The sequence below is a fragment of the Antechinus flavipes genome, chromosome 2 (genome assembly GCF_016432865.1).
Source record: "Antechinus flavipes isolate AdamAnt ecotype Samford, QLD, Australia chromosome 2, AdamAnt_v2, whole genome shotgun sequence".
NCBI lineage: Eukaryota > Metazoa > Chordata > Mammalia > Dasyuromorphia > Dasyuridae > Antechinus > Antechinus flavipes.
In genome coordinates, this window is record NC_067399.1 from 24,559,937 (window position 1) to 24,704,115 (window position 144,179).

Below are 144,179 nucleotides of genomic sequence, written 5' to 3' on the forward strand. Positions count from 1 at the left end.
TCCTTCAGGCTCAAGGAGGACCAATGGCATCACTGGCAGGGTCACTGTACAGCGAGTCTGACTGTGCTGATTGGACCAATAGGAGCTCAGAAGGCTGTACCACCCGTTGGAACTGAGATGTCCCTAAGTTTGTGCCTCTCATGTTTGTTCTGAGTTACTGCCATTGCATACAGTAGGTGATCCTGTGCTTGCATCTTCCAAGACTCACAATCCATCCCATAGTTCTGCAGAAAGACCTGTGTTTGTAGATCACTTCTTAGGTCCTCCGTGTGGCTGGAAGCAATCTCCATTCAGTCTCCTGGGTTCAGGTGACTCTGAAATGTTTCCTGATCCCTCTCCTGAACTTTAGACACATTTCCAATTACCTTGGAAATACTTCTATGAAGAGGAATCCAATTTATCCACAAATACGGAACTAGGGGCATGGGGTAGAAACTGCAGCAAGCAGATATTGGTTCAGTGTTGACAGCTGATCAAGAGAGTAGCCTATCAATTTATCATCAGAGATTTAGATGCTAGAGGCCAGCTGGTCCAACCCCCAAATTTTACAGAGAAGTAAACTGAGGCCCAAGGACATGAAGTGCTTTCCCCCTAATTGAGAGTAATGATGGGATTAGAACTCAGGTTTTCTAACTACAAATCCAGACTCTTTCTGCTGTGATGGATTGTCTGCCAGGATGAGTACTCAGGGTGTTGAGGCTTTGTTTGGGATTTTTTTTTTGTTACCTTCTGATGGGGACTGTGGGCACACCCCTTGATGCCTCCTGAAGGTTGAATTGGTTTGCTTGGAACATTGTGGGTGGGCTGATGGAAGGAATGATGTTTTGTGCTGGCTACAAGGGAATCCAACCTTGACTCAGGTCCTGCTGCTCCTCAACCTTTGTTTCTTCTTCCCTTTGTTCCTCTATAAAAGTGTGAAATAAAACAACTTCTCTGCTCTTGGCCCAAGTTGGTCCCTCAGCTGGGAAATCTTTTCCTCTCTGCTTAAGCCTACTATTTGTAAGCTGTTTCAATGAACCATCATTTAAAAAGGACCTTAAAGGGACAGTGGGCTTTCCCATTTCATTCCTCCTTCTAATTGGGGAAATAAGTGTCTAGAACCTTGATCTGGAGTCAGAAGACTAGAAAATGGCTAAGTTGAGTTAATTTTTGGAAGGGTCAGAGATGAGGTTAACTTCTATGTTGTGGTAAACTTGACCCAAAGGGGTCAAGGTGAGAGAGATGCAGGTGTGGGGAGCTCAGAGACATGGAGGATTTAGTGTTAGGAACTTCAGGGAAGCAAAAAGTGCAGAATCATAGAACAGAAAGTATAAGAAGACTGGAAAATAATTTAATTATATATATATATATATATATATATATATATATATATATATATATTAAGAAGGGGTTGAGTTATGAATGAAGGGCTTTAAAAGCCAAACAGGATTTTCTGTTGGATCCTGGAAGCAATAGAGAGCTACAGTGTGGGAGTGATAAGGTCCTTAGAACAATCAGTTGAGTGCAGGATAGCTTGGAGTGGGGAGCCAAGACTTCTAGCTGTGTAGATTCAGGTTGGTGGCTTGCAATGCTAACTAGTGGATAATGTGAACTGAAGGGCTTGGATAATCCGTTCTATCCCAGCCTTTAGGTACTGATGGTCTCACTTTTCTGCGGTGATACTTTCTTATGCACTTATTATATTCTCCCCGAATGACGAAAGAAGCGGGGACAGGACAAAATTGCTCTCTATTCTCTCCGGGTTTTGCTGCTCACTTTTTCTCCCATGACTCCATATGGAATAATACATCCTCTCCATCCTTCCCTTCTTTTGTGTATTATCTATTCCCATTAGTATGTAAGCTTTTTGAGGGCAGCCACTGCAGATAAGAAGCTTCTGTTTGTATTCCAAGCACCTGACATACAACACTTAACAAATAATTGTTGACTGACTCACTACGTCCTCGGCTTTTCTCTACACTATAGGAACTTTGGAAGGGCCGGGATCCCGTCTTTTTCCTCTCTGAGACTTCCCCCAGTCCCTATCACTGGGGTTTAGCAGCAAGTAGCTGTTGAGTGAATCTGGTTGAATGGCATTGGGCGAAATTCAAACATTGCTCATTTCATACTATTTTTAAAACAAAGCCAATTGGAACAAAGGCCAAGCAGCGGTATCGGATTCATCTCCATTTGAATATCGGAACAAATATACAATGTCCCAGTCCTCTCCTCCTCCTCCCCATTCTCCCCACAACTTTTTCTTTCCAAATAGGAAAAGAAAAAAATTATTTACCTGCCCCCCATCCCAATCAGAGAGGATTTTTTTGCATGTGGAACTTTCTATGAAGGTTCCCATTGGGGCTGACACCAAACGTGGACATTTTCCACCAGGAAAAAGCCCAGAAATAACAACAACAATGAAAAAGAAACTGTTTTGAGAAAAGAAACTGTGACAGACTAAGGAAAAGAGAGAGTTTGGAAGAAAATGTCTGCAGAAGGAAAAAAAAAAACTCTCACCCCAAACTCTGGCTCTGATCATACTGAGATGAATTATTACCGATGATGGTGGGCGTGGGGAGAACTACCTGGGTCGGACATCCTGAAAGGCTTTGATGGACTGTTCAGGTCAGAAGGTTTGCAAACGCTGGCCACCAACCAGCTCTCAATTAGCTATGTGACTTAATGGCTAACCCCAAAGACATTTCTCTATGGTATTTTAAAGCAATGGGAGATTTTTTTTTTGGCAGTGCATATAGCATTCTAATTCTGTTTGGTTCACACTGAGGTAAAAATGGGTCTGGCTTTCATGAATGCACCATCTTTCTCTCATTATGCAATTATTTTATTAGTATCCTTTGCATTTCCCAATGGGCTAAGGAGTGTGCTCAAGTCATACTCATAGGACAGAGTTGCCTATGATCTTAGATATCATATAATCCAATTTCTTTATACATATACATGTATATACACATATATACATACATACATATACACACATATATACACATACACACACATACATACATACATACATATATATATATATATATATATATATATATATATATATATATATATATATATATATATAAATTGAAGCCTTAAGAAGTGTATAAGGTCGCAGAATTAGAGGTCTAAGTTAAGCTATTTTAGAGTAGCTTCATCCAACCTTCTTATTTTACTAGTAAGGACATCGAAGTTTAAAGAGGTTAAATTGCTCACTGCAAATCACAAAAGTAGTGAGTGGAATAGCTTGGAATCAAATTATGCTTTCTGTGCTATCTAGATTGAGTGCTGGGTATGGAGTCAGAAGCCCGGGGTTCAGATAGTCCACTTTTTAATTGGGTTACCTGGATCAAAATGCTTAGAGACTTTAGGGATTCATTTCTTCAACTATGAAATGAGAGAATTGGACTGGATTATTTCAAAGATCTATGTCTATAATATTATGATCTTTGCTATAATTTAAAAATAGTTTTTAAAAATATCTTTCCTGAACTTAAAAAAACCCCAACACCCTTCCTCCCTTCACATCTCGTACTTGCTTAACTCTGCTGCTCTCTTGAGCTTCTTATTTTAATCCAGTCAATCAACAAGCACTTATTATGCACTTATTTATGTGTCAGGCACTGTGCCAAGTGCTGAGGTTGCAAAGAAAGGCAAGACAAACTCCTGTCCTTAGGGAGCTTACATTTTAAGATGAGTTAACATGCAAATAAATGTAAGCAGGATGAATTTGAGGTGGGAGAGCACTTACTATTAAGAAGAATCTTGAAACTTCTTGCGAAAGGTGGGAATTTAGCTGAAATTAAAAGGAAGTCAGGGAAATTGAGAGAGAGAGAGAGAGAGAGAGAGAGAGAGAGAGAGAGAGAGAGAGAGAGAGAGAGAGAAAGAGAGATAGAGAAGAGAGAGAGAAAGAGAGAGAAAGAGAGAGAGAGAGACAGACAGACAGAGATACAGAGAGAAAGAGAGAGAGAGAGAAGAAAGAGAGAGGGGAGAGGAGAGAATTTCAGGCTTGGGAGGTAGCCATGAAAAATGGCTAGAGTATTTTGTGGGAAGAACATGAAGGAGGTGAGAGTCACTGTTATTACAGAACATGTTGAGGGGAATAGAGGGTCAGACCACTAGGAAAGTGTGAGGGTGCCAGATTATAAAGAAATTTGAAAGCCAAATAAAGTTCTACTTGGAACTGTTTGTTGAACATGGGGGGAAGAGGTGACATCATCAAACCTGTGCTTTAGGATGAGCCCTTTGGGTCAACAGTGGATTGGAGTGAAGATGTGATTCAGTGATGGGTGATTGCAGCCTATACCAGATACCTATCTCTATCTCTGTCAGAGAGAAGGGGATATATTAAGGAGATGTTATGAAGACAGAGTTCACAGATCTTGGCAACAGATTGGATGTGGGGGAATGAGAACTAAGAGATATATTTGTGAGCCTGGATCACTGGGAGCTTGGGGGTTCCCCTAATAGGGAAGTTAGGAAGAGGAGAAGATTTTAGGAGGAAACATAATGGACCGTTGTGGACATGGGGAAGTTAAGTGGAACTCCTAGTTCAAGGTATCCAAAAGATAGTTGGAGAGATAGAGGACAATAGTGAGTGGGAATATATGGATCAAGTGAGAACTTTTTCAGGCTGAGGGGCACATCTATAAGGAAGCAAACAGTAAATAGGGAGAAAGTCAGTGATTCAGTGAGAATAATCTAGGGGACAATCAGATGGAGAAGACAGGATGGAATGGGATCACTTGTGTATATATATATAAAAGTATACTTTGGTAACTAGAAAGGTCATCTCTTCAAGTGAGACAAGGTGAAGAAAGGGGAATAGAGGAAGGAAGTCATGGTACCTGAGCTGCGAAGGATGGAGGAAGAAGCAGCTCTTGGCAAATGACCCCTATTTTTTCTGTGTGAAATAGGAGGTGATGTTCTGAGCTGAGAGGGGTAGGGGAAGAGATGCTGTGAGTGGGTTGAGGAGGATGGAAAAGACACTTTGACGAATGGGACGGTAAATTGATTAGGAAACATGAAAGGGCTGCCTTGCCTCCATGAAGGCCCAGTTGAGATTATGTAACAGATTTGATTGAGTTAGGGTTAGGGAGGAATTTAATTAGGAAGCGGGGTCTCATGATTTTGTTGGGAGGCAAAGGCAGTAACTGGTGCTGGGCCTCCAAAGCGGGGACTGGCAGAATAAGGTTGGTGATGGCATAAAGGGGAAATGATCTGAAAGTAGAGCGTAGTGTAGTGTTCAACCAGTCCACAAAGGAGTTAAGGTGAAGAAGGGAGGAGAAAATAGCGATAGCCTGAGAAAGAAATGAGGGGTGGAGAGACTGAAAGTCACACTGAGAGAAAATAACAGTCGGCAGATGTAAAGCAGAGGGAAAGATAGAATGACAAAATATTATGATCAAAGGAGGGAACTGAACAGTCCACGAGCATAGAAATGAACTCGTGGGGGATGACAGACTCGGGAGTAAGGCTCTCTCTGGGTAGCTGAGCTGGAGTGGAGGAGGAGGTTAGGAGACAGGAAACCAAGGCAGGTAGAGTATCAATATGTATGTTATAACCTCAAGCCTGAGGGCAGGAGCTGGGAGGGGAAGAACTGTGCTCACTGAAGGCCTTGAAGAAGGAAGGAGGGTCCCTGAGGTCAGGAGATGACAGCCACTAGCATCTTTATAGGTGATAAATATGAATTGGGTGAACCTCAGAGGGGGAGAGGTGACTGAGTGGTAGTGGTAGAGAATCTGGAAGCTGAGATGAAGAGCTAGAATTATTCTGCCTCTGTCGGTGCTCCGTGCTCCGTGGGGATGGGATATGAATGGAAGTGCAACGAGGGCTGGAAAGGGGGACCAGTAATGCTGGGTTTTTAGGAGGGAGCCATGTTTCACTGGGAGACTAAAGATGGAAAAGATTGAAAGGAAAAGATTTAAAGCCAAAGCAAATGTGTTACCTTTAGAGCAGACGTTCCAAGTTCCGATTCCCAAAAATGGATTGAGCTGGGGAGTTTTTTGGAGGGGGTTTGGGAGTAAAAGGAATGGTCATTGGGGGGGAGTAGAGGAAAAGTGTCAACAATGGAGGTGGGAGCCTGGGAGAATATCTAGAGTAGAGATGACACGATAGGGCAGAAGTAGGCTAATCTTTGAAGGAGTTCAGGCAAATTATTTTATTTTATTTATTGATTTTTTTCTGAGGCAATTGGGGTTAAGTGACTTGCCCAGAGTCACACAATCAGGAAGTATTAAGTATCTGAGGTCAGATTTGAACTCAGGTCCTCCTGACTTCAGGGTGCTGCTCTATCCACTGCACCACCTGGCTACCTCAGACAAATTATTGATAACAGGGCCAGGCAGCTGGGGTGGAGCCAGTAGTGGAAATGAAGGGATGACAGGGCCTTCCTTTGAGATCGAGGTCCATGGCGTCAGCCTTGGGGGGGATTCATTCTAGGACACCAGACAGACAAGTTCAAGTGGGAAGGAAATATGAAGTAGACAGGGGAGCTACTTCCTGGAAATTAGCTGGAGTCGAGTGTCCAGAGGGAAGTGAACAATATTGTTGAAACTCCTGTTGATATGACATGGTGGATCTGGGAAAGGCAAGAACGCTTCACTGGGGGAATGGCAACTAATGTGGAGATGGGTACCAGGAAGGGAGACGATATATGTTTCTACTTACAATAGAATGTAAGTTCTTTACGGGCAGGACCTGTCTAATTTTTGTCTGAAAAATATCTGCTTCATGATAGGAATTGAATACATGCACTTACACTCTATTGAATCTAATTTAATCTTCTGTACTGGCTTCATTTGAACTAGGGGCCTGCAAGTGACTTGAGCCAAGGTCCATTATTGGCCTTTTTTCATTTAATAGTAGTGACAAGCTCTGTGTGCAGAGCTCGGAGCTAAGCTGGAGTCGACTCCCATCCTTCCCTCTTGGATGCTGCATTTTTATTGTGGTATAAGATACAAACGAGATAACTATTAGAAATGAGGCCATTGTAGAAGAGTGATACGTATGAAAGGAAAAAGTTGTTTTGGTCTATTTATTATTAATTCAAAGGGGGACCCGATGCAGATCTCTGCATTGGACTCTATCCTTGAAGCCCAGTTTTGGGATCCTCCAGATCTTTATGGGATGGGATAAACCAGTGAGAATCCAGCCCTGAGGAGCATGTTTGCTTGAGCTGCTGCAAACTCCCCGAGGATTTTGGAAAATTCCCAGGCGTACTACGTCTCCTCCCCTTGGACTAGGTAAAGAAAAGGTCTTGTTTTATTGGGAGCGGGAACTGAGCACGTAGGGGACGGAGTCCAAGTCTTCTCATCCTTGGCGCTGATTGTGGAAAGCCGCCAGGTTGGGAGGGAGATGATGGCGGTGGCTCCTTGCTGCTGCTGTCTGTGTTCCTCCCATGGGCCCTGATTGGAAGTCAAGAAGACCAGAGTTAAAATCTTTCCAGACTCTTGCTGTGTGACTTTGGGCAAGTCATGTAACCGCGGCCTTCCTTGGTTTTCTCATCTATAAAATGAAGAAGCAGCAATCGGTAATCTAAGCCCCCTCCCACCTCTAAATCTATTGTCCTTTGATTGCAATCATACAGTCTTTGCTTATAGCGAGGGAGGGAAGAAGCCATTATCTTCCAGGTCAAGACATCCTGCCTCCAGGTAGTTTTTCTTGGGAATTTCTTCCTTACATCCTTTCTCTGCACCTCCTACCCATATCTCCTGCTTCCATCCCCTTGGGCTAAATGGAGAAAATAGACTCGTTCTTCCTGAGAAGAGCTATACTTGAGGATAGCCTCCATGTGTCCATCGAATCTCCTCTAAGGAACCATCCTCAGTTCCTTTGCCTGCCACGGCACAGATGGCTCTTCCCCATCTTGGCCATCCTCCTCTAGAAGGAGCTTGTGGGTCTCCTTCCCAAAATGTGGCATCTAGAAATGAACTCAGCTCTGGGGACGTGGTCTGATCCTAACGGGCAACGAAGAGGATGGCAATGTACACGGTGACATTTGTCTTCGTCGTGCAAGTTCCACAAGGGCAGGGGCTATTATTTCCCTGGTTTTGCCTTCTCGGAACATAGCACAATCCCTGACACATAATAGGTACTTAATTAATATTGATTTGAGTTGATTTGAAAAGGTTGATTATGATGATTCTGTGATTGTGAGGGTGACATCGAATGATGATTTTGTCAACTGTTTATATATGTAGAGTTTAAAATGTTTGAGAGACTAATTTCTGGGTAATTTAATCATTTTATTAATAAGGTCAGCATGTTTATTAATAAAAGGATGGTCATTTGGCCATTTCTCTCTTTGATCAAAGATCCCTCACAGTTTAGAAAGCCTTGGAAGAGCAGGTGTCCTTGAGAGTAGCTATCAACTCTGATATGTTAACAATTAATGAGAAAATGAATATTATGAGAGGGTGGGCTATATTACAATAAAGGTCTTGGATCATCCAAGTATCAGTCGAAGGGACTTATCAATTTCCATATATAACTTGTCTGACAAAAGGGAGCTTCCATAATTTCCCAGAGCTAAGCAAACACACTGAGCAGGCATGAAACCATTAGACTAAACTTAAAATTTCTATTGTCTTAGATTAAATCTTGCCCTGGGAACATCTTTGAGAGAGATTTCTGACACTGGTTGATTTCTGAATGATGAAGTAGAAAAGGAGAAAAATCTTGGTTTTATATAATAATTAGTGATTAAAATGCGAGAGAAAAATAATCATTTTTCACATGTACCCCTTGAAGGTTTGCAAAGCACTTTATATATATTGTCTCATTTAATCTTCATAACAACCTTTGAGGTAGTTATTATTATCCCCATTTTACAGATGAGAGCTTAAATGACGATTCTCATTACTTGGCAGATAAATCCTTAATAAATGCTTGATTTGCCTGGGGTCAAACAACCAGTATCTGGGTGAGAAAAGAGCTGATCTCAGTTCTTCCTGCTACATCACTTGGTGTTTTTTTTTTTTTTTTTTCTTTTTATGAATCATGTTTGCAGAGAATAATTAGAACAAAAGGGAAAAACCATGGTGACTTTGAAGGTAATGGTGATAGAGATAATGACTAGTAATTAAAACACCAGCTCTTCTAAGCCATGCTCTTGAGGGACTTGACAAAACCTCACTTCTCGGTTCTCTCTCGGGTTTTGTGATTCGAGGCACAGTCCGACCACTTCGAATGAAGAAGCTATTCAGATCCCAGATGTTTGCTCAGCTTGCAAGCAGAGAACACACAGCCCCGGAGTTCATCTGCGGGGGCCATTTGTTCGGTGGAAGCCGCTTGTTCTGGGAACACAAACAGAAAATCTCACAATGCACTTAAAATGTTTTTATTGATTTTTTAATATCACTGTCATTCTCTTGTAACTCTCTCTTGTCACAAAGAAGGACCTTGATTTTCATTGAAATAAAAAGTCACTAATAATCAAGGGAATGAAATCTTGACATCAATCACAAATTGTTTAGCTGGTACAGGTGTTGGATATTTCACAAAGAACAGTCTGTTCCTGTCCCAACCACTTTGTGCATGGTTTCCTAGAATCTGGCCCATGCAGAATAATGGACACGTTGGTCTCAATGAAGGGAGATTATCGGGACCAGAGAAAACAACAAGGAACAACAAGGGGAGCAAAATTCTTTACCTCTCAGACCATGAAACTATAGAGATCTTTTTTTCCTTTTATGAATCATGTTTGCAGAGAATAATTAGAACAAAAGGGAAAAACCACAAGAGGAAAAAAAAAGGGAGAATAGCATGTGTTGATTTACATTCATTCTCCATAGTTCTCTCTCTTTTAGTGGGAATTTCTTTCTTACATCCATTTCCCTGCACCTCTTACCCATATCTCCTGCTTCCATCCTTTTGGGCTAAGTGGAAAAAATAGAATCGTTCTTCCGTAGAAGATGGCATTTTCTATCTAAAGTTTGTGGGGACTGCCTTGGATCACTGAAGTTCTGAGAAGAACCAAGTCCGTCATAGTTGGTCATCGCCCATTCTTGCTGTCACTGGATACGATATATTCCTGGTTCTGCCTGTTTTGCTCAGTATTAGTTAATATAAATCTTTCCGGGACTTTCTAAAATCAGCTTGTTCATCATTTTATATAGAACAATAATATTCCCTTCCTTTCATATGCCAGAACTTATTCAGGCATTTCCCAATTGATGGGTATTGATGGGTAATTCTTTGCCACCAAAAAAAGAGCAGCTACAGGCATTTCTGCACATGTGGGTCCTTTATGATTTCCTTGGGATACAGACCCAGTAGTAGCATTGCTGGATTAAAGGATATACATAGTTTTATAGTCCTTTGGGCATAGTTCCAAATTGCTCTTTAGAATGGTTGGATCATTTCACAACTCCACCAACCATATGTCAGTGTCCCAGTTTTCCCATATCCCTTTTTACATTTATCATTATCTTTTCCTGTCATCTTAGCCAATCTGAGGGGTATGAGGTGGTATCTCAGAAATGTTTTTATTTATATTTCTCTAATCAATAGTGATTTAGAGCATTTTTATGACTATATATAGTTTTAATTTCGTTGTCTGAAAATCGTTCATGTCCTTTGACAATTTATCAATTGGAGAATGACTTGTTTTCTTATAAAGTTGACATAGTTCTTTATATATTTTAGAAATAAGGTCATTATCAGAAACACTGGCTGTAAATTCCCTCCCCTGCCTAGCTTTGTACTTCCCTTTTAATATTCTCTGTGCTGGTTTTGTTTGTATAAAACCTTCTTAATTTAATGTAATCAAACTCATCCAATTTGCATTTTATAATGTTCTCCAGTTTTTTTTTTTGTAGTAATTTCCTCTCTTCTCCAAAGATCTGATAATGTAAACTATTCCTTGCTCTCCTAATTTGCTTATGATATCACCCTTTATATCCAAATCACAAACTCTGGAGATCTTAATTATCAACATGGTAGGATATAAAATCTCTCTGAAAGTCTTCTTGCTCCAAAAACTTGACCCCATTGGTCTGTTTCAGTGCCTAAAGTTCCAAGTAAAGGGATTCTTATTCATGTAGGAGTTGGACTAGATGGCCCTTGTGGTCCATTCCAGCTGAGATTGCCTAGTGGTGTAATCAATGACACTCAAAATTGGAAGTTTCTTTAGCTGCTTCTTTTTCCAAACCTGAAGACCCCGAGAAAGGGAATACACAAAGACATTCTAGTTCAATAACGTGCTGCCTCCATGAGTCACAGAATCTCAGAGTTGCAGAGGGAGGATCTTCCCAACCAAGATTTTATCAAGACAGATCATAGAAATCATCAGCCCACTTTAGTTGGAGATATCAGTGGGGAAGAGCACAGGTCAGTCCACTGCACTCACAGAAAGCTCTAATTGTCAAGAAAGTTCTCCCTACATCTAGTCTTCATCAGCCTATCTGCAGTATTTATCCCTGGTGCTCCTGGTTTTGCCTTCTGGGGCCCATCAGAACAAATCTAATTCTCCTTTTCATTCAAATACTTATAGGATCTGGAGATAAGAGAGTTTATGAAAGAGGCATTAGAGAGAATCTCTCTCTCTTTTTTTCTCTCTTCCTTTCTCTATCTCTTTCTTTTTCTCTTTCCCTCTCTTTTTTCCCCTTCCTTCCTTCCTTCCTTCCTTCCTTCCTTCCTTTCTTCCTTCCTTCCTTCCTTCCTTCCTTCTTTCCTTCCTTCCTTCTTTTTTCCCCCCATCTCTCTATATATAAATGTTGTTGATTGATCAGTCCATTTTGCTTCTGCTCTTTTTTTCATTTTCAAATTTCACTTCCTGTTAAAAAAAAGTCTTCTGTTGCTTTGGATAAAGTGCGCACGTGCGTGCACACACACACACACACACACACACACACACACAGCCTATCTAGGCCATGTGAGAGACACAAGAGAAACCGGACAGATGGCACAGAGGACCATCACAGTCATTCCAGATGCAGAGAACTATAACAGAACCAGATGTTTTGTCATCACATATAACTTGCATTCAAGCTGAGATTATATTCTCACAGAAGCAATTTGTGCTTTCTAGATTGGGATCATATTTAGATAAATAATTCAGAAAAAAATAACATTGGAAACTTCTTGATTAAATTTTTATGCTTTGTATATGCGATACAGCATAATACGATCAGGGAAAAAGTCCTGTATTTGCAACCTCATGAGAGAGATTCTGGTTTTGGATCTAACACTGGAAATCGGCCCTTTAATTCTGGGCAAGCCCTAACATCTCTCTTAGCCTCAGTTCCCTTGTCTGTAAAATGAAGGGGCTCAGGAATCTGTAGGTAGCAGTTTATGTTCTAAGAACCTTTCTTGCTTTGATATTCAATCCTCTTCTAGCTTTGATGTTCAGTGCTCTAAGGCCTTTACCACCCTTGACAATGTTCTTTGGTCTCTTTCAGCTTTGACATTCTATGTTGTAAGGTCTCATTCTCTGATATTTTATACACCATGTTCACAGGACCAAAGAACCATGGAGTCACAGATTTTGAGATTTGGAAGCTATTTAGTAAAATACCTACATGATAGGAATCCCCACTATAACATGACCAAGCAATCATCCAACCTTTTCTTAAAAATCTCCAAAATGAGGGAATCCTCCATTTTTTGAAGCGTCTCATTCCATTAAAATATTTTAATTATTATCATTAATAATAATGTATTTGTTTTTAATATTTTTTTCTTTTTAAATTTTGAATTTCAGATTCTCACTCTTCCCACACCCATTGAAACGGCAAACAATATATCAATTATACATGTGAAATTTTATTCTTAACTTGAGACGTGTTTGAATGACAATTTTCCTATTTAGCTCTGGTCTTTTTATCATGAATGCTTAAAAGTCCTCTATTTAATTAAATATCCATTTCCTCCCCTAAAAGATTATGCTCAGTTTTACTGGATAGGTGATTCTTAGTTGTAATCATAGCTTCTTTGTCTTCTGGAATATCATAGTTCAGGTCTTCTTCTTTAACATAAAAGATGTTAAATCTTGTGTGGTCCTGATTGTGCCTCCATGATATTTAAAGTGTGTCTTTCTGGGTGTTTGCAATGTGTTTTCCTTGCTTGAAATTCTGGAATTTGACTGTAATATTTTGGGGAGTTTTCATTTTGGAATCGGGAGATGATTGGTGGATTTTTTCAGTTTTTATTTTATCTTCTGGATTCAAGAGGATGTTTATTGATAATTTCTTAAAATATGCAGGCTCTTTTTCGGTTTATGGCTTTCAGATTGTCCAGTGAGTCTTAAATTCACTCTCCTTAATATATTTTCAAGGTTAGTTATTTTTCTGTTGAAATATTTCACATTTTCTTTGATTTTCATTCTTTTGACTTTATTTTATTGTTTCTTGCTATCTCATGAAATCATTAGTTTCCAGCTAGCCCAATTTTGATTTTTAAGGAATTGTTTTCTTCAGTAATTTTTGTACTTTTTTCCATTTGGTCAATTTTTTTCTTCAAAGTTTTTTTTAACATCTTTTCCATTTGACCTATTCTGATTATAAAGGGATTTTTTTCCCTTTGATGAATTTTTGTGTCTCTTTTGCCAATAGGCCACTTCTGATTTTTAAGGCTATTTTTTCAGTATTTTGTGTCTTTTTTATCAAGTTGTTAATACTCTTTTATAATTTTCTTGTATCACTATTATTTCTTTTCAATATTTATTTTTTTAAAAATAAGATTTTGAGTTTTTCTTTCCTTTATCTCTCTCTTCCCCAAGATGGCAAGCAATCTAATATAGGTTATATATGATTAATCATGTTAAACATATTTCCATTTAATTTCTTTTTCCAATTTTTTTCTGCCATTCATCTATCTCTTTAATTATTCCAGGAATTCCTGGTGGCCTTGGGTTAAATTAGCATTTTTCTTTCAGACTTTGTTTCTAATTGTTTTTTATATTGTTGTCTTCTTTTAAGTTTATATCTTGTTCTTCCCTGCCACTATAGTGACTTTTTATGGTTAATTTTTTTTGGTTGTTTTTTGTTTGTCAATTCCCCTCCCGCCAGGCTATTTCTTTACTTTGAATTTTATGTTAAAGTTGGACTCTGTAGGGAGAATGAGAGGAGAAAGGGGGAGAGAAGGGGGAGTGGGGAAAGGGCATTGTGTCAAGTTTCAGGCTTTTTCATGCAGATATTTTCAGAATTAATTCTGGGGATCTAAAAATTTGGGATGCTTCTAAGATGGTATAATTGTAGGGGAAGTGATCATTGCTCTCCTGATCTGCATTCTGAAAAGCCCCTTATTCTCCTTCAGCTGCAAGAATCAACTTCCTTTTTGGTTCTGGAACTTTGTCCCAGAACCACTTGTGAGCAATAGAATCACCAATCAAGGCCAGTTATATCCTAGTGCCAACAAAGGGTCCTCAGTAATGTCTTTCTGACTAATTTTCTGTCCATCTTACCGTTTTGGGCTGAGATCTCCTGAACCTGCTGCTGCTGTTTTCCCAGCTATTTCCAAAACCCTCCTTAACAGCTCCCGTCACGTTCCAGGCCTGCTCCCACCCCAGTATTACAGACCTTAGACCTCCTAAATTGTTTTAGATTGGAAAAATGTCTTCCTTTATTGGGATTTCCAGTCTAAAACTTGACTTGAAGAATTATTTTAAAGTTGTGTGGAGGGGAATGTTGGGAAAGCTGAATCTTGGTCTGTGCTCTGCCATCTTGGCTCTGTCTCCTCATTCCACCTTTAAACAGCTGTAATAGAATTATTTTTCCTGACATGGAATCTCTTTGCAAATTCTCCTCAGTGCTCTTGAATCTGCTTTCTAGGGATAATTGGAACAAATTCCATCCCTCTTCCATGCGACACCTTTTAAAACGTCCAAAGACCATACCATATTCCTCCTGAGTCTTTGCATCCTTTTGTAATGAACTCAAGTATTTTCACTGTCCTAATGGCCTCTACTGGATACTCTCCAGTTTTACAATGTCCTTTTTAACCCACAGTGCTCCAAACTTAGCACAGTATTCTTCAAATGTGGACTGAACCATTTCTTTGTTCCTGGAAGCTAAGCTGCTCCCGATACAGCCTGATGATGTTCTGTTTTGTGGCTGCCATATCCTCCCTCTGACTCATTGGGACTTTGCAATTTATTAACTCTGGATCCCTTTCTAGACATTGGCTATGAGCCTATGCCTCCTCCATCTTATATTTGTGGAACTGATTTTTTGGTACCCAAGTTTAAGACTTTACATGGATCCCTACTTAATATCAGGTTCTTGAATTCAGCCTGGCGTTCTAGAGTCAAGATCCTTTTGGCTCCTACCTCTGTCATCCAGACTGTTAATGACTCCACCTAGCTTCATTTTCTTTCCAAATCAGGTACACATATCATCTTAACTTTATTCAAGCCATTGAAAATGAAAGGTGAACAGCAAACAGAAATGTTAAACAGGATAGGCCCAAGTATGGATTTCTGGGGTAATTCACTGGAGACTCCTGACACATCCACACGCAACCATTAACAACTGTTCTTTGAAGTTCCCAGCTCTGACATTATAATGAATATTATAAGGTCCTTTCTAGGGATGACAGTCTGTATTCTAAGGCTGCTTTCAACTCTGACATTTCATGTTTTAAGTTCCTTCCCAGATCAGATATTTTCATCTAGGTAGGGTTATTTCCTGATTCTATGTACAGTAAAAAGAGTTCAGCATAGCCTCCACTAATTTCTTATTTCCCTGAACTCGCATAACACTTCCAACCTGAAATTAATAATATAGTTATTTAGTCATTCATTTATTTTGCATTTGCTTCCAATTCATCCATCCATTTGTTTGTATACCCATTCATCCATTTATAGAGTCAATAAAATGCCGCTCATGGGTTAGTCACTTTTCAGGTCCTGGTTCTCTGTTACTTTTACAGTTTTATGAACCCAAATAAAATCACCCAACTAAAGTTTAGGTTCCTTGAAGACACAGATATTTTCTCATAAATTTTTATCTCTCCCACAGCATTGAACAGAAGGCTGATCACATTTAGAGAGTACACTCAGAAATGATCAGATGCACTCCTCTGTAATTCACCGCTCCTCCCATGAAACTGCCAAACTAATATTCCTAAAGCCTTGATCTGACCATCTTACTTTTCTGCTCTAAAATCTTCAGGATAAAATACAAATTTCTCTGGTGAGCATTTAAAGTCTTAGCAGCTCAGGTTTAGTCCATCTTTCCAAGTCAATAGCACTTTGCTTCTCTTCATCTATCTCTGTTCCTTCATCACGTGCAAAATTCCCACTTTCTGCCCCCATGCCTGGAATTCTCTTTCTCATTATTAAAGCCCATTAAAAAATTGAGTGATCATTTTAAAAATTGTTGAGTATTTTATTTTTCCCGGCCACATGCAAAAACAATTTTAGCATTTGTGTTCAAAACTTTGAATTCCAAATTTTCTTCCTTCCCACTCATACTCCCCATTGAAAAAGGCCAGCAATTCTCTATAAGCCATACATGTGTAGTTATACAAAACCATTTCCACATTAGTCATGTTGTGAAAGAAAACCCAGACAAAACAAAACAAAACAAAAAAAAAAAAACAAAAACAAAACCCAAACTCCTCAAAAAAAAAATAAAGCAAAAAAAGAGTATATTTCAATCTGTATTCAGACACTCTCAGTTCTTTCTCTGGGTTTGGATAGCATTTTTCATTATAGCTCCTTCAGAATAGTCTTGGATCATTGGATTTGCCCCATTTTTCAAAAGGATTTTCCTAATTCCTGCAGTTTTTAGTGTCACATCCTCACTCCCAAACCTACCAAAGTAGTGCGGGGTTGCTCCTGATAGAATTCAGGCTAAGCGGGTAGAAAACAATGTCTTAGCTTTTCTTTTGTTCTGGCTCAAAATGAATTTGTGTGCTGAGACTGAAAATTCTAACCCTAAGTAAGGAGGCTGTCTGTATTCTAGGACTGTCCTTTTCTGCTCAGGGAAAGGAATTGAAAAGAAAAGACTTCATCTTAGCCCGGTGTTCATTGTCTTCCTTGTTAACGGTCCTGGCACTAAGGAGCTGTCCGCCTGCCTGTATTAGGGAGATGCTCTGCTCCCTAGAGTGTTAGTCTCGTTTTTGGATGACCTGCAGGTAGTCCTGAAGAGAGGAAGCCCAGAATCTGACAAATAATCCCTTTCAGGGACTACATCCACAGTATCATCCGGCAGCACCGTGAGACTGGACCTCAATGCCCAGAAGAGACTGAGACCCGGAGAACAACATTCATGAAATCAGTGGATTAAACCCAGCTGAATTTGGGGACCAGAATTGTGACACTGAGACCCAGAAGTGACATTTGTTAACAGGCTATATTTCCATATTTGTGACAACTTCAGCTTCCCCCATTGCCTCTCACTTAGTAGTCATTTAATTAATGCTAGTTGATTTATTTATCGATAAGACCTAGAAATTCTGGGAAATGCAGGGTTTTATTGAATCATAAAATCTCAGGCAGTTCTTTAGAGCTAATTTAATCTAATCTAATTTCTCACTGCTGTAGAAATCTTCTCTTTCCCTAATAGATCATGATCGGACTTCTGCTCGAGTGCTCTCAGCGAGCTCAGTAGCCAGCTCAACCTTTTGTGGACAGTTTAAATGCTTAGAAAGCTCTTTCTTTCGCTAGAATGAAATTGATCTCTGCTCCCCTCTTTCATATTCCAGCCTCCACCTATTGCTCGTACATCTTTCACCTGCGGCTACATCATGTGAGGGTCCTCCTTTTTTCCAGGTATTTGAAGGCACCTGTCATGTCTCCCTTAAATTCTCTCTTCTCTAGGTGTTTAACCTAGAGTAATAAATGTTCCCCTCTGATCCTGAACCCTTTCCTTTAGATAATTTCAGGCTTGTCAAAGCAAGCAGGAAAATTTATGAACCCCCTCCTCCCCCCCCAACCCCGTTTCCTACTTAGCAAGGCTGCCTTGGAAAGTAATGATTTCCTTATCACTGGAAGTTTTGTTTGTTTGTTTGTTTGTTTTTTTTAGCAAAGGTTGATGACACTTGGGAGGTGGGATGCAGAAGGGATGCTTCTTTGGGTCTAGTTGGACTGGAGGCTGTTGAGGTCCCTGACATCCTGTGACTGAGTCTGTGATGTTAAAAAGCGACAGCTGACCAGATATTCTTGAGTGAGATCCTGACTCCTTCCCCAACCCCCAGGATTTTGGTTTCTGAAGCGAGTTGCCCTGGTGTGATGGTAACCCAGACAACTAGGAAGGCTGATGGAGCAGAGCTGGGTGTGCCAGCTGGGAGAACACTGCTGACCCTGGGCCTCTGCCCTTTCTCTTTCTTTCTGTGTCCTATAAACTGTTACAATCAAGGTTCTAAGTACCGATCTCTCCTGTGACTAAGATCATTCCAATTTCTGGCCACTGAAAACCCTTTGGTTTTCGACCTTTACACACCTTCTCTCACTGCCCCTATCTCCGGAGCTCCTTCCTTTTATGCTATGTCCCATGCCAAGAATCTTCCTTTATATGAGTTAAAAACATTCCGTGATAAAAGACAGCATATAATATAATATAATAAAAGATTAAATTTAATTCTAGAAACATTCGTTAAGTGCCTCGTACCACAGCAACCACAAGATTATGTGATGATCAACTATGTTGGACTTGGCTTTTTTCAGCAATGAGATGATTCAAGGAAATTCTAATAGACTTGTGATGGAGAGAGCCATCCACACCCAGAGAGAGAACTATGAAGACTGAACATGGCTCGAAGCATAGTATTTTTTTTTTTTTGGATGGTATTGCTTGTCATTTGTTTGCTGGTTTTATTTTCCTTTTTCCATTTTTCTTTTCCTTTGATCTGATTTATTTTGTGCAGTATTATGAATATGGAAATATGTCTAGAAGAATTGCACATGTTAAACCTATAGTTGATTGTTTGCTGTCTAGGGGATGGGGGAGGGAGAAAAATTTAGAACACAAGGTTTTGCAAAACTGAATGTTTGAAAACATTCGCACGTTTTTGGAAAAATAAAAAGCTATATTACAAAAAAGAGAAATAAATCAGGCAAAACAAAATACCTAGTTCGCAGTCCAGTCACTTAAAAAGTTCTAGATGGTTTTCAGGGCAGGTAGTTTTTCCAGCAGATGGGGAGGTGAGAGGACAAGGACGGGGCCCTGGATGAGGGACCGATCGTGAACAGGCAGCAGAGTGAAAAGTCTGGGTCCATGTTCGGAGGGGACAGGAGGGAAGCTCATTCATAATCAGAACCAGAGGAGGATGGCCCTCTCTGATTTGGTGGCCAGACCAAGCTCTACACAATGAGGTATCTATGGGATGAAAGGGAATGGTTCTTATTCCTCCTGCAGACAATCCCCACTCGAGATGTGGGGCACTCTGGGACAGCGGGCTTAGGTGATCGGGCACCTTTTGGGTTTTCCTCAGCTCTTGCCCAGATCTCAGGCCAGCAGCCCCTGACACTGCTCTCCTTTCTTTTTTCTGGAAGCTTCTCAGCCTTGAAAAGCCCTCCTTCCCTAACCTATTTTAATTCCTTCTACACAGGAGTTTGGTTATGAGCTATTGTCAAGCTGATCAAAGTTAAAGCCAATTAGTGGCTGGGGTTCGAGGTAGGTCTATGTCCAAGTTAGGGGTGGGTCATTGTCTGAATTCAGGAGGCCATCTGCATCCAAGGTTAGGGGTCGGTTTGTAGCTGGGGTGAAGGGTCATCGTGTGTCCAAAGTTAAGGGTCAGTCAGTGTCGGGAATTAGGGGGTCGCTCTGTGTCTGAGGTTTGAGAACGGCATACGGCACGTCTGGGGCCAGGGTCAGGCGTCCAGCATCCTATTCATCAGTGTCCTATTGAGAAGACCTCCAATTCTTTCCTTTTTAAAAATCACTCCCTGCCAGGGGAAGTCAAAAACACTCATCTGACCGGGAGCAATGAATAGTCTGTGGATTGGCGCTGATTGATGTGGCCCTTGAAAGACAAGCATTCTGAAGCAAATGACGAAATCAAAATCTGCTTTTTTCTTCAGCTAAGACCCAGCACAGAGAAAGCTGATGGAACCATCGATAGTTTATTTCAATCAAGAATTGTCTTCAGCAGATGAGAACACACTGGAAACCGTTCCCTGATCACAGAATGATCTCTGGACCCGGCTACAGACTTTAACTAATCCCGGCTGACCTTTACCATTGTCCAGAGACTCCCCTTTGGAACTGTCCGCAGACTGATAATTAATCACAGCCTTTCATCCTGGGGACAGAATGACCCCTAGCCCTGGTTATATTTTGGAAACAGACTGACCTCACCCCTTGCCAAAGGCTTTCCCTACACTGGCCACCTATGACCTCCAACCCCGTTCATGGGATGGTCCCTCTCTCTGGACACCAACCCAGCCCCCTCACAGATTACCGCCGTTGGATGGAGTGAAAGAGAGTGGGGCAGCTCCGACCGGTGGTCCCGCTCCGAGAGCCCGGGCTCTCCCCCCTGAGGACCTCGTTAGCCTCCCCAGGCCGCTCCCGGTCACTTCCATCACCAGACCACTCCATCCGCCTGACCTTGGTGCCGGGTCACCGCTCGCTTCCACAGTGTCCCATCTGCTGCCCCGAAACTGGGACGCCGCTGCCCGCTAAAGCAATTAATCGGGAATTGGAAAGAGCCCAGTGAGACTGGCCCGAGACTCAGAGAACATTTGGCTCCAGGAAATCCCACGAGAAGACGAGCCCATGAACAGAAGCGAGCTTGAAGTGGATTAAAGCTCTCAGTGGGAGAGACTGAGGGGAGCGTTGGGGAGGAAGGTTGCCCTGGAGCCAGGTGGGGGATCCCCCTTACTCGTGGCCTTTGAAAATTGGACAGGTTTTCTTTAGTGTCTGATCATAGGATTTAGCCACAGGAGGTACTTTAGAGCTCATTTGGTCCAATCTTCCCTTTTTCTTTATACTCAGACCTAGAGAAGATGGTGTAGTGATCCTGGGCAAGTCACTGCATTGTGCTTGCCTCCGTTTTCTCATCTGTAAAATGAGCTGGAGAAGGAAATGGCCGACCACTCAGCGGCTTCTGTGGCTCTACTTGCTGTTCCTGGAACTTGGCTGTGATTTTCCCATTGTGTCCCCATGGCCAGAGTGCTCTCCCTCCTTCCTAACTTCCCTGGGCTCCTTCAAGATCTCACCTTCTCCAGGAAGCCTTTCTGGCTGACCTCCCCTGGCCAGGCCCCCATCAGACTGTGAGCTCTGGAGGGCAGCGATTTTCTTTGTATCCTTCACGGCTTAGCAGAGTGCCTGCATCTAGTAGGTGCTTAATAAATGCTCACTGACTGAATGACCCATACAGAGCTTACATTCTAATGCAATGCCTTCACACGGGAAATGGAGAAAATAAGAATAAGGTGATATCATTAGTGTGTATTCATGTGTATGAATGAATGAAAAAGTAAATTTATAAAAAATATATTAAAATAAATTTAATTTAATAAAAATTTATCTAATAAAAAATCATTTATTAAGTGCTCACTATGTGCAACGCACTGGGGATAAGTAGCAAAGCCAGACAGTTGTTGCTTCCAAAGAGCTCCAGTTCTGATGGGGGAGACCGTTCCTATGGAAGGTTTCAGCCACAAGTCAGGTGGGAGGGACCCGTGGCAGCAAAGCAAATGATCGGGTCTCTTACTCTGTGTCATTTCTACCAGAAGATCATCCGAGCTCCCGACGTGGAACCGCTGGGCGGCGCCGAGGACTCTGGGAGCAAGAACCGTCTCCAGAAGCTGGGGCCGTAGAACCTGGGAGCACCAGACTGCCCCGGCTCCCTATACCCTAGGCTGGCTAGTTGCCTGCTGATTGGGTCTGCCTTCTAGAAGAAGTCACAGCCCACAGTCAATTTGCTGAATCTACGAGGGGATTAAACTGGCTTTTGAGGCTCTGGAATCCTGGGATAGAGCGGTGATCTCAAGCTTCCAGAATTCCACTCAGATTCAGGAGAACTGGATTCAAATCCTAGACGTGATACTGACCAGCTGGGGGGGTATCGGGCAAGTCATGTGGCCTTTGGTCCTAAGCTTTCTCATCTGCCAAACCAAGAAAATGACCCTAGTGTTTTGTAGAGGAAGGAGATCCTGATCCTTAAAGTCAGGAGGACTTGGATGCAGGCCCCCCGCCTTTGCTACACACTGGCACATGACTGGACAAGTTACGGTTCCTCTCGATGCTCTAAACAGTTCTCCACAACTGAAAAGTTCAGGGAAAAGGCCGACCTGCATTGGTGGAGGGACTTTCGCTCCTTGGGAAGTCCTTCTAACAAAGAAATCACAAGTCCTTTCCCTCCCCTAAACACTTTACCAAGTGCTTTACAAATAGTATCCCCACGACAACTCTAGGAGGTGGGTGCTGTTATTATCCCTATTTTATAAATGAGGAGATTGAGGCAGATTGAGGTTAACTGACTTGGCAGGTCCCACAACTTCTGTCTGAGACTGGATTTGAACTCAGGTCTTCTTACCCCCAGCCAGATCAGTTTACTCACAGCGCTACTTAGCTGCATGTGGGAACAATAAGCAAGTGTTGCAAACTTTTTGGCTTTAGCGCTCACCTTGATCTTACTTCCCAAGTCTGTAGTCACCGGGGGGCTCCCAGCAGTCCTTTCCTCGGCTACAACTGCCTCTCCCGTTAGAATTGAAGCTCTGTGAGGGCGAGGATTTTCTCTGAAAATGCCAGTATTTGGCACAGTAATGGGCACCTAGAATGCCCATTGACCTGCCGTATAAAAAGCCTTTCAAAGGGCTTTGTGGGGTACAAGCTTTATAATCGCCAAATGTTATACGGAAGGATCTAGCAAAATATGGAGAGAGGGAAATTGCTAGTTCTAAGGCTGGCTTCCTTTGCATGTCATCAGTCTTTGCTGACTACCTGCCAGGTGTCAGTCATGGCGGGGGTGGGTGGGTGGGGTTTCCATTCTGCTGGGAGGGAGGGACGGAGCACGTAAACAGGTGAGTCACCAGGAGAGAATTTGACAAAGGATGGAAGGACACCATTGAAGGTCCCCATGGGAGACGGCACCTGAGACGATTCTCCAGGGAAGCAAAAGGTTTTAAGAAATGGAGATGGAGAGGAATGAAGTCCGGGTTTTGGGGACGGTTCATATAAAAGCATAAAAATGGAATACCCAGTGTGAGGAACAGCCGCAGGTCAGTTTGGGTGGAACGTAGGGGGCATAAAGGGGTGTGATTTCAGATGTCTGAAAAGGTAGGTTGGAGTCAAATTGTGAAGACGTTTGTATTTTATCTTGATTAATCATTAATTAATAAAACATTTACTATATACCAGACACTGTTAAACATGTTATGATTATTATCTCATTTGATCCTCACAACAATCTTAGAAAGTAGATGCTTGGGAGGTTGGAGTCAGATTGTGAAGAATTTTGTATTTTATCCTGAAGGTAATAATAATAATAATTAATCATTAATTAATAAAACATTTACTATATGCCAGACACTGTTAAACACATTATGAGTATTATCTCATTTGATTCTCACAGCAATCTTGGGAGGTAGATGCTATTTTTATCCCCATTTTACAGATGAGGAAACTGAGGCAAATTGTTATGTTACTTGTCCGGAGTCACACAGCTAGTAAGTGAGGAAATAGAGAACCACTAAGTCTTTTTTTTTATGCCAGACACTATTAAACACATTATGAATATTATCTCATTTGATCCTCACAACAATCTTGGGAGGTAGATGCTATTTTTATCCCCATTTTACAGATGAGGAAACTGAGGCAAGTTGAAGTTACTTGACTTGTCACTTGCGAGTCCCCTGACTTGTCCAGAGTCACACAGCTAGTAAGTGAGGCAATAGAGAACTACTAAGTCTTTTTTACTGAATAAGCAATGTAGCCAGACCTGCACTTTAGAAATCAGTATGGAGAATGTTTTGGAGAAAGAAGAGACTCAAAGGCAGACTAATTAGGAGGGTAAATGACTGCTTATAGCAAGACTGTGAATTGTCAAAGAAGGAAAAAAAGGGCTGCTATTTGCAAACGTATGAAAAAAAAAGTTTTTTATATTTAGGATTTTCCTTGCTTCTAAGTTGTGGGATTTAGGCGCGTGTACCTTTGGTTGAGAGTAGGGAGACTGGGTCACTGCAGCTGGCAGGGGAGACATTTCAATTCAATAATCTCTAAAGTTTATCCCAACTCTGTGATTCTCTGATTCTGAATATCACCCTTTCTTTACTTTCCTATATGTGTGTGTGTGTGTGTGTGTGTGTGTGTGTGTGTGTGTATCTATATATATCTATCTATATATATTTAGCATTTGTTCCCAATTAGTTTTGATGTTTGTTTTTCTTTTTAATTTGAGTTTGGGCTCCTTGAAGTTTCACTGCATGTATATAAACGATAAAGGATCATACCATTTTACAATTTAATCAGAACAATCTTGGCCAGAGGCAGTAGGTTTAGTGGAAAAATTCTGAAGCGCGGGGAATGGGGAGAACTGATTTCCAGACCTGATTTTGCTGCGAATGTGTGAGCTTCAGCAGGTTACATGACTTTGAGTCTCAGTTTCCTCTCTGGTCCCCTGGAACTAATTGCCCTTCCCTCTTCCCAGGGCTTTTCTGAGGACCAAATACCAAGTGTTATCGTGCTTTTCAAAACCTCAGTGTTAATGTTTTTGTGATTATGTAACGATTATTCAAAAGTTCTCCTTTCCAAAAATAATAGGACTGCTCCCTGCTCCATCTGTCCCCAGTAGCCGGGACCAGCCCTTGACCTTCAGAGATCACTGCAGACACAGAAGGAGGTGAAGGAAATTGGATTCGGGAACAGGCCCGAGGTGGGGACAGAGGCTCGGCCCCCAGCTCTGGGTCAGAGCGGCCATCACCTCCGCAGCAGACTCAAAGGACACAGTCCTAGAGCTAAAAGCAACCTTAGAGGTCTCCCCTCGTTACTTAACTAACAACCAGACATGTCCCTGAAGTCAGATTTGCTGCTTCGTTGAGGTTTTCTTAAATTCTGGTCCTTCTAAGAACAGACGAGGAAAGCAAAAGTCCAAGCTCCCACGTGCAGCCAGAGGCCAGCCTGTGCTTTCAGGTGCGGCCCAAACGCCGCCACCTCCACAATGGCCTCCTTGCTTAACGCCCGGCCAGACCAAATCTCTTTTTCTCTCCATCCTCCCGTTGTTCCTTTCCCTCCTTAGATTGCATAATAACATTGTAGGTTATATTATGGTTATTTATAGACCTTAAATCTTTATAATCATAATAGCTAGAATTTGAAAACATTTTAAAGTTTACAAATATTATCTCATAGGTGCAATTATTACCCCTATTTTATAAATGAGGAAACTGAGGCGGACAGAGGTTAAATGACTTGCTAGGGTCCCATAGCATCTGAGGCTGGATTTGAACCTAAGTCTTCCTATCTCCAGGCTGATCAATCTACTCACGGCATGACTTAGCTGTATTAGGAATAGTTTTACCCCCACTAAAGCTACGGTTTCCAACTTTTTGTCTTTAGCCCTTAGCTTGATCTTTCCTCCCGAGTCTATAGTCACGATGGGGCTCCCAGCCTTTCCTTGGCTACAACTCTCTCTCCCTTTAGAACAGTAACTCTGTGAGGGCAAGGATTTTCTCTCCTTTGTATCCGAAGCCCCAGTATTTGGTACAGTTATGGGCACCCAGCAAACACTTAATAAATGCTCATTGATCTGATGTATAAAAAGTCTTTCCTGATTTCCTCAGTTGTGCTGCTGCCTCCCCCACGTCCTTGCGTTTGTTTGGAACTTATTCATCCTGTATGTTCTTGTACGTGATCCTTGGCTCCTCAATAGAAACATGAGCTCCTTGAGGGGAAGGGATATTTTATTCTTCTCTTTGTGTCCCCGGTACCCAGCGCAGCCTGAGCAGGGAAGGACGCTGCGTGAAGGCTCCTCAACGGATAACCCAGCCTCCCACTTCCCAAGTGAGGCACTCAAGTCATTTTTTGGTGACTTTCCTCAGGTTGCCTTCAAACTTCTATCATCCTTCATTTCCTTTTTAATTACCTTTTCTATTTACCCTTTTATTTACCTTTATTTACATTTATTTTATTTAAATAAATAAATTTATTTATTTAGTTTACTAAAAACAAACTCTCTCTCACTCTTGCTCTCGTTTCCCATGTGTCTCTCTGTACTTGTCTCTCTCTGTGTTTGTCTCTCCCTCCCTCTCCCTCCCTCTCTTCCTTTGTCTCTCTTCCTCCCTCTCTCTTTCTCTCCCCTCCTTCTCTCTCTCTCTCTCTCTCTCTCTCTCTCTCTCTCTCTCCCCCTCTCTCTTTCTGTCTCTGTCTCTGTCTCTGTCTGTCTTTCTCTTCCTCCCTCCCTCCCATCCTCCCTGCATCTCTCTCACCTTCCTTCCCTTCCTCTCTCTTTCTCTTTCTCTCTCTCCCTCCCCCTCCTTCCCTTTCTCTCTCCCTCTCTATCTCTTTGTCTCTCCCTCCCTCTCTCTTTTTCTCCTCCTCCCTCCCTCTTTCTTTTCTCTCTGTCTCTGTCTCATCTAAACCTATGATTCATCTGGATGTAAAGCTCCTATTTGAAGGATTCCTTTTGCAAATCCAAGTCAGTGTCTTTCCAGCAATTATAGTCAAGAGAATGTTTCCAAAGGCATTGAGAGACTTTGACTTGCCCTGGGGTCAAGGCATCATCCTGTGCATCATGGGTCCTCTTTGGAAATGTAAAGTCACGACCCAGATCCATCTTTCTGATACGTGGGCCGGCTTCTCATCCCCTCTCCTTTGGCATTAGCTAATAGATGTGTGCAGCACTTTGCAAATATTAGTGTTGTGGAATGCTATGATGATTATCATGCTATTTTAATTATTTTTATTATTCTTCAGTTCTCACTAAAATCAATCCTGCCATTCATGCTCTGGAGAACAGGAATAGAAAGATAAAGAAGAAACAGTCCCTGTCCTCCGAAGGCTTCCATTCTATATCTCCTTTCCTCTCGCCACCCCAGTCTCTTGCTCTAGCTGTCAGCAGGTCCTCCCATCTGCTTCTTTGTTTTTTTTTGCTCTCCCAGTTAACAAGCTTTCAGACTGAACCCAGAGATGTTCCGCAATTCCAGTTTTTAAAGTTGCCGATTCTGGGGCGACACACGCCTGTTTGATTCCTCTCCTCCCTTTGACCCCAGGAGTGAGCCACAGGACATGAGACCATCCAGATATCAGGAGCTACTCAACTCAACAAGTTCTAAATTCTGATTTCCTTTCAACTAACCCCCCTGGCAAATGTGTCTGTGATTGCAAATGGGAAGAGTATGTTTTGATAGAATTTGATGCTTGACGAAACATAGAAAAGCTGCTGACCAGCCTCTGCAAAGGAGTTCCCTCAACGGGGAATCCTATTTACAGAAAAAAATATTGTTTGCCCTTCATTTTATTTTATTTTTTATTGAATTTTTTTATTTTTAAAACATGTGCAAGGATAATTTTTCACCACTGATCCTTGCAAAACTTTGTGTCCCAATTCCCCCCCTCTTCCTGTCCCCCCTCACAGATTTGCCTTCTTTTAAAAAGGACCATTGACATCCCATGTGATGACTTGACTTGCACCTGAATTAGATTTAAATTAGGCAGAGTTCTGTAAAACCATCAGTTTCCCTCTCCTCAAGGATCATTGCCAAGACAATTCGGGATAGGGGATAGCCCGGGATGCGGTGGATGACCTTAGTGTCTTTGCTTACTGGTGAAGTTCTAAGCAGCCCACAGTCCCCTGCTTCAGCTTCCTTCCATGGCCATTGGAACCAACGGTTCTCATCCACCCACTGGGCAAAGTTTCCATCCTCCTCCCAGCAGAACCTCGAGGTCTCATCCCTTGGACCATACTTGAGCTTTCCCCTAATTTTGCCCCGAACCACTCATGTCCTTCCTCCACCGTCCTCCCCTTTATGTGTTCCCCCATCAGAATGGAAGCTCGTCACGCGTTTTTAGGGTGGCTGGTTAGGGTGGGAGGGGCTGACATTTGGCTCTCAGTTGCTCCATGGTATTCTTTTGGCAACCATTTTTCCTCCTGATGACTGACTCGGGGAAGATTCAGGCCGTTTACATTCCTCAGACTGACCCTGACCCCGGAGAGAAGGGTGTGTCTGTGGGGACGGGAAAGTGGTGTCTGGGGACAAAGGGTCCGCTCTGAAGCCGGAACAGATGGTCCTTGTGTGGCCGTTCCGGCGGGTCGCCCTCCCCTCATCCAGGTTATCCAGGGGCCTGGACCCCCCTGCGGCCTTTCTGTTCCTGGATCTTTAGCAGTGATGACCAGTGTCATCCCCCTCTCAGGGGGGATGTTGCAGTGGCAGCAACATGTGGGTCGGAGACGAGCCCGGCGTGAGAAATCTCTACTTGTTTTCTGCCCTCTGTCAGCCCCTGCTTGCCCCTCGCCCACCAGGGCTCCTTGACCTTTGAGTGACAAACAGGAAGTTTATAATCTTTCTGGGGTGGGGTCAGGGGACATCTCTGGTTCCCATCGCCCGGCACAGTTAGAATCCTCATTGGATAATTTAAAAAATCAACAGCAGAACAACTCCCACTTCTGCAGGGCTTTGTAGCTTTGAGAAATGCTTTTATCACACCAGACCTGTTATTTGTTGCATGTTCAATATGGGAGGAAGCGGCTTAAAAGACACGGATTGGCTTGTCCGGCTTTTGACTGTTGGACCCCGTACTCAGACCCAGGGCCATCTGGATCAAAATGGACTTGAGGGATCATTGAATACAACTCTTTGACAGATGAGGAGGAACCGGAGACTCAGAGAAACTCAATGATTTAACCCAGATCACACAGAAGACCTAGAACTCCCACCCAAGTGCTCCGACTCTTTCCATGACTATGTTGCAGCCAAAGCATTATGGGACAGTGGAAGGGCCTGGATTTAGATCCTGCCACTTCACAGAAGCTCAGATTTAAAAGGAATATTCTTTAACAAGAACCCCTTCTTCTTCATCCTTACCAAGGCTTATCCCCTTCTGCTTGAAAACTCCAGTGGGTGTGAATCCAACCACCTTCAGGCGGTCCATTCTACTTTGGATAATGAATTGGAGCAAGTTTTCCCTTACTCCAAGTTGGAATTTGCCCCTCTGCACTAGTGATTAGGGAAATCATCAGAGATCTCTTGCAGGGGATGAGTTTCCAAGAGATAGAGGTAGGAGGAGCTGGGACCAGAATGTGTGATCGTCCTGTTCCTGCATTAACTCTGAATGTTTGCATCAGAGTTGGTGATCCTTTGACCTTCAACTAGGGTCACATAGACAGAGCTAATATCAAGCTATTACAATCTATGATTTTGGACCTCTGAAGTCCCTTGAAGCTCCTTCATTCCAAGATTCTATGCTTTTGCATTGAATTTCAAATGAACGAGATGGAGTTGACAAGATGGCCTTGTATTTTCGCCTGCTGTAGGCTGATAAGACCGTTGGATGGGGTCACAGGGACTGGGGCTGATTGGTTGGGTGGCCATCCTTCTGGGCTCCAGAGCACCAGAGGACCGATAAGGAGACATAAAAATAAACTCAGTGGGCTGGCTGCCTAATGTCAAGTTGCCCGGGCCTTGTCCCCTGAGCTCCAGGCCCGAGTCCCCAAGGGACGGGACAGGCGACTCCACCAGGAGTCAACATTCCCCAGGCCTGGTCATTCCCTACTCTCAACCACTCACTGCTCATCCCGGTCCTCTCTGGCCAAGGGCTCTCATCACATCCTTTGAAGAAAATGAAACACCCAGAAAAGGACTCAAGATTGATCGACCCGGGTCATCAGCACTTATCCTGTAAATAAAAGTTATTTCTGAAAAAACAAACACTAAAACAAAAACAATCTCTTTCAAGTAAAGTATTTCCTTGCCTTATAACTTCTTGGTGGGGGGGACTGGAGGCCAGAGTGGAGATATTAAGAATTTTTTTCCCTTTTTGTAAATGATTCCCACACAGCAGAGCTGAAGATCAAACTTCCCAAGCCCTTGGTCTTCTCTGGGGTACAGTCTGGAGTGCAAGATACTTCTACCTTGGAAGACAGACCAGGGATCCATGAGGGAGACACCTTTCTCCTTTGCATCACATCTGGAGGGGGTAAATGAATTTGGGTGGAGGTGGGGTGAAGGGAGAAAGACATTTCTCTCCCATTTCTCTCCCAAAGGAGGCATCCCCCATTTCTGGGTTCCCCATGGAGCATCACTGCCCTAAGATGACAGGACTTCCAGGGGCCTTCCCAACTGGGGGACTTTGGAGGAATTTCCCAGAAGGCTCAGCTTCAGTTAAAACTCCATTTTGGCATTCTCCTCCCCCTGCCCCAGGCCGGGCTCAAAGTCTGTGATATAAGATAAAGAGAAAGAAAGAAAGAAAAAAAGAAAGAGAGAGAGAGAGAGAAAGAAAGAAAAAGAAAGAGAAAGAAAGAAAAAGAAACTATTGTTTAAGACAAAGGTCCAGTTTTACTCTACCTGGCCACAGGAGATTTTAGAAGTCCCAGGAAGTTCCTCTAGACCTCTCCCAAATCTCTCCCATGGTCCTATTATGGTTTCTGATTTTTTTTTTTATTTCAATGTAATCCTTTGGCTAAAGATGTTGTCTTCAGAGAGCTCCATTAGAAAATTACTTGATAGTGAAAACTATATAATTGGGCCGTATTTCAAGCTTCTGTGACATTTTTTATTTAATGTTTCTCACAGAACATGTATGTGAGAATGAGGGCAAGGAGACATTACCTTTATTTGACCGATGGAGAGCTAAGATTTCTCCCTTCTTCACCCCTGACTCTACCTCTGTCTGTCTTAATCTCTTACACATGCTCTCTCTGTCTCTTGTTTATTTCTCTCTCTCTAGAGAGTGGGAAGTTTCCTCTATTCTATGTCTATCTCTCCTTTCTTTTTTCTTCTTCCCCATCCCTTTCTCTCTTAATTTTGGTTGAAATCCTTGAGATCATGACCCATGAAGAGAAACAGGAGGATCTGGGGACATTTAACTTGAAGAAGAGACCCGTAGACACAGAGCTGGTAGGACTCTTTCTTCCTCAAGGATCTGAAGAGATGTCCCACAAAAGACAGGGCCTGATGCCCTATATATGTGTGTGTGTGTGTGTGTGTGTATACATACTATATACATTATATCATACATATACCATATGTATATGTATACATATATATATATATATGTAGTAGCATAATGGATAAAAATGGCAAAGAAGAAAACAAGTTTTATGGAAAGAAAAAGAAAGTGGGAACAATGAGCTCCAGTTCAAGCAGATTCGGTTGCCTTGGGACATAATGAGCTTGTTCTTGCCTCCCGAGAGGTCTTTGAGCCAAGACCGGATGACTATTTGTCTGTGGGCTGAAAAGGAGATTGGGAAATTTGGGTATGGACTTGACTAGGTCATAGGATCACAGGGTCAGGGCTACAAGGGAGGGAGGAGGTCCCCGTGTTTTACAGAGAAGCTAAGGAACTTGCCCAAGATTACCCAGGGACTCGGTGGGAAAGCTGAGACTTGAACACAGGTGCTCAGACCCCAAGCTTCCCCGTGGTGCATCACTGCCCTAAGACGACAGGACTTGTAGGGGCCCTCCCAACTCGGGGACTTTGCAGGAATTTCCCAGCAGGCTCAGCTTCAGTTAAAACTCCCTTTTGGCATCCTGCTGCCCCTGCCCCAGGCCGGGCCCAAAGTCCTTGATAGAAGGACATGGTTTTCTTTCACAATCAAGCCGGGGGCAGGCCCGGATTGATGGATGGGCTGTTTGTCTTCCCCAGCTGTGGCCGGGAGCCCTGGCCCAGGGCTGACGCTCACTCCTGGGCTTTCTTTGTGTGACAGATGGAGCTGTTGGAAAGTTCACTGAGTAAATCAGACTTTTGCAAAGGAGCCGTATTTTACATATACAAGGAAAACTCATGAGTTAGGAGGCTCTCAGGGCAAATCCTTTGTGATGTTTGCCAAAGGCTGCTCCGGGCGCACTCCATCTTCTGCGGAAAGCCTTCTCCCGCTCTCCCCCTCCTTCTCTTCCCTGCCCTGCGATGGACGGTTTCTGCCATATGTTGTGGGCACTCAGACGTAAAACCGGAAAGGGCCACGTTGAGTTTTATATCTGAATCTCTGTGACCCTATTTGGGACTTTCTTGGCAAAGATACCGGAGGGTTTGCCATTTCCTTCTCCGATGAATTTTCCAGATGAGGAAACTGAGGCAAAAAGAGTTCAGTGGCTTGTCCAGGTTCACACAGCCACTAACTGTCTGAGGCTGAATTTGCACTCGGGTCTTGACTCCTGGTCTGGCGCTCTATCCCCTGGCTGCCCCTCCGCTCATTTTACAGTCAAGGATTCTGAGACCCAGAGCGGGGAGCCAGAAAGGAGAAAGCTCGTCTGCCTGAACTGAACCCCGGGCCCCAACCCAGGCCGCGCCATCTTGGGTTTGTTAGCCCTTCACTGCCCTCCACAAAGCCTCCGACACTTACTAGCTGCGTGACCCGGGGCAAGTCGCTTTGGTTCATTTGCCTCAGTTTCCTCACCTGTAAAAACGGGGACAGCGCTAGCACCTCCTCCCGGAGTTGTGGAATGAGGTAATATTTGTGAAGGGCTCAGCACGGGGCCTGGCCCAGGACGGGGATCCTTGTTCTCCGAATGCCGCGCTGGGGGGCTGGGCTCCGGCCTGCGGCCACGTCGGCTCTCTCATCCCCCCCGAATGCTCGGCACGGCCAAGGGCACGCGGGAGGCAACGGCAAGTCACCGATAAAGTAAATTTGTTTATTATTCGGCCAGACTGGGTTTTCATCCGCCGGGTCTGTTGGCAGCGGAGCCCAGCGGAGCGCAGACTTTTCCCTGTATTCATTATTATCCGCCTGACTCTGATGGGCCCAAGGCTGCAGGAGCCCAAGCCCTGCCCGCTGACGCGGCGCGTTGTTCTCGCGCTCGCCTCCATTTCACGGCTCTGATGGCTCCTTTTCCCAGCGAGGGCATGAGGTAATCTCATTTCCACTCAGAGCAGCCACGCCAGCGGCAGACAAGTCACCTGAGGGGTCTGGGCCAGCTCCCCACTGTCGGGTGGCTGCTGTTGCATTATGGGGGGAAGGGGGAGGGGCAAGATGGGGCCTGGGCTAGTTCTCCACTGAGGGGTGGCTGCTGTTGCATTGTGGGGGCAAGGGGGAGGGGCAAGATGGGGCCTGGGCTAGCTCCCCACTGTCGGGTGGCTGCTGTTGCATTGTGGGGGCAAAGGGGAGGGGCAAGATGGGGCCTGGGCTAGTTCTCCACTGAGGGGTGGCTGCTGTTGCATTATGGGGGCAAGGGGGAGGGGCAAGATGGGGCCTGGGCTAGTTCTCCACTGAGGGGTGGCTGCTGTTGCATTGTGGGGGCAAGGGGGAGGGGCAAGATGGATCCTTGAGGATTTCAGATCCAGAGCTGAGGGGCAAGGGGGGCGGGCTCAAATGCATCAAAGCCGACTGGCTCATCTGACAGATGAGGAAACTGAGGCCCAGGAAACTAGGCAGCTGGTTGGGAGCCATACAGACAGTCTGTCAATGGGCATTTAAAATGCTGATTAAGTACTTCCTGCGCCAGGTTAAGTGCCCGGGGTCCAAAGAATGGGCGAGTGCGAGGTTCCGGACCTCCGAGAACTCACTTTCCCGTGGGAGTTAATGTGCAGACCGCGTTACAGATGCAGTTTTGAGCCACTCTCAGTCAATCAACAAGCGCTTACCAAGTGCCCACTATGTGCCGGGCTACAGCCACGCTTAGGCCATGTACCATAGGTGAACACACGGTATCACATGGCTGTACTTCGTACATGTTCAGAATGTCCCGAAATCTTGATAGAATTTTAGTCTTAAAAACATCCCTCCCTCCGCTGGGTGTTTCCCACACAAACCTGTCCCAAGGCGGTAAAGGGCTGGAACTCTGAATATGTGCCCGGGAACCAGACTGCCAGCACTTACGGTAATTACCGGTGGGACAGTCATGCACGTGCTGGGAAAATGGCCCCTCCCACTCTCCTGTGCTGGCTCTGTCTGTTGGTGTAGAGACATTGTGGGAGGGACGAGGGGGTGGGGTCAGAGGAGCCAGGGTGCAGCAGACCAGGAGAAGGGAGGTCGGGGAGAGCTTGTGTCCATCCCCTTCACCTCTACCCCTAAAGACCAAGAGTAAAGACCAAGGACTTCTGCTTATCCCGACTGGGGCTGACCCTGAGGCCTCCCGGGAGCTAGCCCGGAGCTTACACACGTATTGGTATATGGGACATATTAACACACACCCGGCTCGCAGGGGAGGCAATGACTAAAGCAGGAGTTGAAACCCGGCCTTCTGACCCTGCCCATTGGACCATCCCGTCCAAGTCCATGCTGCGCAATACAAGGAAGACAGGGGGGCGGGAGAGGAATGGCTTCTGCCCAGAGCCACAACTGAGGTGACATGACCAGGGCTTTGCCCCAGGGGCCAACTTTAAGGCGGCATTAAGGCTTCCTTTCTGCGGTTACCATTTGGCCCAACATCCCCCTTCCCTGATGTCTCCCGGTGTCTCCGTTCCTTGCAGGATCATAAAGGTCCCAACCCTCTCTCTCTGCATCTCCCTCCCCTTCTTCCTGGACTTGTCCACTGTCACGGCTCTGCACGGCTGCATGGCCTCCTTTCCTCCCGTGGGCTTCCCGCTGCAACTGCATCTGCTCCGGGCAGATTGTCCTTCCCCATCCCTTCTCTCTATCCTCTCTGAGCCCCTCCCTCTGCCCTCTCCATACTCTCTGAGCCCTCCCCTTCCCCCTCTCCATCCTCTCCGAGCCTCTCTCTCCATCCTCTCTGAGCCCCTTCCTCCGCCCTCTCCACGCCCCTCTCTCCATCCTCTCTGAGCCTCTCTCTCCATCCTCTCTGAGCCTCTCTCTCCATCTTCTCTGAGCCCCTCCCTCCATCCTCTCTGAGCCCCTCCCTCCGCCCTCTCCACGCCCCTCTCTCCATCCTCTCTGAGCCTCTCTCTCCATCCTCTCTGAGCCCCTCCTCCATCCTCTCTGAGCCCCTCCCTCCATCCTCTCTGAGCCCCTCCCTCCATCCTCTCTGAGCCTCTCTCTCCATCCTCTCTGAGCCCCTTCCTCCGCCCTCTCCACGCCCCTCTCTCCATCCTCTCTGAGCCCCTCCCTCCATCCTCTCCGAGCCTCTCTCTCCATCCTCTCTGAGCCCCTTCCTCCGCCCTCTCCACGCCCCTCTCTCCATCCTCTCTGAGCCTCTCTCTCCATCTTCTCTGAGCCCCTCTCTCCATCCTCTCTGAGCCCCTCCCTCCGCCCTCTCCACGCCCCTCTCTCCATCCTCTCTGAGCCTCTCCATCCTCTCTGAGCCCCTCCCTCCATCCTCTCTGAGCCTCTCTCTCCATCCTCTCTGAGCCCCTCCCTCCATCCTCTCTGAGCCTCTCTCTCCATCCTCTCTGAGCCCCCGCCCTCCATCCTCTCTGAGCCTCTCTCTCCATCCTCTCTGAGCCCCTCCCTCCATCCTTTCTGAGCCCCTCCCTCCATACTCTCCGAAAACAAAGGTCCATCCCAACTGGATTTACTCGGGTGCCAGAACTCCTCGTTATTCTTGCCCTTCTGCCCTTCTCTTCAGGGAGATTGTTGTATGATTTGTAATCCTTGGTTCCGATCCAAGGGCTAATTAGCTTCACTTCAGGAACAGAATGGGAAGTCAGGGAAATAAAGCAGATTAGGCCGTGGGCTCAGAGGCAACTTTTACCCTTTTTCGTCAGTTTGGACGAAGGGAAAGACGGGAGGTGCCGTTACCCAGTCTTGAAGCTGCTGCCGACCAACTCTTCTGCTTGGTGGGGAAGTGTCCACAGGCTGATGGGAACAGCAGGAGCGGAAGGGAGATGCTGGGGCTGTGTAAGTCCAGCTCTGCTATGACTGTATTACCTCGGATGAGTTACATCTCTTTATGTCTCTGTTTTATTTTATGTAAAAGAAAAATGGTCAATCTGCCCTTTCATCCCCATGGGAATATTGTGAAAATGAAATAGAACAATATTTTTGATTCAATGAGCATTTATTAAGCACCTACTGTGTGCCAGATACTCCGAGAGGCTCTGAGGATATGAAGACAAAATATCCCTGCCTTCAAGGAGCTTACATTCTAATGGGGGAGGGGATGAACAACTTACACACCTGATTGAATATAAGATGTATATAAAGTTATCACAAGAGCACCCTTTGGTTCTTAGGAAAGCCGGCACTGAACAAAGCCCAAGCCTGCTTCTTATTGTCCCTAGCCAGTGGAACTGCCATCCAACCTCCGGGGCCATTGGCTCCTGCTGTAGTTCACAAGACCAGAGGCGGGTTTTCCTGCCATTGCCCCTGTGTGGAATAGAGAGAGAAGGTGAAGAACTTACAGGAATGTATGAATTCTTTTTCTGTATTTTATTTTCATTATTTCTGTGTTTTCCCTATGACCTGTATTATAGGTGCAGGCCCATATTTACTTGAGCCTTGGCCAGCTAGAAACATATTTGCTTAACCTGAACTGATGACTTTTATCAGTATTTGACATTTATCGATATTTAGTCTATTAGCTTGACCACTGTCTGCTTGATTAAGCCTGAAGGCCCGATTTTCTGTTTCCTAGAAATCAGGTGATCTCGGGGAAACAGAAACCTTCCATTCCAATCTCTCCAAATAGCAACAACCAATTAGATGCCTCCCCCTCCCCTTCTCAATGCTCTCTTCCTTGTGATGTAATCTCTTATACAAAAGCTTTGTATCTTTATTACTTCTTTAGCCTCCTACTGTGAGCTTTCTCTTTCTTATCTGGTGATGGGACGGCTCATTCTACAGAGGTTTAATAAACAACCTTTCTGCTTTCTACTGAGTGATCTCTGAGTAGTCATTTTGGGTAAGGGTCTTCTACATCCCACACATCCAGATCCCAGTGGAGACCATGGGCCGTGGGCATCTCTCTACACCCCCTGCCCACCCTTCATTCTCTTGGTGATATCCTTCCAGCCATTTTTACAGCCTACTTCTTGTTTGGTAAAATCCACTCACTGACATTACTCATGTTACCATATTCCTCTCTGGGGCATTTTAAATGACCCCAAATTTTAATTCTATGGAAACTATGGAAGTCAAGTGTTGAAGTGGATAGAGCACTGAGCCCACAGGCAGGAAAATTTGAATTCAAATTTGGTCTCATACACAACTTAGCTGTGTGACCCTGAATAAGTCACTTAATTTCTGTCTGCTTCAGGTTTTCCATTTGGAAAATGAAAATAACACCTATTTTCCAGGGAGGTTGTGAGGATCAAATGAAATATTTATAAAATTCTTAGCACATCCCTCTCTCCCTCATTTTCCTCATCTCCCTCATCTACCTCCCCTTCTTCCCTTCCTCCTTCCTTCTCTTCCTCCTTTCCTCCTTCCCTCCCTCCTTCCCTTCCTTCCTTCCTTCTTTCCTTCCTTTCTTCCTTCCTCCCTCCCTTTTCTTCCTTCCTCCCTCCCTTTTCTTCCTTCCTTCCTTCCTTCCTTCCTTCCTTCCTTCCTTCCTTTCTTCCTTCCTTCCTTCCTTCCTTCTTTCCTTCCTTCCTTCCTTCCTTTCTCCCTTCTTCCCTCCCTCCCTCCTTTCCCTTCTTTCCTTCCTTCCTTCCTTCCTTTCTTCCTCCCTCCCTTCCTTCCTTCCCTCCCACATCATGGTGATAAGCTAATTTTTTGACTATCTGCCACAGACCATTTTCAGGACTAATAATTTCTTCTCCTCCCTCCTCATCCCCATCCTAGTAGCTGATATTTCCACCTTCTCAGTGGCTTCTCAGACAGCTTGGTCAGGGCTCCTGTTTTACTCCATCTCACTTCCCTTCTCTTCCCTTCATTGTATTTTTCCACTCAATTCCACATGAATTTCACAAAGCCCCTCTGGGCCTGTGCTGGATCATGAAGGAAAATGGAAAACAATTCCTGTCCCCAAGGAGCTTACATTCTAGTAGGGCTCCAACAAATACTTAGAGAAGCAAGCTTGAGATAATTTATGAAATGAGCACACTCACAGCTAGGCATTTCCATTGGGATATGACAGCTAAACTTTGGAGAAGTCATTGAAGGAAGATATGGCTTCAGGAAGGAAGGGAAAGTGCTTCGGCACAGGGAACAATCTGTGCAAAGATCTGGAAGAAGGAGACCAATGACTGAGTGTATGTAGGGAAGAATAAATGGACCAGTTTATCTGGAACTGAAAATCACGTGGGTCTCATTTTTCTTCATTTTCCTTCCCTTCATTTCAAGTCAGTTTTACTTCAAGGATAGGTTGGATTCTTTCTGAGATACCTTCCCACTCTGAGAAGGAAGATAGAATGAGTATCCTTCTCTTCCCCTGCTGGTGGAATAGATTTGGAGAGAGATTTGGATTTGAATTCTGACCCTCCCACCCATGTGACCTGGGTTTTTGTTGTAATTTAATCGACTCAATCGAGAAACTTTAAACAATAATTCGATTTTAAATTTATTGAGGATTCAGATCGAAAAGTTTACATTTAGAAAGGGAGTTAGTCTCTCTATTTTCTCCATTTGATGATGGGATGCTGATGACCCAGATGAGGGAGCTGAGACCCCAGGGATGAGAAGTAACTGTTTCTCACACACAGAGTGAGAAGTCAAACCAGATACCGAACCCAAATAATAGGATTATGGGTCTGAAATGGAAACCATGGAATACCTACAATTGTGTTCATTTAGCAGATGAGGAAAAATGATTAACTTGTTTAAGCTTTGAGCTAATGCCTCAAACTAAATTCTGGGTTCTTTTTGCTCCACCATATTGTCTCATTGAAACGTCCCCAAATGTCCATGAGTCGGCTCCACTCATGGGGCAGCTCATACCACTACCATCTTTATTCACTTTTCTTATGGCCCATTTTCCTTCAGAACTCTGAAACTGGAAGAGCTGGGTTCAAATCTCACCTGTCATTTACTAGCTATGAGTCATTGGACAAATTACTTAATAATTTTCCACCTCATTTTCCTTATCTGTGAAATGGGGAGGTAAGATTATCTTGTTTCCAAGCCCCTTTCCAGCTCTAAATCTCTCTGGGTGCTTCAAAGTTCATTTAGAACCTGTAGAACTGAGGGCTGGTCCCCCAAGTGATTGGGGTATGTGAATATGGGGTAGTAAAGAGATCCGCTGGCTGGGGGTTCAAGTCCCAGATCAGCTGTGACTCACCACGTGACTTGGGGTCCCTTCCTGGATTTCGTTTTCCTCGGCTGTAAAAGAGACTAAAGGATCTCTGTTGTCCCTTCGGGCTCTAACATCAGAGCATCCTCTGATTGGGGCTTGAGCCAGAGAGGTGAGTCACCACCTCTGTCCAGAGGAGAGGGACAAGCCTGGCTGTCTCGGCCATGGGAGAAAACGCAGCCTGGGGGAGAGGGAAGGGAGGAGGGCTCGTTTCTCAGCAAACCTGAATCTTCATTGGGCAGACGGCCTCTCCTCTTCCCAGCTCAGCTGGTTCTCACTTTGATTGAATTTACTGTCCACGGTCCTCACTCCTTGGGAAAGGCTCAAGAAAAACATCCGGTATCAGTCCCCAGTGCGAGAGGCCACAGAGAACAGGAACTTTCTGGATCACTGGACAGTGCATGTTTTCTCTCGGGGGCAGGAAGGGAAGGAGGAGAGTGTCATCTCCCCTGGGTCCTCCCGGGGATGGAGGGGGTTGGAGCCAAGATCCGACCTTTTAGGTACCTCCATCTTCCCTGTCCTCCATCCCGGGGGCTTGCCAGAGGCAGAAACTCCTTGACCAGGAAGCATCACAGAACACTGCTCTGCTTTTAAAAAGCAAAACAAATGAACAAAGAAAAAATATTCAAAGCTTTTCCCTCTCCCCTCTTACAGGATCTTTGAATTCAAAGATCCTATGATATAGATCCTATATGAGATCAAAGATCTTGAATTCAAGAGCCAGAAGGCGAGTTAGCCCATCAGTCCAATCAGTACAGGAGGGAGAAGCCCCTCCAGAAGATACTCAACAAGTAGCCAGAGATTTAAGTGTAAGGGGCTCTCACTGGATCACTACCATCTCAGACCATCATCAGACAAAATACACACAACAGGGAGGTTTCTTAGACTAAGGAGATGGTAATCCAGCTCAGCCCTGTTCCTATCTGGGAGCCAGTCTTAGGACCGTGAAGGATGAGAGAGCATTTTGAGAAGGGGGGCTTGCTGTGATGCTCTTGCCACAGAAGTGGCGAGGACTATTGCTTCCGGAGTATGTCCACTATGAGACCCCATCAGTGTATTTACATTTGCTTGTTAGCAAGTGAACGTCGTTAGTTTTGGGGATTGTAGAAAGGGACCTTAGAGACCATCACTTTCAATCCCATTTTTTTTTTTAAACAGATGAGGGAACTGAAGCTGAGAGAGGTTGAATGATTTCCCAGGTGGCAAGTGCTGCAAGGCAGGATTTGAATCCGGGTAGTCCCGATTCCCAGTTCACTAGTCTATAAAGTTCCACACGCTGCCTGAAAAAGCAAAGCTCAAAACAAAAGTGTTTGATGATATAGCCTAGTAAGAGAATCACCAGTAGAATATTTGTCTTCAAAACTTGGGGTGTTCTACCCTGATCAGTGGGAGGAGCGGATATAAAGATGTACATTTTTTTTTTTTTGGAAAATGTCTTACAGGATATGTGTGGAAAGGTGTGCACACACATCTAGAGGGCACACAGATGGCCAGGGCACACATCCAGAGGGGCACACTGTAGGGAATGTATGTGGTCTGGTAATTCATGTGTCTGGCACTGTGGCCCCCCTGCCATTAAGGGAAGTTCATTGTGTCTCTTTCCTTGGCCCATCTCTTCATAACTTCCACGGGGGGTGCATCCAGACTTTGATTTCTTTTTGTCCCAGGGTCATTGCCAGGCGTGACTCCATTGGGAATAATATTGTAGAGCTTTTCTCTTCTGTTAGTGTTTGGGTCTCAGGTGGAATCCTTTGTTGAAGTACTTGCCATCTTTTCCTTGTACTGAAAAAAGGAGAGACTCTGCTCTTCAAAAAAAATTATCTCATTCATTCATTCATTTATCCATCCATCTATCCATTTATTCATCCATCTATTTATCCATTGACTCATCCATCCATTTATCCATCCATCCGTCCATCCATCTATCCATCCATCCATGCACCCACCCATCCATCCATTTATCCATCCGTCCATCCATCCATCCATCCATCCATCCATCCATCCATCCATCCATCCATTTGTTTATACTCGTGTAGAGTTCAGAGGCTTGACATATGTTTTTCTAGAAAGGGAGGAGGGCCCTCACACATAGTACTAGACTAGAAGAATACCTCTAGCTGCTTTCCTCCTCGCAGGAGAGTGTGTCACTTTATCTGAACTTCAACCTGGCCTCCAAGGCTATTCCTCTCCAAAAAGAGGGCTTTGTCTCTAGTGTTTCTGGTCCTTTGATGACCAGAGAGGATTGTCAAATAAGGAGTTCCTTCAGGCGAGGTTTATTTTTAATTCTTTTCTTCCTGTTCCAGGTGGGCTGAGTCTTTGCCCCAAGTGCCTCTCTGATTTAGAGTTAGAAAGTACTTCTCACTTTTGTTTAATAGTCATTGTAAAATTTCACTCCCTAAAAACCATTTCTGTGGCTTTCCCTTTCAATTAATCACCACCAGCTGCTTGGCCTAAGGGCCCCTTGCTTTTCTCAATCTGGAGGTTTATTTTGGACTCCCACACAAGTCAATTAGAGTGAGAACAAGCAAGGAACAAAAACCACAGGTGTGCTGGAGCTAGCTCTAACCCTGATTATTAAGTTTTCAGTGTGAGCATTTACACCTGGAAATCCACAAATAATACACAGCCTCACTACTCGGTCTTTTCAGTCGTCAGACTCTTGGTGACTCCATTTGGGGTTTTCTTGGCAGAGATACTGGAGCAGTTCACCATTTTCTTTTCCAACTCATTTTTTTTTTAACAGACGAGGAGACTGAGGCAAACAGGGCCCAAGGTTCCAGAGCTACATTTGAGATTCCATCTGAAATCAAATCTTCCTGATTGACCTGGTTCTCTATCCATTGTGTCACCTAATGCCCATCCATCTCAAGGCTTGCTTTATTGTTTTGGTGATTGTCTAGATGTAAGGGGGCCATGCTAATATAAAAATTAGATTAAATTTAAGAGGGTCTCTCCCCAAGAAACATGTCCTAGCACAATCCCGAAAAAAAATCTCCAAGGGAAGTCGCAAATGAGAATACCTTCCAGAAGACATCATTTTCTGCCTCGATTCATTCCACTTCTTTCCAAATTGCTTCCTTTATTATGGCTATGGGGTGAGTACCAAGCTTCTGATCATTTGTGGATCCCTCGAAAGGACCCCAAGACTGGCAGGGAAATTTAGTCAGGAGAGGACAATGGAGAAGGGCGTGTGTATGTGGAAATGATGGCTGTCTATTTGAAGAACCGTCAGCAAGAAAATGGACCAGATGTGCCTTGTTGTAGCCCTGGAGGGTTGAACTAGTACCCTGGGTAGAATTTACAAAGAGCAAATTGGGGCTCTGAGTCACGAATGATTCCTTAGCAATTAGAACTTTCCCAAAGTGGTGGGGGTTGCTTTGGGAAGCAGCAGCTTCCCCTTAATTGGAAGTCTTCAGGCAGAGGCTGGTGACAACTTGTTGGCCATGTTGTAGACAGTGTTCTTGTTCGGGTTTCTTCTCTGAAATAGGAGAATTCTGTAATTCTGTGCAATTTCCCCCAAAACATGAGCCCTTTCTTCACAGTGACAATCACTACAATCATTTTTCAGGTTCTTCCTCTGCGCCAGGCAATGTTTCAAGAGCTTGAGAGGCAAAAACAAAAAATGAAACAAAACCTGTCTTTCTTGGTGAAATGTATCCATCAATCCATGCTGAGAGTGATGGGTTAGAGTTAAGGCTCCCTTCGGTCTAGGCTACCCATTTTTTTCTAAGAGGGAAAGATACAGACTTTCAGAGCAGGACAGTTCAACATCCCATCCTGTCCTGCCCTGTCCTATCCTCCCCTCCCTTCTCCTTCCTTCCCCTCTGCTCTCCTTGTCAGCATTTGAACCGGGTTTCCGACGTTCACGTCCAGGGCACTTTCCTGTATTTTTTTGGGGGGCAGTTTTTTCATGTTAGGTCACATAGGTGGCCATCTGCACTGCCTCCATAGGGCTCACCCTGTTCAGCTAGTTTCAGAAAAGAAAGTCTATGTTGCTTCCCTGGGACTAATATGACTTTGTTCTCATCTGTCAAAGGCTCCTGTCTCCTCTCCCCACCCGCCTTGGGATCTCTCCCCACAGTCCCTAGGACAGATGGAGTTTTCTCCAGACAATGACTGCTGATTTGGAGGGGGATCTATCATTGTTTTCCCCTCCCTAATCACTGATAAATTAAGTTTAGGAGCAAACTACTGCTATTTGTCTCCACAGTGTCTCCTCTCCTCCTCCTTTGCTCCACTCTGCTGAGTGGGGGGAGTCTCTTGTGTCCTCAGTTACAGAGGGCGTTTTCCTTCTCTTTCTCTGATGAAAGAAATATGTTCTCTCTCCCTCACAGCCGGGAAGGAGGAGGAGAAGGAGGATGAAGGACTCCAAAGTTCTCCAAGATTTTTATCTGTTGGGGGAAAATTGAATATTTCCAGACTGGGAATGAAGATGAATTAGTGAGACATACATACACATGCAAGTGAATAGAATAGAATGCACGCACGCACACACACACACACACACACACACACACACACACATACTCACTCACTCCCCCTCCCCCCCCCCCCCCCCCCCCCCCCCCGCATCCACATCTACAATCATAAGACTGGCAATGGAAAGAACATAGCTTTGGAGTATTGTATTATCTTAAGTGAGTCACTGACTCTCTGGGCTCCAGTCTTTTCACCTGTAAAATCAATATCTAGAGCTGAAAAAGATCACAGAGGTCGTTTAGTCCAACCCCTTCATTTTACAGGGATTTACCCAAATCCAGTAAAGGAAAATGATGTGTCCAGGGTCACACAGAAAATAACTTAGCAGAGCTGGGTTTTGAACCTTTTTGATTTCCCTTTTGATAAATTTCATAGACTTCATGCTGGAAGGGCTTTGGAAAGGCAAATGGAAGAGGTAGGATTAGACCTAAGGGTCATTGACTTAATCCCTCACTCTACCCGGGTCATCTGTTGGATTCCTTCATTCTACAGCTGATAAAAGAGAAGTCTTAGAAGACTTCTTTTGTGACTCAGGATACAAAGCTGGCCAGCTAGGGTCAGAGCTCCTGATTGAGGGATCCTGGACGAGTCATTTAGTTCTGATTGCCTCAGTTTCCTCATCTGTACAATGAGCTGGAGAAGGAAATGACAATTCACCCCAATACAACCAATAAAAACCCAGAAATAAAAAATAAAAAGCCAATAAAATCCCAAATGGGATCATGACTGAAATGATTGAACTTCACCTGCGTACTGACCTCTTAATTCTGGTCATGACTGGCCTCTAGATTCAACTTCTAACTCCTCCCATGCTCAGTCAATTGTCATGAAGGAATATATGGTTGGTTAGAGAGAGAGGAGAAGAGGGGTGTGGAAGAGTGGGGGAGAGTGTAGATGGCTCACTGAAGTCAGGAGTTGGACTGTTTTTGTTCCTGTTTTTGTTATTGTTGAGTTTCAGTCATATCTGTTCCTCCGTGACCCCATTTTGGGGTTTTCTTGGAGTGGTTTGCTGTTTCGTTCTTTAGCTCATTTCACAGAAGAGGAAACTGAGGCAAATAGGGTTAGATGACTTGCCCAGGGTCATGTAACTGGTAAGTGTCTGAGGTCAGAATTGAACTTGTGAAGACAAGCCTTCCTGATACCAAGTACAGGGCTCTAGCCACTGTGCCAACTTGTCACCCCATCTTCTTACAGAAACATATTAACAGCCACCATTTACAGAGCTATAAAGTTTGAAAATAATTTTATAAACATCTGCTTTGAGTTCCACTGATTAAAGTTTATTCCCATTTTGCAGATGTGGAAACTGAGGGTCAGAAAAAGGAAGTGATTTGCTCACCAGCTCTGAAGCTGGTAAATGTCAGAGCAGGGATTGGAACCCGTTTTTTTGGGTCCAACACCGCATCCTTATTGTTCTCTTAAGAAGGTTCAGCAGCTGTTAGATGTTAGGTTTTAAGCTGTTTTTCCCCTCGGACCCTCAGAATCATCTTCAGGCATAGAGGGCTGGTGAGGATGCCCCCCAGCCACCCATCAAGAACAGTCCCAGGGCCCAGAATTATCCCTGTGCCTCTGGCTCAGACATGCGTCTGTGATTGGACCCGATAGCTGTTCAGAAGACTAGTGCTGATGTGTGGGATGGGAGAGCAGAAGGAGAGTCCTAAGGGACCTAGTTTCAAACAAAAGAACTTCATCGTTGGTGGAGGGCGTGTGGCAGGGATGGGGGCGGAGAGGGGATTTGAGAAGAGAGGAAGGCAGAAGACCTGGATCCGAACTCCGTGTCATCTTCCCCCAGACTGAACAACCTCCTCCCGACTTCCCTGTGTCTGTTCCAAAGCTATTCTGCCTCTCGGAAACCTCCGTTATCTCCTCTCCACATCTAATGATCGTTAAGTTGAGAGGATTCTTTCTTCAAATTATCTTTTACACTAAGACACATAGGAGACCTGCAGAGACGGAATTCATGGTACAAATAGCACATAGAGGGAATTGGAAGGAACCAGATACATGGGGGGGAGGGGGGGAGAAAATACCACGAGATGGCTAGGAAGGTATTGGATTAATGACTCGGACAATGTGCCACTGAATGAGGTTAGGAACTCAGGAGAGGGAAGAGATTCCAAGGGAAAGAGAATGACTTTGGTTTTGGAAAGGGTGACCCATGAAAGCTGGGGTGATATCCAGGGAAATATCTACCTGGGGGCAGGTGTACCGGAGCTTAGGCAGCCCAGGACAGTGCAAATTAAGGATCTAGAGATAAAGGATCTGGGTTTGAAATTTCCTCTGTCACTGTGTGACTTGGATAAGTTCTTGAACATCAGGTTATTCATGGGTTGCATTTGATCTCCTCTATATCCCTATGTGATTTGAATCACCGATTCTACGATTGAATGACATGGGTTAGAATCATGGCTCTAACCACTTCCTACCTATGTGATCATGGAAAAATCACTTGACTTCTCTGGGCTGAAGTTTCCACATTGGTCAGATGAATAGGTTGGTCCCTTCTAGCCTGGAATCTATTATCTCATGGTATAGCTTTTGAAATTATTCTCAGAGAGGAGATGGATGAAACCTGGAACTGAGGAAGATCACCAAGTTTATCAAGAGTGAAAGGAGACAGTGTATTTGAGCCCTGGCCTAAGATTTAAAAAGATCTGTATTTAAATCTTGTCTCCGACGTTTGCTATTTTATGATCTTGGAATCTCAAAGTCCAAAATATTGCTCTGTGAATGCTTTAAGTTTCATTGTTTTTTCTTTAATTATCAAAATATTTTTATTTTTTCAAACACACACAAAGATAGTTTTCAACATTCACTGTTGCAAAACCTTGGGTTCCAAAATTTTCTCCCATCCTCTCTTGCTTCCTCCTTCCCTAGTCAGCAAGTAATCAACTCTTGCTTAAATATATGCGATTCTTCTAAATGATGTTTCCATATTTGTCATGTTGCACAAGAAAAATAAGACAAAAGGGAAAAACATGAGAAAGAAAAAAAAAACCAAGCAAACAAATCCCACGATCACCATCAAAAAAGCGAAAATACTATCTTTTGATCCACATTCAGTCTCTATAGTTCTTTCTCTGGATGCAGATGGTTCTTTCCACCATGTCTACTGGCATTTAAGCTTCGTTGTTAAGACTGTATGTTTCTGATGTCTGTCAACTGAATAACGGCTGAATAAGTTGCGGTATATGAAAATAATGGAATATTATTGTGCTATCAGAAATGAGGAACAGGCTGATTTCAGAAAAGCCTGGAAAGACTTACATGAACTGATCCTGAGTGAAGGTGAAGCAGGAAAATATTGCACACAGAGACAGCAAGGTTGTATGATGATCAGCTAACTTTGTGATCCAAGACAATTCCAATAGACTTGAGATGGAAAATGCCATCCGCGTCCAGAGAGAGAACCATGGAGACTAAATGTGGATCAAAACATAGTATTTTCACATTATTTTCCTTTTTTTCTCTCAGGGTTTTTTCTTTTGCTCTGACTTTTTTTCTGCCAATATGACTCATATGGAAATATGGAAAGAATGAGTGTATATGTATAACCTAAAAAAATACAAAGAAGACTATATATGTCAGACTTGTACTCATGGGAGGAATTCTCTTCCGGGAGTTCCAGATGCCAGTGAAGTCCCATAGCCTGTCCTAGTGCAGGATTGTATTCCAAAGCTCTCTTTGCTTTTTACAATTTATCTCGTGATGACTTTAGCATTTCCCATGGATTCAGCTCCCATCTGGCATTGGGGACCAGGATCTAGGGGCTGGAAGGGGCCTTCATAGAGACCTTCAGTTCCATCACCCTCAGTTTATAGATGCTCCAGAAAAGTGAAGGGACTCCCAAGGTCACAAAGGAAGGAAAGAGCAGAGCTGGGATTCCAGATCAAGTCTTGGGATTCCAAATCCTCAAGAACCTTCTTTTCTTCTGTTAAAATCATTTCAGTACCACGAGCTTTTTATTGCCTATCTGTGACGGGCCAGGTACATGCTGGAAACACACAGACAAAATGGAAAATGTGATCTTTATTCTCAAAGGATTTATAATTTTATAGGATTCCTGGCCTGGCCAGAGCAAATGCTTGAGAGAAGTTTTCTGAGCTGAATGGAGGAGAGAGGGTGGCTATGGAGAACAGACAGATAAATAAACAGGAATGCTAATCTGAGAAGGGAGAAAGAACAAGTAGAGGAATCTAGTAGAACTTCCCAGAGGACCCAGCCCTTGAGCTGAGCCTTGAAAGAAGCCAATCACCCTGAAGGGAATTTGAGGAAGAAACTCATTCTATCCCTGGGGGATGGCTCGGGCAAGGGCATGATGGGAGATTTGGCAAGCCAAGTTTAGGGAACAGCAGACAGGGTAGTTTGGCTGGTACACAGAGTGCTGGGAATCATGTGGGCTAGACTTGAAAAGGTAGTTTAGAAACCAAGTGGGAAGAGCTTTAGAGATCAAGTTAAAGCATTCTTTCCTCCCTCCTTCTCTCCTTCCCTCCCCGCTCCCGCTCTCCCTCCGTATTTCCTTCCTTCTTCCCTTCCTCCCTCCCTCCCTCCTTTTCTTCTTTCCTTCCTTCATCCTCTCCTCTCCTCTCCTTTCCTCTCCTCTCCTCTCCTTTCCTCTCCTCTCCTCTCCTCTCCTCTCCTCTTCTTTCTTCTTCTCTCCTCTCTTTTTCCTTCTTTCTCCCCTTCCCTCTTATCTTTTCCCCTCCTTTCTCCTTCTCTCCTCTCCTCCTCCTAAGATATCTCAGATACTTACCTGTTGTATGACTCTGAGCAGGTCACTTAACTCTGCCTCAGTTTCCTCGTCTGAAAAATGAGGTAGAGAAAGAAATGACAAACCACGTCAGTATCTTTGCCAAGAAAACCCCAAATGGAGTCACAAAGAATTGGAAATGACTGAACAACAATGGGGGCTGAGAATTTTTGTAGAATAAACAGCCTCTGATTACTGTGGGGATCAAATGAGCACATGTCAAGTGCTTCACAAAACTTCAATTACCATAGAAAAGTCAGTGATGAAGATGAGGATGATGAGGTATATGTCCAAAGCACAGGAGAAAGACTAATGACTCATTCAGAGGACCCAAGTTCGAGTCCTTTTTCAGATGCTCTGTTATCCCTGATGTCACTCTGATTTTCCCATTCCTCTGTTGGTTGGGGTTTCCTTCTAGCTGATCATGTGATCTCCCTCTTCAAGCTTTAGATTTTTCTTTCCTGGGCCTAGGGAAGGGGACAGGGTTGGGGGGGGGTACCATTGTTGATGGGGAAAGAAGGAGGCAGAAAACTTGACAGAGACATTTCCTCCCGGGATGGCACTACATACGGGGCCCCCCATATGACACCCCAGGCCGAGGCCTTGGACATGGCTGCCGCTGATTAATTCCTCTCTCTCCTGGGGCTGTGGGGATCTTACCCGTCTCAGCACAGCGGGGGAGTGGAGCTCCCTTTGTGGATGTTCTGGGCAGCAGCTTGGTCCCTTCTGCCTCAGTAGTTCCCATTTGTTCTTTCTGCCTAGGCCCAGGTGCCCAGCCCGAGCCGGCTGACAGTGCTGGAAAGGTCGGGAATGGAAGCTCCTGCCTTCCCTAGACCTCCATGTAAATAGAAGAGAGAAGAGAGAAAAAACCCAGGCAGAAGGAGGAGGGTTTCTCTTGGCTGGCGGCCCGCTCCCCCAGTCAGGGAGTGCAAGCTGTTCCTGAGGCCAGGGGCCCAGGCAAATTAGGCTGGGAGGAGGTAGCTTTGTGCAGAGAACACCTGTGTTCCCTGACCGAGGCTGGACAGAGGCTAGCTTTGGCAGCCCCAGACTGACCCCAAGCCTTAGCTCGGGGTTCCCTTTCACATCAACATCCCCCTGACTCCACGAGACCTTAGAGGACGTTCATGTTTCTGATAGAATTGACTCAGTGACCATGGAAACTTCCCGCTTGAATATTTGAGGATTCTGTGAGCCAGACATCCTAGTCTGAGACTGGGTGACAGTGTGGCTCAGCCAGGATATTTGCCCCCACTGTCAGAGGCAAACGAGAAGACAGCACGAGAAATCTAGGCCCATCGAGCTAGAAGGGAGCTCAGAAGCCAGCCGGTTCTAAAGCTTTATTTTCTTTTTTTTGCATCATGGATTCTGTGGGCAGGCTAGTGAAGTCCATGTACTCTTCAGCATAATGTTTTTAGACACATAAGATAAATACATGGGATTGCAAGGACACCAATTATATTTAAATGCAGTTTTTCAAAATAGATCTTTTTAGACTTCATTTATTTTCAAATTTATTCTTCTTTCAAAATATTTCTTTAAAAAAGCTCCCAGACTTTAGATTAAGAACTACCAATGTTCTTTTACAGATGAGGAAACTGAGGCCCGATGATTTGTCTAATGTCACTCAGGTAGAATTTGAACCGAGGACCTCTGGCTCCAGAGTTAGTAGTATATTCTGGATTACGTACCCCTCTCCCCTTTTCCCTCAGTGCACTATTTTCTATGAAACTCAACAACATTTAATTGATTCTTAATTACATGCTGGACAAAATCTTTGCCTTCGAGGAGATTCTGGTCTGGTAGAGAGAGTACAACAAAAACAGGACCTTAATATCCTATTTAAAGCGAAGGGACTTAACTCTGACATTGATATGATAAAGCTAGTGAAATCTATAGATCCTGACTGAAAATTCTGATTTTAAATGCATAAAAAAACCCGACAGCAAGTTTACAACATGCTCTACAGTGGTGTCTTGTTTTACCCTTACAAAGAGGAGGCTCTTATCCCTGTTTTAGAGATGAGGAAACTGAGGCAGACAGATTAAATGACTGCCTGGGGTCACATAATCAAAGAAACTGATTATATTGAAGTAAATCCTTTGAAAGCCATGTCTTTGGATCCCCAGAAATCTGTCTGTGAAGCTCTTTGAGGTCTCTGGGCTTTAGCATAAGAACCTTTGGCTTAAAGGCTTACAACTAGGTTCTCAGCTACAGTCCCTCCGATTTGGGCTGCTGTTAAGAGAAGCAGAGCTTAATGGGAGCGAAAATGAGGCCTCGTAGATGATGAGGACCCTGTCCACCTGCAGGAAGGTAAAGGGTCATCGAGCTCGGCCGGCCCTGCCTGGTTGAACCTTTTCCCCAGGGACTTGGATAAAAGCAGGCATCTCTGTTTATTGGGTTTGTGGATGACATGAGTTGGGAGCCTGGGAGGCGTGCCAGGTAACAGAACTGGCTCCTGGAAAAGATCCTGACAGGTTGGGATGCTGGCTGTGAGCTAGACGATAACATTTGATAGGGATAAATGTAAAATCCTGGGCTTGAGTTAAAAAAAAAGCTCCCCAAGAAGAGAAAGGTGGGTATGTGACTAGAAAGCAATTTTTTTGTACAAAGGGCCTGGGGATTTGGTGACTGCAGTGATAACACATGAGTCAGCAGCAAGATGTGGCAAGTGGGAGAACAAATCTGGTCTCCAAGGTTATTAAGAGAAGCAGAGCTTCTGAAATGAGGGAGGTGAGAGGCCAGCTGTCCTCTGCCTGGAGCTGTGGGGGGGATTCTGATAAGAGCAAGCAGCTCTAGACAGCTCTGAAGTTTACAACATGCTCTACAGTGGTATCTTGTTTTACCCTTACAAAGAGAAGGCTCTCCTCCCTGTTTTAGAGATGAGAAAACTGAGGCAGACAGATTAAATGACTGCCTGGGATCACATAATCAGAAAGTAATTGAGGCTAGTTTTGATTTTGTCTTTTTGACTTCAGGTCCAAGAGTTTATCTACTAAATCTCCTACCTGTCTCTAAGAGTGTACAGAGTGACTCTTCAGGAAAATATCCAGAGGATTATGTCATATAAGGATAGGTTTATTCATTCTTTTGATCCTTCCTCCTCCTATCCCTTCTTCCCTCCCTCTTCCCTTCCCCTTCCTTCTTTTCCCTTCCCCTCTCTTCCTTCCCCCTCCCTCCCTCCTTTCCCTTCCTCCTTTCCTTCCTTCCCTCCCTCCCTCCCTCCCTCCCTCCCTCCCTCTTCCCTTCCTCCTTTCCTTCCTCTTTCCTTCCCTCCCATCCTTCCTTCCTTCCTTCCTTCCTTCCTTCCTTCCTTCCTTCCTTCCTTCATTCCTTCCTTCCTTCCTTCTTTCCTTCCTTCCTTCCTTCCTTCCTTCCTTCCTTCCTTCCTTCCTTCCTTCCTTCCTTCCTTCCTTCCTTCCTTCCTTCCTTCCTTCCTTCCCTCCCTCCCTCCTTCCTTTTCCCATTTATTAAATGTCTTCCATTTTCCAGGCACTATGCTATAGTCTGAGGATACAAAAACAAAAATGAAGGACTATGTAGCCTGTGGAGAAGTGGATGCTTAGAAGGGATATCAGAGCGGTCATCAAATATTTTCTGCACAGGTTTCAAGCTGAAAGGAAGCTTCTTCTTTAACCATCTCCTTTTATAGGCGAGGAACAGGAGACCCAGATACGTTTCGGGTCACACATCTACCAGACATCAAGGATGATAGTCTTAGACTGGGCAAATACCTTGGCTGTGGACCCCTTCATTTTACAGATTAAGAAACTGAGGTTCAGAGGGTGACTTGTCCCTGGTCACTTGGCAAGTGTGTATCATGTCAGGTAGATTTTGAAAACAAGGGCCATCATATGGAAAAGTATCTTTTTCTATTGGGCCTTAGATGGCTGACCCAAGGGGACTAATGGGCAGAAGCTGATGGGGTAGGAATTGTTATACAGATCACTATCCCAAAATCCATGGGATTTCCATGGAAGATGATGACTTCCTTGTGACCAGAGATCTCCAGGCAGAGGCTGGATGATCCCTTGTGTATTCTGAGAGGCTCGTTCAGGCAATGAATGTATGATGGTTTCTGTGGCTTGGAGGTACCCTGGTGTCTGTCACCCATGATGCCTTGTGGCTGGTGGGCTAAGATCTCCTTGTGGCTTTTGCCTTGGCAGCTAGAGATGCCAGCTACAGCTCCGTAGAAGAACAGAGAGGCAGGGAGAGTGCTAGTCCACAAGAGACACAGGTCAAAGAGCAAACCTGACGATGGGCTGCCACCAGGCCACGCTTAGCTTTTTCCTTATCTCTTCCTTTCTTTGAGTTTCTTAATTATGCTTCTTGAATTTCCCCTTGTAATGGGAAGGGACCTTGGGTTGGGCATTCCAGCTCTTGTCCCTGCATAGATCCCTAGAGAGAAACCCAAACTTTGAGCCCCCTGAGATGAGGGAATGGCTCAATGTCAGAAAGCTGGATTAGGAGTCAGAGGATCTGGGTTCAAATTCTGAGGGACTAGTTAACACCTCTGGTGTGAAGACTGCTCATCTCCCTTTGGTGCCCACCTGTCACCCAACTCTCCCTTTTCCCCAACCATCTCAGTAGACAGAATAAAAACTAGTTCGAGGGTGACCAATGGGCCTCAAACCAATTAATTAGTGAGTTATGAGGATGTCTATCCTAGGAGGACTTCCTCCAGCGACCAGACGAGAACAATTTATTCCAATGGCACGAAGGTGGTGGAAGCAGGCACTGCGGAGCACTTAGAACTTGGTCGGGTACCAAAGACACCGAGGTCATCCATTGAATCCCGGCTGTCACCAGTGGTTCTGGCTTCTACCTGTCATTGGATTTCAGTGACTCTGAAGGAGAGAATGAGACCAATGGCTTTGCACAATTCTGCCTCACTTAAATCTAATTCATGTACAAGTCAAGACATTACCCATGATGTCACTGGTCATCTTTGGAAACAAAAGATGAACAACAATCATCCTTTATCTTTGTTCTGAAGCTTTCCTGGTTATCTAAGTCAAACCTATTTGCTTAGAGTTTACAAACTGTTTTTTCTTATCTCTCTCTCTTTTAAAAAATTGGAACATTTGCCCTTCTCCCACACTGTTGGCCCTCTCCCATTGTCCACGATCTCACCAATACCGTCACTGTTCATTGGCCAGCTCTTCAAAACCTGAGGATGCAATTCACCTGGGCCATGTGATTTGAATTCATCCAGGGCAACCGGATAACCTTTTGTGATATTCTTACTTATTTAGGGAGTCACCTATTGATTGGTCTTGCTCTTTTATTTACAGAGTAAAAGATAATTTTCCTTGGCAGAGAACAGAGGAGCAAAAGAAAACCTGAGAAACTTGGTTGTCTCTCTTGCCTTTCATCTGTGCCACCCAGTGCCCCTCAGTCTGGAATTCTATGTAACACCCTAGCATCCTCCAAGTCCTCCAAACATCTCTGGGAGCATTTTACACAGCGGGGAATTTGGTTGCCATTTAGGAACTATTAGAAGAGGGCGGCTACATGGATAGAGCACCAGCCCTGAAGTCAGGAGGTCCCGAGTTCAAATCTACTCTCAGACACTTAATACTTCCTGGCTGTGTGACCCTGGGCAAGTCACTTAACCCCAATTATCTCAGGGAGGAAAAAGAAACAATTAGAAGGGTAATCTACATGAACTGAATGCTTATTTACTGCTTTCAGAGTATTAAGGAAAGGGCCATTAAATGAAAGTATCAGGATCAGCTCAAGACACAAGCAGAACCAGTAACTGCTTATACCATGTGATGAAAAGATTCAAAAGCCCATCCTATTCCCACTTAGCTCCCTATTTAGTCAGTGTCTGGACCCTCCACAAAATGGCTGATATTTTGTAGTGTTTCATTGTTACCAACTATTGCCTCATAAATCTTTTCTTTCCCTTCCATTTGTTTCAATAAGCATTAATTAAGCAGCTACTTTGTGTCCTGTTCTGTTCTAGGAGGTGGGGATAGAAAAAGAAAAAACTATGTGGTCCCTGTCCTCAAGGGTTTACATTCTATTTCAGTCAGGGGTGAGAATAACAATGACTCAGATAAGCACAAAATATATACAAAGCAAATAGATCTCTGAAGAAATCCCCTTTAATCCTTACAATGTCTCGCTGAGGCGACAATACTGATGTAATCTTTTTTAGTCACTTTCAGTTTTATTGATGTTTTCTTCTTACACTGTACATTTATAGATTATTTCCATTTCATGAGAAATCTCTTGCAATGAAAGAAAACGGTTAAGTGAAATTAAAACAACCAACCCCATTTTATAATCGAGTAAACTAAGACTTAAGAAAATGTAATTGATGCAAATTTGGCAAGAATTGTTATTGTGCTGGATGACAGTATTAGGCTCCCAAAGGATCTCAACAGGTTGGAACATTGAGTGAATGTAATAAGATGAGATGAAATGGGGATGAATGTCAAGTCTTATATAAAATCAACTCGTAAGAATAAGATGTAGGAGGTATGATTAGATAAAAGCTTGTTTGAAAAATATCCAGGGGAGGGGCAGCTAGTTGGTGCAGTGGGTAGAGTACCAGCCCTGAAAGCAGGAGGACCTCAGTTCAAATCTGGTCTCAGACACTTAACATTAGCTGTGTGACCCAGGACAAGTCACTTAACCCCAATTGTCTCAGAAAAAAAAGAAAAAAGAAAAATATCCAGGTGGTTTTAGTGGACTCGGTATGAGTTAATTGATACAATAGAAGTATGACCTTGGGCTTCATTAAGAAAGACACAATAAATAGTAGTAAGTGACCACAGTAATTTGGGGCTTGATAAACCCCAAAATCACAATTTTGTGAGTCAAGAAGTTATTATTTGACAGATATTGCTGGGGAGATTAGAACGCATTTTAGCAGAAATTAGGACAGACTAACATCTCACGCTATATACCAAGATAAAGTCAAAATGAGTACATGACTTGAACATAAAGAGTGATAGCATAAGCAAAATAGGAGAGCAAGGAATAGCTCCATGTCAGACCTATGGAAATGGGAAAGGCTTACGATTACAAGATATAGAGAAGAAAGCAAAATGGATAATTTTGATTTAATGAAATTAAAAGTTTTTGCCCAAATATAACCAATGCAGCCAAAATGAGAAAGAAAGCAGCAAATTGGGAAAACTTGTATATGTGGAACTGATTCAAATTTGTTAAAATAGGAGATATTGTCCAAATTATAATTGATCAAAGAATATGAACAGGGAATTTTCAGAAGAAGAAATCAAAGCTAGCATTAATAATATGAAAAAAAAGCTCTCAATCACTATTAATTAGATAAATATAAATTTAAACAACTCTGATGTACCAATTCAACCCTATCAGAGTGACTAAAATGATGGAAAAGGAAAACGACAAATGCTGGAGGGGATATGGAAAAATAGAGACGTTTATGCTCTATTCTGGAAAACAATTTGAAATATGCCCCAAAAGTTTGGAAAACTATATACCCTTTGACCCAGCAAGGCAATAATACAATATCTCAAAGAAATCAAAGAAAAGGATAAAAGTTTTAGTCTACATAAAAACATTTATAGCATTTCTTTTTATGATAGCAAAGAATGGAAATGCCTAATAAATGGGGAATGGATGAACAAGTTGTATACAATTATAATGGCACATTATTAACATTATTAAGAAATAATGAGCAGAATGGCTTCAGGAAAAAAAAAACACCTAAAAAGACTTATATGAACTTATGCAAAGTGAAATAAACAGAAGCATAGTCACAGAAATATTGTAACAATGATAAACTGTGAAAGATTTAGCTATTTTGAACAATATAATGACCCAAAACCGTTCTGAAAGATTTATGATGAAAAATGCTATCCACCTCCAGAGAGAGAAATGATGAACTCAGAGTGAAAGTGGAAGTATAACTCCCCCTCCTCACCTTTTAACATGATTATACAGAAATATGTTTTTCATTATTTCACATTATAATTGATCCCAATTGGTTCATCTCAATAGAGAAGAGCTAGAGAGAGAGAGAAAGAATTTAGAATTCAAAATTTAAAAAAGAATGTTCAGTGTAAAAAAATATTAAAAATAAAGGGGGGAGGGAAGTAATCCTTTCCTTGAGAAGAGCTGTGGAGTTGGTGAAGGGCCTTTCGTTCATACAATGTTGGGATTGGTTGAAGAATCTGAGAATGCTTAGCTTAGACAAGAGGAGACTTAGGGAGATGTGATAGTTATATTCAAGAATTTGAAGGGTTGTCAGATGGAGGAAGGATTAATTGTATTTTGTTTGTGCCCAGAAGGAAAAAGCAAGAAAAACAGGTGGAATATGCAAAGAAGCAAATTTAGACCTGAAATGAGGAAACCCTTTCTAATGATTTGAGCTATTCCTCATGGAATGCATTGCCTGGAAAGAGCTGTTTCCCAATCCTTTGAGTTTGTCAAGTGGAGACTAGATGACAGCTGGTTAGTCTGTTGTATGAGATCCCTTTTCAAGGATGGATCAGACGAAGTGGCTGATTACAACTCTAAAATTCTCTTTTTCTGTGACCGCAATTTGCCGATGATCATTCAGTGGAGCCAATGATGGAACCTCGGATTAGAAACCAAGTTTTTTTGTTACTAGATCCAGTGCTCACACCTCCTCCTTTTTCTGAGTTAATATAACGAAAGCCTTTGATGAAATCCAAATACCCGCTTCTTCCTGTGCTTTGGGAAAGAGGATGGTTGTCCTATATTACACATTAGATATTTAAATAACAATAGAAAAATTTATCAGATCATTTCTAAAGGGCTTGTGACTCATGGGTAAAAGGCTGGGTAGTGAAAACAGGAAGCCACAGTATGGATATCATGTGTCTGAGTGGAAATGAGACTCCATGGAGATGATAGGGGAATCAGAAAGCAGAGAGTAAGGAAGCTCTAAAAATACATCATCATCAACTTCACTCTTGGAAAGTTAGAGTCTTGGTGGAATGGTACACAAATTAGGCAATGTTAAAGAGTAATAGCTGGCAGTTATATCAGAAGACTGGCAAGGCACTTTATGCGCATTATTTTATTTTATTTTATTTTTTTTGAGGGGAACCAGAATGATTCTGGAACTTAAAAGATTGTTGTTTATCCTTTGTTTTTGAAGAGGATTGGGGAGTGATGATTTGACTGGTACATGAATTAGATTTAAGTGAAGTAGAATTGCCCAAAGTTACTAACCCCACTCACTCTTTCAGAGTCATCAAAAGTGTGTGGGGGAAATAAAAGTCAAGAAAACTAGTGATGTCCTAGTGGATAACTTTAGTGTCTTTGGTATCTGAAGGAGTGCCTTCGTTAGCCACCTTTGTGGCCTTTGGAACAAACTGTTCTCAATTTGCCCATTGTGGGGGGACAAATCTTCACATGCTTAGGAGAGACAAACTTTTAACTCACCAATGGGTTTGAGACCTGGCAACTTTGTTTAGCCCATCTGCTGGGATGATTTGACTGGAGTGTGATTATTGTACATGATTTATATAATTTTTATATATAATAATATTTATATTATAATTCATAGAATTAATTTATGTTTATAATAATGATAAAAATCATGATATCTAGAATTTATAGTTAACAATAATGATAATAATCACAATATCTAGAATTTATATAGTACTTTTAGATTTTAAAAGCACTTTACACGTTAATTCCTATTAACAACCTTGTGAGGGAAATTATTATTACCTATTATTATCTGGTTAGGGTTATACATCTAGGAAATTTTTGAGACTGGATTTAAATTTAGAGCCTCCTGGCTCCAAGCCCTGAACTTTAGCTACTTTAATACCCAAGTGCCGATGGCATAATGTCCTGTCATGATAATGAGGATCTGCTAAAGAAACTGGGAATGTTTAGCCTAACCAGGAGAAGACATGGAAGAGGCCGTGGTCTTTTGATACTTCAAATTCGCTTGAGTGGAAGATTAATCGCAATTGTTCCACTTGGTCTCAGTAGACAGAACCAGGAACATTGAGTAGACCCTTCAAGGAGGCAGATTTAGGCTTAGTGTGATGAAAAGCTTCCTATTCTTTTGGACTGTCTCTAAGTTGAAGACTTTGTCTCTGGAGGCAGGTGGCTCCTTCCCATTGGAAGTACTCGAGCAGATACCTCATGTTGGTGGTCCTGGAGAACAGAGCCCTTTTCAGGCTTGGGTTGGACTAGATAGCGTCCCTTCCAACACAAAGTAACAACTACAAAGTCATCCCAGATGACAGTCACAGGACCAGAGAATTATAGCTCTAGAATTGGAAGGAGTCCCATTTTATAGATGAAGAAAGTGAGGTCAAAGAGGGCCAAGTGATCTCTATGTCTCACTAGTAAATATCAGAGATAGGCAGGATCTGAACCCAAGTTCTTCCTGTCCAATTAATTCACTTCCTCCCCATTCCTGCCCCAAAGACGTGTACCCATCGCCAGATTTTACTTCAAATTTACCCATACTCCTCAACAACACTGCTCAAAGATTAGAAATGGAAAGAATGAGAAAAAAAAAGCTACTTGGTTTTAACTGGAACAACAACATCCCAACTAGAAAAGAGTGGTTGCTGCTGGTCTAGGGGAGGGAACCACACGTGTGGGGAGGAGGCAGCCAGGAAGTAATGAGCACTCTGTCCAATGATTTGAATTTATGTGCATCTGCTGTTCTCGGGATCTGGGGCCCTGACACAGGTTTGGGATCAGTCAGGACAGAAGGCCGTTTCCAGAAGAAAGAAATTAGACACTTGGACAATGTCTGTAAACACCATTCTCAGTTAGTTGGCGGGCTACTTCTCCCAACCTCCCTGGCTTGTAAGTGAGCACCCCTAACGAGCTAAGTGCTGGAGATGGAATGCTGGGCATGTCCTGTGTGTGAGGATGTGCCTGATTCATTCCCCCTGGGAGCCTTGGGTAAAGGATTGGGGCTTATGCTTAGGAAAAGAAAGCGTCTGGAGGGATTAAAAAGGCAATAGATGGTGCACCCTCCCTTCAGAGAGCTCCTGGTCTGATGGGGGAGAAATGGGCCCAGAATTCTGAGAGTTTTTGGGGCAGAAATAGGTCCTGTTCTCAGATCAGATCCTCTGATCTGATGGGAAGACAGACGTAATCTCCATGACTGTATCTTTAAAAAAAATTTTTTTTTAATTATAGCTTTTTATTTACAAGATATATGCATGGGTAATTTTTCAGCATTGACAATTGCAAATCCTTTTGTTCCAACTTTTCCCCTCCTTCCCCTTACCTCTTCCCCCAGATGGCAGGTTGACCAATACATGTTAAATATGTTAAAGTATAAGTTAAATACAATATATGTATACATGTCCATAGTTATTTTGCTGCACAAAAAGAATTGCACTTTGAAATATTGTACAATTAACCTGTGAAGGAAATAAAAAATGCAGTGGACAAAAATAGAGGGATTGGGAATTCTATGTAATGGTTCATAGTCATCTCCCAGAGTTCTTTCGCTGGATGTAGATGGTTGAAGTTCATTACTGCTCTATTGGAACTGATTTGGTTCATCTCATTGCTGAAGATGGCCAGGTCCATCAGAATCGATCATCATACAGTATCGTTGTTGAAGTATATAATGATCTCCTGGTCCTGCTCATTTCACTCAGCATCTGTTCATGTAAGTCTCTCCAGGTCTTTCGCAAATCTTCCTGCTGGCATGACTGTATCTTTTAAAATCAAATGAAGACACTGGCTTCAGAATTAGTTTTAAAAGCCCTCCAATTTTCCAGTCTTGGTTAGTTAAGAAATTTAATTTGTCTGGAAAAATGTCTCGTTGTGAAAATCATATCACACTTTCTTCCTGAAAAATGATGCAGGTTCAAGGAGCATGGAGTTTGAATCAGAGGAACTGACTCTTTATCATGTGACCATGGGCAAGTTACATCCCCTTCCAAGTCTGTTTCCTCATTTGTAAAATTAGGGAATTGGATCAGATGACCACAAACATTTCCTTCTAGCTTTATATCCTCTGCCTTAATTGTATACGAACAGTTGCTATGTCAGATCATACATATGGATTAATCAATCGGGCATTTAAGCTCTTATCATGTGCCAGTCAGTCAGTGTCAGGGCTAGAAATACAAAAACAAAAAGGAAGCAGTATCTCCGCTCCCCTCAAATTTACATTTTACTGGGGAACCAGCACATATGTGTACATAAAACTTCTACCAAGTGAATCCATAGTAATTTCAGAGGCTCTGGGTGTATGCATGTGTATACATTCATATATGTGAATATATGTGTATGAGGGGAAAGATCAGACAAAGATACTGGTCCTAGTAGTACCCTAGTTCCACAGGAGACCAACACCTGCCTTGATCAAAATAATCAGTAAAAAAGTCCTAGAATTTTATGGTGACTGGGACAAATCTTAGAATGTGAAAAGAAGAAAGAATAGCAACTGGAGGTCAGGTGACCACAGCTAATTTCCTGCTTCATCTTCAATAGGAAAACCAGAAAAAGTGCATGCTGGGGCATGATTCACTCACATCATTTGAGGATTATAGCAAGGGAGAGCTGGGTGTGGAGAGGGTAAGAAGCATTCTCAGGCATTTAGCTAGCCAGACTAGCTAAATGTAGCTCATGTAGCTCAGGCTCAATGTCTCTTGGGAACTAAATGAGCAGGATCCAGTCCTCCCTTCCTGCACTCTTTTTTAGACTTGGACCAGTGGGATCTATAAATGACTCAATATGGGGTCTTTAGCCATAAAGACTTTAAGTCAGCCTCCTAGGGCACCAACTCTTTTGCTTAGAGCTGGTCTAAGGGGTCTGCCTTTAAACCCAGAGGCTTTCATCTTTTACCCCTTACTGAACAAAAACAGCAGCTAGGAGGTATAATGCATAGATGTCTGGAATCAAGAAGTTTTTCCTCAGATACTATAGTGGATTACCATTTCCTTCTCCTTTGAATTTTACAGATGAGGAAACTGAGTCAAGTAGGGTTAAGTGACTTGTCCAGGGTCATATAGTGAGTAACTGAGGCCAGATTTGAACTCATTTCTTCCTGACTCCAGAGCCCACTAGGCTACCTAGCTTCCCTTAGACCCGAGTTCAAATCCTGTTTCAGATATTTATTAACTCTATAATCTGGGACAAATTACTTAATCTCTCTGTGCCTCAGTGTTGGAATCCTTACTAACTGCTAAGTAATTAGAGTTGATCTAATCTTACAAGAAGTTGTTTTGGCCAGAACCTGAAACAAGGTACTAAGTAGAACTAATCAAGACAAGGCTTGTGTTCCCACCTTTACTCATTAGACTCCACAAGTATGCTAGCTTCACAAAGTACACTTTCTAACTTCAAGAGAGTTCACACCTCCCTTAAAGTCATTGGGCCAGAGAGCACTATGGGAGAAAACCCATAATCCCATTCTCTCAGAAGAGGCAGATAAAAAGCCAGCGATGAAGGATCTATGGCAGAATACATTTTTCCTCTTGGCTGGCTGATCGTGCTAGACTCGAGAGAAACGACTCTGCTGCAGAGAACACTTTTGGGATTTCAGTGGAGCTACGCCAGAAGCCCTCTCTCCGCGGCAAGTTGGTGCTGGGCTCCCCAGAAGGAGATAAGAGAGATCTTCCATCTCTGTTGGAGACAGAAGAAGGCAGAGGCAGAGGCTGAAGGACAGAACCTTTGGATTTGGAGACATCCGAAGGGCTCTAAGCCTCTAAACCGGCTGTGCCCAGAGAAGAACAAACTCCAACATTTGAACTCTAACATTTGGCGCCCAAGCGTGGGAACCAAGGACCCTACTTTCACTGAAGAAGTCTCCAGTGACCAGGAACTGAGTGAGTACAACCTTTTTTGGCTGAAATGGGACAGATCCTAGGTAAAGATTCTCCATCCCCACCCCAACCCCAGACCCACCAAGAGTGGTGCTATAGAAAGCCTGCTTAAGCTGATAGAAGATCAAGGGCTACTTGTAACTTGGGGACAGACAGCTAGACTTCTGGCTACATTAAAACACACCTCCCCTTGGTTCTTAGAGGAAAAGCAAATCTCTCTAAAAAACTGGGCATTGGTTGGTCAACAGATGTCTGCATATAACAATGAAAACGGTCCTCGTTCAGTTTCCATTGCAGTGTTCTACTTATACAATACAATACAGATGGCCTTAAAATACCAGGATATCCAAAGGGGGAAGCCTGAGATAAAGGAGGAAGACAAAGAACAGATTAATGGCCATATCCCCACAGGGCAGGGAGACTTAAGTGAGGCTCAAGGGTGGGGTGAATCTGAGGCAGCCTCAGCCCCACCTGAGGAGCAAGTAATTGACTCTCCTTCATCAACTCCACCCTCCGGGATGGAGGGAGGAGGGGTAGTGGGGGGGGCAGTGACAGCACCAGCACCTCCCCCCCAGCATCTAGCACCTTCCCCCCAGCATCCAGCACCTCTCCCCCAGCATCCAGCTGCTCCTTTGAGTAGATTGCAAAAGGGACTAATTAAGGCCAGAGAAGAAGGGAAAAATGTATTAGAATTTCAACACCACATTTTTCCTGTAATTCAACAGTTTAATTCTTCAGGTCAAGAAAGTAGAAGATACTCACCTTTTGATATAGAAATCCTCAAAGACCTGAAAAAAGCTTGCACTCTTTATGGGGCTACATCAGCTTATGTTAAGATGCTATTGCAAAATTTGTCTTTTGAAATCTTGACCCCTAATGACTGGAAATCGATAGCAAAAATATGCCTAGAACCTGGACAGAACTACTTGTGGCTTTCTGAATATAGTGAGCTCTGTAGGATACAAGCCCAACAAAATATTCAAAGTGGAGTTCATACTGCAATCACCTGTGACCTACTAACAGGTACAGGTCCTTATGCAGATGTCGCAGCACAAATTGGTTATTCTGTAGCAGCATATCAGCAAATTGCTGATAATGCTATCAAAGCATGGGCTTCTCTTCACAATAAAGACGACAAAGGGGGGGCCTTCACAAAAATAACACAAGGCCAAATGAACCCTTCGCTGACTTTGTGGGACGCTTGCAGACAGCTATCATAAGAACAAATGGAGAAAATGCAATAACAGACATCTTGATAAGGCAACTTGCTAAGGAAAATGCTAATGAGGTTTGCAGAAGAATTATACTAGGACTGCGCAAGGATGCTCCTTTAGAGGAACTCATAAGACGCTGTGCCACAGTGGACACAGGTGCCTTTTATAGCCAGGCTATGATGCAGACTTCCCAAAATCCAAACATGAGAAGACAGAATCCCTCTTGGCAAGGGACTTCCAGAGAGACTCGTAGATGCTTTCAGTGTGGAAAAGTAGGACATCTGAAAGCTCAATGTTGGTATAGAGATAGAATGGGAAGACAAGGTGGGAGAACAAGACCCCAAACCCCATGTCCAAAATGCAACAGAGGCTTCCATTGGGCCTCAGAATGCAGACAGATTCAGGGAAACGGGATGAGGGGCCCAGCCCCAGGGCCCAAGGCAAAAAACACTTGGGCATGATGGCAGCCAATGGTGCACCCAGAGAGTGCCTAGAAGTCCAGTACCCAGACATGACCAATCAGCCAGAAAGCCATATAATGGGAGAAGGGGATTACACAGTCAACCAGCCAGGAAGCAACCTGATGGCGGAAGGGAATTACAATTGGGGAGAATAGAGCTGTATGCAGCTGGGACAACTGAGATACCCCCTGGAGAGGTGAAATCTGTTCCTCTCCAGCCTATGGATCCCTTACCTCCAGGCACAGTAGGCTTGACCATTTCACCTTCTTGTATGTACAAAACAGTGTCCATCCACACACTGATATGGGAAACTGGGGAATGTGTAGATAATATCCCAGTCACTAATACAGGTAGTCAATGTGTGACTTATCACCCAGGAGACGTAGTAGCATCAGGGTTACTCATACAGAATCCTAATAAGCAGCCTCGTGATAGTCACCCAGGTTCTGACTCCAGACCACAAAAACCAGAAATATATTGGACAGCAGCAGTAACGGCTGACCGACCTATGCTCACTATCTATATAAATGGCCTACCATTGGAAGGATTGGTAGACACAGGTGCGGATCGTACAGTTATTAGAGGTGCCAGTTGGCCCAGTCACTGGCCAAAGATTAAAGCAGATACCTATATGTCTGGAGTAGGAGGATCAATAGCAGCTGAAGTTAGTGCTGCCCCTATGAGATGGACTTTTGAAGGCAAAACAGGAGTTTTTACTCCTTTTATAGTTGAAAAAATCCCCATCAATCTGTGGGGAAGAGACGTTTTACAACAATTGGGGTTAAAAATGAGTACTTCGGTTTTTTAAGCAGGGCTGCTGTTGAAGGCCTGCCAACACTTTCACCTATTCCTATCCAATGGAAAACTGATACACCAGTGTGGATAGAACAGTGGCCCTTAAGTAGCGATAAAATTCAGGCCTTATTAGATATAGTACAGGAGCAGCTTGAACAAGGGCATTTACAACCTTCTCTAAGTCCTTGGAATTCACCAGTGTTCGTTGTAAAAAAGAAATCGGGAAAATGGAGGATGCTCACTGATTTAAGAAAAGTGAACGAACAGATGGAAACTATGGGAACTCTTCAGCCTGGACTTCCATCTCCTACTCAGCTTCCTAGAGAATGGCCTCTTTGGGTTATAGACATCAAGGATTGTTTCTATTCCATTCCTCTGGATAAGGAGGATATGAAGAGATTTGCCTTTTCGGTGCCCAGTGTCAATTTAGCTGAGCCTTATAAAAGATATGAATGGACGGTTTTGCCACAGGGTATGAAGAACAGCCCCACTATGTGTCAAATGTATGTTGCTGCTGCTCTTGCTCCAATAAGAAAAGCATTTCCAAAAGTTATGCTATTACATTATATGGATGATATATTGGGTTGTGCACCTGAGGAACAAATTCTAGAAGCATGTCTACAAAAAACCATAGAAACACTAAGATACTACAAACTTCATATCGCTACAGAAAAAATTCAAAGGCATGCTCCTTTTCAATATTTAGGATATGAAATATATCCTAAGGCACTTACACTACAAAAACTGTCTTTAAGAACAGAGAGGTTGAAAACCTTAAATGATTTCCAAAAATTAATAGGAGATATCCAATGGATGCGTCCAGTATTAGGTTTAACTACCAATCAATTGCAACCCCTATATGACATTTTAAGGGGAGACACTGCTTTAAATTCACCACGCCGGCTTACAAAAGAAGCTCAAGAGACCTTGAGAGAAGTTGAACTGGCTTTATCCAATGTAGTTGAGAGAGTAACTCAAAAACCCTTGGAAATATCAGTTTTTGCTACGAAAGAAGCACCCACAGCAGTCCTTCATCAAGGAGACAGTGTGATAGAGTGGGTGAACCTCCCAGCACAACCAGAACAAAGCCTTACGCCTTACCCAGTACTTGTGGCTAGAATTCTATTAAAGGCCATTAAGCGAGCAGTACAATTATCTGGGACAAGACCTGACAAGATATATACCTTCTATACAAATGCACAAATTAATGTATGCTGTGAAACCATCCCAGAGTGGCAGATTTTATTGGCCATGGCTCCAAATTTTGCACATGGATCTCCATTAAAGATAGCCAGACTACTGCATAATTGGCAATGGATTTTTGAAGAGAAGGTTTCTAAGGTTCCTCTTGAAGGACCAACCATCTTTACAGACGCAGCCAAACAAAATATTTGTGCTGTATACTCTCATGATCTAACCGTAAAAAGAGTAGTCAGAACTCCTTTTCAGTCCACTCAGCAGAACGAATTATATGCGATCATGCTAGCTCTCACTTATTACCCAGGCGACATAAATATAATATCTGATTCAGCCTATTCAGTAGGTGTGGTACAAAGAATTGCCACAGCCCAAATAAAATTTGCAGCTTCTAATATATATCAGCTCTTCAAGGAACTTCAAGAGCAAGTGAGAAAGCATCCAGGAAAGATTTATATCCTGCATGTCCATTCACATAGTGGACTTCCAGGTCCTATTTTTGATGGAAATTCAAAGGCAGATAGCCTTTTAACTATGTTGGCCAGTACACCTTTATTTCAGGAGGCCCAGGAATCCCATTCTAAATACCATCAGGCTGCTCGAGCTTTGCGTTTACAGTTTGGGATTACAAGAGAAGAAGCTAGGAGCATAGTGAAAAGCTGCACAGCTTGCCTTCCCTTCCACGCTCCTACACTGCCTCCAGGGAAGAACCCTCGTGGTTTGAGACCCAATGAAATCTGGCAAATGGATGTGACTCATTATAAATCTTTTGGTCGTCTGTCTTTTATCCACGTTGTGGTAGACACCTTCTCAGGATTCACTTTTGCCATACCAGCAGCAAAAGAGACAGCCCGAGTGGTCACTGAATTCCTCATTCAAGCATTCGCAATTATGGGTGTGCCACAAGAAATAAAAACAGATAATGGACCGGCATATACCTCCAAACATTTTGAACACTTTTGTGCACAGTATAAGATTCTACACACTACTGGCATACCCTTTAATCCTCAAGGTCAAGCAATAGTAGAAAGAAGAAACAGAGACATTAAGACACTCCTCCAAAAACAAAAGAAAGGAGGAGCCACGGGTAACCCTAGAGAACTTCTAAATTTAGTTCTCTATACCATTAATTTTTTAATCTTTGATAAAGATGCACTGGCTCCAGCAGACAGGTTTTATAACCCACCAGAAGAGCAGTGTCCAGTGCGAGCAGCTCCACTATCTTTAGATAATCGCCAGGTGATGTGGAGAGACCCAGAAAGTGGTGAATGGAAGGGACCAGATAGGCTAACTGCTTGGGGGAGAGGATTTGCTTGCATCTCTACAGGTGGAGAAGGAATCAGATGGGTGCCTACGAGCCGCATTCGCCTTGTCCATCACAGAAAGATGGAGCAGACCCTTGAAACAAAGGAGAAGACCCAAGAAATATCGGGTGGTTCTGTTGCTGATTGTGCTCATAAGAATTATTAGATTCCTGGCACATGAACTAATGGACAATGGAATCCTATTGGACTGTTTCTAGGACTTATGGACATGTGTAAATTTTCAGATTGATTCTTGTTATTTGTTACATTACTACTAGCCTGTGTTATATTGCTATGTGCTCATGTAAATTATGTATAATGCCTTCCATATTGATGGATTTATGTATACCATGTATATCTGTTACAAAGTTCTGGCCCATATTGATGGATTTATGTGTACCCCCTCAGAAACCCCCTATATTTTAAAACAAAAGAAAGGGGGAGATGTTGGAATCCTTACTAACTGCTAAGTAATTAGAGTTGATCTAATCTTACAAGAAGTTGTTTTGGCCAGAACCTGAAACAAGGTACTAAGTAGAACTAATCAAGACAAGGCTTGTGTTCCCACCTTTACTCATTAGACTCCACAAGTATGCTAGCTTCACAAAGTACACTTTCTAACTTCAAGAGAGTTCACACCTCCCTTAAAGTCATTGGGCCAGAGAGCACTATGGGAGAAACCCATAATCCCATTCTCTCAGAAGAGGCAGATAAAAAGCCAGCGATGAAGGATCTATGGCAGAATACATTTTTCCTCTTGGCTGGCTGATCGCGCTAGACTCGAGAGAAACGACTCTGCTGCAGAGAACACTTTTGGGATTTCAGTGGAGCTACGCCAGAAGCCCTCTCTCCGCGGCAAGTTGGTGCTGGGCTCCCCAGAAGGAGATAAGAGAGATCTTCCATCTCTGTTGGAGACAGAAGAAGGCAGAGGCAGAGGCTGAAGGACAGAACCTTTGGATTTGGAGACATCCGAAGGGCTCTAAGCCTCTAAACCGGCTGTGCCCAGAGAAGAACAAACTCCAACATTTGAACTCTAACACCTCAGTTTCTTCATGTATAAAAGAAAGGAATAAAATTAGATGGTCCCTTACAACTCTATGATCTTATGAACTTTCCTATTCCAACTGAGCTTCCTCAACTCCTAACAATAGGTTCTCATATGCTTATTGCTTTGTTCTAGTCTCTAAATTGGCTCTAAAACCTTGGTTCAGTGATCTGCTGTCTAATTTTTCATTCTTTGTCATTGTCTTTGCCACTGCCATTGTCCAAAATGTTAAAATTTTGCTTCCCTGTTTTTAACATTTCCTTCTTTAGTCTACTCCTTAACTCCATACAGTCCAGGCCACAAAAGTGAGTTCTCTAGAATTTCTTGGTAAAATAAAAATAGAATCTAAAAGTCCAGTATTATATGAGAGTAAGACCTAGAAATGAAAAGAAATTATGGAACATTTATTAAGAAATTATTGGGTGTCAAGTATTAGGTACATGATAAAAGCAATAGAGTTCTTGTTCAGAGAACTTTTATTATAATGGGGGAGAAAGAAAAAGCAGGGTTCGGGTTCCTGACAGTTTGAAAAATCAGGTCACACTTAAAGTCTGGCAAGCAAAGCAGCAGGGCAGAAGGCAAGAGCCAAGGATCTTGAGAGAAGAGATGGTCTCAGATCAATGACTGTCGGAAAGAGAGGGGTTGGTGCAAAAAACTGAGTTGAATGGATATTCAGATTACATTTAGCATAGGAGAAAAAGAGGGTGTGGTCAATATCCAGCCAAGAGTAGGCATCTTACACTTGCTGGGAACTGAGGAATAAAGGCTATAAATGTAAAAGAACTCTATCTAGTCCCAGAATGAAGAAGCACTTAAGCCTTGTAGTCTAATTCGGTGTCCCCATAGATGGCTGTATTTTGCCGGTCTTATCCCAGATGAATGTAGTGCCTTACTTCCAGAGTTCCTCAAACTTAGCAATTATTTGCCCACCTGGGCTGGCTTTCTAGAGTGGTCTCACTAGTCTATTCTTCAATTCCCAGTTTATTTTCAGCCAATCAGGAACCTCCTCATGCTGTGGGAATGTTGAGTGATTTATATTGTTTTGTTCTTGTTATTTTGAACATTTAGTTAACCGGTTTAGTCTTCTCTGACCCTTTCTCAAACAAGAGGACCCATACTATTAAATAAGACAAGGTTCTCATCATCATCATAATAGATGTGATGAAATACTGTGTGTAACAAACAGGGAAGATCATGTACTGTGATCAAATGATGTCTATAAACTTTAAAGTGCTATATAAATGCCAGTTATTGTTATATTTTATTTGGCCTTACAATAATCCCGTGATGTAGGTACCATGGATATTATCTCCAATTACAAATTAGATTTAGAGATGAAGGGACCTAAAATGTCGGAATCCAACCCTCTCCATTTTGTGGAATAGGAAACAGAGGTCCAGATAAGAATCAATACTTACCTAAGCTAATACAGCTACTAATTACTGCAATCAGAGCTTGAGCTCATCTTCTAGCTCTCCATATCCAATACTTTTTTCCCAATCTACCTCTCTGGCCTCTCTTAAAAAAACCCTGGGATTTAGAATCAGTGATCTGGTTTTTCAGCTCAGTTCTGCTCTAGGAATTGTTCTCTGTGCGACTTTGGGTACATTCAGAAAACTGAAGCTCTGACGAATTGTCACTTGGTCTGAGTCACATAGCTAATAAACATCAAAGGTATGACTCGAACCCATGTTTTCCTGACTGCAAGTCCGGTGTTCTCCACTCTCCACTATGCCATCCTCTTTGCTTGAAAAGTGCTTTATAAATATTGAAATACTCTACAAACATCAGTTGTTATTGTTATTATTTCAAACCCCCCCAAATAATGCCATCATTTCAGATCTGGGGCCCTCAGTTTCCTTCTCTGTAATCTGGAAGTGGGGAACGTGATTTGGGGGAAACCACCTCTTCTCTTGTCCGATTCCACTCCTGTGATTTTCTGGGTGACAGTACCGGCAGTGAGCTGAGGGTTACTTGAGCAGAGTGAGTCATCCTCCTTCACTTCCCCCATCTTGGCATCCCGTATTATGCTCGATGCCAGGGAGACAGGCAGATAAGTGGTGAGCCCCAGTTTTAGGTAGGTACAGGTTGATGGGGTGGTAATTGGACCAGCTGCTTGATAATCCACCTCCAGACAGTCCTTTGAGCCCCCACACAGCTCTGTCTCTAGTTCATTTTCAGCACCCTGGAGAAGGCCTATCTAGCTCCTGCATAATGAAGTGAATCCCATGGCCCCAGTAGAAGGCAGATCAACGGTTGACACTTAGAGAAGAGCTGGAGAGCAGGTGGTCTCTCCGTGCATCACAGCATCAGTGAGCAGTAGCTCTGCACAGCTGCGGCCAATCTCGTCCAGAGGGAGTCCTGACTCACTTCCTGGCTCACCATTGCTTCTTCCTCAGGCGGGCTAGCCCAGTGAAATGTTCTGCACAGCTAAGAGCCTGCCCTCACCACCCACTCGTGTTCTTGCAGTTTTGTTTTGGAACCCACTCCCCAAATGAAACTGCTCTTTTCCAAGTCACCCCAAACTCTCCAATCATCAACTTGGGGGTGGAATAAATGAGAAAAGCATTTTAAAGTACTTACTATGTGCTAGGTATTGTGCTAAGCACTGGGGGAGTAAAAGGGGGAGGATGAGAGGAAGGAAGAAGAGGGATGGGAGGGAGGGAGAGAAAGCAAGAGAGTCCTTTCTTCAGCAAGTTTACATTCTAATAGAAGAATATTGGCTCAAAAAGAGAGTTTTGAAGGAGAGCATCTCAAATAGAGGAATATTGATTCAAAAAGGGAGTTTTGAATTAGGGAACCTCAAGTGTGGTGACGACATATTGGATAGTGGATTGATACTACTTTTCCAATAGAAAGAAAGTAATTAGGGGCAGCTAGGTGGCACAGTGTTAGAGCACCAGCCTTGAAGTCAGGAGGACTTGAGTTCAAATCTGGTCTTAGACATTTAACACTTCCTAGCTATGTGACCCTGGGCAAGTCACTTAACCCCAATTGCCTCAGGAAAGAAAGAAAGAAAGAAGCTTGCATTCTAAAATGTAGGATATGTTGAGACAGGTATCTAGTCACAAGGCAAATAGTAGATGGCTGGAATGACCAGATAGTCAGATGGTCATAATATTATAGATTTAGAGATGAAGGGACCTAAAATGTCCAAATCCAACCCTTTCCATTTTGTGGAATAGGAAACAGAGATCCAGAGAAGAATCAACACTTACCTAAGCAAATACAGCTACTAATTACTACAGTCAGAGCTTGAACTCATCTCCTAGCTCTCCATATCCAGTGCTTTCCCCCCAACTTACTAAGTAGCCTCTCAAAAAACCCCCAGGATTTAGAATCAATTCTAAATAGCTTTCTTTATACTGTTGAGGCAACTTTTCTAAAATTATTAGCAAAAGAAAGGAATTACTGTCTCTTGAAATGCTATGATTCTCACTGGCAACCTCCTTAAGCAAAAGCTATCCATGGCACAGTGGAGAGCACAATGGGCCTGGAGTCAAGAAAGACCCTAATCTTAATCTAAATCTAGGAATTGTTCTCTGTGTGACTCTGAGTACATTACAAAACTCCAACGTCCTTATCTGAAAAGTGAGGGGGTTGTAATGGCTGATTGCAAGGTTCCTTTCAGCTCCAAATCCTGTGAAATCCCACGATGATTTTTCAGTCTTCTTTGGAGCACCTGGCTTAGTTGAAGGGCCATGCCCTCTTCCTGATGGCCAGATCACAGGTTCACCTGATTCTCTGGCTGCTGTTTTCTCTCTCCTCCCACCCCCATTCAGTTTAACAAACATCAGGAGCACCTATCATGTACAAGACATTGTGGCGGTGTGGGCTTATGAATACAAAATCAAGGATTTTGTGTAACCTTTTGAATGGCCATGGTTCTCAGATAAATAATCGGTATTTAAATGGAGAAAACACTAGGATCTGGGACCATCAGGGAAGGATTCCCAGAAGAGATGGTACCTGAACTGAACTTTGAAAGATAGGAAGGATTTAAAAAGACAGAAGTGAAGTAGGTGGATATTGGGGGATGTTCTGTGATAACAAATGGAGGCAGGAGATCAGATGTCAAGCTTGGGAAACAGTAAATAGCACAGGCCAACTGGAACATAACCGAAGAGCATTATGTGATAAAGGCAGCAAGGTAGACTGGGGATGGATTATGAAGGGCTTTAAAGCCAGATGGAAGAATCTGTATTTTATTCTAGAGGCAATAAAGAGCTGCTAAAATATTCAGATAGGGAGTGACATAGTCAAACCTGAGGTTTGGGAATGTAATTTTGGCTTTTATGTAGAAGGTGGATTAAAAAGGAGAGTGAAGAGGCAGTTAGAAGACTTTTCCAATAGTCCAGGTGAGAAGAGACCGAACTATGGGGATGGTTGGGTGAATGGAGAAAGGCTATTCCTGTAGGATTGGCCTGGTCAGTGCATAAAGAAGCAAGGAAGTGTTTATATCGGACCCATTATGAGCCAGACACTGTGCTAAGCACTTTTGAATTTTTCCAAAGAAGCTCATCTGATCTTCATAAGAACTCTAGGAAGGAGGTATTATTATTCATATTTTACAGTGAGGGAAACTAAGGCAGATAGTAATTAATGGACTTGCCCAGGGTCACATTAAGGTCTTTCTTGACTCCAGGACCATTGTGCTCTCCACTGTGCCATGGATAGCTTCTGCTTAAGGAGGTTGCCAGTGAGAATCACAGCATTTCAAGAGACAGTAATTCCTTTCTTTTGCTAATAATTTTAGAAAAGTTGCCTCAACAGTATAAAGAAAATGAAAGTAAATGGTCTTGGGATATCCAGGAATTAGTTAGAGATACAAATAATCTTTTGATTTTTAAGGATTGTGCTCTACAGACAGTAGAGAGGAAAGAGGCTCTTCTACTGCAACCAAGTCCTATGAGGTCACATATAGAAAGAATGGTCTTACAGAAAGGGAGAGAGAGAAGAGAGAGGTAGAGGGACAGGAGGGAGAGAAAGAGAGAGCATTCCTGCCTTCAAGAATCTTACATTCTAATGGTAGAGACACTCCCTCTGGGAAATAGTGGCCAGGAGAGGGGCCACTACAAGAGTGGTGACTTGTATGGATAATTGAGACCTCCTAGAGATTTCAATGGAGAAAGTATTGAAACCCCTTGTTTTCTGAACACTGAAGAGTGGGGATCATTCTAGATGGTTTGGGCAGCTCCAAACAATAACAATAATATGATCTAACAGTACCAGTTATCCAGGAACCAATGCCCAATGATCTTATTATGCTCTTTCCCTTGAAAGGCTCTTCTCCAAAGCCTCCCCTCCTGCATTGAAACCGGAGGGTTCAAATGGACCTGTTAGGAGTTTACTTAGCATAGTAATAACATGGCTAATCCTGTCCACCAACCACTTATATCCAGATAAGATTGTGTTTGGGGGCGAAGCGACGTTCCTGCCACTCTGTTAGTTGTTTTGATATAATTTTATTAATTTTATCAATTTACTCTTCTCTCCAGTTGTCTATCAACTTTAAGTTTCAGTAGGCACACCCCAAAGTTCCTTATAAAAGGGCATATCATCATCCTTTACCTACTAAGCAGGCAATACGTCTTCTTTCCACGTGCCCGGTGCCTATTTGCACAGACAGCCATGTTCCTTAGGACTGTGATTGCTCACACAAATCTTATTAAACAGTGGGCTCAATATCTGTATGATGATATGTATTAGAAAAGCCGAAACTAAAACCTGATGTCACTCAGGTGGAGCTCTGGCCCAAAGGTGGAATCTAATTGTTTCCAAAGCGAGTTAGTTAAAGCACATAGTAATAAATGGACTTTTCCTTAATATGATAAATAGTATCTAACTAAGAGCCAAAATTATATTTAAAAGAGAAAGGCTAGAGTTCTTTCCAATAAGATTAAGGATAAAGCAAGAGGGGGTGGAAAACCATTTCTTTCTTATTTATAGATATGAAGGAAGCTAAAGTACTTTGCTATGGCACTTCCCTTTTCAATAAGTGTGTGGCTAGTGAGGAAGGCCGATGACACTTAAGGGCAGAATACACTCGATCCCAATCACCTTGGTTGTTCCTGCCCTTATCAATGCAGTAGACCTGGAATTCAGTTGATATATGAGTGCTGTAGAATTATTTTTATAATGTCTTTTAAAAAATCTATTGCTATGACTGAAACTATTAAAGAGCTGTTTCCTTTCTCTCAATATACTTTTTCTGACTTTGAACACGCGATTATATTATAAGAATGTGATGGTCAGAGATCCAAAAGAAGCCCTGTTTGAAGGCATTGATGTCTACCATGCTTTGATAACTAACATATGTCAATGGCATGATAGTGGCCACAGTGGTAGAGGCCCTATATTGAATGGTGGTCCATATGAGAAATAAGAGATGGGAGACAAACCCTAAAAAAATCCAGGCTCAACCATGTTTGGTCAAGTTTTGGGGAATGCAGTGGATGAGAAGAACAAAGAGGATGCTCGATAGTAGAGGGAAGAAGGTGCAAATAAATGAACCCACATTAGGGATGTGGTATCCACCCCTGGGATAACCTCCTCATTAGGAAAAGAGTTAATCAATCAACATATATTAAGTATTTACTATGTATCAGATTTTGTGTTAGTATTGATAATAAAAAAAACCAACAACCAGAGAAACAACAGAAACCTAGTGTTCCTTGATCTCTTTTTGGTTTCCTGGCTTTCCTGGATTCTTTCAAATCCTAACTAACATTTTGCTTTCTATAAGAAGCTTTTTTCATTCTTAATTTTATTGCCTTCTGTCTGTTGGTTACCCCCAATTTATCCCATATGTAGTTTATTTGTATGAGTTGTTTGCATATTATCTACCCCTTTGGGCTGTGAATTCTTTGAGAGCAGAGTGTCTCTTGCCTTTTTTTTTTTTTTTTTTTTTTGCATTTTCAGCACTTTGCACACTTCCTGGAACAAAGCAGGTATTTAATAAATGCTTGTTGCTTAATGTGTTTTAACTAAATCTCATATTTCATGGCTGAATTTTTTTCCAAATGAGCGAGGGCATGGCATCCGGGCAGCTGGTCGGTCATTCACGGTTGCTTTCTGGAGAATGGTTCAGTGGAAAAGCAATCCTCAGAATCTTTGTATTCAGTATACAGATTGGCTGTTCAGTTATGGCTGACTCTTCATGACCTCATATGGGGTTTTCTTGGCAGAAATACCGGAGTGATTTTCCATTTCCTTCTCCAACTCATTTTATAGAGGAGGAAACTGAGGCAAACATGGTTAAGTGACTTGCCCTACTGTGATGGTGGTTGTTCAAATCATATCTGAATCCCCATGACCCTATTTGAGGTTTTCCCAGCAAAAATATTGGAGCAATTTGTTATTTCCTTCTCTAGCTTATTTTGCAGATGGAAACTGAGGCAAACAGGATTAAGGGACTTATCTAGAATCACAAGCTAAGTGTTTGAAGCCAGATTTGAATTCAAGAAGATGAGATTTCCGATTCCAGGCCTGGCACTTGGTCCACTGCATCATGCACCAGTGATGCTGATATAGTTTTGGACAGAAGTTTGCACTACCAACTTTCATTTAATAAAATAATAACTATTATTTATATAACATCCTTAGCTTTTCAAAGTGCTTCATATACATTATCTTACTTGGTCTTCATAGGTGCTATGGTTATTTCCCATTTACAGAAGAAGAAACCGAGATTCAGAGAAATCAAATAACTTGCTCAGGGTACACGGTAAGTTTCTGTGTAGGATTTGAATTCACTACCTATCTGTCTACAAGTATGAATGGAATCCTAGAGAGAATATTTTGGTCACTTCAATTCAATTCAATTTAAAAATCTTTGCTATGTGTCTGATTCTGCCCAAGGTATTAGAGGGAGGACAAGGGAAGCATGTGGCCCCTAATGTCAGGATGCTCACTGGGGAGATGAGATTCATCAATGTCATGAAAATCATGATGATAAAATTAGTAATTGTTATGATTATATTGATATGAGATTTGAGAAGCAACATGATCCTTTCCCTCCCCTGTCCCTCCCTCTTCCCCTTCCCTTCTCTTTTTCCTTTCCCTTCCCCCTTTCCATTCCCCTTCCCTCTTTCTGTTCCCCTTCCCCCCTTTCCTTCCTCTTTCCCTTCACCTTCACCTTCCCTTTCCTCTTCCCCTTTCCTTTCCTTGCACATAGCAAGCACTTAATATGTTCTTGCTTATTTGACTTGTTGACTCATAGAGTTCAATCCCAAAGAATGGGACAGTGAACCCTAAACACAAAACTTAGGTTCTAGCTCCCAGGTCTTCTGTCTCGCCATGTAATTTTGGAAAGTCACTTAATGTCTCTGGATCTCAATTTCCTAATCTAAAATGGAGATAATGAAGTCTGTGTTCCCTCATAAGATTTTTGTGAGAATCAAATGTTAGAATGTACTGTGAAAAGACTTCAAAAAGTACAAACTTTGTTAGACACATTAGTCATTAAAACATTTGACTGGTTGACTGAGGCAGGGCATTGAGACTCGATCCCTGGAGGTTTCCAGAGGGAAAAGAAGGCATGTGACAACCATCTGTCTTAGACAGTTTAGACTAGGGGTACACACATTCTTTTTATGAGAGCTCCCTTTGATTTTTCTGAAGTCCTTTGATCTATTGATACAGGTTCTCTGAAAAGATGATTAATACAAGTGAAAAGCTATGATTAATCAGATACCCGATATAGCATGTCAGCAATAAGTTTATTATAGTTTGCTGAGGGCAAGACATTCATTGCTTTCCAATTTGAGGGGAGCAGGAGAAAAAAGGGAAAGGGGAGGACATGGAGGGGGAAGAAGAGGAAGAGAGGAGTAGAAATAGTAATTGGTTGTAAAGGAGGGGAAGGGAAAGAGAGAGGAGGATTGGAGGGAGTGGAAAGAAGGGAACAGGAGAGAGAAGGGCAAAGACAAAGGAGGGAGAGGGGAAAGAAGAAAAATGAATTGTGTTATTCTTGTGGGGTCCAGAACTGGTTGAATGGATAAATAATAATCCTTAATGAATAAACAGCAGCAGAATAGAAGGCCTCCCAGAATCTAGGGTCGACCCCAAGCAATGACTTGGATGAATACATAAATGACAGGCTCATCAGATATACAGATATAAAAGAAAAGAATCTTATTAGGACATGAGTTAATGCCCATTGGGGTTTTTAACTGCAATAATTGATTGTGAGAAGAGGATAGAACAACATGGGGGTTTAGAAAACTGTGGAAGGGCATATCTAATACACTGGATGACATAAGGTACAGAACTCTTGACAAGCTAGGACACAGCTAGCTAGGTGATGCAGCAGATAGAGTCCTGGACCTGAAGTAAAGGAGACTCATTTTTGTGAGTTCAAATCTGGTCTCAGATACTTACTAGCTGTATGACCTTAGGAAAATCATTTAACCCTGTTTGCCTCATTTTCCTATCTGTAAAATAAGCTAAAGAAGGAAATGTTAAAGCACTGCCAAGAAAACCCCAAATGGAGTCATAAAGAGCCACACGGGACTTAAAATGACTGAACAAGAACATTTTAATGAATCTTCATAAGATGAAATTAAATAATGATAAATGTAAATAAATTTTACACTTGGGTTAAAAAGATAAACTTTACAAGTAAAATGTAAGGGGAAAAATAGTTTAGCAACCGTTTGTCTAAGAACAATCTGATGGTTTTAGTAGAATGTACACTCAATAAGAACCAATGGTATATCCCAACAGGAGAAAAAAAAATGAATGCAATTTTGGGTTGTATGGGAGAGGCAGTCTCTAGAACAAGGTGGGTCACAGTCTCTGCATTATACTCTGCTCTGCTCAGGTACCACAGTATAGGGGTGAAATTGATAAGATGCAGAGGATACAGGGACAATCAGCATGTTGAAGAGCCTTGAGCTGATGCCATGGGTGGATTGATTACGTCAACTTGAGAGATCGTTAGTGTGGGGGACAGAAGGCTCAAGGAGACGTGATCACTGCCTTTAGATTTCAAGGATATCAGTTAAGAGAGAAATTAGAGCTTTTTTTACTTATCCCAGAGGGCAGAATCAGAAGGACTGGGAGGGACTGAGAAGATGAAGTTCGAGAGGTTTTGTATGGATTAATATCTCTAATAATTAGACTTTTCTAGAGCTCATAGAGATAATAGTTCTGGTTCACAGAGATCATTGAAGGTCTTCAAGCAAAGCAAGAGTCTTCAGTTACTGATCACAATTCAATGTGTTGAGAAAAGAATCTTATTAGCACATGGGTTGGACTTAATGCCCATTGGGGTTTTTAACTGCAATAATTGATTGTGAGAAGAGGATAGAACATCACGGGGGTTTAGAAAGGAAAGAGGAAAAGGAGGGAGATGGATGAGGAGAAAGAGCAGAAACAGAAGATAAAGAGGAATGCTTGAGAGGAGGGGAAGAAGATGGCAGGAGAGAGAAGAATAGGGCAAAGGACCAGGATGGAGAAGCCAAAGAAGTAAAGAGAAGAGAAATGAAGTTCAGTGCCTTAAGTATAGTGGATGCTTAAGAAATGCTTGTTGAATCAGATTGGATGACTGGTGATATTTTAGTTTGGCTTTGAGATACAGGTAGGAGGATGGCAACAGAAAGTGGGGAGTGGGCGTATTCCTTGGCAAAGAGGAATATGAACAGAGGTGGAGAGGTGGGGAACCTCAGCACAGTAGACATCAATAAATACCTGTTGAAAGGGGGAAACATGACATAGCTTTTGCCCACATAATTTATAGTCTACAGAAAGAAAAGGGAAAGGAAAGAAAATGAGACACAAATTAAAATATTAGGAGCAATTAAAGAGACAGTGTACTCTAGGGAATTCTGAGGCTATTTTTTGATGATTATTTTTAACGGAGGATATTAGAAAAGGTTTTATAATTGCACTTAAAGTGGGTTTGAAAGAAAATATAATGAAGATGATGAGGGTATATATTCCAGGCATTGGGAGAGTCCATGGTGGCAGGAAAGGACATAGCAGGTGTAGACAATACCTTGTAGTTTAGGTCGATCGCAATGGAGAGAGTGTGTGAAAGCAGGTAATACTGACTAAGACTGAAAAAGCTGACTGGGGCTAGGTTGTAGAGGGCCTTTGATGGCAGCCTTGGGAGTTTGCAGTTTATCCTAGAGGCAATGGAGCCACTGAAGTTGTTTGAGCAGGTTAAATGGTTACATCTACACCTTATTCTCCTCCCTCTTCTCTTTTTCCTCCTCCTCCTCCTCCTCTTCCTCATCTTCTTCCTTATCCTTTCCCTTTTCTTCTTCTTCCTCTTCCTCCTCCTTCTCCTCCTCCTCCTTTTTCTTCTCCTTCTCTTCCTCCTTGTCCTCTTCTTCTTCCTCCTTCTCCTCCTCCTCTTCCTCATCTTCTTCCTTCTCCTTTTCCTTTTTTTCTTCCTCCTCCTCCTCCTCATCTTTCTTTTGCTCCCTCTTCTCCTCCATTCCTCCTCCTCCCTCTTCCTTTCTTCTCTGTGTGGATAAAAGGGAATGATGGAAGATGCTGAAGAAGGAGAATCGCTATGTCTTAGCAGCTGATTAGATATTGAAGTATCACAGAATTTAGAGTTGGCAGAGGACCAACTAGTCCAACATCTTCATTTAACAGATGAGGAAACTGAGGCTTAGAAAGTTAAAGACACTCTCTAAATTCATACAGAGAATAAGGGATAAATAAATTTTAGTGAAATGAATGAATGATTTCATTGTGGCCTTTCTTCTTGCTGATCTTACCTCTTCTCATAAATGACCTTTCCCTTTGCTCTCTATAAGGTTCATTTAATCCTGTGTATGCCCATTGTCTATAGTAAACTGTTTCACAAATCTTTCTCTCCCTTCCTTCCTCCTTTCCCCTCTTTCTTTCTTTTTCTCTTTCTTTCCCTTCCTTTTCTCTTTCCCTCTCTTTCCTTCCCAACTGCCTTCAGTTTGCCCTGAAAACCTTCACTAAACACTACCATTCCCTCAAACTACTATTGTCTACCTCTGTCCCTTTCTCAACCAAACTCATTAAAATTTGTCAGCACTCACTGTCTCTGCTTACTTCTCAGTTCCCGTCCCTTTGTAATTTGGATTCCTACCCTCTCACTCATCTGAAACTGCTCTAAAGTTATCAGTTTTCCAAATAACAATGCAGCTTGGTAACCGTCACCAAGATGACCAAATCTGATAGTATTTTCTCAGTCCATGTTTTTCTTGCCCTTGACCAGTCATTCTGGGCTGCCCTCTTCTCCCTGGGTTTTTGTGACACTGCTCTGTCTTGGTTCTTCTGCCTTTCTTACAGTCTCCTTTTTTGGTTCATAATCCACATCACAGCCTCTAGCTATAGATGTTTGCTAATCTATTCAAGGCCCTCTTCTTTTTCCCTCTCTTCTTCTCCCTCTCCCTTCTATCTTCCTTCTCCTTTCCTCCTTTTCTTCCTCTTCCCTCCCCTTCCCTCATCCTCCTTCTTCTTTCCCTTCTCCCCCCTCCTGCTTCCCTGCCCCCTCTCCCTTACTTCTCCCTTTCCTTTCCCTCCCTTTTCCCTCCTTCCTTTCCTCTCTTTTCCTCCCCTGCCATAACCTAATCAGTTCCCATTAACTCTCATCTCTATCAGATGATTCCCAGCATTACCTCTCCAATGCTAGTCTCTCTTTTGAACTTTAATTCCCCCATTGCCACTTGTCTATTGAAAATGTAAGGCTAGATGCCCTGGAAACATTTTAAACACATCAGAAATTGAACTTGTATCTTCTTCCCCCCAAGTTTCCTTCTCTTCCAACTTCCCATATTTATTTAAAGGGCATTACCATCCTAGACGCCTGGATTCATGACCTCGCCATTTTCCTCCCTCTCTCTCACCTGCCACATTCAGTCAGTTGACAGATCTTGCCCTTTCTTGCATCTCAACCCCCCGCTCCCACCCTCAGGCACACAGCTCCATCCCATTAGTTCAGACTTTCATCATCTCTCCTCGGAATTGGTTATTGCCACAGTTAGGAGACTGTCTCCTAACTGGTCTCCCTGCCTCGAGCCTATCACCATCCCAATCCATCCTACACACTGTTGCCAAGGTAATTTTCATTACATACTGATATCACCGCGAGCATTTCCTGCTCAGTCATCTCTAGTGACTTTTTATTTAGTGAACATGGACTGAAACATAAAGTCTGTCTGGCTTCAAAAACACTCCCCACCTGCTCCCAACCAACATTTCCAGCCTCACTGGATATTCTTCCTCTCCCCCACTCTGTTATGCAGTCAAACTGGACTTCTGTCTCTCTCTCTCTCTCTCTCTCTCTCTCTCTCTCTCTCTCTCTCTCTCTCTCTCTCTCCCCTCTGTTTTCCTTCTTGCTGCCTTTGTCCTGGAGGACTCTCATTCTTGGTGTGCACTCTCTCTCTCTCTCTCTCTCTCCTTATCTCAGTCTTACTGAAACTGATTTTTCCTTTTGAGATACAGTTCAAGCACTACTTTCTGCACAGAACTAAGTACTTGGTACACATGTGTGTGTATGTAAATATAGATCTCCATCTACACATTTGTAAGTATATATGTATATTCAGTCATGTTTGTCCCTTCATGGTTCCATTTGGGTTTTTTTTTGGAGGTGGGCAAAGATACTGGACTGTTTGCCCTTTCCTTCTCCAGTGGATCCATTTAGTAAGGCAATCAGAGCTTTGGGTCACGTAACTAGCTCTTGTCTGAGGCTGGATTTGAACTTAGGCTTTCGGACTCCAGATCCAGTGTTCTATCCATTGAGCCACTGGCACAGATACACACACACGTGTGTGTATGTATGAATATGTGTATATATACATATAAAGTATACATATAGTATATGTATGTGTGTAGGAATATGTGTATATATACATATAAAATATATATAAATATACGTATGTGCTTTATGAATGTGTATATATACATATAAAATATGTACACAGTATATGTATGTGTGTATGAATATGTGGATATATATATATATGAATATACACACAATATATATTTGTATGAATAAGTGTATATATAGATATATAAAATATATACACAATATGTGTATTTGTATGAATATGTGTATATATAAATATAAAATATACATACTATATGTTTGTATGAATATGTATATATAACATAAAATATATACACTATATATGTACTTGTATGAATATATGTATATATACATATAAAATATATACACAATATATGTATTTGTATGAATATGTGTATATATACTTATAAAATATATATACAATATATGTATTTGTATGAATATGTGTATATATACATATAAAATATATACACTATATATGTATTTGTATGAATATGTGTATATATACTTATATATATATATACAATATATGTATTTGTATGATTAAGTGTATATACATATACTTATAAAATATATACAAAATATATGTATACATAAACACATATATACATAGACACCAATGCATGTATATGTGGGTATAATATGTGTAACTATGTCATCACCATTAGTACGTAAGTTAGTGAGGATGATTTTGTCCTTTGATTGGTCCCCCCCACGCTTCATGCAATCTCTGTCATACAGTAGATGCCTAATACATGTTTGTTAAGTGATTGATCAGTCCGAGTCCTACCTCAGCTTATTGATTAGAAGAGAGAGAATAGCAGGAAGGGAAAAGAGGGAACTTTTTCTCTCACCCTATTTCCCAGTGGCTGTTGGGACAGAGCACAGGGCTGCACTGTCATGGAAAAAGGGAAGCCATGGGACATGGCCAACGCCTTAGGCTCTCACAAAGAAACAGCCCACACAGCAGTGTTCACAGTCCATTAGGGCTTTCCCTCTTGGGCCCGAAGACAGGCTCTGGGAGGGAAAGTTGAGGTCAGTTGTCCCAGTGGGCGCTAGGGTCACCGTGGGAGCAATAACTGAAGAACAGAGGGAAAGAAGACTCCCTAGGAAAGTTCAGGGAAAACATCTGCGGGTCACGCAGGGGGAGTCGGGGCCCCAGTCTCCACATTCCTGATTTTTTCTACCCTGATCACCACCTATCCCACAAATCCATTCACAGAAGCGTCCACTTCCATACATATTTACGGGTGTGGGACCTGCCTAGGGACAAGGAGATGCACATACATAACAATACTTAGGACTATCCATTTGGGGCCAGAAAAGACCTTTGGGAACACTAACCCACCTCTCTCTTTACAGCTGAAGAGACTGAGGATGCAGGATTACAAGCACACCTGGGTCAAACACACCCACCTGAGTGCAAACGCTCAGCGAGACACAAAGGCCTGAGAACATGGAACCCAGCATGGTCACATACTAATTCCCCACACACGCTCACGCATGTGGAAGTATGGATGCCCAGGGCTCTCCCTAGCAGTCTTGGAACTGGGGAAAGACCCTCTCAGATCAACCCTGAAAGACAAATTCAGTGAGGGCGGTTTCCATTGGCCGTGATAGGAAAGGCCATGGGATGGAGACCATTGTGGAAGGAGACAGAGCTCCCTTGGACAGAGCTATTGGGAAGGTCAAAGATGGCTGGAGGAACAGGGCAGGGCAGAGTGGGGAAGGGTTCATAGGTTCTGCAGCTCTTGGGTAAAGCTCAACCATGCCGTCTTTTCCTGTTTTAGATCCATTTTTCCTGCTAATAAAGCCCTAGGCTTGCTTGTTTTTACTTACTGAAGGAATTTAAATGGTATCAGTGTCATCTATATTTCACATTCTAAGAGAAAGCTCCAGTCCCCACCATTTTAGTTATGACTCAGTATACACATGCAGAACAACTTCAGTAGATTCTCCCACAGAGACCGTGGGAAGGGAAAGCAGCTTGAGCAACTGAGAGTTTAAGTGTGATTCTAGATGGTCTTTAGACAACCGAGCCATCCAGAGAGACGCTGTGGGGATATGGAGAAAAATGACTGAGAGAACTTCTTTCCTAAGAGACCAAGTTTAACTCTTGTAAAGAAACATCAAGAAGAGAATTCTGGAGAGCCTTTGGCCTCTGTCTTCCATTACTGAACAGTGGGACTGAGTCTCCAGAGTTATGAAACAGTGATGGTTAGATGTGATCCTGGCTGAGATTTTTCTCATGAAGGAGAATTTTTTTTTTATAATTTTTTACATCCATTCACAAGATGGTTGTAAAAGACAAATGAGGTCATGTAGGTGAAATGTTCAGCAAAATTTAAAGGTGTTACACAAAAATGGGAGGTTGTTATTGCATTATCTGACCTCACATATAGGGACCTCAGTGTCCTCCTTTGCTAAATTACAGGCTGAGGAAGTAGGGAGATGACCTCTAAGGAAACTTTTGGCTCAAAATCTTAGGATCCTATTCAGCTGTGTCTATACTTATGTCCACAGCTTGTTTTTTCCTTTATTATTTGTTACACTGTTAGTTAATTTTATATCCAGTAGCCGTGATACACATTTAAAATTGAGGATAATTATATATATATGATAATAATATGAGGTGGTGACCCAGAGCTAATTGATAATTACTTCTAGATATCCTGCAATTTTAGTAACTAATGGAGATATAGTAGAACATATCCCTTGAGTGTCTTGGAACCTGGGATGAGACAATAAATAAGGTAATGATGTGGTTGTTGACCAGTACATCCCCTGATTCCCATATAAGCTACACGAAAATGTAATTATCTATTAATTCTGCTACATATGAATAGAAATACATAGCAAACACACAGAGAGACATGTAAGCATGTGGAGACACACAGACATATGGACTTTAAGAAAAGATTAGATGACCTTGGGGATAGATGATAGAGAAGGAATTACTGGCTACTATGGGTTGCGGTAGGTAATCTCAGTCCTCCCTTCTAATTCTCAGGTTCTGTGATTCTGTAACACGTATATGTTGTTGCTCAGTTGAATTTGTTTTTGTGTGACCCCATCTGGAGTCTTCTTGGCAAAGATACTGGAATGGTTTGCTGTTTCCTTCACCAGCTCATTTTATGGATGGGGAAACTGAGGCAAACAGGGTTAAGTGACTTACCTAGGGTCACACAACTAATAAATGATTGAGACTGAATTTGAAGTCAGGTTTTCCTGACTCCAGGCCCTATCCAGTGCTCCATCTAGTGCATAGACACACACACATATATATGTGTGTGTATATATATATATATATATATATATATATATATATATATATATATATTATATATATATATATATATATAGACTGAATAGAATCATAAGAGTTTGAGCCAGAAGTTTCCTTAGAGGTCTTCTCCCTACTTCCTCAGTCTGTAATTTAACAAAAGAGAAAACTGAGGTCCCTATATGTGAGGTCAGTTAATGCAACAACAAGCTCCCATATTTATATAGCACCTAGGGTTTTGTTGAACATTTGACATACATGACCTCATTTGTCTTTAACAACAATCTTGTGAATGGGTGCTATTGTGAGCCTCAATTTATAGATGAGGAAATTGAAGGTCAAGTGAATTGCCAAATTGCATTTGGCCAGTTGTACCTTTAAAGGAGTTGTCTTATTTGTTGGAGTCTTTTTTCTATTTCATCAGTTCTATTTTTTAAGTTGTTCTCTATTTCCATTTCACAAATTCTATTTTTAAAGGAGTTGTTCCTTTTTCCCATTTCACAATTCTATTATTTCAAGGAGGAATTTTCTTTTTCTACCTTGCCAAATCTATTTTTAAAGAACTGGTTTTCTTCAGCATATCCCCCCATTTCACCAAATATATATTTTTAAGGAGTTGTTTTCTTCAATTTCTGTATTTCCTTTTGTAAACTCTTCTGCAAAGCTCTCATTTCTTTTACCCATTTTTCTTCTAACCTCTTTTAAAATACTTTTTGAGTTCTTCCAAGAGAGACTTTTGAGTTGGAGACCAAAACTCAGTTCATATCCACTCTGAAGCTTCATCTGGAGGTGTTTTGCCTTTAGTGTTTTCAGGATTTGATACTGTTCTTCCCCATCTCTATAATAATGATCCACAGCCAGAACTCTTTTTTTTGCTCATTTTTAAGGTTGAGGTCTGCTCCTAGGGCACAGGGGAGATTGTTCTGAGCTTCTATAGAATGCACTGGCATTCTGTGGTAACAGGCAACATCTTGTTAATATTAGAGTTTAGAGACTTACTATTTGCCTCTGTAGTTGTTTTGCTGATCCACTGGCTTGAACCAGGACAGAGCAGCCAAAGCTGCTATATTTTGGCTGAGATCTCCCACTATATTCCTAATGTCTCTCCACCCTAGGTCTCCCCATGCTACACTTGGCTGGGTCACATTCCTCCCTACCCAATTGAGACAGAACTTTCCTGAAGTCCTTTGTTCTGCTGGAAATTTGTTATACTCCAAATATTTGTCAGTTCTGTCACTTCAAAATCCATTTAGAGGTTTGATCTAGTGTTGATTCTGAGGGAAGCCCAGAAGACTCAGGTAAAGTCTCGACTACTCTTTGTCATCTTAGCTCTATACCCCAATATGGTACTTTCATATGAATAATGACATGATACTTGTGATGCTTTTATAATTGTGTACTTAATATTTTGGAATGGAAAATATCACTATCAGCAAGAGTTTTTAAAGACTTCATTTGTGCAATTCTTAGAAAACCAAGCTTTCTTCAAGTATAATTTGGAAATCACTAATTAGTCCAATCTCTCTTTTCTCCTATCTCTCACTTGAAAAAAAACTTCCCTGGAAACACACTTATCCACAAACCAGGACTGGAGAAGATGAAAGGACAATATTTGAATGAAGGAAAATGAGTAGGGATTGAGTGAGGTAAAGGGAACTCACTCCTAAAAGATGGGAAGAGAACAGAATGATCCTGTATGATCTTGTTGCAAACTTGATACCACATGGTGTCAATGTACCAGAAATGTGGAAGATCCAGAAGGATGTCCATTTTCATTTTTTGTCTTTAGGCTTTGGGTGGTGGTAGGTTGGAAGAAGCATTCCAACTCTGGAATCAGGAGTAAAAGATGAATTCTTGCATTTTCCAGTTATGGCTTCATATGTGCAGCCATAGATTGTGTTTTGGATTGCAGGTTGATTTTAGGAGTTCCCCATACTGATGAACCCTAACTTATAGGGACTGAGAACATTAGAATTTTTAATATGTTAATTTGGTGGAAGGCAGTTAAGATCTTCCTCCCTTCTTCCTTCCTTCTTTCTGTCTCTCTGTCTTTCTATCTCTCTCTCATTTTTAAGTTTAAGAATTTTAAAAAAAATTAAATTAAGAATTTTCTTTCTTTCCATTATTTGCTATAGTTGGCCTTTACTCTTTTATACAATAGGGGTTAGATTAGATTACCCATCTCCCAACCTATACTCACGTTCTCCAGTGTGCTGGATGTGGGATAAAATACCTAAACAAAAAAAAATTGGCTTAAATATCAAATCTTCTGCTTACCAGCTGTGTGATTTTGGGCAAGTAATTTCCTCTTTCTGGCCTTTGATCCTGCTTTGTAAAATGACTCAGTTGGTCTAGTTGAACTTTGTGATCTCCCCCAGCTTGTGCTTTGTAAGCCTATAAATCCTGGCATTCTTCCCAGAAGGAAAAGGATCTCAGGAAGCCATTTAAATGGAAGGCCCAGATTGCCTTTAAAAATGTTAAATATTGAATGGATCACAAATACTTCCTTCTTGTGTGAACTTTCCAGAATGAAATGTTTCAATATTCAATAGCTCTGTGATCTCCATTGCTGTGATTCTCAGCTCATCTTCTCTTGTTCCTTCTCCACAATTCTTATCTATATCCTCCAGAAAAATAATCCCCCATGGCGGTTCCAGGTAACACGCTAGCATCTTCCACTAAAGCTCCTGCTGTGGCGTGGGTATCCATGGAACAACTCTCTTTCGTTCATTCCTCATTCTCAATGCATGACCAACCCATATCCTCCAGTCAATATCTTCTGAGTTCTGTTCTGTGCATATAGTTTATTATTTGTAGTTTGGTGGAGCCAATTAATATCTAAGAGGTGTCTCTTAATGGCAAGGTTTGATTCTCTGAAGACTGTGATGTTTCATAATCACAACTGTGGGAAACTTCATGGAGGAAAAATGGCAGAAGGCATAGAAGTCCAGCTCTGAGAGACCAGAAAACCATTGATCCAATCTTGGAAGGACATTGGAATTAGAAATGGGATTTTCTTTTAGGAAAAAGTTTGGGGTCCTTAGGGACACTGAAATTTCCCCAGTGCAATTGAGTCTGATCTCTCTTCCTTCTATTCCAATTTGTGCTCACTTAAGAGAAAAGGAGAAGAGAGTAAGTATTTTATTAGGTGACTCTTTAAAGCACTCTGTAATTGCTTTTAATAATATTATTTCATTTGATCCTCACGACAACCCTATTAAATGGGTGCTATTATTGTCCCCATTTTACAGCTCAGCAAATTGAGCAGATAAAGGTTAATTGACTTACCCAGTATCATACAGCTTAATTGTGTATCTGCAGTATTTTTCTAAAATATGTTTATCGATTTGTTGTTATTCAGTTGTTTTCGGTTCTGACTTCATGACCCTCTTAGGAATTTTCTTGGTAGAGATCCTGGAGTGATTTGCCATTTCCTTCTCTAATTCATTTTACAGATGATAAAAACTGAGGCAAACAACGAGGTGACTTTTCCAGGGTCACACTGCTAGTAAGTATCTGAGACTGGATTTGAACTCAAGAAGATGTCTTCCTGATTCCAGGCTTGACATTTTACCCACTATCCCATCTAACTGGCGTATTTATTGATACATTAGTGATTTGGGGGTATTCATATAACTGAATATTATAATCTGAATGTAAATCTGAATACTTGAAACAAATATTCTTCATCCCACTTAGTTTTTCTTATTTGTAAAGTTAGGCTGAAATATATTTTTCCCCCAATTTGGTTCCAAAATTTTTCCAATCTAGTAATCCATGGGGTTCTCAAGAATATATTATGGTCCATGAATGTATTTTAAGAAATTTGTTTGGGGAAAGCTGGACTAAATAACCCCTAATGTTTTTTCTGGATCTGACTTTCCTAAATTTTGTGTGGAAAGTCAGGTAATTAAGATTTCTCCTCATCCCCAATCTGAGAAATCTTCAAGGGCAGAGAGATGGGGATGAGAAAATAATAGTGACCCAGGTCTTTATGGGAGAAGGAGTCCCTGTCTTTGGAAGATGGATAGAGCTATATGGATCACAGGTATTGGATGTTTACAAAGGCTAGAGGTGGGTGTATCTGGGAGTTAAGAAATAGAGCCCCACAATTCAAGTCAGTTCAGTTTGGGTCACTCCCAGCCAACTCAAAAAAACCTCTTGTGTCCTGCTTATTGTACTGGGTCCCAGCTGAAATGTTAAGTTTAGAGCAGAAGCAATGCTGGCCCACATAAAACTTAAGAGTCTAGTAGGGTGATGCTACACACACAGGGGAAAGAGAGATGGGGGAAGAGGAGAGAGAAGGAGAGGGAGAGGCAGAGGGAAAGAGAAAGAGAGAGAGAGAGAGAGAGAGAGAGAGGCAGAGAGACAGAGAAAGAGAGAGAGGGAGAAAGAGATAGGGAGAGACAGAGACAGAGAGAGGGAGAAAGACAGAGACAGAGAGACAGAGACACAGAGAGAGAGACAGAAAAAGACAGAAAGACAGAGACAGAGAGATAGAAAGAGAGAGAGACAGAGAAAGAGAGAGAGGAGAAAGAGATAGGGAGAGACAGAGACAGAGAGAGGGAGAAAGACAGAGACAGAGAGACAGAGACACAGAGAGAGAGACAGAAAAAGACAGAAAGACAGAGACAGAGAGATAGAAAAAGAGAGAGAGAGAAAGAGAGAGAAGCAGCTAGAGAGACAGAGAGAGAGAAGAGGGGAATAGAGAGAAGAGAAAAGAAGAAAAGAGGAGAGAAGAGGAGAGGAGGGGAGGGGAGAGGAAGGGAGAGGAGAAAAAGGGGAGAGAGAAAGAGAGAGAGAGAGAGAGAGAGAGAGAGAGAGAGAGAGAGAGAGAGAGAGAGAGAGAGAGAGAGAGAGAGAGAGAAGGAAGGAAGGAAGGAAGGAAGGAAGGAAGGAAAAGCAAAAAAGGAAGGAAGGGAAGGAAGGAAAGCACTACTACGCACAGAATTAGTAAACAATTCCATCAGTGAGATACAAAAAGAAGTATGTATGCAGGGATATTCCAGAGTTACTGGAGCCAGCTTAAATTGGTTCAGGAGAGCTGATTATTAAATTTTCATTATGACGTTTGCACTTCAGAAATCAACAAATGTTATAAATCAGGACTTGATTTATTCTTTTTTATTTTCTAGAATTAAAATGATGGAAAAGTATTTATAATGCAGAAGAGTGGTTGTGGGTACATTTTTATTGTTATTTGAGAGCTGTTTGTAAAACATTTACCAGTATTCCCTTGTGCATTATTAGTGAATGATCAAGAAAAACTTCAGGGAGGAGTTGGTGTTTAAGTTGATTCATGAGAGGAAAAATGGCAGAAGGCACAGAGAGGTCCGGCCCTGAGAGTCAGAAAACCGTTGATCCATACGATCTGTTTAACCACCCGTCAATCATTGAACATCCCAGTAGCTTGAGACAACTCCCTGGGATTCTAAATGAGCACTTAAGCACAGAACTTAGCATATAGCAGACATTTAATAAGTGTTGATTGGTTGATTGATTGACTTACTGCACGGTCTCATTGGAGATTTTTTGGCAGTCATACTTTAGTGCTTTGCCATTTCCTTCCCTAGCTCTTTTCGCAGATGAGGAAACTGAGGCAGATAGGGTTAAGTGCTCAGGTCACACAGAGAGTAAAATCAGGAAAAATGAGTCTTCCTCCCTCCAGGCCTGAGGCTCTACTCCCTGATGCTCCTATTAATTTTCACTAGTAAGAAATATTGCACCTCGAGTCATGTATAGCAATGGAAGCTTGGGTCCGCAACCCCCGACCCCAAATAAATGCTGGAGACAGAGATGGGTTTCCTTCCCTCAGATTAAACTCATCCATATAATGAAGGGAGCAGAAGTAGCCCTGATGGATGTTCTGGGGTGTATTTTTGAGAGCGCGCGAGCCGGGTCTGAAAGGCTCTGAGACGTGTTTTCTCATTTTTAGCAGTAATCATCCTCCCCACTAAGAGGCCGCCGATTTTTGCTTTTCTCTTCCTGGATGAAAGGCCAATTAAGCAAACTGAGTTTTCTGGGTTTTAGTCTGTTTTCTCTTTAAGATTTAATTGCAGCTCAGTTGTTTGAATGGTGTCCCCTCATAAAACCAAGTTAATATATGGATATCAGTTTAAACCCCATTTCCCTAGGGGGTGTCTTGGGTGTCTCTGGGTAATGACCATAATTGAATTTTGAGCAATCAGCCAGCAAGCAGCACTTCCAAGCTGCTAAAATAAACCAGCATCCAGCCGAAATTTAAGCCAGAGTTTGTGTCATTTATGGGGCCATTGCAGAAAAGAACACTGACTTCAGAGTCCGGAGAAGAGGAATTCCGATTTTGTTTCCGGGACACTGTGTGACTCTTGGTTGTACCTTGTATTCTCAGAACCTGAATTTACACATCTGTAAAATGGGAAATCAAAGAACCACAGCATCATTGAATCTTTTTTTTTTTAATAACTTTTTTATTGATAGAACCCATGCCAGGGTAATTTTTTTTTTACAACATTATCCGTTGCACTCGTTTCTGTTCCGATTTTTCCCCTCCCTCCCTCCACCCCCTCCCCCAGATGGCAAGCAGTCCTTTACATGTTGAATAGGTTACAGTATATCCTAGATACAATATTTGTGTGCGGAACCGAACAGTTCTCTTGTTGCACAGGGAGAATTGGATTCAGAAGGTATAAATAACCCGGAAAGAAAAACAAAAATGCAAGCAGTTTATATTCATTTCCCAGTGTTCTTTCTTTGGGTGTAGCTGCTTCTGTCCATCTTTGAATTTGGAAACTGAATTAGCTCTCTTTATCGAAGAGGTCCACTTCCATCAGAATATATCCTCAAACAGTATCGTTGTTGAGGTATTTAATGATCTCCTGGTTCTGCTCCTTTCACTCAGCATCAGTTCATGTAAGTCTCGCCAGTGCTCTCTGTATTCATCCCGCTGGTCATTCCTTACAGAGCAATAATATTCCATAACGTTCATATACCACAATTTACTCAACCATTCTCCAGTTGATGGACATCCTTTCATTTTCCAGCTTCTAGCCACTACAGACAGGGCTGCCACAAACATTTTGGCACATACAGGTCCCTTTCCCTTCTTTAGTATCTCTTTGGGGTATAAGCCCAATAGAAACACTGCTGGATCAAAGGGTATGCACAGTTTGATAACTCTTTGAGCATAGTTCCAGATTGCTCTCCAGAATGGCTGGATGTGTTCACAATTCCACCAACAATGCATCAGTGTCCCTGTTTCCCCACATCCCCTCCAACATTCCACGTTATCTTTCCCTGTCATTCTAGCCAATCTGACAGATGTGTAGTGGTATCTCAGAGTTGTCTTAATTTGCATTTCTCTGATTAATAATGATTTGGAGCATATTTTCATACGTCTATAAATAGTTTCAATTTCTTCGTCTGAGAATTGTCTGTTCACATCCTTTGACCATTTATCAATTGGAGAATGGTTTGATTTCTTATAAATTAGAGTCCATTCTCTATATATTTTGGAAAGGAGGCCTTTATCAGAACCTTTGAGCATCATTGAATCTGAGGAATGGAAGGGACCTTGAAGGTCATCCAGTTTAATCCTGGCTTAAACAAGAACCTCTTCCACCACACCCCCAACCAATGATTATTAAGCTTTTGTTTAAAGATCCCCAATCCACTTCTTTCTGAAGCATCCCACTGTACTTATGGACAGACTCATTGGGAAGTTTGGCCTGATATCAATCAAGCCTCAGTTTACCTTATTGTCATTTCTACTCATTCCTCATTCTGTCTCGATATGCTAATCCTTCCAGAATTCTACCAAATCCTACCTACCAGATCCCAATTTATATTATTATTTAATTAAATTATAATCATTTAATCATTTAATTTAATCCCATTATTAAATTTAAATTAAATTATAACACAAAGTTATCCTAAATATCAAATATATGATTAGGTATCTAAAAAACTACAAGTGGAAGAGAATGTAGCTTTGTTCTACTGGGCCCGAGAGGGCAGATCGAAGGGCAGTGGCGACCGTGGTAGAGATGGGCCTATTTAGGGTTGATGCTGAGGGAAACTGAGCAAACTTTCCAACAAGAAAAGCCATACAAAAGTCTTCTGGGCAGGTAGTAGACTTCCCCTCCCTAACCCTTCATGAAATCTCAATGATTCCTCCCTCCTGTTGGAAGTCATGGTGACTCAGTTGACTGGTTCTCAACAAACATTATTGAGGAATTCTTTTGGGGGGAGGAGACAGTCGTTCTGAAGTTTTTATTTCACCTGCTTTTTGTCACCTCCTCTACCTGCAAACTGTCACATTCTTGTTACCTCAGGGGAAAACTGAGATTCAAAGGCCCCCATTCTTTTTGCTGAGCTGGATTATCTTAAAGTTACCTATAAAAGCCGCCCCACCCTTGAAGTCATTGCTGATCTTTAAAGATTGGCCCCCAATGTGTTGTTCCCTTGATGTACTTAGACTAAAATTCTTTTATTTTATCCTTTTTTATTTATCCTTTTATTGAAATTCTTTTTGCCCTGAGTTTTGGCTCATCAATCAAGGGGAAAGCCCAGGTAAAGAACTTCCCTTTCAACAGTTATGTGGTTGAGTGGATTTTGAGCAGGTCCAGTTTAGATGAAATGGTCTTGGAGATGCCCTCCAGCTGGACGTTCTGTGAAATGAAATCGTTGTTATCTGTGGCCAAGGGGATACCTCCCTCTTCCACCGTGAGGTCCATCTCTGCTGAGAGAGGACCAGGCTTTTCTCAAATGCTGTGGCTCGTTATGCTCCTAATCCAGAATCTGGAAAAAATTGTAAAATAAAAGTTAGAGCCGGCTCAGGTCTAAGGTCTTCCTGAAAAAGGATGCACAGATCTCCCATCCTAGAAAAGTTCCCTAAGGTGCAAGGTGGAAGTCTGCCATTTTCTTCTCCAGTTCATTTTATAGATGAGGAAACTGAGGTAAACAGGTTAAGTGAGTTACCCAGGGTCAAATAGCTAGAAAATGTTTGAAGCCAGATTTGAGCCTTCCTAACTCCAGGCCTGGCACTCTAGCCACTGCTCCACTTAGCCACCCAGTTCTTCCTTCCTTCCTTCCTTCCTCCTTCCTTCCTTCCTCCCTTCCTCCCTCCCTTCCTTCCTCCCTTCCTCCCTCCCTCCCTTCCTTCCTCCCTTCCTTCCTTCCTTCCTTCTTCCTTCCTTCCTTCCTTCCTTCCTTCCTTCCTTCCTTCCTTCCTCCCTCCCTTCCTTCCTCCCTTCCTCCCTCCCTCCTTCCTTCCTCCCTTCCTCTCTTTCTTTCTTTCTTTCTTTCTTTCTTTCTTTCTTTCTTTCTTTCTTTCTTTCTTTCTTTCTTTCTTTCTTTCTTTCTTTCTTTCTTTCTTTCTTTCTTTCTTTCTCTGAGGCAATTGGGGTTAAGGGACTTGCCCAGGGTCACACAGCTAGGAAGTGTTAAGTGTTTGAGACCAAATTTGAACTCAGTCCTCCTGATTTCAGGGCTGCTGCTCTATCCACTGATCCCTAGCTGCCCCATAATATAATATTAATAATTAGAATGATAATAATGACAGCACCAGGTGGTACAGTGCATAGAATACTAGGCCTGGAGTCTCACTGGACCCAGATGGCTCAGGAGGGCTCACCCTCCTTCCCTTGAACCCAATTCACTTGCGCCTCATGGCAGCATCTTCCTGAAGTCATGGACCTCTTGGAGAATGAAGGACCAACAATAAAAACAAGAAGACTCATCTTTAGGACACTCACTAGCTGCGTGACCCTGGACAAGTCACCTCACCCTGTTTGCTGCCATTTCCTCATCTAAGAAGGAAATGGGAAACCACCACGGTGTCTGCTAAGAAAGCCCCAAATGAAATCATGAAATGACTGAATAACAATGAACAGGGACAGCAACATGGAGCATTTTTCAGCACTTTACTGAGTTCAAGTTCTGCCTCCGACAAATTAATGTGCATCCTCGGCTAGGTCACTCTCCGTGCCTTTCATTTCTCCTCTGCAAAATGAGGAAAGCACCTCCCTCTCAGGGTTGTTGTAAGAGTCAAGCGAGAGAACATCTTTGCCTTTACTTTCTCATCTGTAAAATGGGTACAATAATAGAACTTACCTCCCAGAGTAGTCATAAGGATGAAATGAATGACTTGTGTAAAGGGCTTTCCTTGTAAACCTTAGATGCTAGATAATTGCTGGGGATGTTGATGATGATGATGATGATGGGCGATGGCTAGTCTGCACAGGGGAATCATGGGAGGGCTTTTTATCAATACCCCATCCCTATAACTCACAGGTAAGGAGGTAGAACTGTTACCCCCGTGCCTCAGGACCTGCCTCAACACCCTTCAGGGAAGAGAATTTTCAAGACCAGCCCCGGCAAGAGCCAAGAGTAAATAGGATGGTTCCATTTACAGGCCGACGAGAGCCTTTGAAGGCTGAGAACGAGGGGCGAGAAACGTTCTGCTTCTAGCAGCCTCCTGAAGTTAGTCATGCATCTGTTGTTCACACGGCGAGTGTGTGTGTGTGAGTGTGTGCGCCCGTGTGGGTGGGCCGGGGGCCACGTGTCTGCGAGGGGTAAATTGTTTATAATAACTTGCTTGCTGAGAAAACCAAAATAAACTCCCACACAATGTTGTTAGGCAAGAGATGCTTAAACGTTTTCTTCCTGGCAGAAGAGAGGTAAGTTGGTTTTCGGTGGCCCGAGTGAAAACATGTTTACTTCTACTTTTCCCAGCTCATCTGCGTGCGGAGGGAGAAGTAAATGATCACAGGAGTTCCAGGGGGAAAGGACTTTAGAGGCGGCTCATCCACCTTCCTGCTACTTTACAGCAAAGGAAACTGAGGCTAAAAGTGGGAGTGATTTTCCCTGGTTATAAATATATATGTATATATATAACACATATATATGTGTATATAAATATATACACACATATATACGTGTATATAAAACACACATGTATATGTAAATATATGCACACACACATATATAGATATTTACATATATAGCTATAGATACACACACACATAAAACGCAGGTGTCTGACTAAATCCCAAGTGCTCTTTCCAAGATCTCCCACTGAGAAAAGAAACAGAAAAGGCTTTTCTGTGAAATCAGTTGAGAAATTGGGCTCAGAAAAGGGGGAGACTAGTCAGGTTAATTGAGGAGAGCTTCCCGGAGAAGGTGAATTTTGAGAAAGGTTTGGGAGGAAAGAATATAAAAAAGAGACGTCAGGTTTGGGGGTTGGCGTTCTAGGGAGAAGAACCAAATCTGGAAGGGCCTTGAGGTTCATTGAGTTCAACCTTTTCATTTTTACAGATAAGGAGAATGAGACCCAGAGAAAGAAAATGATTTGCTAAGGTTACACAGGTAAGAAGTAGCCAAGTTAGGATCTTGATTTTCTGATTATATAATATTATTTTGAAAAATTGCAGAGATCAAAAATGGAAGGGAAATCAAATGTAGTCCCTAGTTAGAGCAGGGCCATGGCCAAAGCTGGAATTAGGATTGGGAGACAGTGGCTTTGCTCTGGGCACCAGTATCCAGAGGGCATTTTTGTTCCAAAGTGGTCCCTTCACATCTCCTCTGAGATCCACTTTACCCTCGCTCCTCCCACCCCCACATCTTTCACGGGCAGTGTCATGATGGAGGAGGTCAGACTCCAAGGGACGAATTTCCCTCTCTCCTGATTCACTTTTATGCAGGAAAAACTGTTTTTTGCACTTTCCCCTCTCTTAATTGGGGTTTCTGCAGGACAAAACTCCCTGGTCACAGCTCTACCCATAACAGTCTCATAATCAGGCAGGTAGGAGCTGGGGAGGGATTCAAGGCCTGCTGAAAGCATCGTTTAGCTCATTGCCTCCTCATATAGACACAGGCTAGTTTTCCCTTGCCCTGATTATAAATTATTCCCCAGTGGTTATTTTATTCCCGAGTAGGATTCAGCTGGAAGGTCAGCGGCCAGGAGCTCTGGGTTTGGGGTCAGCCTGATGGAATTGTACTGTGGTAGCCAGTAACAGTGTCATACATTCATAGCTTCTGACTATGGAGGTACCTTCCTCCAGGGATCTTCCAATTCCCCATAGAGGAAACCAAGACTCAGAGCGAGGTGATTTTGTTATTGTTCAGTTTTCAATTATGTTCAAACCCCATTTTGGGTTTTCTTGGCTGAAGTACTGGAATGATCTGCCATTTCTCTCTCTAGCTCATTTTGCAAATGGGGAAACTGAGGCAAAAACCAGGGTCACATGGTTAATAAGTGTCTGAGGCCAGATTTGAACTCGCGCAGATGAGTCTTCCTAACTCTAGACCAGGTGTTCTCTCCCCTGCATCACCTAGCTGCCCCAATATGCACTGTGCTTTACTACCTCGATCCCTTTGCTAATGCTATTTCCCAGACTTGAAATATCCTGACTTCACCTCTGAATCACTTACATTCCTACCCATCTTAAAAAATCTAAGTCTCTAGAGAAATGCAAAATAAGACAACTCTTGGGTACCACTGGACACCTCTCAGAGTGGCTAAGATGACAGGAAAAGATAATGACAGTTGTTGGAGGGGATGCGGGAAAACTGGGACACCGATACATGGTTGGCGGAGTTGTGAATGGATCCAACCATTCTGGAGAACAATTTGGAACTACGCCCAAAGGGCTATCAAACTGTGCACACCCTTTGATCCAGTGGTATTTCTACTGGGCTTGTATCCTAACGAGTTCATAAAGGAGGGAAAGGGACCCACATGTGCAAGAATGTTTGTGGCAGCCCTGTTTGTAGTGGCCAGAAACAGGAAACTGAATGGATGCCCATCAATGGGAGAATGGCTGAATAAGTTGTGGTATATGAATGTTATGAAATATCATTGTTCTGTAAGAAACAACCAGCAGGATGATTTCAGAGAAGCCTGGTGAGACTGACATGAACTGATGCTGAGTGAAATGAGCAGGACCAAGAGATCATTGTACACAATCACAAGATTATAGGATGATCAATTCTGATGGACGTGATGGACAATGAGGCGATTCAGGGCAATAGACATGTGATGGAGAGAGCCATCTGTACCCAGAGAGAATTATGGGGACTGAATGTGGATCATAACATAGAATTTTCACCATTTTTGTTGATGTTTCTTGCTTTTTTTATTTCTCATTTTTTTTGATCAGATTTTTCTTGTGCAACATGATAATTGTATAAACATGCATAGTAGAATTGCCCATATTTAACCTATATTGGATTACTTGCTGTTTAGAGAAGGGGAGTGTGGGGGAGGGAGGGAGAAAAAATTGGAATGCAAGGTTTTGCAAGGGTGAATGTTGAAAATTATCTTTGCATGTATTTTGAAAATAAAAAGCTGTTATTAAAAACAACTAAATGTACTGCAGCCTCCTCCTGCAAGTCTTCCCCATGATTGATCCTTTCCCCTATCTCCCCTGCTTCCTCAGTCTGTCTAGCTCTCTATTTCTATTGTTCCTGCACCCCAGGGAGCCAGACAAACAGGGCTGCTGGCTGTTCCTAGGACACTCTGTCTCTTAGCTCTGAGTAGGCTGCCTTTCATGTCTGCGTGTTTGATAGGCCCTTTCCCCTCCGCATTCACCCTGGCACCCAGAGCTGTGTTCAGTTTGGTTTAAATTCAACTATCACAGGCCTCCCCTCACCAAGTTTCCCCCACCAACTATTCTGCATTTAATTTGATTCTATCTTGCATTTACTTGTCTCTATACAAATTGGAGAATCCTGGACCATAGGGGTAGGAGGGATCTGAAAGGCCATCTGGTCCAGCGTTTCCTTTTGACCAATGAGCGAAAGGAGGGCTAGAGAGATGGGGGGGCTTGTTGAAGCTCCCCCAGGTTGTAAGTGTTAGAAATGGGATTCGACGCTGGGAAACCGGGTCCTGAGGCTGGGAAGCCAGTGGGGAACTGAGGAAAGCTCCCGTTTTGTTTGGACAGAGGCTGTCTGAGCCTCTCTCTGGAGCTGCTCAAACATTTTACGTGGTTCACTTTTCACCTTTAAAGGCAAACACTTTTAGCACAAAACCTGCTGTGAATTTCCTTCCTGTATACCTGCCAGTAGGTGACCCACCTCAGGGGATCCTCTGAGAGCCCACAATGCACCAGTGTCATACAGAGCGGGTGGCTGTGGTTGGGGCGCATTAAAGACCTGGGTTCCACTAGGAAGTCTACATGGGTCTGGCTGTGTGTTCTCAAACAAGGTACTGCATTTCTCTGGACCGGATTCTGGAGGAGGGGGATGGATTAGATCAGGGATTCCCAAACTTTTGTTCTTCTTTTTCTTATTACGATTAAAAATGGTCCAAAGTTTTTGTTTATGTGGGTTATATTTATAGATATTTACACATTAGAAATAAAAATTGATTTTGAATTTGGAGACCCTCTGAAGGGGTTTCAGAGTCCTCCCCCACCAGGATTCTCTGAGCTAAATGACTTCTGAACTCTGCCAAAAGTGCATTCCTAGCCATCAGTGGGAGAAGGCCATCTTGTGACTTCAGGTCTTCACGTCTTCTGAAAGATGTGTGTGTGGGGGGGCTGTTTTGTCTTTTCCAAGGAAATAGAAGTCAATAGGTGCCCTCTCTGGCATGGAGCTTGGAGGTTAAAGAGATGATCAAGTTCTTTCTCCTAATATTTAAAAATCAATGCTTTCAAAATGGATGTATATTTTGCTATGTCAGGGGCCAAACCAAGAAATGAAAGGTAACTCACACCTAACACTTATTAATTTGAAGTCAAATTTATTCAAAGATATGTTGGGTCTTTGGTCTCAAATGGGCAGGAACGTGGCAAATGTCTGGCCACAGAACACATGTTGTTGGAACATGGTCCCCATAGAGAGTCCCTGGCTTTGGGCCTGTTGTCCAACAGTTATAGTTACAATGAGTAGTTGGGGATGAATTGGGGATAATTTTTAGATGGGGGGAGAAGGAGAGATAGAGAGAGAGAGAGATAGAGAGAAACAGAGACACAAAGAGATAGAGACAGAATGAGAAACAGAGAAACAGACAGATACAGAGACAGAGACAGAATGAGAGGAAGAGAGGGACAGAGAGAGAGAGACAGATAGACACAGAGAGACAGAGAAAGAGATTGAGAGACAGACAAACAGAGACACACACAGAGAAGAGAAGAGAGACAGAATATAAATTTAGTAAATAGTTTTGAATTGAATTAAACTAAATAAAATTAAATTGGGTTTTAGGGTCATGAAAATCTTATAATTGGAAGGGGCCTGAGGAGCCATCTAGTCCAATCCATCCCCAGAGGAATCCTCCTTACTATATCTTCAAGAAGTGGTCGTCCAGTTTCTGCTTGAAGACTCTAGGGAGGGGAAACTCACTGCTTCCTGGGGCAGCCCATTCCACATTTGGACAGCACTTATTGAGAGGGAATTCTTCCTTACATGGAGCTTAAAGTTGCCTCTTGGAAACTTTTTTCTCTCAGTTCTACTTTCTACTTTTCTTTTTTTAATATATTTTATTTCCCCCCAATTACATGTAAAAACAATTTCCCACATTCATTGCCTTCTAATTTTCTTCTGTGTGAGAGTCATCTCTGCAACTAAGATCATAAATTTCGAGCTGGAAGAAACCTTAGAGACCATTGAGTCCAACTTCATCATTTTACAGATGAATAAACTGAGGCTAAGGTTAATGTTAGCTCGGATCACACAGCTAGTAAGCTGCAAAAGTGGAATTTAGGAAAGTTTATAAAAGCTTTCTCAGTCTCTTAAAAGACTTAACAGGTCTCATAAGAGAATAAATTAGGATCTGAACTCAGATCTTTCTTCACTCCAAATCTAATACTCTTCCCAGGACATGACTTCCCACCTCCGCCATGTGTGTCTGTGTATACCTACGTACGCAGCTAATGTTTGCCTCTTAGATCTGATGTGCACCCACATCCCAAATTCTACTAGAAAGGATTTGAAGGAATCACAAGAGCCTTGGACAGATTTTCTCCTTCCTCAGCTGGCAGCTGCATGTGAGTACTTCTTAAGAAAACGATGACATTAATCCAACTGAAGGAGCTATCTTATGTGCTTCCCAACGCTCTCCCATCTCTCTTTTATATTTCTGGAATCCCTAATCCCTGAGACTTCTGAGAGGAGACACAGAAAAAGCCACAAAGCAGCCCGAACCTCAACATTTCTCCCAGGATGCCCCTTGGGCAGCCATTGCACCCCCCCTTCCCCAAACCTGGAATCACTAAAAAGCAGCAAAAAGGAAGGAGGGCGTCAGCTTTACCTCCTCCCCTCCCTGCCCGGCCTGAGATCAAGCTTGTGTGTTTGACAGGAGGTGGGTGAAAAGGTGGAGGGGGGGTTGGTAGAGAGGAAACCCAGCTAATTTATTTAATAACATCCCTCCCACCCCCAGAGAATGGCCAACCAAGAAGGGACACTTTCAAGCCTTTAGCCTATTTTCCCATCATCCCATTAGAGTAGGTGGGTGTGCTTCCCAGCCCCCAAGAGAACTGTCCCTATTTTGTGAAATATGAGAATTCCCAGTTGCTGTTACCTGAGAAGCAGAGCCAAGTCTTACTCTTGATCCTCAAAAAACAGCTTTCTTTTTCCTGGCTGCCTTGGATCCTGAAATTCCCACCTCGAAGTCCTTTGGATTAAGCCATTGTCTCTTCAGGAGGCCCCAGTAGACAAATATGGTATTAGATAAAAATGTTTATAGTAACAACATTATACACACACATGCACACACACACGCACACACACACACACACACACACACACACATATATATAAAATGCATTTCTGAGTTTCTGTACTTTTTCTGTGTCATCTGCTTCCCCTTGTTGTCTTCTCCTATAGGGGGAATTATATATATAATATAATATAGATACATAATAATATGTATAATAACATATATATATATGTTACCCCTTCCCCATAGGGACCTTCTGGAACTGGGTGGAGGTTAAGAAACGGAGCAGAGCATTTATTCCCCCTTGGAGCCTTTCATTGGAAAGTGGCTAATTTGTGTGTTTTTTTTTTTTTAATGGCAGCTGATAATTTAGCATCTCATATTATGCTGCATTTTGTTGAAGCAAAGGGGAGGTCGCTGATGGGGACTCAGAGTTCCCTCAGATGCTTTAATTGAGCCCCGGGGGTGCCCAGGTTTGTGGTGGGCACCACACTTGGTACAATGATGCTCCATCAGAAACGCCCTTCCTCCCCCTTTGCCTTTGTGCTCTTCCCCTTCCCCATCCGGCAGGTGGTGAGAGAGCGAATCCTTTCCCCGCTTCCCCTGCTCTTTATTCTCCAGGTGCAATTATTGGTAAAGGGATCTGTGATTAGCACCCAGCATGGGGCTGGCGCCCAGTAAGCTCGGAATAATGACGATCTTCTGGATTATGATCATTTCCCCACACTTGCTACATTCTGAATGGGAAATTACTGTTGTCAGGGAGCATTTAGAGAAGTTAAGGGCCTTGCATGCCCTGAATCCCTTTGAAAGGAAGGTTTGTTAAAACTAAAAGGTGTTCAGATCATTTAATAAAGGTGAGCCACTTGGCGTGCCCATAATAAGCTCACTAGGGTGTGGGGCTCACAATCCCCTCTGGGAACTGGAAATTAGGTCTTGAAAGGTCTATTCTTACTCTGCTGTTCTGTGTTCTCAGGAAACTGCCATCCTTTGTCCATTGGATGAAAATGATAATTAGCGGTAGGTTTGGAAGACACTCCTCTCATGGGGTGATGAAACCACGTTAAAGTTCTCTTAAAGACTGTTTAAACTTTAAGCATTCTTTGGGAAAAAGGAATTTATTGGATTTCTTTAAAGGTAGTTTCTAAGAGGATTCTTTCCTATAAATAGTTATATCTCCCACATGGCAGGGGTGAGGGGCACAGCATCACTAAGATCTGGAAAATCTGTAGAAAATTATACAAGAGAAGAAGTCTAAATTTTTATGGCATTAAAAGATCAAAATATTTATAATAACAATATCATATATTATATGTTTTGTTGAGTAGGTTGAGTATTTTCACATTTGAGGTTTTCTTGGAAAAGATACCAAAATGATATATGTATATGTAATATATGTGTATCTATATTATATATAATGCATTTCTGAGTTTCTGAACTTTTTCTGTCTCATTTGCTGGCTTTTGCATGTCTCTACAGTTTCCACAAAGCTCTCAAAAACTTATTTGATTTTTTATGCTGACCTGCGATAGATCAAACTCGTGATGGGGAAAGTTGAATTGTGGAAGGGGACGCTATGACTCAAGGCTTAAACCAGAGGCAATTTGGAATGGCATGGTAGCTGGAGTGGTTACTAGGGGCAACCTCAGCTTAAGAAGGGTGTTGGGGAAGAGGGGAGCTGTGGAAATAATAAGCCCTAAGTGCTTTCCTCTGATTATTTGGGAGCAAACATGGGAGGCAATATTTTTTTTTTTTAATTTTTTTAAAATAACTTTTTATTGACAGAACCCATGCCAGGCTAATTTTTTACAGCATTATTCCTTGCATTCATTTCTGTTGTGATTTTTCCCCTCCCTCCCTCCACCCCCTCCCCAAGATGGCAAGCAATTCGATACATGTTAAATAGGTTACAGTATATCCTAGATACAATATACGTGTGCAGAACTGAACAGTTCTCTTGTTGCACAGGGAGAATTGGATTCAGAAGGTAAAAATAACCCGGGAAGAAAAACAAAAATGCAAGCAGTTTATATTCATTTCCCAGTGTTCTTTCTTTGGGTGTAGCTGCTTCTGTCCATCCTTGATCAATCAAAACTGAATTAGCTCTCTTTATCGAAGAGATCCACTTCATGGAAGGCAATCTTAATGGCGGAAACAACAAAAGTTTCCAGATACAGAGAGATCAGAAAGGTTTGCAAGATTTTTGGGCCACTTGAAGGAAGCTGTGTTGGTGAAGCAGGACTTTGGGCACAGCCAAAATGATGATTTTAGAAGAAATGAGGGATTTAAAAAAAAAATTTGGAGTTATAAAAGGGAGAAAACAAACCTAGTAGTAATAAGAATTAGGCACCAATGAGAAAGGTACTGAAATGTACTAGACTTCTGTTGTTTTAAAGGTGTTTCTATAAAGATTTTTTTCAAACAAAGATGCTTAGTTCCTCTCATGTTGCCTTTTGACTGTCCAAAATCATGCTCATTCATTAGAAAATAGGCAAAAATATAGGATGTATCCCTGAAATGAGATTTTTTAAAAAATGAAAATATGTTTTGTTGTGGTGGTTGTTGAGTAATTTCACTTGTGTCTGATTCTTTGTGACCACATTTGAGGTTTTCTTGGAAAAGATACTGAAATGGTTTGCCATTCCCTTCTCCAAAATATAGGATTTATACCTAAAATGAAATCTCTTTGAAATGGAAATATATATAGGGCTCCATCTCCAACTCGAGCTCTATCTTTATCTCTGTCTCTGTCTCTGTCTCCATCTCTGTCTCTATCTCAGCTCTAGTTCTAGCTCTAGCTCTGCCTCTGCTTTCTCTCTCTCTCTCTCTCTCTCTCTCTCTCTGTATATATATATATATATATATATATATATATATATATATATATATCTGTCTTTCTCTCTCTCACCTAGTTCTTTTCTCTGTCTTTATCTAAACATATGCTGTAGGTATATACTGAGAAATCACTGAAAACAAAATTGCCATGTGATATATATTATGAATATTGTATTGTCAGCCGTATAATATGTCCTGTGAATATTGTATGGTTATATAGTTGAGGAAGAAGACAGAGGAAGATTTAAAGATATCTCATACAGTGCCATCATGAGCAGATTTATAGATCTGCATTCAAATGGCACAAAAGTGAAAAAGGCAAAGAGCCCTTTCCTTTCTCAGAAGAAAGACAGAGGTGGGCTAGAAAAAGAGAGAGGATGGCTATCCGTCTTTCTTGGGATTTATATGCCACATTTTGAGGGGGACTATTCTAGACTATCCTAGAATAGAAGGACTAGAAGGAAGGACTTTCTGGGGATAATCTCTTAACCCTAAGAGATAATTCTCATGGACTGGTGCTCTTCATATCAATATTCTGAAGCTACTTTGGCAATATATTAGACCGGGACTTGTTAAAATTTTTATACTTGCAACCCCCTTTCTCCCAAGAAATTTTATGTGACCCCAGCTATATAGATCTATAAAACAGCTATACAAATCAAACATTTAACAATAGTTAATCATCATTTTGCAACCCCCATTTTAGTCATGAGACTCCACATGAGGTTCCAGACCACAGTTTAAGAAGATGTTGGATTTTGACCAGTAGGTTTCATCCTACTCCTCAGGATGCCACTTTATCCTCCTTGGTTCTTTGCCCACAATTAGGATTAGCTGCCATTTGTGAGGCTTTTGTAGTAGTTCTGTTGTCCAAGCAGTCTGGCTTCAAATGGGCATGTTAATTGAGAAATACAGATAATGTCATGCTTTATTTTTCAAAAATATAATTCCATCGAATGACAGAATCCAATCCTGGGCTTCTCTAGTGCCCCTTTCATGAAAGGAATTCCTAGCATAATGTTATCTGTCCAATCTGTTCAAAGACTTCTGGGGGTTGAAATCCACCATTTCTCAAGACAGCGCATTTCCCTCTTAGACCCCACTAAATATTGGGAAGTTTTCCCTGATTTTGGGCTTAAATGACCTCTTGGCAATTTCTCTTTGTTTCTCCTGTTTCTGCCCTCTATGGCCAAACATTTACTCTACATGAAGCTCTTCAAATACTTGGAAGAGGACACATATTCTCTCTGAGTTTTCTCTTTTCCAGGTTAAACTCCAAGTCTTTGGGCTGCTGCTCATATGTCATAGATTCAAGACTCTTTCCCATTCCGGATGTCTCTGGATACTCTCTAGCTTGGTCTCTTTTCAGTTGTATCCAACTCTTTGCACCCCATTTAGGGTTTTCCTGATGAAGTTTCTGGAGTTCTTTGCCATTTCCATCTCCAGCTCAACTGACAGATAAGGAAACTGAGGCGAATGGAGCGACGTGACTTGACCAGCCTCAGAAAGTGTCTGAGGACAGATTTGAACTCCGAAAGCTGAATCTCCCTGACTCTGTGCCTGATGCTTTTATTAACTGTGGCAGCAGCTGCTCCCCAAAGACACTTATTCCCTCCTTTATAGTGTGCGCTCCCTAGTTCAAGGTTGATTTTCTCAGAACTGACCCTGCTAGGAAGTGATTTCCCATCAAATGTTTCCACTTTGAATTTGATTATTCTGTGAACTCAGAAGGGATCTGGCCCTGCTTCCTGTTCAGTTCCTTGGACTGCAACTTGAGCCATGACCTGCAGCCTTCGGGGACCTCTTTCACTTGAGACCTGTTAAATATCCCTGATCATCTCATGATGGTAATCCTGACAGAACTCGTGTGTGTGTGTGTGTGTGTGTGTGTGTGTGTGTGTGTGTGTGAGAGAGATCTCTAAAACTCCTTAGAGCTCTTGTCTCAGGTTTCACTATTGTTCGTCTGTTAATTTTGAAGATCAGATATTAGAGATAACGCCATGAATTGGATTTAAGTGAGAGAGACTGTGCAAGGTCACCCGCCTCACTTTCCCCTCCAGAGCCATCTGGGTCCAGGGACCAGATGTAGATCAAGATGACTGGAAATGGCCCTCCCTAGTCTCATAACCGAGTAATGACTAAACCAGGGGTTCTTATGGTGGGATTCACAGACCCTCAAGAGTACCGGGGATAACTTTCAAGGGAATTTGGATGGAAAAAAAATTACATACTTATTTTCACAACCTTTGACAGAAATTTGACATTTCCTTCAATCGTGTAAAACCATTCTTCTGAAGTGATATTTCTCTATAGCCATGACCCTTGGACAGGGGTCCATTTCATAGAGGAGGTGAGGAAGCCCTGTGGAAAGGATGAAAGTCATTCAGAGTGTTCCTTCGTTTCAGCTCCCTGAGAACATCCAGCCCCCCTCAGCGCCGCAAGATCTTTATTTCTTTTTGTTAATCGCCTGCTCAGAGAAAACATTAATTTCCTGGAGCTTGAGAAAAGCCGAGGATGAATTGTCTCACCAGTATGAGTGGCTAGCATAGGGAGTTTTCAGAAACAAAGGGACATTTATTTTTAGTAAGGAAGGGGCTCTTCCTTACCCCCGAAGCCATAGAAAACAACATTCTTCCAGGGGTTGAAGCTGTGGAGGTTACAGGCAAGACTGAGGGAAACCAAAAAGGCCTTTAGCTGAAATCAGACGGTGCAAAGAAATAGGAGTAAATGAACTGCCTCCTGCCCGAGACTTCTGAGTCCTGGCGCTGGCAAAGAAAGACCACGGTCACCTAAGTGGATCTAGCTGAAAGGGGACTTAACGATCTTATTCCATGTGTCCCCTTCCCCTAGGAAGCAGCCCAGAAATCACACAGGAGCTGGGCCTGGGGGATCCAGGTGCCTCATTTCTGGGTTAAAAAGAGCAGATTCTGCATGTATTCTGCCTTATACCTTTTCTCCTAAAACAGAACGACATAGCTCCTGTCAACGTAGCTCATGAACTGGTCAAGGTTCCTCATGTGACTGGTCTGAAAGCCAGAGTACTCAAGGAGTGACTGAAGAACCAGGAGGGACTTTCCTTAAAGAAGGGACTAAGCCATAGGAGGAGGTGGGAGGGAGGTAGAGATTTATATTGTTCCTAACTCAAATTTTCCATTTTAGAGATAAAGAGACTGAGGGTCAGGGTGAAGTAGCTGAGGTCACTTAGCCAGTTAATGCAGACTAGAATTTGATTCTCTTGATTTTCACTCATTCTACAGGTTTGTCCCTTTTTGTCACATTTTCAAATAGATGGACAGATAACCTGTAGAAAAGAGAGGTTCTTTGTTCTGGATTGATCCAAGGAGGGGAAAAACTCAAAAAAAAAATGGATAAAGTACATAGAGGAAGTGAAGACAACCATTGACTGAATATGGAGGAAGAAAAATCTGGGTTCGGATTCTGTCTTCGACACTTACTGCCTATGTGACAAAGAGGGAGTCATTAGGTCCGTTCTAGCCTTTCCTCACTTGTAAAATGGGACTAATAATACCTTCCTCTTGGGGTTACTGGGAGACTAAAATGAGATTACAGTCGCCAGTCTGGCTTGGTGTCTCCATTGTATGGGAACCCATACCCAAGGATTCCTTAATCACTGTATCGTTAGGCACGAGAAAGGGCTAAAGGAAGGGGTACAGACTGCGGGTACAGAAGAGGCAACGATCATGGTTGGTTTGTGGAGTTAGGAATAGGGTCAGGGAGGAGGGGGTCTCGAAAGAAGTCAAGGCACTGTGCTGAATAATAATGATAGTAATGATAATAGTAGCTAATATTTATCTAGCACCTAATTGTATGATATAATGTAATATATTTATATATAACATATAATTATGATAATTATATAAATATAATAATAATAATTATAATTATATAAATAATATTTACACCTACTATAAATATTATCTCATTTGATCCTCACAACATCCCTAGGAATTAGATGCTATTATTGTTCCCATTTTACAGTTGAGGAAACTGAGGCAGGTGGAGGTTAAGTACCTAGGGCCACACAGTTAGTGTGGTTTGGATTCTCCTGTGATCCTGGGAAATTTACTTAGTCACTGTGAGCCTCAGTTTCCTTGTCTATAAAATATGGGGGTTGGATTACAGGGTCTTTAAGGTCCCTGGTCCTAGTCTATGTGATGTATTTTGTAAGCTCTAATGTGTCACATAAATGCCAGTTATGCTTCTGTATATGATGATAGAATATCCTTCATCATTTCTCAAGTGAAGTCATTGTAACAATCCACACAGGAAAAACTAACTGGATGAAGAATGACGAGCATATGGTGATGAGTTTTGCATCAGTACATATATCTGGATTATTTATACAAATCCTCCTTTGACATAAGATTTATTTGATATTAATAAAGAAACGTCCAACATTTCCTTATCAGAGCAGAGGGATGATGGGATAAAGCCGTACGGATCAGGATGTCAGGGGCTGCAGAAAGTCCCAGCTACAGAGGGGGTTAAGGACCAGACCTGCAGCATCATCAGTGTGAGGAAACCTTCTGGCGCTTCTAGTATTAGGGAATGAACTGGAGCATTAATGTGGCCCAGGTCACCTGAGTCCACGTCAGGGAAGGACTTGGCCCTCTTCTTCCTGGCCCCAAGGCTGGCTTTCTCCCTCCTGGGCCACAGGGGGCTTCAGTCTCACCCCTACCTGGCCAGTCATTCACTCCACAACGTCACCTACAATAGTGATCTGGCCTTTGCTTGAAGGGCTCCACAGATCGAGAGGACAATAATAACAATAATAATTACTGATGTATCAGTAGAAAATAATGTTAAGGGAAGCCGACAAATGTGTAGCACAGCCTGGTATGTAATCAGTGCTTGATTGATTGGTTGATGCTCACAAGAACTCTGGGAGGTGGGAGGCTGGGGTGACTCCCACTTTACAGTGAGGGACCCGAGGCAGACGGGGCTGGGCGGCTTGAGGTGAGCTCAGGGGGCTCCGACTCCAGGCACTGAAGCACCACCGTGCTGCCTTTGGGGATGAGGACGCATTTCTGCAGTGTTTGAAGCGCCTTTCACCTGCTGGTCCCATGAGGCAGGAGCTCAGCAACACCAGCTCTGAATGATGAAATGGAGGCTCCGAGGGTATAAGGTCCAGGCCACCCAGCCAGAATGAGCCAGAACTGCGGCTTAAATCTGGCCTCTTGCCGTGGAGGCCCGCGGTCCTGGCTGGGAGCCCTCTGGAAAAATGTCTTTGGTCTCTGCCATTTCTGGGGTTCTAGGGTACCCGGGAGTTCCGGGGCAGCTCTGGGTGTGGGCGGTTCTGCCCCCATGATTTATGGAGCCGTATTCTGTTGGAAACAAGGCTTTATTGCCCGGGAACTCAAAACTCAGATTCATTAATCCCTGTATCATTGGGCAGGAGATAAGAACCAAAGGGGGGAGAACAGAGAGTCTGAGCTACGAGCACAGAAAAGGGAGAGATCATGGTGGGCTTGAGGAGTGAGGGAAAGTGTCAGGGAGGAAGGGGTCCAGAGGGAAGTCAGGACACTGTGCTACATACTCATAATGGGATCAGCGGCTAACATTTATGTAGCGCCTGCTACAAACATCACCTAGGATCCCCCAAACGTCTCTAGGAATCAGGCGCTGTTAGTGTCCTCGTTTTACAGTTGAGGAAACTGAGACAGATGGAGATTACATGAGTTGCTCAGGGTCACAGTGTCTGAAGTTGGGCTCGAACCTCCATCTTCCCGATTGTAAGCCCAGCATTCAAGAGCTCTCATCGTAGAGCAGAGACAACGGTGAACTCAGAGACAGGAAGACCTGGTTTTGAATTCTCTCTCTGATGGGTACCAGATGTGGGGTCATGGGTGAACCTCGGCTTCCTCCTGTGTCAAATGGTTAGTCAGACCCACAATCCCTACCTTACACGGCGGCTGTGAGAGTCACATGCAGTGACATAATTTTGAGCACCTCCTATGTGCGGGCGCTATGATTGGCACCGGATACACAAAGTGGGCAATGTCCTCAAGTGGGGTTTAATATCAGGCAAGAAGGAATACAGAGGAAATTGCATTTGGTTTCAGAAATAATAGAGATACATATGATCACAAAAAACCCCAACGCTATTGAAATATAGTTTGTCAAAAAAAAGAAATATGTTTGTCACAAAAAAAACTAAAAAGAAAAAATCCCCAGATCTCAGATTAAGAACCCCTGATTATTATTATTATTATTATTATTATTATATTAATAATCAATTATTAAATTGGGATCCAGGATTTTTTCTTTTTTCTTTCCTCCCCACCCAACGAAGAGACCAAACTTCTGTTTACTTTATAAATAGAATCCAGTCTGGGAGAGTCTTTACCCTGGAGAAAGGAACTCCTGTTCTTGTATTCCCCCACTAGACTTTTAGGGTGACTCAGCTCAGGAAGAAAAAATCCACCAGAATGGTCCGAGTGGAGACAAGTTCCCCCATCCAGAGAGCCAGTCTCATGATCCAACTGCATTCTCAGCAGGAGGAGCTAAGGGTTTTTAGCCTTCCTCGTCAATAAATGTCCATCTACCACAGCTGATTTTCACTTGTTAGAGGCATTTCCTTTCAGAAAGGTATTTAAGGTTCTTAGGGTTTTCTCTCTGTCTCTCTGTCTCTGTCTCTCTGTCTCTGTCTCTCTGTCTCTGTCTCTCTGTCTCTCTCTGTCTCTCTCTGTCTCTCTCTCTCTCTCTCTCTCTCTCTCTCTGTCTCTATCTCTCTCTGTCTCTGTCTCTCTCTCTCTGTCTCTGTCTCTCTCTGCCTCTCTCTGTCTCTCTCTGTTTCTCTCTCTGTCTCTCTCTGTCTCTGTCTGTCTGTCTCTCTCTGTCTCTCTATCTCTCTGTCTCTCTGTCTCTCTCTCTCTATCTCTCCCTTTCTTTCTCTCTCTCCTCTCTTTTTTTTCTTTTCTTTCTCTCACTTATTTTTGATTTGTCACAAGAGGGAGTGGGATTAAATGGTAAAGGTTCTTCAGAGGACCTAGTTTCAATTGTGACCCTGATTCTACTCTGTATATGGTGCTTTCTGACCCTCCGTTTCCTTATCTGTACAACGAGGGCTTTGGACTCAATGACCTTTGAGTGCACTTCTAGCTCCAGGTCTATAATCCTATTTGCAACGAATTCAAAATTAATTTTCATGAGGCCTTAAATTCAATTTTAGGGCCAGAAGAAGGAACACTGTGGGGAAAATGGACAGGCTTTTCATTAATTAGGTCATTTCATCTTCTAGAATTCCTATAAGATGGATAGCATAGGGCTGATACTTCTCCCCCCCCCTTTTTTTTTTACAGATGGAGAAACTGAGTTTCAGAGAGGTTAGGTGACTCCCAAGGTCATTCAGCTTATCTACAGAGATGAGAGAGAACTCTTGACTCCTGTTTGGACATCTTGTTTTCCTCCCCAGCATGCTGGGCTTCCTCTCTCAGGGCTTCCCCGTTTCCTGGCAAAGGGGTGTCCCGATGACCCCAGTCCTGAACCGTTCCCTCTTGACTGAGCTTATTACTAAAAAGCACGTGGGCCAAGGGGACCTGCCTAGTCCATTGTAGTTGCTTGTCTGGTGACAAGTCTTTCTTGTGAGATTTATCAGTAAATCATTGAGAAATGGCCCACAAATCATCCAACCTTGGATTCCCTTGTGGAGCGCGGACTCCATGCACCTGCCACCCGGTTGCAGATACAGGCTCTCGCCTTCCTTTCTCCCTGCCTGCCTCCACTTTCCCCTTCCCTTTCTCTTATTTCCTTTCTTTCTCCTTCTCTGTCTCTTTCCATCTTCTCCCTCCCTCTCTTCTCACGGTCTCTTTCTCCCTGTCTCTCCATTTTTCCTTCCCTCCATTCCCCCTCCCTTTCTCCCTTCCTTTCCCCCTCCCCTCCCCTCCCCTCTCCTTTCTCTTTCCTCTCTCAGGCACTTCTGTGACAACCGAAGAACATCCCTAAGAACTGTCATGTAGCATTTCAAGTATCCAAAGACTCCTTTCATTCTGCTCTCAGGATTGCTCTGTGACAGCTTCACTTCAGAATTATTGTCCCCATTCTACAGAGGATAAAACTGAGCTTCCAGACCGCTTACCTGCCTCACACAGCCAATAAGCACCAAGGTGAGCTTGGAGGACAAGGCTTGCCCCCCTCTGCCCTCTCCGCTCAGACCGGATTGAGACCCCACCGTCCCCCACACATTTCAGGGTCCTTCTAGGACTTCTGCTTTTCTTCCCTAAACACAAGACTTTTCTCGGTTCTCCCCTCTTCAAGGAAGAAGGCTCACCCCCTCCCTTGCGCTTCTTTTTCTGGATCCCAAAGATCTTCCATACATACACGCACACATATGTGCACGTACCTGTCAGTTGTTTTACATGCTTCCTACCTAACCCGCGCAGTAACACACGGCTATAGCTCTGGCTGCCTGCTGAGCAGCGCCCCAGATTTGGGGGAGACGCTAAGTTCAGATAAGACGTGGTTTCGGCCCTCACGGAACTGCCTCCCTCCTCTCCTTCTCCCAGTCTAGCACTCTATCTACTGCATCACCTATTTGTTTAGTACTTAACAAAACCCCATTCATTCATTAATTCACTCTTCCTTCAGTTAGCCATTTAGGAAGTATTTAGGAAGCACCAGCTGTGTGTGAGACACTCTGCTGAGTGCCAGGGATACAGTAAATGGGATAGAACTGGGAAAGTTACCTTGAACTTCTCTCTTCCCTTGATATGATAATCTTACATCTCTTGGAACTCACAGCATCATGGTTCATGGGGAATAAGGACCATTCTATGTTAAAAAGACCATAGAGTGGGAAGGACGCCACAAGGAGCTTGGGGCTGAAAGTTCATTGTTGGAAAGACTTATCTTTAAGACTATCCAGATGGATGCCCAGGGAAGTTAAATGGCTTGTAACAGAAAAGATCTGGATCCAGGTCCCAAGACCCCAGATCTAGGGTATTCTCTTTTTTTCATTATTCCAGCATTGAGGAGACACTCAGTTAAATCTCCAAGGGCTGAGATACTCCCCTCTGGAAGTTCCATAGCTGGACATGCATTTTAGGCTGGATTCAGTTTGGGGGAGCCTACTTCTGGGGAGAGGGGCTTTTTCTCACACTTATTAATTTATTAAGTTATCCTTGTTCATCTCAAAGATGATTTTAGATTTGATTATGGATTATGAATCTAGGCGTTCCCCCCTAAAAAGTAATATATACATGTCTCTATATCTATTTAATATATAATATTGATCAATTATGGGATAGGTCATCTATTCCCACAATCAATCAATAATTATTCATTAAGAACCTACTATGTGTCAAGCAAAATAAAGCCCTTACAAGAAACATTAATCATAAAGAATTCATCGTTGGGCGTTCAGAGAACAGGATCCAAGAACCTAAAGGTCCAACCTACCAACATGGTGATCTTTGAACTTCAGCTGCATAAAGCAGCTAGTGAGAGTGCTGCTAATTAGCATGGATCATCGGGGTGAAATGAGTTTTTCAAGATTATCACACACTTAATAAATGGCTGAGCCATATTTCAAACTCGGGCCTCCTGGGCTCAACCCTTCTTTGCCATTACCCTATGATGGAAGACTCTAAAAACTAACAAGGGCCCATATTTTATGGAATTTTCTAATTCCTAATTCCTCTTTGTGGGTGCTAGTAAAGGTCCCTTTTTTAATGATATGGAAACATAGGTTGAAAGCTGAAGGGACTTGTCCCCGATCACACAGCCTCGACCTCCAAACTTGTGCGACCGAGTGCATTTGTCCCTCTGGACGTCGTTGCTACAAGGGCTGCAGGAAACGACGATGATCGGGGAAGGGTCCCTTCAGTGGGGGACGAGGAAGGTGCTAGTGAATCCTCCACTCGGCAGAGACCAATTAACCAGACAATTGCAGGACTGATAGAAAATATGAGTCCTGGGAGCCGGGCCAAGGTTCTGTCGGCTGTGTGCATCTCCCACGATGCATGGGAATGAGAGGGCCCTTGGACTTCCTGTTCTCCTCAACTTCAAGGAGACTTAATGGAGCCTGTCACTTTTTTGGAACCGGATCAGCTTCCAAACAGAAACTTGCCGAGCTGGATGCAGTGAATGTCAAAAGCAATTAGGAGGCCGGGGTCCGGCTGTCTTGGGCTTTGGGCTGCCAAAAGAGGGAGTATTCTGGGGCCAATCCTTTGGATCAGAAGAGAAATGCTGGGGTGGCAGGAGATTGGGGTGCTAGCGGTCCTCCAGGAATGGGAGGGGGCTTCAGATAAGACCCACTGTGAGTGCCCTTCCCAAAGCCAAACTACCCAATTTAATCCCACTCTGGAGTCCTGTGTGGCTCTCAGGTTTTCCCCCATGAGATCAATGATCTCAGATAGATAAAAGCTTCTATATTCCTTATTCAATCTAGTTTCTTTCCTAGCTAGGTCATAGCTCCACTGTCTGGGGACCCTGGTTCCCTTAGGCCCATAACAGAGAGTTTGGAGTTCTGTGGTTACCAGAGGGACAGAGAGTAGGAGATGTTTTAATAGATGTCAAATATTCGAAATTTAACAGATAATGAATAAAATGGCCATTTGTGTATAAGGAGTAGGACAGAAAAAGGAAGATTCAGTCCAGAGATTTTTGTAACTCACGGCAAAAGTGTTCCATGACTCAGTTTCCTCCTCTGTAAAAGGAGGGGGTTAAACTAGATGGCTTCTAGGGCCCAGAGATTGTGTTGTAGTCCCACAGGTAAGGAATGTCAGATCCACAATCTGAAGCCAGGTCTTCCAGAGCCAGTCCGGAGCCAGGAGGGTCCCCAGATGCTCCTTTCCTCAGTGTTTTTCTGCTGTTTAGCACCTCCATGAAGTCTTTGGTTCTCCCAATGAGGAGAGTTCTCCCTCTCCCCAAAAGACCTTGTTTGGACAATTGAGTGAAACATGAGTTTATTTTGTCTCTGTATTCTGAGCTAAGGGACCCTCACTGTGTGGACTTGATCCACTAATGCCCAGTTAGTGTGGAGAGATAACTGACTTTGGATTCAAGAAGACTTGGGTTCAAGTCACCCTTTAGATATGTTCTTGGTTGTGGGACCCTCCACAAGTTATCTCTTTGCTTGGTGAGATTCCAAGTCACTGAGCTGGAGTTCAGGTAGGTTCCAGATTAGAGGGAGTTTTTCTCCTGGAGTTCTCCAGGTCAATGAAATCACTGCTCTGGGCCCCTTTCATCAGAGTTTTGTACATAGTAGGTGCTTAGGAATATTATTTTCATTATTTTTATGAATTTTTTATTATTAGGAATTATTAGGAATATTACTTATTAATCAATTATTAGATTGAAATCTTCCTTTTCTTCTCAGGTATGGATACTTACTCATCCATAAGTAATCCGAGTAAGTAATCTGTGGAGAGATCTCTTCCACCGCCATCCTGGGCCTCTCCTTGGGAAAATGCTTCTTTAAGGGTCTTCAGAGTCACATGAAAGCCTGTGGTCAGCCTGAGGAGGAGCCCCTCTGATCTTGGGAAAACGGAAATCCAGCTGCTCACATTGGATCCCTGCCCAGGGGTCTTCCAGAGCTTGCACCTTGCCGGCTTCAGCCTCAGAAGCTCAGGCTCCTCCAAGGAGCCTGATGGGCCATAGTGGAGGACTCTGCTCTTAGGAGGAGCTGCCTGCTACAGTGGACACAGACTGGCCTCCAAGGGGAGGCCCAATGGAGCATCCTTGACTCTGGGTAAGTCACTTAGCTTCCAGGGCAAGTAGCTGAGATCTGAAGTTGCAGAAAAGGCACTGAACTGTATTTCCTCATGCTGGAATTCTCTCTATCAATGAAATACAAGGCACTTTATTTAATAGTATCTCATGGGAGCCTCAAAAAAAGCCCAGTGTCAGAAATGATGCGTTATTAGTTCCATTTCACACCTGAATAAACTGAGGATCTGGATCTAGTGTCAGGAGGACCCAAGACCAAATCACTGAATCATTTTGTGCCTCAATTTACTCAATTGTAAAGTGGGAATGAATAAGAACTCCTACCTTTCAGAGTTGTTGTGAGGATGAAATGAGATAATATTTGTGAAGTGTGGAACTTAATAAATGCTAGTTTCCTTCTATCCTTTAAGTCTCTCATTTGATTTCACAATAACGGTAGATGCCATTATTACCTTCATTTTATTGATGAGGAAACTGAGTCAAACTGAGGTTCAGGGACATGCCCTGCATCATCTGAGGCATGATTTGAACTCAGGGCTTCTCCCTTCAAGTTGAGTCCTTCAGGGCTTTTGTTTCTTTTTCTATCCCCAGGCCTTGACGTAGCTCCTAGTACACAGCAGGTATCATCTCCCTTCTAGTTGATTGGAGTTGGGTTGAGGGAAGCCTTTCTAAGGATCAAGGAGCCGGATTTTCTCATCAGTTTTCCTTTTTTATCTCGTGGCCAAAAGCCACGAAAATGAGGAATCTGGTCACCCGAAGGGGTTGGTTTCTCTGAATCCTGACATGTTGATTATTGAATAGTAATTTGTGAAGACAACTCCCTTCTTTCCACTCATTGGAGAAAGGGAAATATAGAAGATGCTGTTCTTGGCATGTTATTGTTAGAAGGAAATAATCCCAACGTCTCTATATAGATAAAGGAGTGAAAAATGATTACAAAAAAAAATAACCACATTTCAATAGCCCTTAAAAGTTTGAAAAAGACTTTTGCTCTTCCTTGATCCTTACAACAGCTTTGTGAGAGAGGGATTATTATTATCCCCATTTGCAGACTTGGAAATTGAGGCTGAGGGGTGAAGTGACTTGCCTGGGATCACACATTTAGGAAGCATTAGAGTCAGTGTTTGAATCCAGTTTTTCCCAGCTACAAGGCTAGCATTCTATTCCCTGCTCCAGGCAGGTGGCTGCATAGGAAGGTGGTTTAAAGCATCTCGTACAATTTTCTTGCATTCAAAATTCTTGTCTCTATGATCCTTTCCTGGTTCCTGAAATCAATCAACCAGAATTGCTCAAGTGTCTCCTGGGTGGCCCAGATATGCTAGGCTTGGGTGCAGGAAGGACTTTGGGGTCCTACCTCAAACACTTTTTATAACAGTTGGAGCACTGTGAAGTTTGCAATTATTTCTTTTTCCTCCATTTTACGTTTGGGAAAATTGACTTGTCCAGGGTCATACAGCTAGTAAGCATCTGAGTAAGGATTTAAACTCCAGGTCCAGCATGACCTGGCTACCCTAGCAGTGGGACTCTGGTCAAATCACTTTGTCTTTCTTAAAAGCTTTAGTTTTCTCCTCTGTAAAATGGAAATAATAATGGTATTTACCTCCTAGGATGGTTGTAGGAGATCAAGTAAGATAATTTACGTAAAGTGCTTTGCAAACTTCAAAGTGTTCCATAAATTGTAGTTATTATTATCGTTATTGCTATTAGTATACACACAATAACTCTATATTAGTGATTTCACCCCTCTGCATGAGGAATTTTATTCAGGAGATCTCTGCTACTATCATGAAGGGTATATCACCCTCCAAAATCTAGAGAGAAATAAGCAGGGAGGAACGAGCAGATGAGGAAACAAAAGGTGAGGGGAGAAGACAAGGGAGGGATCCATAGGTGTGGGAAGTTAAGTAATAGCAAGGCAAGTTAGGGAGCAGAAGTAAAATAAAGAGTCAGCAGGCATAGGAAAGGTGTGTGTGTGTGTGTGTGTGTGTGTGTGTGTGTGTGTGTGTTTCTGTGGGTGTATGTAAGTGTATGTATATATCTACTTATGTATACATGAATATAGCCTTTTTTAGTTGTAGTCTGCTTGGGGGTGTGGGGGGGAAAGAATAAAGTAAAAAAAACAGAGAATGAAAAAATAATTTATAAGGAATTAAAGAAAATGAATTCACGAATATAATTTCTTCTACTAATATATATATTTTCTTGAACTGGTAATTTGTTTTTACATATTTTGAATTCTCCCCGATGTTCTGTTGAGCACATGACAATGTTTTCTTTTCTTTTGTTTTGTATTTTCTATTTTTTCCTATTTTTTAAATAAAATAAATAAAGAAGTGAAAAAAAGCTTATATTACATGGGCTGGATCATGTACAATGTGATATGATAGTGAATAAATAGGGGTTATTCCTCTGACTAAATCCCTCTCTTTTTTCTCACTTTCAATACTTTGGCCCAGGATCTCATGACTTTTGACTTGTACTGTTTGGATGGTATCCTAGCAAATTCTCATTTTCTCTAGTTGCTTTTCCTTCCAATTGCCCTCATCAGAATTAGCACATTGGTTTTTTTCAGAGTCGAATTCTCTTCATTTCAAGCGGCAAACACTCCATGCCATGTCACGAGAGACAGGATGACCCAGGACAACACTGCTTAGTACAAGTTCATTTGTCAAGCACTAAGGAAGAGGATGATGTAAGACTATAAGCTGCAATTCTTCACACAGGAATAATAGACAAAAAAACAGCTGAAGAAAAAGATGTTCGTGCCAGAACTTTTGTGTGAGTTTCAGCTAAATCAGAGATAAGTCAGCAAGCAAGAAGACAACAAAGAGACAAGAGACAGCACAGGTCTGCTGCTGTTTTTATAGTGATCTATATATTTTTTAAATTTATAGAACAAAACAAACATTTCCATAACATAGCATAATAAAAAAGATCACCTATAAATCTATTATATACGACTTTCTATTCCTTTTAAATACATGACAAAGTTATCCATTTCTTTTTCCCTTTAAAAAATATATAGCACATAATACATGCATATATTTTAATATGATAATATATAATACATAAATTATTACATATTACACAAATATATAAATATATATATATTTAAATTAAATTAAAAAATACATATTTAAATATATTACATATTTTAATCTATAATAAATATATATTTATATAATAAAGTTATCATGCCAATTTCTGTTTTTCCTTCTTTTCTTTCCTCCTTCCATAGATGACCACCAGTAGACACAAATCTATATCTATTTATGTGTAAAATTATTCTAAACATACCAATAATATCTTTCTTTGGGATATAAACCCATTAATGGAGTTTTTGGCTCAAAGGACATGAACATTTTGGTGAATAATTCCAGATTACTTTTTAAGATATCATTTGTATACTAAATCTTTTTCAAAAAAATTTTCAAAAAAGATTTTCCCCCTTCAGCTTTGCTCTCTTTATCCTAGGTAGATTGATTTTATTTGTGCAGGACCTGTTCAGTTTCATGTAATTACAATTATCTATTTCATCTTTTAAAATTTCCTATCTCTTGTTTGATTAAAAATACATATCATCTTTTGCCCATACCTCTGAGAAATATATGATATATTAATCTAAATTTTTAATAGTATAATTTTTAATATTAAGATTGAATATATATTTAGAATGCATTATAGAATATGGTGAAAGATGCTAAATCAAAGCCTAATTTTTGTCAGACTGATTTCCAGTTTTCCTAGCACACATTCCTCTCTATCCTCTGCTTCCTTCCTCCTTTCATGCACTCTCCCATATTGTTGTTGCTCAGTTGTACCTGATTCTTTGCAACCCCATTGGGATTTTATTGGCAAAGAAACTGAGTGGTTTGCCATTTCCTTCTCCAGTGAGTCCCTGGTTCGTAAGTGAAGAACTGAAGCAAATAAGGGTCACAGAGCTGGCAAGTGTCTGAGCCTGGATTTGTATTCAGGTCTTCCTCTTTCTAGGTCCAGTATTCTATTTACTGTACCATCTGGATGCTTCTTAGCAGCTGTTGCTCCTCTTCTATTATAGGATAGGAGCAACAGGGGTCCTCAAACTTTTTAAATAGGGGGCCAGTTCCCTGTCCCTCAGACTATTGGGGGGGGCAGACTATAGTAAAAACAAAAGCTTTGTTTTGTGGGCCTTTAAATAAAGAAACTTCATAGCCTTGGGTGAGGGGGATAAACGTCCTCAGCTGCTGCATCTGGCCCACAGGCCATAGTTTAAGGACCCCTGCTATAGGAGAATCTCTAATTATATCATTTTATTCCCTTTTCCCATTTTGTGGAGCTATCCAAGGCGGCCTTCCTCTCCTTCTGATCCTGTTTTTGACTTCCTCTTTTGTTGATTCATCCTAGAGCTGCTCTCAGTGCTTGGGGCTTCCTTGCCCTGAAATGTTTAACTGTACTTATGGCCTTCTCCCTGGAATATCTCTGGACAAAGCTTGATTCCCCCTCCATTGGTGGTTTCACTGGGTAATTTCCATTCTGTAGGAGGGGCCCAAACCAATGTCCATTCCTCCTCCCTGCCTCGTTCCACTCTTCCTAACTTAAATCCAATTCTGGGGCAAGTCAAGACATCACCCCATGATGGCACAGACTGTCTTCAAAAGTGAAGAACAAGCCTTGTTCCTGATTTTCAGCTCCCTTCATCTTCCTTTGCTTTCCCCTTCTCAGCTCCCTTTTAGCTTCTCTTCCTTCATTGGAAGGTAATGTCTATTTTGTGTTTGCATACCCTGAGCTTAATGAAATGCCTTAATATATACTTATTTTCTCCTTTCTTTCCTTTGAAGAGACAGAAATGCAGATGGATCTGACTAAATATATTGCAAAGAAATAGGTGCTGGAGGAAAACACATTTTAATCATTCTCAGGAATAACTTTTTCAAGATCTAAAAGAAGGCAGAGAGGAGGTGGAAAGAAGAGAATAAGAACCCAAAAATATAATAAAATAGAGTTTTTGAAAAATGTCTAAGAGAAAAAGATTACAAAAGAATGAAAAAGTTTCTAGTTATTTATTCCTTCTCCCCCCAAATAAAAGCAATGGGGATGTTGGCAAAGGCCAGTCCACTGTGCTACTTTTTCATCTCTGTGAAAGCTTTAAAAAATGGTTTATATACATTTTGAGGATTGTCTTGATGCAAACATGAGAAAACGGGAAGGTTTCTGCAAACAATTCTCTATAGCAGACCATATCCTGGCAGGAGCAGAGCATAAGAATTCTCCAATTTCTCAATGGCTGATTATTTAAAAAATGATTTGACTTGGTAGAACAAAATGTCGCCTTGAAGGCCATCTTTATTTATTTATTTATTTTTCTAGGATTATCATTTATTTATTTATCAGTTTGTAAGGATTTAACATGAAGAGTAAGTATAATCTACATCAAATAGCTCACCATTTTAGGAATAAGGAAAAAGAATGGAGGAAGAAAATTTTGGAACTCAAAATATTGTAAAAATAAATGCTAAAAATTGTCTGTATATATAATTGAAAAGTACAATGCTACTTAAAAAGATAAGACAAAAATAAAATAATACATATAATTTTATATTATCCAGCCCCCAAACATCCAAAACTATATCATTGTAGGAATAGATACAGAAAAAGTCATAATACTTATAGTAAGTACTTAATGCTAGTTTACTGACTTATTTCTAGGTATTGAGAATACAAGGACAAAAGAAAGTAAGATCCCTTGCCTTTTTTTTTTTTTTTTGTTGAAGGCCATCTTTAGACAAGTTGCTTTCTATGTATTAAAATCATGCTTTTATGACAAATGATAACTTTGCTGAGCAACTCGCTGAGAACCAATATAAAACAGAGATGTCATTATGTCTTTTGACACCGGGGCAAGAAGCATGATCTCGCTCTTTAATCAACTTTGTTTTTTTTTTTTAATGATTTGAAAATAATAAAAATAATTCAGTGGTACCAGAAGGGATGTGATGATACAAGCCTGTGGAGGGATGTGTGTGTGGGGAAACTGCAGAGAATGGCTCTGAGGTCAGAGATCCTAGGATGTTACTCTTTGGGGTAGGAGATGGAGATCCTAGGAGACTATGGGATGACTGCTGGAGAGGTCATCCTTGAAGAAGGGACAGCTCAGTGGTGGGAGACCCCATCTCACCTTCCAGATCATCCCAATTCTCCTATTTGAAAGTGACGTTACACTAATTCTCCTGAGCTCTGTAACACAATTCTAAAGAACACGATCTAACCTTTCATCTTAGAAGAAAATTATGTTCACGAGAGCAGCAAGTTCGGGCACCTAGGGGGCACAGTGGATGGAGTGCTTGGGTCTCGAGCCAAGAAGATTTGTCTTCCTGAGTTCACATCTGGCCTCAGACACTTATTAGTGATGGGGACCTGGGGTGAGTCGCTTGTTTGCCTCAGTTTCTCCATTTGTAAATTGAGCCGGAGAAGAGAGCGGCGGGCCATTCCCATGTCTCTGCCAACCACACCCCGAAGGGGGTCACAGAGACTTGGACATGACAGCAAAATGACTGAAAACAAAAGTTGGGCTGTGGAAAGGTTATTGACCCAGTGATCAGAAGATGTAGGACCCTGTCTTGCTGTGTGAGTTTGGGTAAGAGACTTTGGTTCTCTGAGTCTGAGGGTCTGATTTATAAAGCCCACAGTGAGTTGCACTGGGAAAAAAATTAATAGATCTTTGGAAAAGAAACCAAAGGTGACAGAGCCAATTGAACAGCTGTAGTGAATTAGAAGATTGCTACCTAAATCATGGCTGAGTCTGCGGGTGGACAGCGCCCCGGGCCCAGGGTCAAGGAGAACAAGCAGCTGTGTTTGATTGCACTGAGGGAATGGTGCGACGTCTCTGACATCTCCCCCTGTTCTCAAAGCCCTTTCTTTACCACTGGTGTGAGCCTAATGATGCTTGATGGCCCTGAGCTGCGCCCTGCCAAGAACTCATCAGGATCGGAATTAGAGGTGACCCAGGGACCAATCAATGGAGAGAACATGGGGAGAGATAGCCCGGGGCTCTGAGCCCATCAGCAGGTGATTGTGATGGGGAATATGGGCCTTACCCAGGGCCAGACAAGGAAGCCGGTCCAAAGGGCTTCACCACTTAGGATTCCGGGCAGTTCTAGGCTCCTGAGGCTGCCGTTTCCTCATCTGTGAAATGGCCCATCTGTCCTTCCCAACTCTAAAGCTCTGATCCGGTGAATAGTGCAGGTCAGGTGCTCTATCCACTGTACCATCTAGCTGCTCCTTAAACTATTTTAAACAAATGGATGGGACCCAGTGAAAATTAGGTGGAGGAAGGGAGAAAGCGAGAAGAGGAACAGGTAAGTCTTCCATTGCAGAATTAGCATTTGGGCTGTTAGTGATTCTGGAAGGGATGCTAGGAGGTTGCTAGGAGGGATGCTAGGAGGTTGCTGGGAGGGATGCTAGGAGGATGCTAGAAGGGATGCTAGGAGGTTGCTAGGAGGGATGCTAGGATGCTAGGAGTCAGCAGTTGTAGACATGTAGTACATTCTGGATTTGGGATCTAGAATGATGGATGGGAGGAATGGGGAATGGGTCAATGTGGCGGGAAAGACAAGCAGTGCTCGGTCTTTCCAGTAGGCTGGTAGGAGATAGACTGGAGGTAGCTAGGTCACAAAGGTTAGATAGAGAAGCTTGTGTTTTATTGGAGAGAAGCTACTCAAACTTCTCGGGTGGGGAAGTAACATGAGGGGATGGGAGCTTCAGTAATCTAAATTTTGATTAATCAGAATCAAGTGCAGGATATCCTGCACTTGATTCTGATTAATGGGAAGGTAACTGCTGCCTAGGAATCCAGCAGGGTCTTTGCCACCCTTAAAGATATCTGCAGAGCCCTCCCTACATTTTCCTAAACCCCAAAGCATCCTCTACGTGTCTCTTCTCATTCTTCAACAAGCCCCTAGACCGCCATCTTGGATCTCTGTCTTGACTTCCTCTGCTCCCACTGATGTCGCAGTCCCTAATCTGCCTTTCTACCTTATCCTTTAGCTAAAGCTGCTCTCTTCAAGATTACAATGTTCTCTTCATTGAAAGCACCAATGCCTATTTTATTCCTCTTCCTTTTTGATCTCTTTGCATCATTTGACTCACGTCCAACCTGTTCCTCTGAATTTCCCTTTTCTGGGTTCGTGATCTGCCCTCTTGGTTCTCATCCGTCTGATCTTTCCTTCCCAGTTTCCTTTATTGAATCATCACCATCCACATCTACTACCTAATTGTGGAAGTATCCTAAAGCTCCTCTTCCCTCTTGGTGATCTCATCATTTTCCAGGGATTCAATTTTCATCTCTATAAGAGCCAGCATCTATATAATGCTTTAAGGTTTATAAAGTACTTTGCAAATATCCCATTTGTTTTTTACAGCAACCTTGGGAGATTGGTGCCATTATCATCTCTATTTTATAGATGAAGAAACTGAGGCAAGTAGAAGTTGTGACTTGTTCAGGATCACAAAAAAGGCTTACCTGTTGCCTTTTCCCCTCCTCCATTTAACTTTTAATGTTTCTCATCCTATTTTTAAATATAACTTGGAGGTGATTTTTTTATTTACCCATTTATTTGCATATAAGCAGCTAGATCGTTCAGTGGATGGAGCACTGGTCCTGGAGTCAGGAGGATCTGAATTCAAATCCAATCTGATGCTGGCTATGTGACCCTGGGCAAGTGACATAAGAGCTTCCTGGTCTTCTTCCCTCTATTACTCTGTACTTACTTGTATATATATATATTCCCTCTATTATTCTGTACTTACTTGTGTATACACACACACACACACACACACACACACACACACACACATATGGTATCCGATCATAGGTCTAGATCTGAAAGACTTCAGAATCCATCTAGTCCAACTCTGTCATTTTACTGATGAAGAAACTGAGGAAAGATATAATTGATTTTTCTAAAGGTCTAAAGCAGGATCTGAGCCCAAGTTTTCCTGATTCAGCTCAAGTCCATCAATCTCTCCACTATGCTGCCATTTTGTTTAATCCAGGTCTTTGACTTCAAAGTAGGATCTTTTCCCACTGTGCCAAGATCATGGTACCTTTTCTCAGCACTTTGCACAATTGTTAACAGATGATCAGTGCTTACTCTCTTTACTAGAGGTAAAATTTATTTACTAAAGTGAAAATTATGCAGTTCTGTTTGAAAGTTCCAGGAAGGAGGCTCCTTGGGCTGGGAAAGAGTAGTTACAAATGCATGGATGCACATTTGGAGAAGGGCTCTAGAGGAGTGAGTTGAGATTCTGTTCAATTAAAAAGCCCAACAACAATGGCCCAGAGTGAGGAAGAAAATGAATGTTTGTTGAATTGACAGGCATTGGATGAGAACCTCAAGAAAAGACCCAGTGAATCCAAAATGTCGGACCAAATCTAATAAGATGATGTTGAACAGGAAGAAGAGTAAATGTCAATATTGATCTGGGTTAAAAACTAGACAAAACAAAACGTTGAATGGTCAATAGTAGTAGATAATAAGAGAAAATAACATTCTTACTGAACTTTAACATTTGCAAAATGTTTTAACCTATTATAATCCTCATAATAGACTGTTTTTATTATTATATTATTATTATTATCCCCATTTTATAGTGAGAAAACTGAGACAGAAAGTGGATAAATTACTTGCCCACTGCCCACATAAGTGATTGTTCACACACTTAGTAACTTTCTGATGTGGGATTTGATTTTAAGTCTTCCTCACTCTATTGTCCATTGTGCCAATTAGCTGCCTCAGTTGAGGGGGGGGGTGATATGTGGCAAAACAATGGTTCTTGTGAAGAAATAAAACAAATTTAGTAGATTTAGGGAACTCAGTATAAGCTACCAGTGAGATGTGGCAGTCCCCAAAGAATGGGGACTTCATTAGCAGGACCCACGCGAGAGAGTATAGGAAAGGAAGTCATCATCTCACTGTATTCTGCCTGGTCAGACTGCTTTTGGGTGTGCTATTTTAGGAGGGATATTGATTATCTGGAGAGCAACCAGAGTGACTAGATTTACTCTGGCTCTGATGAGCAGAACTAGAAAAAATTAGTAGAACTCACTGAGAAACTGTTTGTTTTATGTAGAAAACACACAAACAAGCACTTTCTAATAAAACCATTCAAAAGTCCATTCAGAATTGTCTTTTGGGGAAATAAAAGGCTGCCCCTCACTGGAGGCCTTTAAGTAAAGGGTGGATAACTTTCTATCAACAAAAGTTATAGAGAAGATTTTCTTTTTTGGCTTAGGAGTGGGTTGGCCAAAATGGTTCCTTCCAATTCTGAGGACTCCTGAGACTTGGATTGCATGAATCTGTGATTCCATGGGAATGGTCAGACAGAAAGAAGGTTATAGGGTTGGAAACCAAAATAAATTAGGAGATGGCATGAAAGCACCTAGTTACCCTTGATGAACTCGAGTGACTAGAGTGAGATGTATGTCATCTAGATTATTAAAAACCAACTTGATGGATACGATTGCTGAGTTCCCATTTGAGTCCCTTTTCAGGATTGCAGAGGACAGGAAAGGCACTATGGTATTATTGAAGGGCACACTTTGGGGACAAGGAAGAGAGTAGAATTATCAGTTAATAAGCTAAAGAGTTAGTTTTCACTTTCTAGCAAGATGTAGATTATTAAAAAGATGTTTAATGAATGTCTAGAAAGGGAAGCAATGATCTTAAAGAGCCATTAGGGGCTAATTGACAGCAGGCCAATGTAGATTAGCCCAGTTTTTCTTTTTTTTGACAGTGTTACTACATTGGCAAATCTGGGAACTACTAGTAACATTACCTGTCTGCGTTACAGAGAAGCATTTGGCAGGTTCTCTCTCTCATGTTTTCCACCACTTCTGGCCTGTAGAGCTTAATTTTGGGCTTCCTAGTTTTGAAAGGACATTGGAAAACTTTGGTTCAGCTCATCAGTGATTGGTCAACGTGAGCCTCAACATCTGTCCTGAAGGAAGGATCAACCTTGTCCTGCTTGACCCAGAGGGAAGAATTAGAACAAAGGGATAAAAATGGAAAAGAGGCTAAGTTAGACTTGGTTTCAGGAAATACTTCCTTACAATTAGAACTATTCCAAAGAGGAATTGACCATCTTGAGAAGGGTTAGGTTCCCTTTATTTGAAGATCTTCTAGAGGGACCTGTGTGACTGCTTGGCCAGTGTCTTAGAGGGGAGATTCTGCTTCTCTGTGCCTTGGATGTAATTTCCATTTCTCAAATTTGTCTCAGGCACATGGTGCAAATGCATCCAGAAGTGAGCTGAATGAGGGGAGATGTGTGGAATTAGAACATTACTAAGTTTTTTAGTGACTCCTGATTTCTCCCCTCTCCATTTTTTTTTTACTTTGTAGTTTTCTTTCTTTTTTTTTTATTATAACTTTTTATTGACAGAACCCATGCTAGGGTAATTTTTTATAACATTATCTCTTGCACTCACTTCTATTCTGACTTTTCCCCTCCCTCCCTGCCCCTCCTCCCCCAGATAGCAAGCAGTCCTTTACATGTTAAATAGGTTGCAGTATATCCTAGATACAATATATGTGTGCAGAACTGTTTGCACAGGGAGAATTGGATTCAGAAGGTAGAAATAACCCGGGAAGAAAAACAAACATGCAAGCAGTTTACATTCATTTCTCACCCTCTCCATTTTTAAAATGCCTGTATACTACCAGACATAATGGCTTCTAAGGATTTGAAAATGAGGGCAATGGAGAAGGGAAATGGTAGTAGGTCTATACAAGCTGCAAGAAAGGAACAAGGAAGACACCTCAAAGTCAGATTGAAGTCAAAGAAATCAGAAGACTGAAAAGAGAACAGGCCGATTGAGTATCCACAGGGGATATGGCTCTGATGGGGAGGCTCTGAGCTGTTCCACTCAAGATAGGAATCAAGGAAAGGTGGGCCATTTGGGGCAAGCTCACTGGTGGATGGATATGAACAGGTGTGGATCGATTGGGATCTTCAGTTTCGGTGGGGAGGTACAGGATGCATCCGACCATGGGAGCATGCTTTGTGACTTTTAAAGGCCCTTCCACTTTAAAGATACCGGATTCTCTTATGGAATCAGAGCTTGGGAAGCCCGTGGCTCCTTCTCTAGATCTGATTCATGTGTCCGCTGTTCTCCCAAGGGTCAAAGAATCAGATCCAGAGGGTTTCTTTGTTCCAGAAGGAAGCAGAGGATAGTGATGGGACAACTGGGAGTTTGAGTAACAAACAAACAAGCCAACAAACACCTACTTGACAAGTCCCAGAAGCAAAGGCAAAGCTGCTGACAAGCTTCCTGTTGGCTGGATTTCTGGATGTGGCCTGGGGTGACTGAGATGATGGGCAGCTTTCTGGTTCCTGGACACTGAGCCTTCAAAGAGTAGAATAAAGTGCAGCCCAAGACTATGGTGACCATGTCCGAGTCAGGAAATAGCCCCTGACCCTGTCCTGTCCGTGTTGAGTCTCTCCCAGCAGGAAGGTCTCTGATCCCTCCTAGGGCCCCTTCTGCCAAATAGACTGTTGGAGGGAAGATGGCTGTGCCAGTTTAAAGCCTCAGCTGGTTCCAGAGTCCCTTCTCTCATTACAGTGACCCCAACATGTCCCTGGGATGTGAGCATGGGGTTTTTAGGTGTTGGGGAAATAGAGCTCCTGAGCTGATGGGAAGAAAGGCTAGAAAAGAGAGGGGGGAGAGGAGGCAGGGCAGAGTTTGAGAGGGGGCATTGAAATGAAAGAAGAAAGAAATGGAGGGAGGGAGGTGATGGGAAAATCCAAGAATTGGAAGAGGACAAAGGAGAGGGGAGAAGAGAGAGATTCAGACACACACACACACACACACACACACACACACACACAGAGAGAGAGAGAGAGAGACACAGGGCAGAGACAGAGAGACACAAAGAGGCAGAGAAACAGAGTCACAGAGAGAGACAGAAATAGGTATAAACAAAGACACAGAGGGACAAAGAGAGACAGAGAGAGGCAGAGAAAGAAAGACAGAGACGAGGAACAAAGAAAAAGAGAGACACACACAGAGCCAGAGACAGAGAGAGAGAAAGAGACAGAGGAACAAAGAGAGACAGAGAGCAGGGGAGAAAGAGAAGAAGGGAGGAAAAGAAGGAAGAAAAGAGGAAAAAAGAAAAAAAAAGAATAAAGATAATAAAGGCAGAAAGAGAACAAGAATAGAAAATAGAGAGGAGAAGGATATGAAGAGGGTGAAGGAGAAAACAGAGACTCAGAATCTTATCCAAGAGGCTATAAAAGGTTCATAGACAGTAAATTGCTCTCATTAAACATTAGGATGAGTTAGATGAGAAGGAATCCAAACATGTGGATCATATTTCCCTTCAAAACCACATGGGTTTCCAAAAGAAGCCAACCAGACCCTGGGGGCAGAATTCAGGCCGGGGCTTTTCTTAAATCCATGAAGTTAGAAAAATGGCTTAACAGATTTGAGGAACTCGAAATGCTTCTGGGTTCAGGCAGTCCAGCATTTTCTCAGACCCATGATCACCTCGTGGTGGGCCTTCTTCTTCCCAACATGGCAGAGAAACGTACATCTTAAAAAGGACCTTCCCCCTTTCTCTGGCCCACATCTGCGTTGTCTATAGAGAGAAGAAAAGAGGAAAAAAGAAAGAAAGGCCCTAAGAAGTGCAAGTTTGCAAAGCATCTCTTGGGACTGAAGAAGAACTCAAAGGAAGTCCTTTGGGTTACCAAACAAAAATATAGAATCTGCATCCTGGGCTGCTCCTCATATTGAATCTTCCTGCCGTCCAACATGGCAGCTTCAGAGAGATCCCCTGTGCTTTTCCTCAGCTGTGTTTGAGTTGTGCTTGACCCTTTGTCAACCTGTTTAGGTTTTTCTTGGAAAAGATTGGCCATTTTCCTTCTCCAGTTCTTTTTACAGATGAGGAAACTGAGGCAGACAGAGTTAAGAGACTTGTCCAGGCTGACACAGCTGGTAAGTGTCTGAGGCTGGATTTGAACTCGAGAAGAGGAGTCTTCCTGACTTCGAATTTGGCATTCTGGTGACTTACCACCTAGCCGCTCTCCTTTCTGCGGAGCCCTCTGACCCACTGAGGAACTTGCACTCTGTATTATTCTTCCCACTCCTCTACGCTGGTTTTAAGCACAGACATAGTCGGAAGTTGCCTCCATGATAGAAATGGAGGGCTGTGGAAAATTTCCACCTTCCTCTTCCACTGAAATTCTCCTATATCCTTCCCGATGCCAGAAAGTGCACAATTAGGCTCAGTTCTTTTGAGCAAGGCTTTATTGCTTGATAAAAGGCAAATATACCCTGAAGGGGCAACAACGAAAACTTAATGGATTATTTATACTAGTGCTTGTGACAGGAGCAATATATAATATATATATTATACACACACACATACACATATATACATATATATTAGGTGGGACAGTGAGTAGAGCGCCTGGCCTAGAATCATAAAGACTCATCTTCCTAAGTTCAAATCCAGCCTCAGACACTTAACTAGCAGGGTGACACTGGGCAAATTTGGTGCCTCAGTTTCCTCATCTGCAAAATTAATTGGAGAAGGAAATGTCCAACTATTCCGGTATTTCTGCCAAAAATTAAAACACCAAATGGCATCACAGAGACTCAGACTTATTGACAAACAATAATGAAACCTTACAAACGTACATTTGCAGGGTGTCCAAAAACCTCAGTGCAGTTTTGAGTCTGGAGAGCTTATGTGTCACAGCCTGTTCACAACCATTAAGTGACTCCCCATGGCCCCCTGAATGACAGTCAGCTTTAATTCAAGCTGATCAGTACAGTGGTTAGAGTCCTGGGCCTGGAATCAGGACCATCTGAGTTCAAATAATCTCTTTAACACTTACTGGGAAGTGACCCTGGGTGGGTCACTTGAACTCTGTTTGCTGTGAGTTCCTTCACTTTAAAATGGGGATGATTTTGGTGGCTGTTTACTGGGGTGAAAAAAAAGTTGCAAAATGTTCCTCAGGGTTTAGAATATATTATGTGAAAGCTAGTTATTGTCGTTGGTATTTCCTCCGAGTCAGAATTAATAAACATTTACTAAGGGCCTTCCATGTGCCAGACATTGTTCTAAATGCTGAGGATATTATAAAAAAAGGCTCGAGGGTCCCTTCTTACAAGGAATCTAATGGGAGAGACAGCACATGAGAAGAATTTGAAAGAGGGGGAGGAAAGGGTATTGAGGTTATGAGGAAGTCCTATGAGTGAGGGTGGGAAATTATCTGAAGAGATGGGAATTACAGGGTCAAATTCATCTCGCAGAATGATGGGTTTCTGGAGATCGCGAGGTCCAGAAAGTCAGCTGGGTGGGGAATAAGTGGGTAGATTGTCCCCTTGCTCATATCCCATGCAACAACACCAGCACAAGGTTAAGAAATAGTCCTTTCCATATGTGCCAAAATATTGTAGCAGCTTTTTTTTTTTTTTAATAGTGGCAAGGAACTAGAAATTGAGTAGATTTCCATCAATTGGGGAATGGCTGAATAGATTGTGGTTTATGAAGATAATGGAATATTATTGTTCTATAAGAAATGATGAGCAGGCTGATTTCAGAAAATCTTGGAAAGTTTTATATGAACTGATGCTGAGTGACATGAGCAGAACCAGGAGAACACTGTACACAGAAACAAGATTGTGTGATCATCGACTGTAATGGACTTAGCTCTTTTTAAAATTAAAGCTTTTTATTTCCCATAGTTCTCTCTCTGGATGAGCATGGCACTTTCCACAAGTCTACTGGAATTACCTCGAATTACCTCATTGTTGAAAAGAGCCAAGTCCATTACAGAAAGAGATTTGGCTCTTCTTAATAATATGGTGATTCGAGGCAATTCCAATAGACTTAGGGTGGAAAACGTCAAAGGGATCCAGAGACAGAATTATGAATGTGGATCAAAGTATAATATTTTCACTTTTTCATTTACTTGTTTTTTCTTCTTTCCCATGATTTTCCCCTCTTTGGTCTGATTCTTTTGGTATAATCATGGCAAACACGGAAATATGTTTAAAAGGATTGCACATCTTTAATCTATATCAGATTACTTGTTTTGGGGAAGGGGGAGATAAGGGAGGAAGAAAAATTAAGAAAACAAAGTTTTACAAAAATGAATGTTGAAAACTATCTTTACATGTATTTGCTCTTTGTTTCAAGGAAAATTTTGGATTAATTAAAGAAGCTCTGTGGTTTTTCCAAAGACAATAGTATATCAAGATATAAGTTCTATAGGTTGTATATAGTTACTTGTCATAATTTGGAAAATAGACATTCTTTATCCACTTGTTTTTTTCTGTATAGATAATTAGGACAAATTTTTGTTTTTAGTGAATACAAATTTCATCAAATAGGTGATTTAAGGTTCTAATGCTTGATGCAAGATATCATCGGCAAAAAGGAATATCTGGAAGACCTTAGTAAATGCAGAGACTCAATCCTTCTTCAGATTGGACTCCGCTGAATCTCCCCCATAATAGTGGCTAATTCCTTTAGGGAGAAAACATCCCTCACGGCAAATCACTTAACTTCTGTCTGCTTCTTTTCTCTCATCTGTAAAATGGAGATAATGATAGCACCCACCTTCCAGGCTTGTTGTGAGGATCAGTGAGATGACATTTTCAGAATGCTTTGCAAATCTTAAAGCACTATATAAATGTTAGTTATCGGTACTATCTAAATGACAAACAAAAGAATCGGTATTTTATTCTAGAGGCAATAGGGATTATATCATAACCTATTCAGCCACTCCCCAATTGATGGATATCCACTCATTTTCTAGTTCCTTGCCACTATCAAAAAAAAAAAATAGCTGCTACAAATATTTTGGCACATATGGGAAAGGACTATTTTTTAACCTTGTGCTGGTGTTGTTGCACAGGATATGAGCAAGGGGACAATCTACCCACTTATTTCACACTCAGCTGACTTCTTGGACCTCGAGATCTCCAGAAACACATCATTCTGCGAGATGAATTTGACCATGTAATTCCCATCTCTTCAGAAAAATAAAGTTTTCTGAGAGGGAATTGCCATGGTGGGATCTGTGCTTGAGGGATATAAATTTCCTAGCTATGTGGAGGAAGGATTAGAGAGATTGAGTGTGAACAAGCCAAGTAAGAGGCTATAAAAATGGTCTAGGAAAAGTGCAGTGAAAGATTTAACTAGAAGTGTGGCAGGTGAGCAGAGAGAAGGGAATGGATTAGAGAGGAGGGAAGGAGGAGGGTCAGCAACACTGGAGAATGGATTAGACTTGGTCAGGGGAGTGAGAAGGAAGAGTTCAACAGGACTGTTATTGAAACCCTGGGTTACTGGAGGAATAGGAGACATGGAAGCCAGGAGGAAGGGTGAGGTTGGGGGAGAAGCGAGAAATGTTATTCTGACTTCCTTAAATCTGAGATGCACAAAGGGTTTCCAGGAGGAAATGTGCAGCAGACCATGTGAGAAGCACACGAGTTCATATGGGAGAAAAGGGTCAAATACGGAGATTATGGGACTCATAAACATAGAACAAGAAATAATGGGCTCTTACCTGGGAGGTGAAGAAGAGGGGAGAGCAAGGATGGCTCTGAAATTGTAGCCCTGGGTGACTAGAAGGATGATGGGGCCATCCAAAGAAAAAGAGAATTCCAAAGGAGGGATGACCTTAGAGTTTGAAAAATAGTGAGTTTCTTTTTTTTTTTTTAATTTTTATTTAATAATTACTTTATATTGACAGATTCCATGCCAGGGTAATTTTTTTTACAACATTATCCCTTGCACTCATTTCTGTTCCGATTTTTCCCCTCCCTCCCTCCACCCCCTCCCCTAGATGGCAAGCAGTCCTCTATATGTTGGATATGTTGCAGTATATCCTACATACAATATATGTTTGCAGAGTGAGTTTCTTTTTAGAGAGGTCTGATTTGTTTTGTTTTGTTTTGATTTTATTTATTTATTTTTGAATTTTATTAAAGCTTTTTATTTACAAATCATATGCATGGGTAATTTTTCAGCATGGACCTTTGCAAAACTTTCTGTTCCAATTTTTTTCCTTCTTTCCCCCCATCCCCTCCCCTAGATGGCAGGTAGTCCAAGACATGTTAAATATATTAAAATATATGTTAAATCCAATATATGTATATATATATACATATATTATATATATTTATACAGTTATCTTGCTGCACAAGAAAAATCAGATCAAGAAGGAAAAAAAAAACCTGAGAAAGAAAACAAAATGCAAGTGAACAACAACAGAAAGAATGAGAATGTTATGTTGTGATCCACACTCAGTTCCCACAGACCTCTCTCTGGGTGCAGATGGGTCTTCATCATTGGAACTGGCCTCAATCATCTCACTGTTGAGGAGAGCCACATCCATCAGAACTGATCATTGTATAGTCTTGTTGTTGCCATGTACAATGGCCTCCTGGTCCTGCTCATTTCACTCAGCATCGATTCTTGTGAGTCTCTCCAAGCCTCTCTGTATTCACCCTGCTGGTCATTTCTTACAGAACAATAATATTGCATAACATTAATATGCCATCATTTATTCAGCCGTTCTCCAATTGATGGGCTCCACTCAGTTTCCAGTTTCTCACCATTAGAAAAAGGGCTTCCACAAACATTTTGGCACATACAGGTGCCTTTCCCTTCTTTAGTATCTCTTTGGGATATAAGCCCAGAAGTAACACTGCTGGATCAAAGGGTAGGCACAGTTTGATAACTTTTTGGGCATAATTCCAGATTGCTCTCCAGAATGGTTGGATCAATGTCCCAGTTTTCCTATATCCCCTCTAACATTCATCATTATCTTTTCCTGTCATCTTGGCCAATCTAAGAGGTATGAAGTGATATCTTAGAGTTGTTTTAATTTGTATTTTTTCTTATCAATACTGATTTGGAACACTCTTTCATATGAGTGGAAATAGTTTCAATTTCTTTATCTGAAAATTGTCTGTTCATATCCTTTGGCCATTTATCAATTGAAGAATGGCTTGAATTCTTATAAATTTGAGTTAATTTTGGTATATTTTAGAAATAAGGTCTTTATCAGAATCTTTGAATGTAAAAACTTTTCCCCAACTTATTGCTTCCCTTCTAATCTTGTCTACATTAGTTTTGTTCGTACAAAAACTTTTAAACTTAATATAATCAAAATTATCTATGTTGTGATCAGTGATGATCTCTAGTTCTTTTTTGGTCACAAATTCCTTCCTCCTCCATAGATCTGAGAGGTAAACTATCCTATGTTCTTCTAATTTGTTTATAATATCATTCTTTATGTCTAGATCATGAACCCATTTTGACCTTATCTTGATGTATGGTATTAGGTGTGGATCAATGCCTAGTTTCTGCCATACTAGTTTCCAATTTTGAGGCTGATGATTTATGTGGGTTTGTTTTATATCCTGCAACTTTGCTAAAGTTGTGGATTATTTCTAATAGTTTTTTAGTTGATTCTTTAGGGTTCTCTAAGTATATCATCATATCATCTGCAAAGAGTGATAATTTGGTATCCTCATTACCTACTCTAATTCCTTTACTCTCTTTCTCAACCCTTATTGCAAAAGCTAACGTTTTTAAATACAATATTAAATCGTAATGGAGAGACAGACACAACTTGACAGAGAAAGAGGAGAGGAAGAGAGAGAGGTGAGGGAAGAGAGAATGGTATCTCTGTGTGTGTATGTGTATGCAGGCACATAGATACAGAGACAGAGAGAAAAAGGAGATGAAGGAGGAGACAGAGAGAGAAAGGGGGAGCACCAAAAGAGAAAGAAGCTTTCAGGGGGAGAAAGCCTCAAGTGCTGAGGGAAGCTCCAAGATGAGAGGCCACCTGAGCCATGGTAGCCCATCCCTTCAGAATTCTGGTGTAATGTACAACTCAGAGTCAGGAAGACCTGGGTCAAAGTCTTGTGTCTGACACATATTGACCATAGGGCCCAGAGGAAGCCGCTTAGCATCCAGTTGGCAGAGTGGATAGAGAAGTGGATACGAAATCAGGAAGAACTGAGTTCAGATTCTGGTTCAGGCATTTACTAGGTTTGTTGCCCTGGATAAATCACTTAACCCCGTTGCCTTAATTTTCCCATATATAAAATGAGGATAATAATAGCACCTACCTTATATAATTGTTTTAAAATAACAAACGAAATGATATATGTAAAAAGCTTTAAAAACCTTCAAGTTCTCTATAACAGCTAGTTATTAGCACTACCACCACCATCTCTTCTTCTTCTTCTTCCTCCTTTTCTTCTTCTTCCTCCTCCTCTTTCTCCTGTTCTTCTCATCCTTCTCCCCTTTATCCTCCTCTTTCTTTCTTATCCTTCTTCTCCTCCTCCTCCTCCTTTTTCTTCACCTTCCCTTTTCTATAACCTCTCTGGCTCTTTAGCATTTACCAAGTACTTTATGTACAATATTAACTCATTTGTTCTCCATAAAACTTGAGGCATTATTATGCCCAATTAACGATTAGAGAGACAGGCCCAGATAGGAGAAATTACTCTTTCACAAATAGAGAGCAAAAGGCAGATCCAGGCTTTGAATCTAGCGCATCTGACTCCAAATACTTCCATTTCATCAGAGAGAGTAAACCAGGGGATAAATCTTTGTATCACATATCTCCAGTAAGGGGGTAATACCGAAGATTTATAGAGAGCTGAAACAAATATATAAGCACAAAAGCCCTTCTTTTAATGTAATGAACAATACTTCAAAAGAAGTGAAAACTATTGAAAAATGCTTCAAATCGTTAATCAAAATAAAATGTAAAACAAAATAACAGTTTTCAATTAACTCAGAAAATTGGCAAAGTAGATAGAAAATGAAATAATCATCCCTGGAGGGGCTTTACACCCTAGTGTATTGTTTATGGGACAATAGATTGGTTCAGACATTCTCTAAAGGAATTTGAAATCATGCAAATGAAGGCATTAAATTGGCTGCATCCTTTGACACAAAACTTCCGTTGATAGACATGGAATATTTGGAACCATTGATGGATCCGGTGAGATCATTGATGAAAAGCAGGCTCTATGTAGATTCAGATACTTAGCAAGATTAATATTATTATTATTTGTTGCAACAAACTGGAAGCAAAGTTTCTATTAAATTTAGAATAGCAAAAAAAAAAAAAAAGTGGGACGTAAACATGTTATGAAAAAGACATGATAAATGTCCACAATCTGATTCAAAATGAAATAAGCAAGCCAGGAAAGCAGTCTATACAATATTCACAATGTAAATATAAAGAACAACTATAACCAACAACTGAAATGGAATATTGGGAAATGACTTTTTAAAAACACTGAGCTTGGCCCGCAAGAAGAGATGGGAAGACGAGACCCGATCCACATGTGCTGATCAATTTTGCTGAATTTTTAATCTTCTTTTTAAAAAATTTCTTTGTTATTGGAGATGACTCTCTGGTAAAGGGGGTTAGGACACAGAGGACATCTGAAAATATAAATGTAGGAACAAAAACTATCAATAAATTCTATTTTAAAAATCCCATAAATGTGCCAACCAGAGTTGTTTCTTGAAAAATCTGGCATCTGGGACATAGTGATTATTGCTGAACCGTGAGAAGAGGCAGCAAGCATTAGACTTAGAGAATTCTGCCCCAGAAAGGGACCTACATATGCCAAAATATTTGTGGCAGCCCTTTTTGTAGTGGCTACAAACTGGAAACTGAGTGGACGCCCATCAGCGGAGAATGGCTGAATAAACTATCGTATATGAAGGTTATGGAATATTGTGGGAGGTTCTATAGGAAATGATCAGGAGGATGATTTTAGAGATGCTTGGAGAGAGTTCATGAGATAATACTGAGTGAAATGAGCAGAACCAGGATTTCATTGTCCATGGCAACAGCAAGACCATATGATAATCAATTCTGATGGACGTGGCTCTCTTCAACAAGGAGATGATTCAGGCCAGTTTCAATGATGAAGAGAGTCATCTGCACCCAGAGAAAGGACTGTGGGAACTGAACGTGGACCACAATATAACATTCTCACTCTTTTTATTGTTGTTCATTTGCATTTTGTTTTCTTACTCTTTTTCTTTCCTTTTTGATCTGATTTTTCTTGTGCGGCAAGAAAATAGTATAAATATGTTTACATATATTAGATTGAACACATATTTTTCACATTTATAACATAAAAAAAGAGAATACTGCCTCAGATACTTACTAGCTCTTTGACTCTGGGGAAGTCATTTAACATCTGTTTGCCTCAGTTTTCTCATCTGTAAAATGGGGATAATGACACCACCCACATCCCAAGTTTGTTGTGAGTTTCAAAGGAGATAATAGTTGTAAAAGCACTTAGCACAGTGCCTGTCATCCAGTAGACACTGTATTACTGCTCCATTCCCTTTTCTTCTCCTTCCTGCCCTTGACATCCTGGGCAAAGCCTGATTGAGCCTGCCCTAGTTACAGCTCTGGTACCCACTCACTTCTACAGCTGTCCACAAATCAAACACAGCTGCTAATAAATTCCCTACCAGGCTCACTGGAATATCAGAAGGAAAGGACTTTAAGAGCTCCATCAGTGTGAGCTGTTACTATTAGGAACCGAACCCTCCCAAGGCAACCAGCCTCCCTCCTGATCTCACCTGGTTGCCGAGGGCTGACTCTTGTTCTAGGCCTCTGGGAGACCGATGACGCTGTAATGGAAGAGGACACTTAATGGTGCTGCATTTTCCTAAGACTTAACTGCTATAAATAGGAACCGTATTTCCTAAGCAAGATTTATAGGTGCAAATGGGTTGACTCGGGGACCGGATTTGTCTAAAACTCCAAGTGAGCAATTGGTTAAAAATAGCATCTTCTTCCTGACCCTGACATATTAATGCTGAGCTACAAGAGAAGGTTCTCTTCGGGGCGACTTTGTTATGATCTCTTTGGGGAGTCTCCATTTCTCCGTCCACCCCAGGCAGACCACCTCCCTTTGATGGGATTCCGTTCAGGAACCATTACCGAGAGAACACTCTGTGTCTCCTCTTGGTCTAGTTACTCTGTGGGGAAGAAAAAGGGAATTTCAAAAGGAAGAAAATAGAACCGAGTCCGAAAACCCGTAGACAGATAGCTTGATGTATTCAAAGCAAAATTGTCCGACAGATCATTAAAATGATGGTTAGTGAATGGGAGACAAACCGCAAAACTGGAGAAGCGATAGCGTCGTCTCCGGGTTTAAAGAAGGAGAGAACAGAATGTGCAAACTATAAAACAATGAGCCTGACTTTGTTTCCTGGGAAAATTCTGGAACATATCATTAGAGAGATGATTGAAAAGAGAGCAGTGATCACAAAGGGCCAGCACGACTTCTGAAGAACAGCCTGTACTAAATGCATCTTATTTTCCTTTTCTTTTTCAGGAGGAATAGACTGGTTGAGAGGGAAGACGCTTAAGACCAATTTCCTTAAATTGTAGCTAAGAGTTTGCTCAGGTTCTTAATGCTGGTCTAAAAGGGAAAAAAGGGGGAAGGATGTGGTTAAGATGATAGCAAAATTAAATGGATTAAGGAGGAGCTGGACTCCAAAAGTAGCCCCTGAATGAAGCGACATCAGCTTGGACAGAGATCCCTAGTGGAGGTAGCTTAAGGCTTTAATTTCTGATTTGAATAAGCGCATAAATGTCAGGCTTAGCCAACTTGCTGACAGGTCTTCTTGGGAGGGACAGAATGAGAGGGAAGGATGCTGGAAGAGTTAAATATGGAGTTTTACACATGGGATTAAAAAATGGACTTCACAAGCACAAGATGGGGGAGGATTCTTTGGAGTGGAGCCAAAGTGGGTTGAGAACTCAGTGCAAGTAGTGGAGGGCGATCAATGGCAGCCACAAAAGTTAATGGTATCTTGGACTGTATTTATAGGAAAATGCCTTCGGAAGTCGGGAGATAATAGATCTGCCATGCTTGAAATGTCTTCCATCGGACACAGAGCTCTGGGCTCATCTTCCTGAGCTCATTTGACCTTGGGCTCAGACTGTGTCATTCTAGACAAGTCACTTAACCTTAATTGCCTCAGTTTCCTCATCTGTAAAATGAGCAGGAGAAGGAAAGAACAAACCACTCCAGTAGTTTTGCCAAGAAAACTGCAAATGGGGTCATGAAGAGAGCTCTGTTGTTCTTTGTTTTAAATCTTTTGTGGACAACTGGAATGATGGACCTGCCATCTTAGGCGGCTCATCTTCTTGAGTTCAAATCTAGCTTCAGACACTTACTAGGGGTGAGCCTGGACAAGCCAGTTAACCCTGTTTGTCTCAATTTCCTTAGCTGTCTAATGAACTGGAGAAGGAAATAGGAAATCACTCCAGCATCTCTGCTGAGAAAACCTCACAGGGGGTCATGAGGTGTCAGGAATGGCTAACAAGTTGACTGAAGAACAGCATTCAGATAGAGCAGCTGAAGAAGGATGCTGATCATTTGGAGAACATCCAAATGTTGACAACTAGCACGGTAAAAGGCTCTGGATAATTTCATATGAGATATGCTTGAAAGAACTGTGAATATTCATCCTGGATAAGACTTGAGAGGAAGATTTGATAGCTTTTTAAAGGCTTTTGATTGAATAATACATGCAAGCTACTTTATAAGAACTAATATTTATATGGTACTTACCGAGCACTGTACTGTTGTTTACAATTGTTTAGTCATTTTATCATCACAGCAATCCCAGGAGGTATTTGCTCTTATTCTTCCCATTTTACAGGTGAGAAAACGGAGGCAAACATGGGTTAGATGTCCTGTCCAGGGTTACACAATTATTACATGTCTGAGCCTGGATTTGAACTCAATTTTATGAATTCTAGCTACAGTGCTCTTGCCACTGTATCATCTGACTGTCTAGATCTTAATCTTAGAGGATAGATACAAGCTATATGTGGAAGTTACAATGAGGCAACTTTGGTCTTGATGTAAAGAAAAACTTCATTGCAATTAGACTCCCGCCACTCGAACAGACTGAAGAGCTTTAAACAGAAGTTAAATCACCACTTTTCAGGTGTGATATGGAGAGGGTTCTATTAGACACTGCTTGGATCTGATGGCCTTTGACATCACTTACAACTCTAAGAGGCTCTGATTTTGTGTTACTTCTAGGTACATTGCTTCCCCCGTTAGTATGTAGTAAGCTTCTTGAGGGAAGGGATTGCCTTGTGTCTCTTTGTTGCCTAGGACTTAGCACATACTAGGTGCTTGATAAATGTGACTGATTGCTAGGGTTAAGACAGTCATGGAACTAAACTATAATTTTAGGAGTACTGGTGGAATCTTCATCATCATTAAATAGGGTTTTCAGAAGATAAACAAGATTTAGGAGTGAACATATGGCTAAAAAAATAATGACTGAAACAGGATTTGGATTTTTGGACCATGCTTTAAAAGGGAAAATTAATTCTCTATCAAGGATGGCTTTTCCCTATGCTGAGTGAAATGAGCAGGACCAGGAGATCATTATATACTTCAACAACAATATTATATGAGGATCAATTCTGATGGACGCGGCCATCCTCAGCAATGAGATGAACCAAATCAGTTCCAATGGAGCAGTAATGAACCGAACCAGCTACACCCAGGGAAAGAACTCTGGGAGATGACTAAGAACCATTACATAGCATTCCCAATCCCTCTATTTTTGGCCACCTGTATTTCTGATTTCCTTCACAGACTAATTGTACAATATTTCAGAGTCCGATTCTTTTTGTACAGCAAAATAACTGTTTGGACATGTATACTTATATTGTATTTAACTTATACTTTAACATATTTAACATGGATTGGTCAACCTGCCATCAGCGGGGAGGGGGTGGAGGGAAGGAGGAGAAAAACTGGAACAAAAGGTTTAGCAATTGTCTGAAAATGCTGAAAAATTACCCATGCATATAACTTGTAAGTAAAAAGCTGTAATAAAAAAAAGGATGGAGTTTAGCTAATGAGGGCTCAAGGAAAGAAATTTATCTGGATTCTGTCAACTCTTATTGAGAGAAACAGAAAAATATATTCCCATTGAGGGGGAATGATTAAACAAATTATGGTACATGAATGTAATGTAATATTACTATGCTGTGAGAGATAACAAATATGATGAATATAGAGAAGTATGAAAAGAAGTACGTGACATCTTGATGTAAAGCCAAATAAACCGAGCCAAGAAAACAATATACACAATGATTGTACCAAAGCAAATGAAAAGGACAGTTGCCATAATAGCAATTGGAAGTGAATTTGAAAAATGACAAAGAACAAGTATGGCCCCAGAAGGGAGATATGGGAAAACACCTCCAACTTCCCACTTACAGAAGTGTGAGGTCCATGAGTGAGGAATATTACTTTTGTTTTTAGACTTTTCTAATATAATGATTGATTTTATTGATTCTCCCTCTTCTTCTTTTTATTTCTGTCTTACCTTTCCTTTAAAAAAAATATATATTTTTATATTGGGGAAAGGAAGGTAAGAGTTACTAGGAGAGATTTTGGTGATGTAAAATTCAAAATCAATACAATTAATTAAAAAAAGATAAACAGAAGCAGAATCACTGTGAAAGTATGCTTTTATTCAGTTCTTTCAGTCATGTCTAACACTTTGTGACTCTCTCAGGGATTTTCTTTGCAAAGCTACGGGAGTAGTTTGCCATTTTCTTTTCCTGGATTAAGTGACTTGCCCAGGGAGGATGTTTTTCTGACTTCAGGAGTGACACTTGGATAAAATAGTTGTCAGAAAAGTTAGTCGTAGGGATGGCTAGGTGGCTAGGTGGCAAGGTTGCTAGGCCCTGGAGTCTGGAGGACCTGAGTTCAAATCCAGCCTCCAATACTTACTAGCTGGTGTGATTCTGGGCAAGTTATTTAACCTTGATAATCTTAAAAAAAAAGGAAAGAAAGCAACCATGAGAACCTGTGTGTATGCAGACAGATTCCACATATTTATTTGTTTTTCCCTACCATAAAATTTCCATTTCCTAGAGAGAATAGCCTGATATTCCAAAACAACTTTAACCCCTCTCCTCCGCCCATCCCTTTGTCACAAGCTGCTCCCAGACCTTAAATTCTTGTGGGTTTTCAAGAATGACTTTTTGGAAACGTTTCCTATACTTCCCAGAGTGAGCGAGAGATGCGGTTGCTTTCTTATCCCCTGCCACTTATGACTTAACAAGCCCTAATTATATTTCTCTGGAACGAAGCCGTCTTGGAAGGAGAGCGGGAAGGGGGAGAGGCGTCAAACCTAATCGATCATTTTTATTTTCCTTGGTTGTCACATGGGGGTCACCGTAGGGGGCTGACACATACCACGCCGGACAGCCAGGCCGACTTATTTTTAGTGGTGGGAGAGCAGGGGTTTCCAAATTTAGAGTCCCCGCCCACATTGCATTTGAAAGTTCAGACTTGGGGGCGGCTGGCAAGGGTCCGGAGAGGAGCCTTTGGTGACTGAGCCAGGGAAAACAAGGTCCCACAGAGCCATCGCAGCGCGCTTGGGGCCGACAATGGGGTTCTGTCGTCGGGATGGGGCTTAAGGGACAGGTTCATTTTCTTTCTAAATGCTCCTGAATTGAAGTATTCTGGTCTTTCGTAGTGGGCGCCCCAAGGAGGGAAGGGCTGTTTTTCTTGGTCTCTTCACCATAGAATGATCACAGAGCAGTTTTGATGAGATCAGAGATTTCCTGTGTCCAAAGAGCTTTGCTTAACCCAGCGAGGAAGAGTCTGAGGCTGGATTTGACTTTGGGGTTCCTGATTCTGATGCTTCCGGGTTGTGATCATGATGTAATAATCATGAACTTGGGAATTAACACGCCCAGGGTGATAGAAGGGTAACT